Source organism: Rutidosis leptorrhynchoides, chromosome 1 (assembly GCF_046630445.1).
Source record: "Rutidosis leptorrhynchoides isolate AG116_Rl617_1_P2 chromosome 1, CSIRO_AGI_Rlap_v1, whole genome shotgun sequence".
Taxonomy (NCBI): domain Eukaryota; kingdom Viridiplantae; phylum Streptophyta; class Magnoliopsida; order Asterales; family Asteraceae; genus Rutidosis; species Rutidosis leptorrhynchoides.
The window spans coordinates 629,228,603-629,345,939 of NC_092333.1; the positions used below are offsets into that span (position 1 = coordinate 629,228,603).

The window sequence follows — 117,337 nt, forward strand, 5'->3', positions numbered from 1 at the left end:
GTTTCGGGCTGTTTTACGCATTCGATCTTCGTTTTAACTCTGTTTTCGCTGTTGGTCTTCTTCATTCACAATGGACTTTTTACAAATGTACATGAATTACAATACATACGTATAACAATTACATACAAATGGAACAACATTGGATCGAAATAACGACAATAAACATGTATAATTTTGACGTTATCAACACATAGTCCAGTTTTTTGCATGGGTATAATATTTGCTTGCACTAATTGATTTCTCTCTTATCAAGAATTCAAATTAATACTCAAACCTTCTTCATCTCCCATCTTCATCAAACCCTTCACAATCTAAATAAAAACACACAGCTTCTCTTCTTCTCTCTCTCTCTCTCTTCTTAAATTTCTTCTTCATCCAACCTAAACCCTAATTTATAACCGTGACTGCGTGGCTGCTACCTTCTGCATCTTTCATCGACCACCATCACCATTGCCGCTGATGTTGCTGCACTTACCACCATCGTTTCCTCTGCTGCTACCACTGTCCTCGCTGCCGCTGCTGCTACCACTTACCACCATTTTTATATGCTTATTTTGAAGAAGAACGAACCAGAAACATAGAGAGAGTGAGAGACGTGAGTTTAGTGAGAGAAAGCTTGGATGCTTCAATTTTTGGAGGAATTGGAAGCTAGGGTTTTGAGAAATCGCAATTGGGGCTTAACCTAACGCCATGAAGGTGAATTTTCTGCATTTCATCACCATCTTCATCCCTCAAAGATTTGGTAAGAACCCTAATCTTGACTTTTGTTAGTAAGATTTTGATATTGAGTGATTTTGAGTGTATAACAACTGATGCACACCAGTTATAAGCATTTGAAGTATAACAACTGATGCAGGTGCTTAAGAATGAAGATTAATAGTCATTTGAAAGTGTATAAAACGTGTTTGAGCTAAGTGAAAGTCCAGCTGCGATTATTACATGAAGTTAAGGACCTAAGTGAAGGTCCAGCTGCAATTATTACAATTTCAATGGTAAAATTTCTTAATATTGACTTATTTTGTTAGTTATGATTGATTCTTTATGATTTATGCTTTTATTTTGTATTTGTTCTTCATTGTTACTGCTTATTTATTGTACAATCATAAAGATTAGTGCAAGCTGTGGGTGGGTTCTGTGATTTGGGAACTTGGGTTACAACTAAAATGTCTCAAAGAAGTGTCTCAAACTTAATTGTAAGTATTTTTTTTTTTGTGGTAATTAGTTGCAAGTATTCTTTTGGTAATTAGTTGTTTCACATTGTTCTGGTTGTTTAATTTTATCTATATTTGACTTGGATGTGGTTCTTATCTAACAGTTTATAATGAAAAGTTAGAAGGTGGAAGATGGGTTTGAGCATTGTCCTTGATGCAGGTATTATTTTGGTAATTAGTTGTTCCATATTGTCTTGGATGTACATACATTATTATTTTGTTAGTGAGCTTCATTAAGATCTTTTCATTTCTCTAAGCTTCATTAAGTTTTTTCGGTTCCACATTGTGTCACTTTTATGGTTTTTTTATATCTAAATTTATGTTTATTTTCTTTACAGTGACTGCCACTGTTGTCAGATATTATTAGTTTATTACAATGAACTTGCGAATGCTGGAATCACAATGTGTCATGAGGGTGGTGTAATTCATATAGATTTGATAATTTATGTTATGCTAACAAGAAAGAAAATTTGCTTAAAATCTAACTTAAATTTGAAAGTTATCTAACTTTTGAATGTGGCTCCATCCAGGCTTATGCAAAACACAGATTTGCTTAACTGGACCGTAGCCTTAAATGCGACGGTTTTTGAAATGCTACTATGAAAAGAATGCTTACAGGTAGCTTGAACATGCACTTAGACCATGTTTTTGGAGGAATCTATTTTCGTCTTAGGATAATGTTATGATAATTTCATTATTTTGCTCAGTCACATTGTTTTTGAATGCAAAGTTCTTTGTGATTTAATCCTCTTACCTTTCTTATTTCTCTCACCGTGGTACATTTCTTTTAGATCTAAAACACTTTGAATGTATAAATAAATCTAAACATTTTGAATGTGTGGTTCGTATAGTTAGTAGGTTATTGGGGTCAGTTTGTATGGGTTAAACGTGGTTGTGTTTCTTCAACCATAGGGAAATTAATGCATTGTACTATATGTATAGAAAATATTATGTTCATAATAGATGACGTTTACAGCTGAATTTACTTTACTATATACATATTTAGTTTATCTTCATAACTTGGATCATATATTAAGTTTATGTTCTTAAAGATGACATATTTGTTTGTGTTTTGTATGGCCTTCTCGATTTTCTATTTTGATCCATGTTTTGTTTTTACCCATTTACATTAGACCCATTTAGTCATCTTATTTATGAAATTTGTAAGTAGTGCAATTTTTTTTTTCTGCAGGTAAATCGAGTTTGGCTAATTCAATTTTTATGACCTTTATCCATTTTCTATTTTGATCCATGTTCTCTTTTTGTTATTTTTTGACTTAATCTTCATATTGCATAGAAGCATTCATTTATTTTGTTGTAATTTTGCAGGGTTAGATTGTGTTCGATGAAATGACGGAATAAATTGGGTTATAGGTAAAAATTTGTAAATTATACTGTAAATCTATAAATGATATGATGATGTGTTAAATGGAATGTTGCTTAAAATGGATTTGGTTATTGTAGAAGAATGATGGATATGGAGTAAGGTATGGGTAAAATGATTAGATCATCAGAAAGGGTCAGTTTCTTCATCTACACTTTGCAAAGTTATATATGTCATGTTCGTTAGTCATATTAGAGTGCTCTCACTTTCAAGTGTTTTAGTGACCTCCTCCTTTGTTGTTGTCAAAGTCGCAAGAAACTAGCAAGTTGTTGATTATAGAGGTATATTTGCTGTAGTGTTGATTCCATAATTTGTCATAAATACTCATGATCCACTAGCATGTTGTTGATTATAGAGGTATATTATAATATAATGTAATTTTTATGTAATTATTTTTTTAATTATTCTTTTTAGTAAACCCGTTTCTTTATATTCTCGTGAATTCACGGGTCCTTGCACTAGTGTTGAATATTTAAGTGGAGTTTATTTAAGATATTTTATGAAAATTTTGATTTGATGCTTTAACCCCCTGTGTTGGGGGCTGATTTTAATTTTTGAACAAAGTGTGTGGGGCTTTTGTGGTCTTACTTGAAAGAAAGAAGGGAAAAGGGAAAAAAAAAAGGTGAAAAGACGAAAATACTCCTAGAACTATTCATAAGTTGTCTAATACTAGTAGTTAAAATATGGTAATTACATCATTAGCCCCTCATATTTATTAGATATCAAATGCTAGTCATTTATAATTATTTTTAACGCGTTTCATCTTCTTCACCAATTTCATTCATTTTCATATTAGAATTCTCAAAACCTAATTTCCTTTGCAAATCAAAATCAAATCAAAATAAAAAATCATAAATGCTCTGAAGCCTTTGTTTCAGATTGTTTCATCAAATTGTTCGAATCATTTAAATGGAGTATCTATTTTGGGCGACTCTCCCAAACCTTGACAACCCCAGCTGATTTCATAATAGCTGCTGAAGCCTTTGATTGTTAATACAAATCTCTGCAAAATGAAAAAGAATAATAATTTTCGAAAAAGAAGTAAACCAGAGGAAGAAGATGACCTAAAAGAAGTCCCTGAAGACAGCAAGGATATGCGGTACCTTGTTTGTATCTTTTAATTCTTACCTAATTTCGTTAATTTTCATTCATCATTAGGGTTTACTCATTTAATTGTTCTTCTAGGGTTTCGTTATTTGCTACTAAAAATTTGGGGAAAACATAATAATGACATTATTGTGTACACTTACGCAACTGAGAGTAGATATTACTGATTATGTGTGTGTATTAAATTAGGGGAAAATTAATAGTGATTGATGGATACAGATTAGCATTAGAAGAGATAAAGTTTCTTAGAAATTAAGGGAGAGGATAAAGATCCACATATGTATGTAACTCGTTATGTGCAATTCTTAACAGATTAATGTTGAATGTTTTTCGACTTGCGTACTTCTTGTAAATTTTATGCAGGTGAATAGATATAACTAGTTGTGGAGCCCTCGCTTCGCGCCGGGGCTCCGTTTTGAATGCGAGTTAAAAAAAAAGTCATGATCTATTTTGTAAAAAAGAATTTTTTTTCGACATCTAACATTGAAGGGTTGTTCCTTTTGTGAAAGTTGATTCTTTTAGCGTTAAAGTTAGTTGATCTATTTTATAAAAAAGAATGTTTTTCGACATCTTTTGGTAGCATTGAAGGGTTGTTCCTTTTAAGAAAGTTGTTTCTTTTATCGTTGGAGACAAAAAAAAAATGTAGCGCAGTAGTGGCCTATGTGGGTCCTACTGTTTGAGCGCAGTGTACAAGTCAATAAAGCGTAGTGGGTGTTATTATTCAGTATTTTTGGTGTTAGTGATGGGATAAATAATAAGTTAGAATATAGGTATAAAGTGGGGGTTCGATTTGTATTTTAATGGAAGTTAAGGGGTTAGGTTTGTGAAAAGTGAAAAATTGAATAGTATTATTCATAACAAATAAGATAAATTTTGTCTATTAGTTATATTGGTAATTATTTGTTAAACATAACGTATTGATGTGATGTATACAAACACAAATGATAATAAAAAAATTACAATTTGTTTTGGAAATGAGCAGGTTAAGATATGTTAAGCAAGAATTGTCTAAGAGAATGTGTTTTTAAAATTATTAGTGATAAAAAGTGTTTTGAAGATGAAGGTATTTTTAAAGATGAAGATGTTTTTGAAATTAACAAAAAAGTTTTACGGACGTTAAGTTGAGGGACTAACCACATAATTTTTTCTACACATTGACCGGCTACATGAGCTTTAGGTAATTCAATGCATACAATAGTAGAGATTTAAAAGTTGAATGTATATAATAGGACATCTGAAAGTTGAATGTATACAATAGGAATTTTGTGAAAGTTCAATGTATTTTCAATCATTTTCCCCTTTTTAATAACAGTAGTATATAGAGATAAAAATGATTTATCTAACTTCGATTTCTGTGACTCGGGCTTCAGAATTACTGTTCACACTTCATAGATAAAAAAAATGCAAATAAAAAAAGAGTGTAGTTATTCATTCCAAAATAATATTTTATTTATCATCGAAGTTTTTGATGATTTGTTTGAATTTTAAAGTAGTAGCTTTTTCAAGTAGTTTGAATTTTACGCCGCCAAATGGAGTTTTTAGGGAGAAATTGGAAGTTGGGAACATCATCAACAAACTTAGGGAAGGACGACTTAGATGGTTTGGGCATGTCAGGAGGCGCCCACTTTTAGCCCCGGTTAGGAGAGTCGAGACCCTCGCCGTTGGCGGCGTAAGGAGAAGGGGTAGACCTAGACGTAGGATGGAGGATAGATTGAAGCTGGACTTAAAAGAGCTTCTACTGACGGAGGACATGACTTTTGATAGGAGCCTGTGGAGGAGTAGAATTAGGATAATTGAGTAAGTTGTTGTTTTTTTTTTTTTTTTTTTCAATGTTTTTATTACATTTATTGTACAACTACTTACATAACTATAACTAGTTATTCTATAGTTACACTATATATACCCCTCCACATAGTATATATGCATATGTATCTATTTATATGTATTTAGGCTATATACATGTACCGTTGCATATGTGTGTATCTATGTATGTATCTATGTATTTAAGTAACATGTATTGGTGTATGTATGATTGTCTTTCTTGTTTCTGTACCTAGGTATATATATCTACGAATTTATCTATATGTATATATGTTTAAGCATGGGTTTTTATCCATGCTTATGTGTGGTGCGTGTGTGTGTGTATATATATATATATATATATATATATATATATATATATATATATATATATATATATATATATATATATATATATGTATATGTATTTATTTTGTTTGTCTGTATGTCTACTTGAATTTAAATGATTTTGTGTTCTATATGATTCATGCTATTTGCCCTACTGTTGTGCAATACTGCTATATGTGTTCCCTTTTTGGTTACTGTGTTTGGTTGCATCTTGCTAGGCGCACATAACTCTTACAGGTACGTATCTTTTGCCCTATCTATTTCGTTTTTATGAGCACTTCTGGCCGGAGGTCCTTTTTGGAAGCAATCTCTTTTGCTCTAGAGTAGAGGGAGGGACGACCTTATCTAGGCGCGGGTTCTATACTCGCGGGTGGAGTAGCGACTTCCTTCTAATCTAGGGTACGAGGAATGATTGTCTACACCCACCTCTCCCATACTCCACTTTTGTGGGATTGAGTATTGTTGTTGTTGTTGTTGTAGCTTTTTCAAGCTTCTCTTACAAGTGACACTATTGTCATCAAATCTTTCTCTAAGACTACATATAACTCGTCCGTCACTCTCCTTCGGTCATCCTACATGACAAAACTAACGGAATACAAAAGGGCGTCAGATATAACGGAGTCAAGGCGTCAATTAGACTTCTAACGCAAAAAAAAAAAAAGAAAAAAAAATTGTCACTTCCTCCATACAACCACCAATAAGTGATTTTGCTGATTTAATAATTATATAGTAGTTTTTATTATTAATTTGTTTTTCACCCAATTACCAATCAGATTTTACCACATCACCATACTAGTATTTAACACAAAAAACTAACACAAGGGTTCAAAAATGTCATAAACTGACATTGCCTTGTCACAAGCAGATTGCACATTTTGACCAAAAAATATATAAACTGCATGTGATATCACAATAGAAATGGTCTAAGCTTTCTTAGAACATTTTTAACCCTGTCTGTGACGTCACAGACAAATGGTGTACTTTTTGGCCAAAAAGTGTAATCTGTCTGTGACGTGACAATGTCAGGATTTGACCCTCATTGAACCAAAATGTCAAAGCAAAATGTCAATGGTTTGTGTCAAATTCTAGTAGGGCCCACATATTTAATATTTTAACATTTCACTATTTAATAAACATTAATAATTAATATTTATAATAGAAAATAAATATTAAAAAATACATACAAATTAAATTCGGAAAAAAAGAACATAAAAAAACAGAACATAGAAAAACAGAACATAGAAAAACAGAAACCATTCGTCGTTTTCGGATGAGTGGTTTTGTGGTAGCGGCGTTGGTTCGATCAAATACTTGTATTTTTCGAGGAACACTGACCTACATACGATCCGTACCTCAACATATCGGTGTACGAAATGTATTCGTTTGTATATGGTGGTCTTTGGTTCGGGTTTCCGTATTCGTTTAGAGTTTGTGGTCTTTGATTTGGGTTCGACATAGTGTTTTTATTTTTATTTTTTTTTATCAGGATTTAAGAAAAGATATGAAAATAAGTTTAGAAAAGAATGGAATGGATGAAGATGAATAAAAGAAGATGGGGTATTTATAGAATGAAAATAAGTAAAACAAATTAATTTTCGGGGAAAAAAATATATAAAAAGGTCAAAAGAGCCGTTGGACGCGGACCAATCAAACGACGCCACCTTTCCCTGACGAACTGTTTTCTATCCGTTGCAAATGCAACTGACGCCCCTGAGATGTTTCGTCTGACACCGCATTATAGGCGTCAGAGGGCGTCACCCGTTGCCAGCGCATCTGACGGGGCCCCTCTGACGCCACGTTAAAACTGGTCTCAGGCTTTACTTTCTCAATAGGACGCCCCGTTTTAGTTTAATTGTGAGACGCTTTTTGTTTATTCTGTTATTCACTAATAATTGTAAGTATTAACGTGGGGATATAGATACGACAATTTAGTTCTTTAATCTACTGGTCCTAAAATACAAAGATAAAACAATAATTTCGGCCATGACGAATCCAAAGTGGAAAGATTTACAATGAAGCTAAATACACTACACATCAATATTAATTTCGTTGTTTATATCACACTCCATAAGCAAGAAAACATTACATTGAGATATTTTGATTTGAAACCTCAAAACATCATAACCTCTTGAAACACAACAAAATCAAGTCTTTTTACACTAATCTTCATCTATGAAAGCAGAAATTAGTTAAATTGCACCGGTAACATTCAAATATAACCACACAAACATGAAGTGCCACAACTACGATCGCATCTGCTGATATACAAACATATCACTAATCAATAAAAAACTTAATCAAATTTTGTTTAGCAGTTAATTATAAACTGTTTTGGAACTTTTATTTTTATTAATTTTTTTTTTTGAACGGCGAATTTGAATCAGCGGATCATTTATTTCAACGACCCGATCATAAACTGTTTTGGAACTTAGCAATAACATCAAAAATAGCCATAGATAACGCGGTAAGTTCTTCACCAGACCTTCTATCTCTTAATCTCTTAATATAGATTAATAGACTTATTAATAATAACTTGAAAGTTGATTAAATCCAACACACCATCATATTTCCTCAAATTATGTATTAACGATAATGTATTATTCTTAAATTCGTAGAGGGTACGAACCTTAGCTTAGACACTTTAACTGACGGGGAAATCAGGCTGGTTTTCAGGTGTGGCATTTTGGATTGCAGGCACCTGTTTATAAGCCTCGCTCAACCTCGAAAGAAGAGGGTACTCACCCTACACCAACAAATAATTGATAATCGTAAGCCTGTGTATCATTTTGATCTATCACACTTATGAAACAATTTTTTGTATAAGAACGGGACAGGACTTACCATGTCAAAGTTGTATCGTTCTGATAACCCATAAATTTGTGGAGCAAGAAACACATCAGCCTGCACAAAGTGGCACGAATTCACACAATACGGCACTCAGTATAATATATCAATTCATACTTATTGGGTAGTTGTATTAATCAGGAAAATAATCAACATTCTACAGTATATATATAGGGGCAGGATCAATGGGGAAGTAACCAACCGGGGGAAGTAACCAACCGGGGGAAGCAATTTTTTTTTTTCTTTCATTTTTTAAAAAAACTTTGTTCACGAACATTATAGATTGGATGAAAATAAGAACATTTAGAAAAGACACTTCGGGTGTGTTTGGATGAAAGTAGCTGGAGCTGGAGCTGGAGCTGGAGCTGGAGCTGGAGCTTATGAGATAGAGCTGGAGCTGGAACTTATTTTTTAAGCTGGTAGCTGGAGCTTATTATTTTTTATAAGTGTTTGGTAAACTAGCTGGAGCTTATTTTCCAGTTCATAAGCTCTACTTTTTTTCATAAGCTACTAGGGTGTGTTTGGATGAAACTAGCTGGAGCTGGAGCTGAAGCTTATAGCTGGAGCTTATAGCTGGAGTTGAAGCTTATGCACTAGAGCTGGAGCAGAAGCTTATTTTTTAAGTTGGTAGCTGAAGCTTATTATTTTTTATAAGTGTTTGGTAAACTAGCTGGAGCTTATTTTCTAGTTCATAAGCTCTACTTTTTTTCATAAGCTACTAGAAGTAGCTTATTTTTCTAGAGCTTATGATTTTCATAAGCTCTACTTTTTATGTCTACCAAACAAAGCTTATTACTTGGAGCTTATTAAAATCATAAGCTCAAACTCCTATAAGCTCTCATAAGCTCCCATAAGCTCCCATAAGCTTCTCTACCAAACACACCCTAAAAGTAGCTTATTTTTTCAGAGCTTATGATTTTCATAAGCTCTACTTTTTTTCTCTACCAAACGAAGCTTATGACTTGGAGCTTATTAAAATCATAAGCTCAAGGTCCAACAAGCTCGTCACCCAAACACACCATTCGTGATGAATGTTATTATTTTGGCGGGAAAACGATTGACAAAAATTACATTCAAGATAATATTGTTCGTGAAGAATGTTAACGTTTTTTTTCTTAATGTTTTGTGAAGTAAAATTTAGCCCGATTTAGAGTTTAGGGTTTAGGGTTTGGTGTTTTGGGTTTATGGAATAAACCCAAAACACCAAACCCTAAACCCTAAACCCTAAACTCTAAACCGTTCGTGTTAAAAACTCAATCTAAATCCTAAATCTAAACCCTAAACCCTAAATTTCTAAACCCTAATATCTAAACCCTATAAACCCTAATATCTAAATCCTAATATCTAAACCCTAATGTCTAAAACCTCAACATACGCTCGAAAAACACGATAATTATTATATTTTACTTTTCGAGCGTTTTCCCGCCAAAATAATAACATTCATCACGAAGTGTCTTTTCTAAATGTTCTTCTTTTCATCCAATCTATAATGTTCGTGAACAAAGTTTTTTCAAAAAACGAAAAAAAAAAAATTGCTTCCCCCCGCTTCCCCCGATTAGTTACTTCCCTCTTGATCCTAGCACTATATATATATATATATATATATATATATATATATATATATATATATATATATATATATATATATATATATATATATAAAGAATGAAAGATTACTAAGTAAATTTCATCTCCAGTTGCATACTTCCCAGCATGATCTTTAAGTAATGTCTCCAGAGCAGCAGAGCTACACAAGTTTATAAAATAAATTGTTACATAATAATGAATGTATCATTGCATTCGGTTTATTGTTGGCTCTTCAACATTCGTTGAAGTTAATATTTTTCCGGATTATTCAGTTATAGGTAGTCAAAAAAAACTTACCATCAAAGCCTTTGGAAATATGCTTATGCATCCATGGAATTTTTGCGTCTTGACCAACATTGACTCCAATGTAGTTCTACAAGTTGTGACAACGAAAGAAATATAAGAATTCTCGTTTAGGTAGATTCTTAATTGTGATGGCTGATTGGGATTTTGAATCAACAAAAAATATCTTACTCACCAAAACAGGTAGCCTTAGAAGAGGTTGTATGCTTGAACCAACAATATTCGCCACCTACAGATCCCAATGAATTTATAAAGAGCCAGCAATGGATAAACAAGTACATAATCATATCTTTTGAACTGATAACTTTGATCATGCAACCACGACCGTTAAAAAGTATCAATGAGGGTAACCGTCACACACACACACACACACACACACTCTCTCACTCTCTCTCTCTCTCTCTCTCTCTCTCTCTCTCTCTCTCTCTCTCTCTCTCTCTCTCTCTCTCTAATTCAGGGGACAAGGTGTCAAAAAGTTATTTTTGGTTTTACTCGAGTGCGGCATGACAATTGCCTGTTTCCGGACTATACCAAAATGGATGTAGGGTAAACTTGTTGCTGCCAGATAGGTCTCAGAACAAGGAACCAATGAAGTACACACTTATTGATTCGAAATATACGAGTTTAACGGTTCTCTGAAAATATAGCTTAGGATCTAATTTTAAGCTTATGGTTCCAATCCAAAGAACATAATCAGCTGAGTATGAATCATAGGATCGTTGGAAAAAGGAACTGATAAAGTAGCACTTCAATATATAATAAGTGAAAAAGCTACTAAAAACTAAACTATTTACCTGATAATTTAATGCCTTTCTCGCAAGGTCACGAGGTAGCAAAGGATGTTGAGGGTGCTTCTCTTCGAGGTACTAAAAAAATTACAGAGTAGAGCAATATAATAAGTTGAAAATGATACAAATCAATAAACCAATGTCATGAAGCATATTTTGTTGAGGCAAGCATTGATGAAATAACTAACCAATATAATTGCAAGAGAATCAGCAAGCACTACATCACCATCCACAAGAGCAGGCACATATCCAATAGGATTCATCTTTAAGTACTCTAAATTTATAACACTGATAATTTTATACTATAAAAACTATATATGACATTGCATGCTATACATTTAATCTCTTCCTTATTATTTGAACATACTTCCAAGGATCATTCCCAGGTATGAATCTAAAATACATTAAACTCTGTATAACCCATTATTTGACGGGAAAAAGAAAAAAAAAAAAAAACTTATGTTGACTTTTTTTAATAATTGTACTAAAAATCAGATGAGTATAGCATTAATAATAATCCCCACTTGAAATTAAAAAGAAATGAAATTCCTTTATTTGTTTTAGATTTTGACCCACAAATTTGAATCAGCTAGAAATTACTTGGAACCTATTCATTAAATTACTAGGGTTCAAAGGTTGACTAAAAGGCAGAAGGTTTTTCATGTTCGGGCTACTCGGGAGCCGGGAAGGCGAGTCATCCGACCGCTCCCATACTCTGATGTACGCAGTCCGGGAGGATTATGATGGGAAAATAAATCACAATGGGCAATCTACAAAGCGGAAACAAACATCCGTTTGACAAATACTTTCCCGACCCGTATGAAATCGTGAGGATGCTAACAAATAAATTATACTAAATGCAATTCAAATCAGCCCCAAATCAACAAACTAAAGGATAATTGAGCAAACACAAAGACACGAGCTTTTTACGTGGAAAAAGCTCTCAAAATCGAGAGTAAAAAACCACGGGACTCGTAGACCACTTAAATTCCACAATCACCAACAAGAGAGCAATACAATAAGTCTTCTCTAGATTAACTAGAGACATACAACATCATCATACTCTTGAACTACAACAATCAACAAGTATATGAAAAATCTAAAGACAAAAGAGGAAATTCGACACCCAAAAAACTGCTACTGTTTGACTGGCTGTAACTCGAGTTAGAAATCACTTGAGACGAATTCAACGGTTGAAAACCTTGGCCCAGATGTAAGGAACACGCTGTCCAAAAATGGTGAATATTCAACGGTCGGATCTCCGGAGATCGTCCAATTTGTGAGCTGCAGTCTTCAAAAAACGGGAATTGGGGTTTCTCTCTTTTTCTTAATCTCTCCACTCTCTTAATATGAAAAATGGCTAATATGAAAAATGGCTGCACACATTTCCTTTAAATGATGCCCTAGACATTCAAGGCCAAGGATACCTTTGTACGGGCCTAATTGTTGGGCTTTGGGCTTGACTTAACATTTTCCTCATATTTGGAAACCCAAATAAAAAACTCAACAAATCTCGCTCTTTCCAATTATGAGGAAGAGATTTCCATTCCGGTGATCGAGCAACATACCTTGAGTTTATCACTAGTCAAAGCCTTTGTGAGCATGTCGGAACCATTATCGTCGGTATGAACTTTATCAAGTTCAAACAAACCATCTTCAAAACTTTCTCTAATCCAATGATACCGCACATCAATATGTTTCGTTCGCTTATGAAACATAGAGTTTCTAGCCAAGTGAATCGCACTCTCATTGTCACAAAGAACCACATATCTTGATTGCTTAAACCCAAGATCTTGAAGAAAACTTTTCATCCACAATAGTTCTTTGCACGCTTCTGTTGCTGCCATATACTCAGCCTCGGTCGTAGACAATGCAACACACTTTTGCAACCTTGATTGCCATGAAACCGCTCCCCATGCGAAGGTCATCAAATATCCAGAAGCGGACCTCATGTTATCTTTGTTTACTGCCATATCTGAGTCTGTATAACCAACAAGCATCAGCTTTCCATTTCCAAATGTGATACCTAACTTGGAAGTACCTCTTAAGTATCTCAAAATCCATTTTACAGCTTCCCAATGCTTCTTACCCGGATTTGACATAAACCGACTAACAACACCTACCGCATGAGCTATATCAGACCTAGTACACACCATAGAATACATCAAGCTACCAACCGCTGAAGCATATGGAACTCTGTCCATCTCCTCAACATCCTCCTTTGAAGAAGGGCAATCTCTATCGGTTAGCTTAAAGTTGGTAGTAAGAGGAGAACTAACCACTTTAGCTTTTCCCATGTTGAATCTACTAAACACCTTTTCAATGTATTTCTCTTGTGATATATGTAATGCCTTAGCATCTCTATCTCTAGAAATCCGAATGCCAAGAATCTGTTTTGCTGGCCCCAAGTCTTTCATAGCAAAAGACTTGCTTAATTCTTGCTTCAGCTTCGCAATTCTTTCAATATTTTTACCACAAAGCGTATCATCAACGTATAGCAACACTATGATGAGGTCATCATCACCAAACCTTTGAAAGAAAACACAATGATCTGAAGTTGTCTTTCGGTAGCCTTGTTTTCCTATAACCGACTCAAACTTCTTATACCACTGTCTCGGTGCTTGCTTCAACCCTTATAGACTTTTCTGTAGTCGACAAACATAATCTTCTTTACCCTTAACCCGAAACCCTTCAGATTGCACCATGTAGATTTCCTTATCCAAATCACCGTGAAGGAAAGCAGTCTTGACATCCATTTGTTCAACCTCAAGATCAAGACTAGCAGCTAACCCGAGAACTACTCGGATAGATCCCATCTTCACAACCGGTGAGAAAATCTCCTCAAAATCAATACCCTTTTTCTGGCTGAATCCTTTGATAACTAACCTAGCTTTGTACCTTGGTTGAGAAGTATGCTCTTCTGAATTTAGTTTGAAAACCCATTTGTTTCTCAAAGCTCTCTTGCCTTTAGGTAACTTCACCAGCTCATACGTATTGTTCTCTTGTAAGGAATTCATCTCATCTTGCATGGCTTCAGCCCACTCCTACTTATGCTCATCTTTCATAGCTTCTGCATAACACTTTGGCTCTCCCCCATCAGTGAGTAATACATACTCATCATCATATTATCTAACAAAAGGATGGAGGTCTCGGGTAGACCGCCTAAGTGGGACAAATGGAGGAATATCTTGTAACACCCGCGTTTTGGGCCTAGTTGAAATAGACTATTTTGCCCTTAAGTGTTATTAAAAGTAATTTTAATAGTTGTATATTTTGATTATCTGATTGTTTGATTAAGACCAGTTTGTGACAAGAGTCACAGAACAGGTTCGTTTGTTTAGTTCGGACTCCGTTAGGACCTCCTAACGAAGTATGAAAGATATCAGATAACTGATAAATACCCGTGTGTTATGGAGTATGGTTTTAATAACCCATTTAGAGTGTAATCTGCTTCACTCTTTCCATTTTCTTGAAGCTTCTAAACCAAAACCGTACCTAATCTCCTTTACTCTTGAAACCCTAACTTGATCCAAGCTTGAAATTGGTTTGTGGATCTTTAGGAACTGATTTATATCATCTTTGTAATCATCAAACTAGGTTAGCATGCTTGAATCATTGCTTGAATCTTGTGTAATTTGGGTTTTTGTGTTCTTGAGCAAAAGTGAGTTTTGATGCTTGAATCTTGATGAATTGTGTTTTTTAGTGTTAATTGTTGTTAGATACATGTTCTATAGTTGTTATATGATGTTTTTGATGTGGTTTCATGATCAGATTGAGCAAAAATCATGTTTTGGGGTGAAAAAACGCGAAAACAGCGAGTTGTAGGTGTTCATCAGCACCCACACTTTTGATAGGTCACTCGTACGAGTGACCACACTTTTGAGGGTCAACCACACGTGTGAGGACTCACTCGCACGAGTGAGGCCTCAGTCACACGTGTGAGCACAAGGTCAGATTTGTGGAAACTTAATTTGGTCATACCTTTCAAACCGTAACTCCGTTTTTGATGAATCAAGTATCGTTGGTATCGTAATGAAAAATAATTTCTAATGGTAAACTCTTTAGAAGCTATATCAAAATGTATTTGGGTCAGAAATATAAGTATTAGCGTGCGTGTCTAGTGTGCATGCGTTAATCTGTTATTATGGGTTGAATTCTTGATATAGGTTTATGAATAAATGAATATATGATGAATATAGGTTGGAAAATTTCTTTATATGTTGCTATTGATGTTCCTTATCACTCGCACAAGTGAGCCTTCACTCGCACGAGTGAGCTTTCACTCGTACGATTGAGGCGATCAACCGCATGGTGAACCGCACGAGTGAGTGGTTACTTGAACTATTATATTTGCTAGTTAGATCGTACGGTTGAGATGTGACTCGTACGAGTCATATGTCACTCGTGTGGTCAACCGTATGGATCTACTGTTGTGTAATTAGAGATTTGGCCAAGGACCAAACGTACGAGTGAGGTGTCAACCGCACGGTTGAGGTTTCTCAGACGTGCGGATGAGTGTCACTCGTACGGTTGACAGGTCAGATTGATTAAGTGTTGGTATTTGTGTTGTTGTTTTGTTGTCGGGTTGTTATCAAGACATGATTACTGACTGTGTTATGTCTATTCTCAGGTGATAAAGACGAAGAGAAGGCTCAGTAAGATTAGAATTCTGAGTTCCTTCTGTTGCTGGTAATCGGTGAGTAGGATTATCTCCGGGTGTAGTATAGAGTAGCAAGTTGTGCTACTATGTTATACTGTTATAGTTGCCATTCTTAGTAGATATGTTGTAATAATGATCACTGTAGAGTTGCCATGCTAGTCGTAGTGACAGTTGTCCGTAGTGGTAGTTGCTTAACAGTTGTGTGCATAAGTTGTAGTTGCCAGTTGGAACCTATAGTTGTTAGGTTCAGCTCAGAGAGGTCAACCTAGTTGTGGTTGGGTCTAGTTGGCTGCTGTTTATTGAGTATAGTGCTGAACGATGCATCACCTGCGTGTGGATGACTATACTGGGGATTCGGTAGTAAAGACTATCGGTAGACACTAGACTGATCAGCTAGTGGTCGTGTGCCCGTACAAGCCGCCGATCCTCTAGTTGGAGCATAGTTGCTAGTTGCTAGATGAAATGTCCCGTTCTTATTGATTAAAAACGTTCCATATTAATTGATTTCGCTGCGAGGTTTTGACCTCTATATGAGACGTTTTTCAAAGACTGCATTCATTTTAAAGCAAACCATAACCTTTATTTCATCAATAAAGGTTTAAAAAGCTTTACGTAGATTATCAAATAATGATAATCTAAAATATCCTGTTTACACACGACTATTACATAATGGTTTACAATACAAATATGTTACAATGAAATAAGTTTCTTGAATGCAGTTTTTACACAATATCATACAAGCATGGACTCCAAATCTTGTCCTTATTTAAGTATGCGACAGCGGAAGCTCTTAATAATCACCTGAGAATAAACATGCTTAAAACGTCAACAAAAAAATGTTGGTGAGTTATAGGTTTAACCTATATATATCAAATCGTAACAATAGACCACAAGATTTCATATTTCAATATACATCCCATACATAGAGATAAAAATCATTCATATGGTGAACACCTGGTAACCGACATTAACAAGATGCATATATAAGAATATCCCCATCATTCCGGGACACCCTTCGGATATGATATAAATTTTGAAGTACTAAAGCATCTGGTACTTTGGATGGGGTTTGTTAGGCCCAATAGATCTATCTTTAGGATTCGCGTCAATTAGGGTGTCTGTTCCCTAATTCTTAGATTACCAGACTTAATAAAAAGGGGCATATTCGATTTCGATAATTCAACCATAAAATGTAGTTTCACGTACTTGTGTCTATTTTGTAAATCATTTATAAAACCTGCATGTATTCTCATCCCAAAAATATTAGATTTTAAAAGTGGGACTATAACTCACTTTCACAGATTTTTACTTCGTCGGGAAGTAAGACTTGGCCACTGGTCGATTCACGAACCTATAACAAATATGTACATATATATCAAAGTATGTTCAAAATATATTTACAACACTTTTAATACATTTTGATATTTTAAGTTCATTAAGTCAGCTGTCCTCGTTAGTAACCTACAACTAGTTGTCCAAAGTTAGATGTACAGAAAAAAAATTGATATCTATTATCTTGAATCAATCCACGACCCAGTGTATACACGTCTCAGGGTAGATCACAACTCAAAGTATATATATTTTTGGAATCAACCTCAACCCTGTATAACTAACTCCCACATTACTGCATATAGAGTGTCTATGGTTGTTCCAAATAATATATACACATGGGTCGATATGATATGTCAAAACATTTGCATACGTGTCTATGGTATCCCAAGATTATATAATATATTAGAATAAATGTATAATACAATATAAGTTAGCTAGGATATGATTAATATAGATTTGTTACCAATTTTCACGTAGCTACAACAAGAAAAATTATCCAATCTTGTTTTACCCATAACTTTTTTGTTTTAAATCCATTTTGAGTGAATCAAATTGCTATGGTTTCATATTGAACTATATTTTATGAATCTAAACAGAAAAAGTATAGGTTTATAGTCGGAAATATAAGTTACAAGTCGTTTTTGTAAGAGGTAGTCATTTCAGTCGAAAGAACGACGTCTTGATGACCATTTTGAAAAACATACTTCCACTTTGAGTTTAAGCATGATTTTTGGATATAGTTTCATGTTCATAAGAAAAATCATTTTCCCAGAAGAACAACTTTTAAATCAAAGTTTATCATAGTTTTTAATTAACTAACCCAAAACAGCTCGCGGTGTTACTACGACGGCGTAAATCCGGTTTTACGGTGTTTTTCGTGTTTCCAGGTTTTAAATCATTAAGTTAGCATATCATATAGATATAGAACATGTGTTTAGTTGATTTTAAAAGTCAAGTTATAAGGATTAACTTTTGTTTGCGAACAAGTTTAGAATTAACTAAACTATGTTCTAGTGATTACAAGTTTAAACCTTCGAATAAGATAACTTTATATGTATGAATCGAATGATGTTATGAACATCATTACTACCTCAAGTTTTCTGGATAAAGCTACTGGAAATGAGAAAAATGGATCTAGCTTCAAAGGATCCTTGGATGGCTTGAAAGTTCTTGAAGCAGAATCATGACACGAAAACAGTTCAAGTAAGATTTTCACTCGAAATAAGATTGTTATAGTTATAGAAATTGAACCAAAGTTTGAATATGAGTATTACCTTGTATTAGAAAGATATCTTACTGTAAATAAGAAAGATTTCTTGAGGTTGGATGATCACTCTACAAGATTGGAAGTAAGCAAGCAAACTTGGAAGTATTCTTGATTTTATGAAACTAGAACTTGTAGAATTTATGAAGAACACTTAGAACTTGAAGATAGAACTTGAGAGAGATCAATTAGATGAAGAAAATTGAAGAATGAAAGTGTTTGTAGGTGTTTTTGGTCGTTGGTATGGATTAGATATAAAGGATATGTAATTTTGTTTTCATGTAAATAAGTCATGAATGATTACTCATATTTTTGTAATTTTATGAGATATTTCATGCTACTTGACAAATGATGGTTCCCACATGTGTTAGGTGACTCACATGGGCTGCTAAGAGCTGATCATTGGAGTGTATATACCAATAGTACATACATCTAAAAGCTGTGTATTGTACGAGTACGAATACGGGTGCATACGAGTAGAATTGTTGATGAAACTGAACGAGGATGTAATTGTAAGCATTTTTGTTAAGTAGAAGTATTTTGATAATTGTCTTGAAGTCTTTCAAAAGTGTATGAATACATATTAAAACACTACATGTATATACATTTTAACTGAGTCGTTAAGTCATCGTTAGTCGTTACATGTAAGTGTTGTTTTGAAACCTTTAGGTTAACGATCTTGTTAAATGTTGTTAACCCAATGTTTATAATATCAAATGAGATTTTAAATTATTATATTATCATGATATTATGATGTACAAATATCTCTTAATATGATATATATACATTAAATGTCGTTACAACGATAATCGTTACATATATGTCTCGTTTCAAAATCATTAAGTTAGTAGTCTTGTTTTTACATATGTAGTTCATTATTAATATACTTAATGATATGTTTACTTATCATAATATCATGTTAACTATATATATAACCATATATATGTCATCATATAGTTTTTACAAGTTTTAACGTTCGTGAATCACCGATCAACTTGGGTGGTCAATTGTCTATATGAAACCTATTTTAATTAATCAAGTCTTAACAAGTTTGATTGCTTAACATGTTGGAAACACTTAATCATGTAAATAACAATTTTATTTAATATATATATAAACATGGAAAAGTTCGGGTCACTACAGTACCTACCAGTTAAATAAATTTCGTCCCGAAATTTTAAGCAGTTGGAGGTGTTGACGTATCTTCTGGAAATAAATGCGGGTATTTCTTCTTCATCTGATCTTCTCATTCCCAGGTGAACTCAGGTCCTCTACGAGCATTCCATCGAACCTTAACAATTGGTATCGTGTTTTGCTTAAGTCTTTTAACCTCACGATCCATTATTTAGACGGGTTCTTCGATGAATTGAAGTTTTTCGTTGATTTGGATTTCATCTAACGGAATAGTGAGATCTTCTTTAGTAAAACATTTCTTCAAATTCGAGACATGGAAAGTGTTATGTACAGCCACGAGTTGTTGATGTAACTCAAGTCGGTAAGCTACTGGTCCGACACGATCAATAATCTTGAATGGTCCGATATACCTTGGATTTAATTTCCCTCGTTTACCAAATCGAACAACGCCTTTCCAAGGTGCAACTTTAAGCATGACCATCTCTCCAATTTCAAATTCTATATCTTTTCTTTTAATGTCAGCGTAGCTCTTTTGTCGACTTTGGGCGGTTTTCAACCGTTGTTGAATTTGGATGATCTTCTCGGTAGTTTCTTGTATTATCTCCGGACCCGTAATCTGTCTATCCCCCATTTCACTCCAACAAATCGGAGACCTGCACTTTCTACCATAAAGTGCTTCAAACGGCGCCATCTCAATGCTTGAATGGTAGCTGTTGTTGTAGAAAAATTCTGCTAACGGTAGATGTCGATCCCAACTGTTTCCGAAATCAATAACACATGCTCGTAGCATGTCTTCAAGCGTTTGTATCGTCCTTTCGCTCTGCCCATCAGTTTGTGGATGATAGGCAGTACTCATATCTAGACGAGTTCCTAATGCTTGCTGTAATGTCTGCCAGAATCTTGAAATAAATCTGCCATCCCTATCAGAGATAATAGAGATTGGTATTCCATGTCTGGAAACGACTTCCTTCAAATACAGTCGTGCTAACTTCTCCATCTTGTCATCTTCTCTTATTGGCAGGAAGTGTGCTGATTTGGTGAGACGATCAACTATTACCCAAATAGTATCAAAACCACTTGCAGTCCTTGGCAATTTAGTGATGAAATCCATGGTAATGTTTTCCCATTTCCATTCCGGGATTTCGGGTTGTTGAAGTAGACCTGATGGTTTCTGATGCTCAGCTTTGACCTTAGAACACGTCAAACATTCTCCTACGTATTTAGCAACATCGGCTTTCATACCCGACCACCAAAAATGTTTCTTGAGATCCTTGTACATCTTCCCCGTTCCAGGATGTATTGAGTATCTGGTTTTATGAGCTTCTCTAAGTACCATTTCTCTCATATCTCCAAATTTTGGTACCCAAATCCTTTCAGCCCTATACCGGGTTCCGTCTTCCCGAATATTAAGATGCTTCTCCGATCCTTTGGGTATTTCATCCTTTAAATTTCCCTCTTTTAAAACTCCTTGTTGCGCCTCCTTTATTTGAGTAGTAAGGTTATTATGAATCATTATATTCATAGATTTTACTCGAATGGGTTCTCTGTCCTTCCTGCTCAAGGCATCGGCTAACACATTTGCCTTCCCCGGGTGGTAACGAATCTCAAAGTCGTAATCATTCAACAATTCAATCTACTTACGCTGCCTCATATTCAGTTGTTTCTGATTAAATATGTGTTGAAGACTTTTGTGGTCGGTATATATAATACTTTTTACCCCATATAAGTAGTGCCTCCAAGTCTTTAATGCAAAAACAACCGCGCCTAATTCCAAATCATGCGTCGTATAATTTTGCTCGTGAATCTTTAATTGTCTAGAGGCATAAGCAATCACCTTCGTTCGTTGCATTAATACACAACCGAGACCTTGCTTTGATGTGTCACAATAAATCACAAAATCATCATTCCCTTCAGGCAATGACAATATAGGTGCCGTAGTTAGCTTTTTCTTCAATAACTGAAACACTTTCTCTTGTTCACCCTTCCATTCAAATTTCTTCCCTTTATGCGTTAATGCAGTCAAGGGTTTTGCTATTCTGGAAAAGTCTTGGATGAACCTTCTGTAGTAACCAGCTAGTCCTAAAAACTGGCGTATGTGTTTCGGAGTTTTCGGGGTTTCCCACTTTTCAACAGTTTCTATCTTTGCCGGATCCACCTTAATACCTTCTTTGTTCACTATGTGACCGAGGAATTGAACTTCTTCCAACCAAAATGCACACTTTGAAAACTTAGCGTACAATTCTTCCTTCCTCAATACTTCTAACACCTTTCTCAAATGTTCACCGTGTTCTTGGTCATTCTTTGTGTAAATAAGTGTGTCATCAATGAAAACAATGACAAACTTGTCAAGGTATGGTCTACACACTCGGTTCATAAGGTCCATGAACACAGCTGGTGCATTAGTTAAACCAAACGGCATGACCATAAACTCGTAATGACCGTAACGTGTTCTGAAAGCAGTCCTTGGAATATCATCTTCTTTCACCTGCATTTGATGATACCCGGAACGTAAGTCAATATTTGAATAAACAGTCGAGCCTTGTAGTTGATCAAATAAGTCGTCGATTCTCGGTAGTGGGTAGCGGTTCTTGATGGTAAGTTTGTTCAACTCTCGGTAGTCGATACACAACCTGAATGTACCATCTTTCTTCTTGACAAACAAAACAGGAGCTCCCCACGGTGATGTGCTTGGTCGAATGAAACCACGCTCTAAAGTTCTTGTAATTGGCTTTGCAGTTCTTTCATCTCGCTGGGTGCAAGTCTGTAAGGAGCACGAGCTATTGGTGCAGCTCCTGGTACAAGATCTATTTGAAATTCAACGGATCGATGTGGGGGTAATCCCGGTAATTCTTTCGGAAATACATCGGGAAATTCTTTTGCGACGGGAACATCATTGATGCTCTTTTCTTCAGTTTGTACTTTCTCAATGTGTGCTAGAATAGCATAGCAACCTTTTCTTATTAGTTTTTGTGCCTTCAAATTACTAATAAGATGTAGCTTCGTGTTGCCCTTTTCTCCGTACACCATTAAGGGTTTTCCTTTTTCTCGTATAATGCGAATTGCATTTTTGTAACAAACGATCTCTACTTTCACTTCTTTCAACCAGTCCATACTGATTATCACATCAAAACTCCCTAACTCTACTGGTATCAAGTCAATCTTAAATGTTTCGCTAACCAGTTTAATTTCTCGTTTCCGACACATATTATCTGCTGAAATTAATTTACCATTTGCTAATTCGAGTAAAAATTTACTATCAAAAGGCATCAATGGACAACTTATTTTAGCACAAAAATCTCTACTCATATAGCTTCTATCCGCACCCGAATCAAATAAAACGTAAGCAGATTTATTGTCAATAAGAAACGTACCCGTAACAAGCTCCGGGTCTTCCTGTGCCTCTGCCGCATTAATATTGAAAACTCTTCCGCGGCCTTGTCCATTTGTGTTCTCCTGGTTCGGGCAATTTATAATAATGTGGCCCAGTTTTCCACATTTATAACAAACTACATTGGCATAACTTGCTCCGACACTACTTGCTCCGCCATTACTCGTTCCGACACCATTTGTTCCTTTCGTTCTGTTAACCCCTGGTCCGTAGACCTCACACTTCGCTGCGCTATGACCATTTATTTTACACTTTTTGCAAAATTTGATGCAGAACCCCGAGTGATACTTTTCACACTTTTAGCATAGCTGCTTCTGATTGTTGTTGTTGTTGCGGTTATTATTGTTGTTAGGATGATTGTTGTTGTTGTTGTTTTTGTTGTTGTTGTTGTCGTCGTCGTCGTCGTCGTCGTCGTCATTGTTGTTGGGCCGTTTGTTGTAGTTGCGATTGATGTTGCGATTGTTGGGATAGTTGTTGCGATTATTGTTGTAATTGCTGGTGGTGTTGTATTGGTGATTCTTATCACCGTTTTCCTCCCACTTTCTTTTGACTTGCTTCACATTGGCCTCTTGAGCAGTCTGTTCTTTAATTCTTTCTTCAATCTGGTTCACTAGATTGTGAGCCATTCTACATGCCTGTTGTATGGAGGCGGGCTCGTGTGAACTTATATCTTCTTGGATTCTTTCTGGTAATCCTTTCACAAACGCGTCGATCTTCTCTTCCTCATTTTCGAACGCTCCCGGACACAATAGGCATAATTCTGTGAATCGTCTTTCGTACGTGGTAATATCAAATCCTTGGGTTCGTAACCCTCTAAGTTCTATCTTGAGCTTATTGACCTTGGTTCTGGGACGGTATTTCTCGTTCATCAAGTGCTTGAATGCTGATCACGGTAGTGCGTAAGCATCATCTTGTCCCACTTGCTCTAGATAGGTATTCCACTATGTTAACGCAGAACTTGTGAAGGTATGCGTAGCGTACTTCACTTTGTCCTCTTCAGTACACTTACTTATGGCAAACACACTGATTCGACCTTCTCGGTCCACCGTTTCAATCCGATCGGTCCTTCGGTTCCATCAAATTCCAAAGGTTTGCAGGCAGTGAATTCTTTGTAGGTGCATCCTACACGATTTCCTGTACTGCTAGATTCAAGGTTATTGTTGGTATGTAGCGCAGCCTGTACTGCGGCTATGTTTGAAGCAAGAAAGGCACGAAATTTCTCTTCGCTCATATTCAAGGTGTGTCGAGTAGTCGGTGCCATTTCCTTCAAAATAGTCAAATGAAACGAGTTAATCATATAGAATATCAAGAGTAGTCAATAGTATTTCGTAGCGTAATATGAACTTATTTATAAAAGCTCTTTCTTCATATTAGCGTTTTATACTCTTTAATTCGGGTAGTACCTACCCGTTAAGTTCATACTTAGTAGCTAACATACCATTTCAACTACTACAATTCTATATGAAAAACTAATCACAAAAACAAAACAAAAAAAATAAAATATATATATCATATTCAAGCCTTTATACAATAACTTGCAAACTTACAATACCGCTAGTTTACATATAGCATGAAATATAGCACATAAAACTTTGATACAAAGTAGTTGCGAAGATAATTCTAGTTATTAAATAAGGCATTCAGCAAAGGCAATAAAGACACGTAATTCATACATCCAGAAACAAGTCATGCATTCCGGTTTTACTAATACCACTTTCCATCCTTGGTTTTGTGGAACATAACCGTTGTGACCGATAGTAAGACAATGTGTTGTAACGTCTTCAAAAGGATGAAGGTTACATAATGACCAACAGTCTCGTAATAACCTAAAAACCTCATTTCTTACTCCAATTACCGACTCCGTCACTTGTGGGAACGTTTTGTTTAATAGTTGTAGCCCGATGTTCTTGTTCTCACTTTGGTGAGAAGCGAACATTACTAACCCGTAAGCATAACATGCTTCTTTATGTTGCATGTTAGCCGCTTTTTCTAAATCACGAAGTCCTATATTCGGATATATTGAGTCAAAATAATTTCTTAACGCGTTGCGTAAAATAGCATTTGGGTTCCCCGCAATATATGCGTCAAAGTAAACACATCGTAACTTATGGATTTCCCAATGTGATATCCCCCATCTTTCGAACGAAAGCCTTTTATAAACCAAGGCATTCTTGGAACGTTCTTCGAATGTCTTACAAACTGATCTCGCCTTAAATAGTTGTGCCGAGGAATTCTGACCGACTCTAGACAAGATTTAATCAATCATGTCTCCAGGTAGGTCTTTTAAAATATTAGGTTGTCTATCCATTTTATGTTTTTATACTGTAAAATAGACAAGAGTTAGATTCATAAAAAAAATACTTATTAATACAAGCAATTTTTACATATATCATAAAGCATAAGCACACTATATTACATATATTACACCACACGAATACAACTATCTTATTCCGACTTGCTCGTTTCTTCTTCTTCGGTTTTGGTTCGTTTTGCCAAGTTTCTAGGGATATATGATGTTCCCCTAATACGAGCCGTCGTTTTCCACATTGGTTTAGAAAAACCTGGTGGTTTAGAGGTTCCCGGGTTATTGTCACAACTTAAGAAATACGGGTGTTGACGATACATATAAAGTTCATCGGGTTTGGAATCAAATTTCTCTATTTTTATGCCCTTTCCCTTATTGTTCTCTTTTTCCTTATTAAATTGTGTTGGGGTAATTTCTATAACATCATCGGAATCCTTGTCGGGATCCGATTCATCGAAGAATTGGTAATCCTCCCAATACTTTGCTTCCTTGGCGGAAACACCATTGACCATAATTAACTTTGGTCGGTTGGTTGAGGATTTTCTTCTACTTAAATGTTTTATTATTTCCCCCACTGGTTCTATTTCTTCTTCCGGTTCCGATTCTTCTTCCGGTTCCGATTCTTCTTCCGGTTCCGACTCTTCTTCCGGTTCCTCTTCGGGAACTTGTGAATCAGTCCACGAATCATTCCAATTTACATTTGACTCTTCATTATTATTAGGTGAGTCATTGGGACTTGTTCTAGAGGTAGACATCTATCACATAATATCAAACGCGTTAAGAGATTAATATATCACATAATATTCACATGTTAAAAATATATAGTTTCCAACAAAATTTGTTAAGCAATCATTTTTCAAGTAAACACGGTCGAAGTTCAGACTCACTAATGCATCCTAACAAACTCGATAAGACACACTAATGTAAAATTGTGGTTCTCTAAGACCAACGCTCGGATACCAACTGAAATGTCCCGTTCTTATTGATTAAAAACGTTCCATATTAATTGATTTCGTTGCGAGGTTTTGACCTCTATATGAGACGTTTTTCAAAGACTGCATTCATTTTAAAACAAACCATAACCTTTATTTCATCAATAAAGGTTTAAAAAGCTTTACGTAGATTATCAAATAATGATAATCTAAAATATCCTGTTTACACACGACTATTACATAATGGTTTACAATACAAATATGTTACAATGAAATAAGTTTCTTGAATGCAGTTTTTACACAATATCATACAAGCATGGACTCCAAATCTTGTCCTTATTTAAGTATGCGACAGCAGAAGCTCTTAATAATCACCTGAGAATAAACATGCTTAAGACGTCAACAAAAAAATGTTGGTGAGTTATAGGTTTAATCTATATATATCAAATCGTAACAATAGACCACAAGATTTCATATTTCAATATACATCCCATACATAGAGATAAAAATCATTCATATGGTGAACACCTGGTAACCGACATTAACAAGATGCATATATAAGAATATCCCCATCATTCCGGGATACCCTTCGGATATGATATAAATTTCGAAGTACTAAAGCATCCGGTACGTTGGATGGGGTTTGTTTGGCCCAATAGATCTATCTTTAGGATTCGCGTCAATTAGGGTGTCTGTTCCCTAATTCTTAGATTACCAGACTTAATAAAAAGGGGCATATTCGATTTCGATAATTCAACCATAGAATGTAGTTTCATGTACTTGTGTATATTTTGTAAATCATTTATAAAACCTGCATGTATTCTCATCCCAAAAATATTAGATTTTAAAAGTGAGACTATAACTCACTTTCACTGATTTTTACTTCGTCGGAAAGTAAGTCTTGGCCACTGGTCGATTCATGAACCTATAACAAATATGTACATATATATATCAAAGTATGTTCAAAATATATTTACAACACTTTTAATACATTTTGATATTTTAAGTTCATTAAGTCAGCTGTCCTCGTTAGTAACCTACAACTAGTTATCCAAAGTTAGATGTACAGAAAAAAATTGATATATATTATCTTGAATCAATCCACGACCCAGTGTATACACGTCTCAGGCTAGATCACAACTCAAAGTGTAGTGACCCGAACTTTTCCATGTTTATATATATATTAAATGAAATTGTTATTTACATGATTAAGTGTTTCCAACATGTTAAGCAATCAAACTTGTTAAGACTTGATTAATTGAAATAGGTTTCATATAGACAATTGACCAACCAAGTTGACCGGTGATTCACGAACGTTAAAACTTGTAAAAACTATACGATGACATATATATGGTTATATATATAGTTAACATGATTTTATTATAAGTATGTATCTCATTAGGTATTTTAACAATGAGTTATATACATAAAAATGAGACTATTAATTTAAGAAACTCGAAAACGATATATATAACGATTATCGTTATAACAACGTCTTACTAGGTACATATGAATCATATTAAGATATTGATACACTTGGTTAATTATGTTAAATGATAAGTAAATATATTATTAAGTGTATTAACAATGAAATACATATGTAAAAATAAGACTACTAACTTAATGATTTCGAAACGAGACATATATATAACGATTATCGTTGTAACGACATTTAACTGTATATATATCATACTAAGATATATTATATATCATAATATCATGATAATATAACAATTTAACATCTCATTTGTTATAATAAACAATGGGTTAACAACATTCAACAAGATCGTTAACCTAAAGGTTTCAAAACAACATTTACATGTAACGACTAACGATGACTTAACGACTCAGTTAAAATGTATATACATGTAGTGTTTTAATATGTATTCATACACTTTTGAAAGACTTCAAGACACTTATCAAAATACTTCTACTTAACAAAAATGCTTACAATTACATCCTCGTTCAGTTTCATCAACAATTCTACTCGTATGCACCCGTATTCGTACTCGTACAATACACAGCTTTTAGATGTATGTACTATTGGTATATACACTCCAATGATCAGCTCTTAGCAGCCCATGTGAGTCACCTAACACATGTGGGAACCATCATTTGGCAACTAGCATGAAATATCTCATAAAATTACAAAAATATGAGTAATCATTCATGACTTATTTACATGAAAACAAAATTACATATCCTTTATATCTAATCCATACACCAACGACCAAAAACACCTACAAACACTTTCATTCTTCAATTTTCTTCATCTACTTGATCTCTCTCAAGTTCTATCTTCAAGTTCTAAGTGTTCTTCATAAATTTCAAAAGTTCTAGTTTCATAAAATCAAGAATACTTCCAAGATTGCAAGTTTACTTCCAAGTTTTCTAAATCCATTCCAAGTAATCATCCAAGATCAAGAAAACTTTGTTAATTACAGTAGGTTATCTTTCTAATACAAGGTAATAATCATATTCAAACTTTAATTCAATTTCTATAACTATAACAATCTTATTTCGAGTGGAAATCTTACTTGAAATTGTTTTCGTGTCATGATTCTGCTTCAAGAACTTTCAAGCCATCCAAGGATCCTTTGAAGCTAGATCTATTTTTCTCATTTCCAGTAGGTTTATCCAAGGAACTTGAGGTAGTAATGATGTTCATAACATCATTCGATTCATACATATAAAGCTATCTTATTCGAAGGTTTAAACTTGTAATCACTAGAACATAGTTTAGTTAATTCTAAACTTGTTCGCAAATAAAAGTTAATCCTTCTAACTTGACTTTTAAAATTAACTAAACACATGTTCTATATCTATATTATATGCTAACTTAACACATGGTCTATTGTTACGATTTGATATATATAGGTTAAACCTATAACTCACCAACATTTTTGTTGACGTTTAAAGCATGTTTATTCTCAGGTGAATACTAAGAGCTTCTGCTGTTGCATACTAAAATAAGGACAAGATTTGGAGTCCATGTTTGTATGATATTGTGTAAAAACTGCATTCAAGAAACTGATTTCGATGTAACATATTTGTATTGTAAACCATTATGTAATGGTCGTGTGTAAACAGGATATTTTAGATTATCATTATTTGATAATCTACGTAAAGTTTTTTAAACCTTTATTTATGAAATAAAGGTTATGGTTTGTTTTAAAAATGAATGCAGTCTTTGAAAAAACGTCTCATATAGAGGTCAAAACCTCGCAACGAAATCAATTAATATGGAACATTTTTAATCAATAAGTACGGGACATTTCAGTTGGTATCCGAGCGTTGGTCTTAGAGAACCAGAATTTTGCATTAGTGTGTCTTATCGAGTTTGTTAGGATGCATTAATGAGTCTGGACTTCGACCGTGTTTACTTAAAAAATGATTGCTTAACAAATTTTGTTGGAAACTATATATTTTTAACATGTGAATATTATGTGATATATTAATCTCTTAACGCGTTTGATATTATGTGATAGATGTCTACCTCTAGAACAAGTCCCATTGACTCACCTAATAATAATGAAGAGTCAAATGTAAATTGGAATGATTCGTGGACTGATTCACAAGTTCCCGAAGAGGAACCGGAAGAAGAGTCGGAACCGGAAGAAGAATCAGAACCCGAAGAGGAGGAACCGGAGGAGGAAATAGAACCAGTGGGGGGAAATAATAAAATGGTTAAGTAAAAGAAAATCCTCAACCAACCGACCAAGGTTAATTATGGTCAATGGTGTTTCCGCCAAGGAAGCAAAATATTGGGAGGATTACCAATTCTCCGATAAATCAGATTCCGACGAGAATTTCGATGATGTTATAGAAATTACTCCAACTGAATTTAAAAAGGCAAAAGAAAATAATAAGGGAAAGGGCATAAAAATAGAGAAATCTAATTCCAACCCCGATGAACTTTATATGTATCGTCAACCCCCGAAGCCCTTAAGTTGTAACAATGACCCGGGAACCTCTAAACCACCAGGTTTTTCTAAACCAATGTGAAAAACGACGGCTCATATTAGGGGAACATCATATATCCCTAGAAACTTGGCAAAACGAACCAAAACCGAAGAAGAAGAAACGAGCGAGTCGGAATAAGATAGTTGTATTCGTGTGGTGTAATATATGTAATATAGTGTGCTTATGCTTTATGATATATGTAAAAATTGCTTGTATTAATAAGTAATTTTTTTTATGAATCTAACTCTTGTCTATTTTACAGTTTAAAAACACAAAATGGATAGACAACCCAATATTTTAAGAGACCTACCCGGAGACATGATTGATGAAATCTTGTCTAGAGTCGGTCAGAATTCCTTGGCACAACTATTTAAGGCAAAATCAGTTTGTAAGACATTCGAAGAACGTTCCAAGAATGTCTTGGTTTATAAGAGACTTTCGTTTGAAAGATGGGGGATATCACATTGGGAAACCCATAAGTTACGATGTGTTTACTTTGACGCATATATTGCGGGGAACCCAAATGCTATTTTACGCAACGGGTTAAGAAATTATTTTGACTCAATGTATCCGAATATAGGACTTCATGATTTAGAAAAAGCGGCTAACATGCAATATAAAGAAGCATGCTATGCTTACGGGTTAGTAATGTTCGCTTCTCATCAAAGTGAGAAAAAGAACATCGGGCTACAACTATTAAACAAAACGTTCCCACAAGTGACGGAGTCGGTAATTGGGGTAAGAAATAATATTTTTAGGTTATTACGAGACTGTTGGTCATTACGTAACCCTCGTCCCTTTGACGACGTTACAACACGCTGTCTTATCAACGGCCATAATGGTTATGTTCCACAAGACCAAGGATGGGAAGTAGTCCTAGTAAAACCAGAATGCATGACTTGTTTCTGGACGTATGAATTACGTGTCTTTATTGCCTTTGCTGAATGACTTGTGTACTAGCTAGAATTATCTTCACAACTATCTTGTATCAAAGTTATTGTGTGCTATATTTCATGCTTTATGTAAAATAAGCGGTATTGTAAGTTTGTAAAATATTGTATAAAAGTTTGAACGCGAAATATTATTATAATCAGTTTTTCATATAGAATTGTAGTAGTTGAATTGTATATTAGCTACTAAGTATGAACTTAACGGGTAGGTACTACCCGAATTTAAACTTATAAAACGCTAATATGAAGAAAAAGCTTTTATAAATGAGTTCATATTATGCTACGAAATACTATTAACTACTCTTAATATTCTGTATGATTAACTTGTTCCATTTCACTATTTTGAAGGAAATGGCACCGACTACTCGACACACCGTGAATATGAATGAAGAGGAATTCCGTACTTTTATAGCTTCAAACATAGCCGCAGTACAGGCTGCGCTACATACCAATAATAACCTTGGATCTAGCAGTTCAGGAAATCGTGTAGGATGCACCTACAAAGAATTCACTGCCTGCAAACCTTTGGAATTTGATGGAACAGAAGGACCGATTGGATTGAAACGGTGGACCGAGAAGGTCGAATCGGTGTTTGCCATAAGTAAGTGTACTGAAGAGGACAAAGTGAAGTACGCTACACATACCTTCACAGGTTCTGCGTTAACATGGTGGAATACCTATCTAGAGCAAGTGGGACAAGATGATGCGTACGCACTACCGTGGTCAGCATTCAAGCACTTGATGAACGAGAAGTACCGTCCCAGAACCGAGGTCAATAAGCTCAAGACAGAACTTAGAGGGTTACGAACCCAAGGATTTGATATTACCACGTACGAAAGACGATTCACAGAATTGTGCCTATTGTGTCCGGGAGCGTTCGAAGATGAGGAAGAGAAGATCGACGCGTTTGTGAAAGGATTACCGGAAAGAATCCAAGAAGATATAAGTTCACACGAGCCCGCCTCCATACAACAGGCATGTAGAATGGCTCACAAACTAGTGAACCAGATTGAGGAAAGAATTAAAGAACAGATGGCTGAAGAGGCCAATGTGAAGCAAGTCAAAAGAAAGTGGGAGGAAAACGGTGATAAGAATCACCAATACAACAACAACAGCAATTACAATAATCATCGCAACAATTATCCCAACAATCGCAACATCAATCGCAACTACAACAAACGGCCCAACAACAACAACAACAACAGCAACTACAACAATCATCCCAACAACAATAACAACCGCAACAACAACAACAATCAGAAGCAGCTATGCCAAAAGTGTGAAAAGTATCACTCGGGGTTCTGCACCAAATTTTGCAACAAGTGTAAAAGAAATGGTCATAGCGCGGTGAAGTGTGAGGTCTATGGACCAGGGGTTAATAGAACGAAAGGAACAAGTGGTGTCGGAACGAGTAATGGCGGAGCAAGTAGTGTCGGAGCAAGTTATGCCAATATAGTTTGTTATAAATGTGGAAAACCGGGCCACATTATTAGAAATTGCCCGAACCAGGAGAACACGAATGGACAAGGCCGCGGAAGAGTTTTCAATATTAATGCGGCAGAGGCACAGGAAGACCCGGAACTTGTTACGGGTACGTTTCTTATTGACAATAAATCTGCTTACGTTTTATTTGATTCGGGTGCGGATAGAAGCTATATGAGTGGAGATTTTTGTGCTAAATTAAGTTGTCCATTGATGCCGTTAGATAGTAAATTTTTACTCGAATTAGCAAACGGTAAATTAATTTCAGCAGATAATATATGCCGGAATCGAGAAATTAAACTGGGTAGCGAAATATTTAAGATTGATTTGATACCAGTAGAGTTAGGGAGTTTTGATGTAATAATTGGCATGGACTGGCTGAAGAAGGTGAAAGTAGAGATCGTATGTTATAAAAATGCAATTCGCATTATACGAGAAGAAGGAGAACCCTTAATGGTGTACGGAGAAAAGGGCAACATGAAGCTACATCTTATTAGTAATTTGAAGGCACAAAAACGAATAAGAAAAGGTTGCTATGCTATTCTAGCACACGTCGAGAAAGTACAAACTGAAGAAAAGAGCATCAATGATGTTCCCATCGCAAAAGAATTTCCCGATGTATTTCCGAAAGAATTACCGGGACTACCTCCACATTGATCTGTTGAATTTCAAATAGATCTTGTACCAGGAGTTGCACCAATAGCTCGTGCTCCTTATAGATTCGCACCCAGCGAGATGAAAGAACTGCAAAGCCAACTGCAAGAACTATTAGAACGTGGTTTCATTCGACCAAGCACATCACCATGGGGAGCTCCTGTTTTGTTTGTCAAGAAGAAGAATGGTACATTTAGGTTGTGTATTGACTACAGAGAGTTGAACAAACTTACCATCAAAAACCGTTATCCACTGCCGAGAATTGACGACTTATTTGATCAACTACAAGGCTCGTCGGTTTATTTGAAGATCGATTTACGTTCTGGATATCATCAAATGCGAGTAAAGGAGGATGATATTCCAAAAACTGCTTTTAGGACGCGTTATGGTCATTACGAGTTTATGGTTATGCCGTTTGGATTGACTAACGCACCAGTTGTGTTCATGGACCTTATGAACCGAGTGTGTGGGCCATATCTTGACAAGTTTGTCATTGTTTTCATCGATGACATACTTATTTACTCAAAGAATGATCAAGAGCACGAAGAACATTTGAGAAAAGTGCTAGAAGTATTGAGGAAAGAAAAACTGTACGCTAAGTTTTTAAAGTGTGCATTTTGGTTGGAAGAAGTTCAATTCCTCGGTCACATAGTGAACAAAGAAGGTATCCAGGTGGACCCGGCAAAGATCGAAACCGTTGAAAAGTGGGAAACCCCAAAAACTCCGAAGCATATACGTCAATTTTTAGGATTGGCTGGTTACTACAGAAGATTCATCCAAGATTTCTCCAAAATAGCAAAACCCTTGACTGCATTAACGCATAAAGGGAAGAAATTTGAATAGAAGGATGAACAAGAGAAGGCGTTTCAATTATTAAAGAAAAAGCTAACTACGGCACCTATATTGTCATTGCCTGAAGGGAATGATGATTTTGTGATTTATTGTGACGCATCAAAGGAAGGTCTCGGTTGTGTATTAATGCAACGGACGAAGGTGATTGCTTATGCGTCTAGACAATTGAAGATTCACGAGCAAAATTATACGACGCATAATTTAGAATTAGGCGCGGTTGTTTTTGCATTAAAGACTTGGAGGCACTACTTATATGGGGTCAAAAGTATTATATATATCGACCACAAAAGTCTTCAACACATATTTAATCAGAAACAACTGAATATGAGGCAGCGTAGGTGGATTGAATTGTTGAATGATTACGACTTTGAGATTCGTTACCACCCGGGGAATGCAAATGTGGTAGCCAACACCTTGAGCAGAAAGGACAGAGAACCCATTCGAGTAAAATCTATGAATATAATGATTCACACTAATCTTACTACTCAAATAAAGGAGGCGCAACAAGGAGTTTTAAAAGAGGGAAATTTAAAGGATGAAATACCCAAAGGATCGGAGAAGCATCTTAATATTCGGGAAGACGGAACCCGGTATAGGGCTGAAAGGATTTGGGTACCAAAATTTGGAGATATGAGAAAAATGGTACTTAGAGAAGCTCATAAAACCAGATACTCAATACATCCTGGAACGGAAAAGATGTACAAGGATCTCAAGAAACATTTTTGGTGGCCGGGTATGAAAGCCGATGTTGCTAAATACGTAGGAGAATGTTTGACGTGTTCTAAGGTCAAAGCTGAGCATCAGAAACCATCAGGTCTACTTCAACAACCCGAAATCCCGGAATGGAAATGGAAAAACATTACCATGGATTTCATCACTAAATTTCCAAGGACTGCAAGTGGTTTTGATACTATTTGGGTAATAGTTGATCGTCTCACCAAGTCAGCACACTTCCTGCCAATAAGAGAAGATGAAAAGATGGAGAAGTTAGTACAACTGTATTTGAAGGAAGTCGTCTCCAGACATGGAATACCAATCTCTATTATCTCTGATAGGGATGGCAGATTTATTTCAAGATTCTGGCAGACATTACAGCAAGCATTGGGAACTCGTCTAGACATGAGTACTGCCTATCATCCACAAACTGATGGGCAGAGCAAAAGGACGATACAAACACTTGAAGACATGTTACGGGCTTGTGTTATTGATTTCGGAAACAGTTGGGATCGACATCTACCGTTAGCAGAATTTTCCTACAACAACAGCTACCATTCAAGCATTGAGATGGCGCCGTTTGAAGCACTTTATGGTAGAAAGTGCAGGTCTCTGATTTTTTGGAGTGAAGTGGGGGAGAGACAGATTACGGGTCCGGAGATAATACAAGAAACTACCGAGAAAATCATCCAAATTCAACAAAGATTGAAAACCGCCCAGAGTCGACAAAAGAGCTACGCGGACAGTAAAAGAAAAGATATAGAGTTTGAAATTGGAGAAATGGTCATGCTTAAGGTTTCACCTTGGAAAGGCGTTGTTCGATTTGGTAAACGGGGGAAACTAAATCCAAGGTACATTGGACCATTCAAGATTATAGATCGTGTCGGACCAGTAGCTTACCAACTGGAGCTACCTCAACAACTCGCGGCTGTACATAACACTTTTCACGTCTCAAATTTGAAGAAATGTTTTGCTAAAGAAGATCTCACTATTTCGTTGGACGAAATCCAAATCAATGAAAAACTTCAATTCATTGAAGAACCCGTCGAAATAATGGATCGTGAGGTTAAGAGACTTAAACAAAACAAGATACCGATTGTTAAGGTTCGATGGAATGCTCGTAGAGGACCCGAGTTCACCTGGGAGCGTGAAGATCAGATGAAGAAGAAATACCCGCATTTATTTCCAGAAGATACGTCAACATCTCCAACTGCTTAAAATTTCGGGATGAAATTTATTTAACGGGTAGGTACTGTAGTGACCCGAACTTTTCCATGTTTATACATATATTAAATGAAATTGTTATTTACATGATTAATTGTTTCCAACATGTTAAGCAATCAAACTTGTTAAGACTTGATTAATTGAAATAGGTTTCATATAGACAATTGACCACCCAAGTTGACCGGTGATTCACGAACGTTAAAACTTGTAAAAACTATACGATGACATATATATGGTTATATATATAGTTAACATGATTTTATTATAAGTATGTATCTCATTAGGTATTTTAACAATGAGTTATATACATAAAAATGAGACTATTAATTTAAGAAACTCGAAAACGATATATATAACGATTATCGTTATAACAACGTCTTATTAGGTACATATGAATTGAAATGTCCCGTTCTTATTGATTAAAAATGTTCCATATTAATTGATTTCGTTGCGAGGTTTTGACCTCTATATGAGACGTTTTTCAAAGACTGCATTCATTTTTAAAACAAACCATAACCTTTATTTCATAAATAAAGGTTTAAAAAGCTTTACGTAGATTATCAAATAATGATAATCTAAAATATCCTGTTTACACACGACCATTACATAATGGTTTACAATACAAATATGTTACATCGAAATCAGTTTCTTGAATGCAGTTTTTACACAATATCATACAAACATGGACTCCAAATCTTGTCCTTATTTTAGTATGCAACAGCGGAAGCTCTTAGTATTCACCTGAGAATAAACATGCTTTAAACGTCAACAAAAATGTTGGTGAGTTATAGGTTTAACCTATATATATCAAATCGTAACAATAGACCACAAGATTTCATATTTCAATACACATCCCATACATAGAGATAAAAATCATTCATATGGTGAACACCTGGTAACCGACATTAACAAGATGCATATATATAAGAATATCCCCATCATTCCGGGACACCCTTCGGATATGATATAAATTTCGAAGTACTAAAGCATCCGGTACTTTGGATGGGGTTTGTTAGGCCCAATAGATCTATCTTTAGGATTCGCGTCAATTAGGGTGTCTGTTCCCTAATTCTTAGATTACCAGACTTAATAAAAAGGGACATATTCGATTTCGATAATTCAACCATAGAATGTAGTTTCACGTACTTGTGTCTATTTTGTAAATCATTTATAAAACCTGCATGTATTCTCATCCCAAAAATATTAGATTTTAAAAGTGGGACTATAACTCACTTTCACAGATTTTTACTTCGTCGGGAAGTAAGACTTGGCCACTGGTTGATTCACGAACCTATAACAATATATACATATATATCAAAGTATGTTTAAAATATATTTACAACACTTTTAATATATTTTGATGTTTTAAGTTTATTAAGTCAGCTGTCCTCGTTAGTAACCTACAACTAGTTGTCCACAGTTAGATGTACAGAAATAAATCGATAAATATTATCTTGAATCAATCCACGACCCAGTGTATACGTATCTCAGCATTGATCACAACTCAAACTATATATATTTTGGAATCAACCTCAACCCTGTATAGCTAACTCCAACATTCACATATAGAGTGTCTATGGTTGTTCCGAAATATATATAGATGTGTCGACATGATAGGTCGAAACATTGTATACGTGTCTATGGTATCTCAAGATTACATAATATACAACACAAGTTGATTAAGTTATGGTTGGAATAGATTTGTTACCAATTTTCACGTAGCTAAAATGAGAAAAATTATCCAATCTTGTTTTACCCATAACTTCTTCATTTTAAATACGTTTTGAGTGAATCAAATTGCTATGGTTTCATATTGAACTCTATTTTATGAATCTAAACAGAAAAGTATAGGTTTATAGTCGGAAAAATAAGTTACAAGTCATTTTTGTAAAGGTAGTCATTTCAGTCGAAAGAACGACGTCTAGATGACCATTTTAGAAAACATACTTCCACTTTGAGTTTAACCATAATTTTTGGATATAGTTTCATATCATAATAAAAATCATTTTCTCAGAATAACAACTTTTAAATCAAAGTTTATCATAGTTTTTAATTAACTAACCCAAAACAACCCGCGGTGTTACTACGACGGCGTAAATCCGGTTTTACGATGTTTTTCGTGTTTCCAGGTTTTAAATCATTACGTTAGCATATCATATAGATATAGAACATGTGTGTAGTTAATTTTAAAAGTCAAGTTAGAAGGATTAACTTTTGTTTGCGAACAAGTTTTGAATTAACTAAACTATGTTCTAGTGATTACGAGTTTAAACCTTCGAATAAGATAGTTTTATATATATGAATCGAATGATGTTATGAACATCATTACTACCTCAAGTTTAGTAGGTAAACCTACTGGAAGTGACAAGAAATGATCTAGCTTCAAAGGATCTTGGATGGCTTGAAAGTTCTTGAAGTAGGATCATGACACAAAAACAAGTTCAAGTAAGATTTTTACTCGAATTAAGATAGTTTATAGTTATAGAAATTGAATCAAAGTTTGAATATGAATATTACCTTGAATAAGAAAGATAACCTACTGTATATAACAAAGGTTTCTTGATCTTAGATGATTACTTGGAATGGATTAGAAAGCTTGGAAGTAAATTAGTAAACTTGAAGGGATTTTTGAAGTGTTCTTGAAGTGTTCTTCCTATGATGATTATAGCTTGATTCTTGAAGTGATTTTTGATGAAGATGATGATTAACTACTAGAAAAATACGTTCATAATAGTGTGTGTGTGTTGAGAGAGAATTAGAAAGAGAATTGGAAGTGAAATGGAGTGAATGATGAGTGGTAATTGGTGAGTGGTGAGTGGGGTTAAAAGGAGTTTTAGTTAGTTGACTAGCTCATGGTAGAAGTTAAAATTGATTAGTCATACATGACATAATCAAGAGTGGAATCCCATGCTAGTTCCTATTGGTATATACTCATAGTAAGTACGTTTTGAAGCTGTGTATAATACGGGTAAGAATACGACTAGAATTCTTGATGAAAGAAAAGAATGGAAAAGTAACTGTAACCATTTTCGTTAAGTATGAGTGTTTTGATATATGTCTTGAAGTCTTCCAAAAGTATTTTAATACATCTAAATACACTACATGTAAATACATTTTAACTGAGTCGTTAAGTCATCGTTAGCCGTTACATGTAAGTGTTGTTTTGAAACCTTTAAGTTAACGATCTCAATTAATGTTGTTAACCCATTGTTTATTATATCTAATGAGATGTTAAATTATTATATTATCATGATATTATGATATATTAATATATCTTAATATGATATATATACATTTAAATGTCGTTACAACGATAATCGTTACATATATGTCTCGTTTCGAAATCCTTAAGTTAGTAGTCTTATTTATATGTATATAACTCATTGTTAATATACTTATGGAGATACTTACTTATCATAATCTCATGTTAACCATATGTATATCCATATATATATCGTCATGTCGTTTTTACAAGTTTTAACGTTCGTGAATCGCCGGTCAACTTGGGTGGTCAATTGTCTATATGAAACATATTTCAATTAATCAAGTCTTAACAAGTTTGTTGCTTAACATGTTAGAAACATTTAATCATGTAAATATCAATCTCAATTAATATATATAAACATGGAAAAGTTCGGGTCACTAAAGTACCTACCCGTTAAATAAATTTCGTCCCGAAATTTTAAGCTGTTGAAGGTGTTGACGAATCTTCTGGAAATAGATGCGGGTATTTCTTCTTCATCTGATCTTCATGCTCCCAGGTGAACTCGGGTCCTCTACGAGCATTCCATCGAACCTTAACAATTGGTATCTTGTTTTGCTTAAGTCTTTTAACCTCACGATCCATTATTTCGACGGGTTCTTCGATGAATTGGAGTTTTTCGTTGATTTGGATTTCATATAACGGAATAGTGAGATCTTCTTTAGCAAAACATTTCTTCAAATTCGAGACGTGGAAAGTGTTATGTACAGCTGTGAGTTGTTGAGGTAACTCAAGTCGGTAAGCTACTGGTCCGACACGATCAATAATCTTGAATGGTCCAATATACCTTGGATTTAATTTCCCTCGTTTACCAAATCGAACAACGCCTTTCCAAGGTGCAACTTTAAGCATGACCATCTCTCCAATTTCAAATTCTATATCTTTTCTTTTAATGTCAGCGTAGCTCTTTTGTCGACTTTGGGCGGTTTTCAACCGTTGTTGAATTTGGATGATCTTCTCGGTAGTTTCTTGTATAATCTCCGGACCCGTAATCTGTCTATCCCCCACTTCACTCCATCAAATCGGAGACCTGCACTTTCTACCATAAAGTGCTTCAAACGGCGCCATCTCAATGCTTGAATGGTAGCTGTTGTTGCAGGAAAATTCTGCTAATGGTAGATGTCGATCCCAACTGTTTCCGAAATCAATAACACATGCTCGTAGCATGTCTTCAAGCGTTTGTATCGTCCTTTCACTCTGCCCATCAGTTTGTGGATGATAGGCATTACTTATGTCTAGACGAGTTCCTAATGCTTGCTGTAATGTCTGCCAGAATCTTGAAATAAATCTGCCATCCCTATCAGAGATAATAGAGATTGGTATTCCATGTCTGGAGATGACTTCCTTCAAATACAGTCGTGCTAACTTCTCCATCTTGTCATCTTCTCTTATTGGCAGGAAATGTGCTGATTTGGTGAGACGATCAACTATTACCCAAATAGTATCAAAACCACTTGCAGTCCTTGGCAATTTAGTGATGAAATCCATGGTAATGTTTTCCCATTTCCATTCCGGGATTTCGGGTTGTTGAAGTAGACCTGATGGTTTCTGATGCTCAGCTTTGACCTTAGAACACGTCAAACATTCTCCTAAGTATTTAGCAACATCGGCTTTCATACCCGGCCACCAAAAATATTTCCTGAGATCCTTGTACATCTTCCCCGTTCCAGGATGTATTGAGTATCTGGTTTTATGAGCTTCTCTAAGTACCATTTCTCTCATATCTCCAAATTTTGGTACCCAAATCCTTTCAGCCCTATACCGGGTTCCGTCTTCCCGAATATTAAGATGTTTCTCCGATCCTTTGGGTATTTCATCCTTTAAATTTCCCTCTTTTAAAACTCCTTGTTGCGCCTCCTTTATTTGAGTAGTAAGGTTATTATGAATCATTATATTCATAGATTTTACTTGAATGGGTTCTCTGTCATTCCTGCTCAAGGCATCGGCTACCACATTTGCCTTCCCCGGGTGGTAACGAATCTCAAAGTCGTAATCATTCAATAATTCAATCCACCTACGCTGCCTCATATTCAGTTGTTTCTGATTAAATATGTGTTGAAGACTTTTGTGGTCGGTATATATAATACTTTTGACCCCATATAAGTAGTGCCTCCAAGTCTTTAATGCAAAAACAACCGCGTCTAATTCTAAATCATGCGTCATATAATTTTGTTCGTGAATCTTCAATTGTCTAGACGCATAAGCAATCACCTTCGTTCGTTGCATTAATACACAACCGATACCTTGCTTTGATGCGTCACAATAAATCACAAAATCATCATTCCCTTCAGGCAATGACAATATAGGTGCCGTAGTTAGCTTATTCTTCAATAACTGAAACGCTTTCTCTTGTTCATCATTCCATTCAAATTTCTTTCCTTTATGCGTTAATGCAGTCAAGGGTTTTGCTATTCTGGAAAAGTCTTGGATGAACCTTCTGTAGTAACCAGCTAGTCCTAAAAACTGGCGTATGTGTTTCGGAGTTTTCGGGGTTTCCCACTTTTCAACAGTTTCTATCTTTGCCGGATCCACCTTAATACCTTCTTTGTTCACTATGTGACCGAGGAATTGAACTTCTTCCAACCAAAATGCACACTTTGAAAACTTAGCGTACAATTCTTCCTTCCTCAATACTTCTAACACCTTTCTGAAATTTTCACCGTGTTCTTGGTCATTCTTTGAGTAAATAAGTATGTCATCAATGAAAACAATGACAAACTTGTCAAGGTATGGTCCACACACTCGGTTCATAAGGTCCATGAACACAGCTGGTGCATTAGTTAAACCAAACGGCATGACCATAAACTCGTAATGACCGTAACGTATTCTGAAAGCAGTCTTTGGAATATCATCTTCTTTCACCCGCATTTGATGATACCCGGAACGTAAGTCAATCTTTGAATAAACAGACGAGCCTTGTAGTTGATCAAATAAGTCGTCGATTCTCGGTAGTGGGTAGCGGTTCTTGATGGTAAGTTTGTTCAACTCTCGGTAGTCGATACACAACCTGAATGTACCATCTTTCTTCTTGACAAACAAAACAGGAGCTCCCCACAGTGATGTGCTTGGTCGAATGAAACCACGCTCTAAAAGTTCTTGTAATTGGCTTTGCAGTTCTTTCATCTCGCTGAGTGCGAGTCTGTAAGGAGCACGAGCTATTGGTGCAGCTCCTGGTACAAGATCTATTTGAAATTCAACGGATAGCTGTGGGGGTAATCCCGGTAATTCTTTCGGAAATACATCGGGAAATTCTTTTGCAACGGGAACATCATTGATGCTCTTTTCTTCAGTTTGTACTTTCTCGTTCATCAAGTGCTTGAATGCTGACCACGGTAGTGCGTACGCATCATCTTGTCCCACTTGCTCTAGATAGGTATTCCACCATGTTAACGCAGAACCTGTGAAGGTATGCGTAGCGTACTTCACTTTGTCCTCTTCAGTACACTTACTTATGGCAAACACCGATTCGACCTTCTCGATCCACCGTTTCAATCCGATCGGTCCTTCGGTTCCATCAAATTCCAAAGGTTTGCAGGCAGTGAATACTTTGTAGGTGCATCCTACACGATTTCCTGTACTGCCAGATCCAAGGTTATTGTTGGTATGTAGCGCAGCCTGTACTGCGGCTATGTTTGAAGCTAGAAAAGTACGGAATTCCTCTTCATTCATATTCACGGTGTGTCGAGTAGTCGGTGCCATTTCCTTCAAAATAGTCAAATGGAACAAGTTAATCATACAGAATATTAAGAGTAGTTAATAGTATTTTGTAGCATAATATGAACTCATTTATAAAAGCTTTTTCTTCATATTAGCATTTTATAAGTTTAAATTCGGGTAGTACCTACCCGTTAAGTTCATACTTAGTAGCTAATATACAATTCAACTACTACAATTCTATATGAAAAACTGATTGTAATAATATTTCGCGTTCAAACTTTTATACAATATTTTACAAACTTACAATACCGCTTATTTTACATAAAGCATGAAATATAGCACACAATAACTTTGATACAAGATAGTTGTGAAGATAATTCTAGCTAGTACACAAGTCGTTCAGCAAAGGCAATAAAGACACGTAATTCATACGTCCAGAAACAAGTCATGCATTCTGGTTTTACTAGGACTACTTCCCATCCTTGGTCTTGTGGAACATAACCGTTATGGCCGTTGATAAGACAGCGTGTTGTAACGTCGTCAAAGGGACGAGGGTTATGTAATGACCAACAGTCTCGTAATAACCTAAAAACCTCATTTCTTACCCCAATTACCGACTCCGTCACTTGTGGGAACGTTTTGTTTAATAGTTGTAGCCCGATGTTCTTGTTCTCACTTTGGTGAGAAGCGAACATTACTAACCCGTAAGCATAACATGCTTCTTTATGTTGCATGTTAGCCGCTTTTTCTAAATCACGAAGTCCTATATTCGGATATACTGAGTCAAAATAATTTCTTAACCCGTTGCGTAAAATAGCATTTGGGTTCCCCGCAATATATGCGTCAAAGTAAACACATCGTAACTTATGGATTTCCCAATGTGATATCCCCCATCTTTCGAACGAAAGCCTTTTATAAACCAAGGCATTCTTGGAACGTTCTTCGAATGTCTTACAAACTGATCTCGCCTTAAATAGTTGTGCGGAGGAATTCTGACCGACTCTAGACAAGATTTCATCAATCATGTCTCCGGGTAGGTCTCTTAAAATATTGGGTTGTCTATCCATTTTGTGTTTTTATACTGTAAAATAGACAAGAGTTAGATTCATAAAAAAATACTTATTAATACAAGCAATTTTTACATATATCATAAAGCATAAGCACACTATATTACATATATTACACCACACGAATACAACTATCTTATTCCGACTCGCTCGTTTCTTCTTGTTCGGTTTTGGTTCGTTTTGCCAAGTTTCTAGGGATATATGATGTTCCCCTAATACGAGCCGTCGTTGTCCATATTGGTTTAGAAAAACCTGGTGGTTTAGAGGTTCCCGGGTCATTGTTACAACTTAAGGACTTCGGGGGTTGACGATACATATAAAGTTCATCGGGGTTGGAATTAGATTTCTCTATTTTTATGCCCTTTCCCTTATTATTTTCTTTTGCCTTTTTAAATTCAGTTGGGGTAATTTCTATAACATCATCGGAATTCTCGTCGGAATCCGATTCATCGGAGAATTGGTAATCCTCCCAATATTTTGCTTCCTTGGCGGAAACACCATTGACCATAATTAACCTTGGTCGGTTGGTTGAGGATTCTCTTTTACTTAACCGTTTTATTATTTCCCCCACCGGTTCTATTTCTTCTTCCAGTTCCGATTCTTCTTCCGGTTCCGATTCTTCTTCCGGTTCCGACTCCTCTTCCGGTTCCTCTTCGGGAACTTGTGAATCAGTCCACGAATCATTTCAATTTACATTTGACTCTTCATTATTATTAGGTGAGTCAATGGGACTTGTTCTAGAGGTAGACATCTATTACATAATATCAAACACGTTAAGAGATTAATATATCACATAATATTCATATGTTAAAAATATATAGTTTCCAACAAAAATGTTAAGCAATCATTTTTAAAGAAAACACGGTCGAAGTCCAGACTCACTAATGCATCCTAACAAACTCGATAAGACACACTAATGCAAATTTTCTGGTTCTCTAAGACCAACACTCGGATACCAACTGAAATGTCCCGTTCTTATTGATTAAAAACGTTCCATATTAATTGATTTCGTTGCGAGGTTTTGACCTCTATATGAGACGTTTTTCAAAGACTGCATTCATTTTTAAAACAAACCATAACCTTTATTTCATAAATAAAGGTTTAAAAAGCTTTACGTAGATTATCAAATAATGATAATCTAAAATATCCTGTTTACACACGACCATTACATAATGGTTTACAATACAAATATGTTACATCGAAATCAGTTTCTTGAATGCAGTTTTTACACAATATCATACAAACATGGACTCCAAATCTTGTCCTTATTTTAGTATGCAACAGCGGAAGCTCTTAGTATTCACCTGAGAATAAACATGCTTTAAACGTCAACAGAAATGTTGGTGAGTTATAGGTTTAACCTATATATATCAAATCGTAACAATAGACCACAAGATTTCATATTTCAATACACATCCCATACATAGAGATAAAAATCATTCATATGGTGAACACCTGGTAACCGACATTAACAAGATGCATATATATAAGAATATCCCCATCATTCCGGGACACCCTTCGGATATGATATAAATTTCGAAGTACTAAAGCATCCGGTACTTTGGATGGGGTTTGTTAGGCCCAATAGATCTATCTTTAGGATTCGCGTCAATTAGGGTGTCTGTTCCCTAATTCTTAGATTACCAGACTTAATAAAAAGGGGCATATTCGATTTCGATAATTCAACCATAGAATGTAGTTTCACGTACTTGTGTCTATTTTGTAAATCATTTATAAAACCTGCATGTATTCTCATCCCAAAAATATTAGATTTTAAAAGTGGGACTATAACTCACTTTCACAGATTTTTACTTCGTCGGGAAGTAAGACTTGGCCACTGGTTGATTCACGAACCTATAACAATATATACATATATATCAAAGTATGTTTAAAATATATTTACAACACTTTTAATATATTTTGATGTTGTAAGTTTATTAAGTCAGCTGTCCTCGTTAGTAACCTACAACTAGTTGTCCACAGTTAGATGTACAGAAATAAATCGATAAATATTATCTTGAATCAATCCATGACCCAGTGTATACGTATCTCAGTATTGATCACAACTCAAACTATATATATTTTGGAATCAACCTCAACCCTGTATAGCTAACTCCAACATTCACATATAGAGTGTCTATGGTTGTTTCGAAATATATATAGATGTGTCGACATGATAGGTCGAAATATTGTATACGTGTCTATGATATCTCAAGATTACATAATATACAATATAAGTTGATTAAGTTATGGTTGGAATAGATTTGTTACCAATTTTCACGGATCTAAAATGAGAAAAATTATCCAATCTTGTTTTACCCATAACTTCTTCATTTTAAATCCGTTTTGAGTGAATCAAATTGCTATGGTTTCATATTGAACTATATTTTATGAATCTAAACATAAAAAGTATAGGTTTATAGTCGTAAAAATAAGTTACAAGTCATTTTTGTAAATGTAGTCATTTCAGTCGAAAGAACGACGTCTAGATGACCATTTTAGAAAACATACTTCCACTTTGAGTTTAACCATAATTTTTGGATATAGTTTCATGTTCATAATAAAAATCATTTTCTCAGAATAACAACTTTTAAATCAAAGTTTATCATAGTTTTTAATTAACTAACCCAAAACAGCCCGCGGTGTTACTACGACGGCGTAAATCCGGTTTTACGGTGTTTTTCGTGTTTCCAGGTTTTAAATCATTAAGTTAGCATATCGTATAGATATAGAACATGTGTGTAGTTAATTTTAAAAGTCAAGTTAGAAGGATTAACTTTTGTTTGCGAACAAGTTTAGAATTAACTAAACTATGTTCTAGTGATTACGAGTTTAAACCTTCGAATAAGATAGTTTTATATATATGAATCGAATGATGTTATGAACATCATTACTACCTCAAGTTTAGTAGGTAAACCTACTGGAAGTGACAAGAAATGATCTAGCTTCAAAGGATCTTGGATGGCTTGAAAGTTCTTGAAGTAGGATCATGACACAAAAACAAGTTCAAGTAAGATTTTTACTCGAATTAAGATAGTTTATAGTTATAGAAATTGAATCAAAGTTTGAATATGAATATTACCTTGAATAAGAAAGATAACCTACTGTATATAACAAAGGTTTCTTGATCTTAGATGATTACTTGGAATGGATTAGAAAGCTTGGAAGTAAATTAGTAAACTTGAAGGGATTTTTGAAGTGTTCTTGAAGTGTTCTTCCTATGATGATTATAGCTTGATTCTTGAAGTGATTTTTGATGAAGATGATGATTAACTACTGGAAAAATACGTTCATAATAGTGTGTGTGTGTTGAGAGAGAATTAGAAAGAGAATTGGAAGTGAAATGGAGTGAATGATGAGTGGTAATTGGTGAGTGGTGAGTGGGGTTAAAAGGAGTTCTAGTTAGTTGACTAGCTCATGGTAGAAGTTAAAATTGATTAGTCATACATGACATAATAAAGAGTGGAATCCCATACTAGTTCCTATTGGTATATACTCATAGTAAGTACGTTTTGAAGCTGTGTATAATACGGGTAAGAATACGACTAGAATTCTTGATGAAAGAAAAGAATGGAAAAGTAACTGTAACCATTTTCGTTAAGTATGAGTGTTTTGATATATGTCTCGAAGTCTTCCAAAAGTATTTTAATACATCTAAATACACTACTTGTATATACATTTTAACTGAGTCGTTAAGTCATCGTTAGTCGTTACATGTAAGTGTTGTTTTGAAACCTTTAAGTTAACGATCTCAATTAATGTTGTTAACCCAATGTTTATTATATCTAATGAAATGTTAAATTATTATATTATCATGATATTATGATATATTAATATATCTTAATATGATATATATACATTTAAATGTCGTTACAACGATAATCGTTACATATATGTCTCGTTTCGAAATCCTTAAGTTAGTAGTCTTGTTTATATGTATATAACTCATTGTTAATATACTTATGGAGATACTTACTTATCATAATCTCATGTTAACCATATGTATATCCATATATATATCGTCATGTCGTTTTTACAAGTTTTAACGTTCGTGAATCGCCGGTCAACTTGGGTGGTCAATTGTCTATATGAAACATATTTCAATTAATCAAGTCTTAACAAGTTTGATTGCTTAACATGTTGGAAACATTTAATCATGTAAATATCAATCTCAATTAATATATATAAACATGGAAAAGTTCGGGTCACTACAGTACCTACCCGTTAAATAAATTTCGTCCCGAAATTTTAAGCTGTTGAAGGTGTTGACGAATCTTCTGGAAATAGATGCGGGTATTTCTTCTTCATCTGATCTTCACGCTCCCAGGTGAACTCGGGTCCTCTACGAGCATTCCATCGAACCTTAACAATTGGTATCTTGTTTTGCTTAAGTCTTTTAACCTCACGATCCATTATTTCGACGGGTTCTTCGATGAATTGGAGTTTTTCGTTGATTTGGATTTCATCTAACGGAATAGTGAGATCTTCTTTAGCAAAAAATTTCTTCAAATTCGAGACGTGGAAAGTGTTATGTACAGGCGCGAGTTGTTGAGGTAACTCAAGTCGGTAAGCTACTGGTCCGACACGATCAATAATCTTGAATGGTCCAATATAGCTTGGATTTAATTTCCCTCGTTTTCCAAATCGAACAACGCCTTTCCAAGGTGCAACTTTAAGCATGACTATCTCTCCAATTTCAAATTCTATATCTTTTCTTTTAATGTCAGCGTAGCTCTTTTGTCGACTTTGGGCGGTTTTCAACCGTTGTTGAATTTGGATGATCTTCTCGGTAGTTTCTTGTATAATCTCCGGACCCGTAATCTGTCTATCCCCCACTTCACTCCAACAAATCGGAGACCTGCACTTTCTACCATAAAGTGCTTCAAACGGCGCCATCTCAATGCTTGAATGGTAGCTGTTGTTGTAGGAAAATTCTGCTAATGGTAGATGTCGATCCCAACTGTTTCCGAAATCAATAACACATGCTCGTAGCATGTCTTCAAGTGTTTGTATCGTCCTTTCGCTCTGCCCATCAGTTTGTGGATGATAGGCAGTACTCATGTCTAGACGAGTTCCTAATGCTTGCTGTAATGTCTGCCAGAATCTTGAAATAAATCTGCCATCCCTATCAGAGATAATAGAGATTGGTATTCCATGTCTGGAGACGACTTCCTTCAAATACAGTCGTGCTAACTTCTCCCTCTTGTCATCTTCTCTTATTGGCAGGAAATGTGCTGATTTGGTGAGACGATCAACTATTACCCAAATAGTATCAAAACCACTTGCAGTCCTTGGCAATTTAGTGATGAAATCCATGGTAATGTTTTCCCATTTCCATTCCGGGATTTCGGGTTGTTGAAGTAGACCTGATGGTTTCTGATGCTCAGCTTTGACCTTGGAACACGTCAAACATTCTCCTACGTATTTAGCAACATCGGCTTTCATACCCGACCACCAAAAATATTTCCTGAGATCCTTGTACATCTTCCCCGTTCCAGTATGTATTGAGTATCTGGTTTTATGAGCTTCTCTAAGTACCATTTCTCTCATATCTCCAAATTTTGGTACCCAAATCCTTTCAGCCCTATACCGGGTTCCGTCTTCCCGAATATTAAGATGTTTCTCCGATCCTTTGGGTATTTCATCCTTTAAATTTCCCTCTTTTAAAACTCCTTGTTGGGCCTCCTTTATTTGAGTAGTAAGGTTATTATGAATCATTATATTCATAGATTTTACTCGAATGGGTTCTCTGTCCTTCCTGCTCAAGGCATCGGCTACCACATTTGCCTTCCCCGGGTGGTAACGAATCTCAAAGTCGTAATCATTCAATAATTCAATCCACCTACGCTGCCTCATATTCAGTTGTTTCTGATTAAATATGTGTTGAAGACTTTTGTGGTCGGTATATATAATACTTTTGACCCCATATAAGTAGTGCCTCCAAGTCTTTAATGCAAAAACAACCGCGCCTAATTCCAAATCATGCGTCGTATAATTTTGTTCGTGAATCTTCAATTGTCTAGACGCATAAGCAATCACCTTCGTTCATTGCATTAATACACAACCGAGACCTTGCTTTGATGCGTCACAATAAATCACAAAATCATCATTCCCTTCAGGCAATGACAATATAGGTGCCGTAGTTAGCTTTTTCTTCAATAACTGAAACGCTTTCTCTTGTTCATCATTCCATTCAAATTTCTTCCCTTTATGCGTTAATGCAGTCAAGGGTTTTGCTATTCTGGAAAAGTCTTGGATGAACCTTCTGTAGTAACCAGCTAGTCCTAAAAACTGGCGTATGTGTTTCGGAGTTTTCGGGGTTTCCCACTTTTCAACAGTTTCTATCTTTGCCGGATCCACCTTAATACCTTCTTTGTTCACTATGTGACCGAGGAATTGAACTTCTTCCAACCAAAATGCACACTTTGAAAACTTAGCGTACAATTCTTCCTTCCTCAATACTTCTAACACCTTTCTCAAATGTTCACCGTGTTCTTGGTCATTCTTTGAGTAAATAAGTATGTCATCAATGAAAACAATGACAAACTTGTCAAGGTATGGTCCACACACTCGGTTCATAAGGTCCATGAACACAGCTGGTGCATTAGTTAAACCAAACGGCATGACCATAAACTCGTAATGACCGTAACGTATTCTGAAAGCAGTCTTTGGAATATCATCTTCTTTCACCCGCATTTGATGATACCCGGAACGTAAGTCAATCTTTGAATAAACAGACGAGCCTTGTAGTTGATCAAATAAGTCGTCGATTCTCGGTAGTGGGTAACGGTTCTTGATGGTAAGTTTGTTCAACTCTCGGTAGTCGATACACAACCTGAATGTACCATCTTTCTTCTTGACAAACAAAACAGGAGCTCCCCACGGTGATGTGCTTGGTCGAATGAAACCACGCTCTAAAAGTTCTTGTAATTGGCTTTGCAGTTCTTTCATCTCGCTGGGTGCGAGTCTGTAAGGAGCACGAGCTATTGGTGCAGCTCCTGGTACCAGATCTATTTGAAATTCAACGGATTGCTGTGGGGGTAATCCCGGTAATTCTTTCGGAAATACATCGGGAAATTCTTTTGCAATGGGAACATCATTGATGCTCTTTTCTTCAGTTTGTACTTTCTCGACGTGTGCTAGAATAGCATAGCAACCTTTTCTTATTAGTTTTTGTGCCTTCAAATTACTAATAATATGTAGCTTCGTGTTGCCCTTTTCTCCGTACACCATTAAGGGTTTTCCTTTTTCTCGTATAATGCGAATTGCATTTTTGTAACAAACGATCTCTGCTTTCACTTCTTTCAACCAATCCATACCGATTATCACATCAAAACTCCCTAACTCTACTGGTATCAAATCAATCTTAAATGTTTCGCTAACCAGTTTAATTTCTCGATTCCGACATATATTATCTGCTGAAATTAATTTACCATTTGCTAATTTGAGTAAAAATTTACTATCCAAAGGCGTCAATGGACAACTTAATTTAGCACAAAAATCTCTACTCATATAGCTTCTATCCGCACCCGAATCAAATAAAACGTAAGCAGATTTATTGTCAATAAGAAACGTACCCGTAACAAGCTCCGGGTCTTCCTGTGCCTCTGCCGCATTAATATTGAAAACTCTTTCGCGGCCTTGTCCATTCGTGTTCTCCTGGTTCGGGCAATTTCTAATAATGTGGCCCGGTTTTCCACATTTATAACAAACTACATTGGCATAACTTGCTCCGACATTACTTGCTCCCCCATTACTCGTTCCGACACCATTTGTTCCTTTCGTTCTATTAACCCCTGGTCCGTAGACCTCACACTTCGCCGCGCTATGACCATTTCTTTTACACTTGTTGCAAAATTTGGTGCAGAACCCCGAGTGATACTTTTCACACCTTTGGCATAGCTTCTTCTGATTGTTGTTGTTGTTGCGGTTATTATTATTGTTGGGATGATTGTTGTAGTTGCTGTTGTTGTTGTTGTTGTTGTTGTTGTTGGGCCGTTTGTTGTAGTTGCGATTGATGTTGCGATTGTTGGGATAATTGTTCCGATTATTGTTGTAATTGCTGTTGTTGTTGTATTGGTGATTCTTATCACCGTTTTCCTCCCACTTTCTTTTGACTTGCTTCACATTGACCTCTTCAACAGTCTGTTCTTTAATTCTTTCTTCAATCTGGTTCACTAGTTTGTGAGCCATTCTACATGCCTGTTGTATGGAGGCGGGCTCGTGTGAACTTATATCTTCTTGGATTCTTTCCGATAATCCTTTCACAAACGCGTCGATCTTCTCTTCCTCATCTTCGAATGCTCCCGGACACAATAGGCACAATTCTGTGAATCGTCTTTCGTACGTGGTAATATCAAATCCTTGGGTTCGTAACCCTCTAAGTTCTGTCTTGAGCTTATTGACCTCGGTTCTGGGACGGTACTTCTCGTTCATCAAGTGCTTGAATGCTGACCACGGTAGTGCGTACGCATCATCTTGTCCCACTTGCTCTAGATAGGTATTCCACCATGTTAACGTAGAACCTGTGAAGGTATGCGTAGCGTACTTCACTTTGTACTCTTCAGTACACTTACTTATGGCAAACACCGATTCGACCTTCTCGGTCCACCATTTCAATCCGATCGGTCCTTCGGTTCCATCAAATTCTAAAGGTTTGCAGGCAGTGAATTCTTTGTAGGTGCATCCTACACGATTTCCTGTACTGCCAGATTCAAGGTTATTGTTGGTATGTAGCGCAGCCTGTACTGCGGCTATGTTTGAAGCTAGAAAAGTACGGAATTCCTCTTCATTCATATTCACGGTGTGTCGAGTAGTCGGTGCCATTTCCTTCAAAATAGTCAAATGGAACAAGTTAATCATACAGAATATTAAGAGTAGTTAATAGTATTTTGTAGCATAATATGAACTCATTTATAAAAGCTTTTTCTTCATATTAGCGTTTTATAAGTTTAAATTCGGGTAGTACCTACCCGTTAAGTTCATACTTAGTAGCTAATATACAATTCAACTACTACAATTCTATATGAAAAACTGATTGTAATAATATTTCGCGTTCAAACTTTTATACAATATTTTACAAACTTACAATACCGCTTATTTTACATAAAGCATGAAATATAGCACAAAATAACTTTGATACAAGATAGTTGTGAAGATAATTCTAGCTAGTACACAAGTCATTCAGCAAAGGCAATAAAGACACGTAATTCATACGTCCAGAAACAAGTCATGCATTCTGGTTTTACTAGGACTACTTCCCATCCTTGGTCTTGTGGAACATAACCATTATGGCCGTTGATAAGACAGCGTGTTGTAACTTCGTCAAAGGGATGAGGGTTACGTAATGACCAACAGTCTCGTAATAACCTAAAAACCTCATTTCTTACCCCAATTACCGACTCCGTCACTTGTGGGAACGTTTTGTTTAATAGTTATAGCCCGATGTTCTTGTTCTCACTTTGGTGAGAAGCGAACATTACTAACCCGTAAGCATAACATGCTTCTTTATGTTGCATGTTAGCCGCTTTTTCTAAATCACGAAGTCCTATATTCGGATATACTGAGTCAAAATAATTTCTTAACCCGTTGGGTAAAATAGCATTTGGGTTCCCCGCAATATATGCGTCAAAGTAAACACATCGTAACTTATGGATTTCCCAATGTGATATCCCCCATCTTTCGAACGAAAGCCTTTTATAAACCAAGGCCTTCTTGGAACGTTCTTCGAATCTCTTACAAACTGATCTCGCCTTAAATAGTTGTGCCGAGGAATTCTGACCGACTCTAGACAAGATTTCATCAATCATGTCTCCAGGTAGGTCTTTTAAAATATTAGGTTGTCTATCCATTTTGTGTTTTTATACTGTAAAATAGACAAGAGTTAGATTCATAAAAAAAATACTTATTAATACAAGCAATTTTTACATATATCATAAAGCATAAGCACACTATATTACATATATTACACCACACGAATACAACTATCTTATTCAGACTCGCTCGTTTCTTCTTGTTCGGTTTTGGTTTGTTTTGCCAAGTTTCTAGGGATATATGATGTTCCCCTAATACGAGCCGTCGTTGTCCACATTGGTTTAGAAAAACCTGGTGGTTTAGAGGTTCCCGGGTCATTGTTACAACTTAAGGACTTCGGGGGTTGACGATACATATAAAGTTCATCGGGGTTGGAATTAGATTTCTCTATTTTTATGCCCTTTCCCTTATTATTTTCTTTTGCCTTTTTAAATTCAGTTGGGGTAATTTCTATAACATCATCAGAATTCTCGTCGGAATCCGATTCATCGGAGAATTGGTAATCCTCCCAATATTTTGCTTCCTTGGCGGAAACACCATTGACCATAATTAACTTTGGTCGGTTGATTGAGGATTCTCTTTTACTTAACCGATTTATTATTTCCTCCACCGGTTCTATTTCTTCTTCCGGTTCCGATTCTTCTTCCGATTCCGATTCTTCTTCCGGTTCCGACTCTTCTTCCGGTTCCTCTTCGGGAACTTGTGAATCAGTCCAAGAATCATTCCAATTTACATTTGACTCTTCATTATTATTAGGTGAGTCAATGGGACTTGTTCTAGAGGTAGACATCTATCACATAATATCAAACACGTTAAGAGATTAATATATCACATAATATTCATATGTTAAAAATATATAGTTTCCAACAAAAATGTTAAGCAATCATTTTTAAAGAAAACACGGTCGAAGTCCAGACTCACTAATGCATCCTAACAAACTCGATAAGACACACTAATGCAAATTTTCTGGTTCTCTAAGACCAACGCTCGGATACCAACTGAAATTTCCCGTTCTTATTGATTAAAAACGTTCCATATTAATTGATTTCGTTGCGAGGTTTTGACCTCTATATGAGACGTTTTTCAAAGACTGCATTCATTTTTAAAACAAACCATAACCTTTATTTCATAAATAAAGGTTTAAAAAGCTTTACGTAGATTATCAAATAATGATAATCTAAAATATCCTGTTTACACACGACCATTACATAATGGTTTACAATACAAATATGTTACATCGAAATCAGTTTCTTGAATGCAGTTTTTACACAATATCATACAAACATGGACTCCAAATCTTGTCCTTATTTTAGTATGCAACAGCGGAAGCTCTTAGTATTCACCTGAGAATAAACATGCTTTAAACGTCAACAAAAATGTTGGTGAGTTATAGGTTTAACCTATATATATCAAATCGTAACAATAGACCACAAGATTTCATATTTCAATACACATCCCATACATAGAGATAAAAATCATTCATATGGTGAACACCTGGTAACCGACATTAACAAGATGCATATATATAAGAATATCCCCATCATTCCGGGACACCCTTCGGATATGATATAAATTTCGAAGTACTAAAGCATCCGGTACTTTGGATGGGGTTTGTTGGGCCCAATAGATCTATCTTTAGGATTCGCGTCAATTAGGGTGTCTGTTCCCTAATTCTTAGATTACCAGACTTAATAAAAAGGGGCATATTCGATTTCGATAATTCAACCATAGAATGTAGTTTCACGTACTTGTGTCTATTTTGTAAATCATTTATAAAACCTGCATGTATTCTCATCCCAAAAATATTAGATTTTAAAAGTGGGACTATAATTCACTTTCACAGATTTTTACTTCGTCGGGAAGTAAGACTTGGCCACTGGTTGATTCACGAACCTATAACAATATATACATATATATCAAAGTATGTTTAAAATATATTTACAACACTTTTAATATATTTTGATGTTTTAAGTTTATTAAGTCAGCTGTCCTCGTTAGTAACCTACAACTAGTTGTCCACAGTTAGATGTACAGAAATAAATCGATAAATATTATCTTGAATCAATCCACGACCCAGTGTATAAGTATCTCAGTATTGATCACAACTCAAACTATATATATTTTGGAATCAACCTCAACCCTGTATAGCTAACTCCAACATTCACATATAGAGTGTCTATGGTTGTTCCGAAATATATATAGATGTGTCGACATGATAGGTCAAAACATTGTATACGTGTCTATGGTATCTCAAGATTACATAATATACAATACAAGTTGATTAAGTTATGGTTGGAATAGATTTGTTACCAATTTTCACGTAGCTAAAATGAGAAAAATTATCCAATCTTGTTTTACCCATAACTTCTTCATTTTAAATCTGTTTTGAGTGAATCAAATTGTTATGGTTTCATATTGAACTCTATTTTTTGAATCTAAACATAAAAAGTATAGGTTTATAGTCAGAAAAATAAGTTACAAGTCGTTTTTGTAAATGTAGTCATTTCAGTCGAAAGAACGACGTCTAGATGACCATTTTAGAAAACATACTTCCACTTTGAGTTTAACCATAATTTTTGGATATAGTTTCATGTTTATAATAAAAATCATTTTCTCAGAATAACAACTTTTAAATCAAAGTTTATCATAGTTTTTAATTAACTAACCCAAAACAGCCTGCGGTGTTAATACGACGGCGTAAATCCGGTTTTACGGTGTTTTTCGTGTTTCCAGGTTTTAAATCATTAAGTTAGCATATCATATAGATATAGAACATGTGTGTAGTTAATTTTAAAAGTCAAGTTAGAAGGATTAACTTTTGTTTGCGAACAAGTTTTGAATTAACTAAACTATGTTCTAGTGATTACGAGTTTAAACCTTCGAATAAGATAGTTTTATATATATGAATCGAATGATGTTATGAACATCATTACTACCTCAAGTTTAGTAGGTAAACCTACTGGAAGTGACAAGAAATGATCTAGCTTCAAAGGATCTTGGATGGCTTGAAAGTTCTTGAAGTAGGATCATGACACAAAAACAAGTTCAAGTAAGATTTTTACTCGAATTAAGATAGTTTATAGTTATAGAAATTGAATCAAAGTTTGAATATGAATATTACCTTGAATAAGAAAGATAACCTACTATATATAACAAAGGTTTCTTGATCTTAGATGATTACTTGGAATGGATTAGAAAGCTTGGAAGTAAATTAGTAAACTTGAAGAGATTTTTGAAGTGTTCTTCCTATGATGATTATAGCTTGATTCTTGAAGTGATTTTTGATGAAGATGATGATTAACTACTGGAAAAATACGTTCATAATAGTGTGTGTGTGTTGAGAGGGAATTAGAAAGAGAATTGGAAGTGAAATGGAGTGAATGATGAGTGGTAATTGGTGAGTGGTGAGTGGGGTTAAAAGGAGTTCTAGTTAGTTGACTAGCTCATGGTAGAAGTTAAAATTGATTATTCATACATGACATAATCAAGAGTGGAATCCCATCCTAGTTCCTATTGGTATATACTCATAGTAAGTACGTTTTGAAGCTGTGTATAATACGGGTAAGAATACGACTAGAATTCTTGATGAAAGAAAAGAATGGAAAAGTAACTGTAACCATTTTCGTTAAGTATGAGTGTTTTGATATATGTCTTGAAGTCTTCCAAAAGTATTTTAATACATCTAAATACACTACTTGTATATACATTTTAACTAAGTCGTTAAGTCATCGTTAGTCATTACATGTAAGTGTTGTTTTGAAACCTTTAAGTTAACGATCTCAATTAATGTTGTTAACCCATTGTTTATTATATCTAATGAAATGTTAAATTATTATATTATCATGATATTATGATATATTAATATATCTTAATATGATATATATACATTTAAATGTCGTTACAACGATAATCGTTACATATATGTCTCGTTTTGAAATCCTTAAGTTAGTAGTCTTGTTTATATGTATATAACTCATTGTTAATATACTTATGAAGATACTTACTTATCATAATCTCATGTTAACCATATGTATATCCATATATATATCGTCATGTCATTTTTACAAGTTTTAACGTTCGTGAATCGCCGGTCAACTTGGGTGGTCAATTGTCTATATGAAACATATTTCAATTAATCAAGTCTTAACAAGTTTGATTGCTTAACATGTTGGAAACATTTAATCATGTAAATATCAATCTCAATTAATATATATAAACATGGAAAAGTTCGGGTCACTACACTGTAGGTGTTCATCAGCACCCACACTTTTGACAGGTCACTCGTACGAGTGACCACACTTTTGAGGGTCAGCCACACGTGTGAGGACTCACTCGCACGAGTGAGGCCTCAGTCACACGTGTGAGCACAGAGTCAGATTTGTGGAAACTTGTTTTGGTCATAACTTTCAAACCGTAACTCCGTTTTTGATGAATCAAGTATTGTTGGAATCGTAATGAAAAATACTTTCCAATGGTAAAATCTTTAGAAGCTATATCAAAATGTATTTGGGTCAAAAATAGAAGTATTAGCGTGTGTGTCTAGTGTGCATGCGTTAATCTGTTATTATGGGTTGAATTCTTGATATTGGTTTATGAATGAATGAATATATGATGAATATAGGTTGGAAAATATCTTTACATGTTGCTATTGATGCTCCTTAACACTCGTACAAGTGAGCCTTCACTCACACGAGTGAGCTTTTACTCGTACGATTGAGGCGGTCAACCGCATGGTGAACCGCACGAGTGAGTGGTTACTTGAACTGTTATATTTGCTAGTTGGATTGTACGGTTGAGATGTGACTCGTACGAGTCATATGTCACTCGTGTGGTCAACCTTATGTATCTACTATTGTGTAATTAAAGATTTGGCCAAGGACCAAACGTACGAGTGAGGTGTCAATCGCACGGTTGAGGTTTCTCAGACGTGCGGATGAGTGTCACTTGTACTGTTAACAGTTCAGCTTGATTAAGGGTTGGTATTGGTGTTGTTGTTTTGTTGTCGGGTTGTGTAACAGACTGAAACCCGGGCTAGTTGTAAGTGGACTATTTTGCCCTTAGGGTTTGTGCTTAGTCTTAAGTGCTTTTATTTTAATTATTTTATTAGTGTTTTATTATATTTGTGTTGTGTCCAGTTTGTGACAAGGGTTCCAGAACAGGTTTGTTTATTTTATTTGGACCTCGTTTGGGTTACCTAATCCTGTGCAAAAGATATCAGATAACTGGTAAATACCCGTGTGTGATGGGGTATTGTGTTTTACACAAATATATAAGCTTTGACCTGCTTATTTCGTGATGTTTCCAGAAAATTCATTCTTCACTCCCGTACCTAACTTCCACCTCTTCAAACCCTAATCCTTAAACATTGATCTTGAGCTCAAATTGGTGTTAGAATCGTGTTTGTTATCATTTACTGAGTCTATCAAGGTAAGTAACATGTGTTTTTGTGTTTAATTCGTTGTTAAATTCATGCTTTTGTGTGAGTTTTGTAAAAAGCTTGAATTTGTGTCATAACTAGTGATTTAAGTGTTGTTATGGTCAAATTGTTGTGGGTTTTGAGTCTATAACAAGTAGTGAACAAGTTGTGGTCGATTTTGGTGTTTAAAACGAGCTCTAGATCGAGATTTGAGGATTTCATCGTGAAGTCCGTAGCCTTTGTTCAGTTTCTGAGGAAGATGAACACAGTCGGCCGACTGTCGGTCGACAGTCGACCGACTGAGGGTTCAACCGACCGACTGTTTAGTGAACCGACCGACTGAGATTTACCTTCGGCCGATTGATGTATTACCCAATGAATCGACCGACTGGAAAGGTCAGTCGACCGATTGTGTCGACAGTCGACCGACTGTAAGTGTCAGTTGACCGACTGTGTGTCCAGGGCAGAATGTTTTACCAAAGTGCCTTTTTCTAGCCGTTATGCTGCCCGTTTGTATTTTGGTGTTCAGGATGTAAATTTTGAAAGTGCATAAGTGTTAAGCATGAAAATTTTAGCGGACGCATTTTTTTTTTTTACTAAGTTGCTATAATTCACTGTTAGTGTGTCTAATCTTAATGGGAACACTATTCTAACTTAGTTTTGCTGTTCTCAGGAGATAAGGACAAGAAGGAAGGTCAGAAATAATAACTGAGCAGTTGCTGGTAATTGGTGAGTGGGTCTATCTACGGATAGAGTTTAAGTAGCATATCATGCTACTGTGGTTGACTCTTTTACCATGCATAGTGTAGAAATTGCCATGTTAGAATAATAATATCGTTTGCTTGATGTTGTATGTGAATTTTGTGTACACTGTGTGAATGGTACCAGTCGGGCCTAGGGAGACTGGGGACTCGAGACCGTGCCTAGGAGAGGTTAGAGCCCGTATGAGGTCAACCGTGCCTAGGGGAGTTTGGGTCCATATGCTACTAATTGTGGAGTATAGTGTGAACGATGCACCCCCTGCATCTGGATAACTATACTGTGAATTGAGTAGCAGGGACTATCGGTAGACTCAGGCCCGATCAGCTGGGAGTCGTGTGCTCGTACAAGCCGCCGATCCTCGTATTGTCTTATTGTATGCTAGTTGGTGGTTAGCATGTATTGTTGTTCGTATATAGCTTGTGTGTGGCTTAAGCTATATCTGTTAGATAGATTCCATTCACTTAGCGGTGCGCTAATCCCCCACATATTCTCCCCTTGCAGGTTTAGGTACTGCTAGTCGGGATGAGTGCTGTTGCAGAAGACATGTTTGACAACCCAACTCTGATGTTGACTTTTGTATAAATAATGTTTTGTAATAACGTAACACCGTTGTGTAAACTTAAACGTAATTACACGGATTAATGTAATGACGTGACATATAGTTTTGTAAATAAAGTCTTCCGCTGTGTGTTTAAAAAAAAAATGGCCGGTGTTACAAGTTGGTATCAGAGCGTGGTTTGGCAACAAATACATGCGCGTACTTTGTTCCCAAACCCTGAGGCAAGTCAAACATGTATGTGGGAATGGGAGCTAAGTGAAAATAGGATATACGTGTGTTAGTTGTGATTGAACTAACTATTATCCACTAAGCTTTTGTGTGAGCTGTTTTGTAGCACATGTATGGCTGATAGAAACGCAACTGGCCCATCCAACCCCGGAACATTCAGAGCACCAGAAGAGGGTGTTGAGTCTGATGATGATCAGAGTAGTTACATCTTCCAGTTAGAAAGCAAGCTAAAAGAGGCTGAAGATAAAATTAATGAGCTTGAATTAGCGAGGCATTCTGGAAATGACGATACACCACCTGGATTCCCAACCGCACAATCCCAAACGATACCCAATGTGCACCAGAACCAGTTTCAGAATCAAATACCTATCCAATACTATATGCCACCGAAAACACTTTTACTTACCAAAATCCCATGATGATGAACCCGTACCAAATGCAAATGTTTCAACAACCTTACATGCAACCACCCAAAAAGTGTACTTATAAGAATTTCCGTGATTGCAAACCCTCTGAGTTCTTTGGAAGTACTGATCTGACTGTAACTCTCAATTGGTTGCGAGAAATTGAAAGGGTATTTGAAGCGTGCCAGTGTGAACCCGAGCTGAAAGTGACATATGCTAGTCGAATGTTGAAAGGTAGGGCAATGATTTGGTGGGATTCTTTGATTTCCAGTATACCAAAAGAGTAAGTGAGTATGATCACATGGGAGCAGTTTCATGGGAAGGTGTGTGAATAGTATTGTAATTCGTTTGATATGAACCGAATCAAGACTGAGTTTCTTGAAATGAAGATGACACCTCAAATGACGATCGATGAGGTAGTAGAGAAGTATATGGATAAACTGAGGTTTGTACAACAATGGGTGCCAGACGAAGCGTCTCGTATCCAGCATTTTATTAATATCATTTTTCCAGAGTATCGAACTTTTGTTAGAACCGCTACATCGTTGTCTCAAGCTGTTGTGATGGCTAAGATGGTGGAAAGTGATGTTCAGGCCGCCAGAAATAGAATGTTTAGCAATGTGCTACAACAAGGTGGGCAAGTATCTGGTCAATCAGGATCTAAATCCAAGAAGTCTAGTGGGTTTAAATCGAAGGGTAAAAGTGGTCAGAGTAGTTCTGGATCTGGATCAGGTAAAGGGAATTGGTGTCACACGTGTTGATCTTCTCACAGTGGTCAGTGTTTTGAGGCTACAAGAAGATGCTTAAAGTGTGGTGTGGTTGGGCATGAGTCTTCAGCATGTCCGTATCTAAATAGTGTGTGTTGGAGTTGTCATAAACCAGGGCATCATGCAGTTAGTTGTCCATCGAAGAGTGGTAGTTCTGGGGCAGGGTCAGGGGCGCGTTCAGCATCAGCCGTAGGGTCAACTGCCTCGAGTGGGCAGAAGAGGAAGAACCCTCCAATAGCAGAGGCTAGAGCTTTTCAGATGTCGGTTGAGAATGTTGTGGCAACTGACGAAGTGATCACCGGTATGTTTCTAATCAACTCAATACCTGCTCGCGTATTGTTTGATTGTGGTGCTAATAGGTGTTTTATGTCCCTAGATTTCTGTACTAAGTTGAATTTACCAGCTACTGTGTTACCCAAGCTGGTTAGTGTAGAAGTAGCCGATGGTAAGACCACACCCGTCACAACATATGTGTCTTGGGTTTGTATAGAGATCGAAGGGAAGTCTTTCCCAGTGACTTGTTTAGTGTTACCTATTCCTAGCTTTGATGTAGTATTAGGAATGGATTGGCTGAGCTCGCTTAGGGCTAATATTAAGTGCGATAGGAAAATGATTACCTTTCGTTCGACCGATGAAACCCGTGTTGTGGCCCGAGGGGAGCGGGGCGGGTATAATTTTCCGTTGATAACCATGATGAAAGCGAAAAAGTCGATGGCAAAGGGTTGTGATTCGTTTCTTGCATATGTGATTGATGCGAAGAAAGAAAAGAGAACAGTGGCCGATATTCCAGTAGTATCAGAATTTCCCGAAGTGTTCCCAGATGAGTTACCAGGTCTGCCGCCGGTAAGGGAAGTCGAATATAAGATTGAGTTGGTTCCTGGAACAACTCCAGTTGCAAAAGCTCCATATCGATTAGCGCCGTCTGAAATCCGTGAAATGATGTCACAGATTCAAGAGTTATTAGATCGTGGATTTATCCGACCGAGTTCTTCACTGTGGGGTGCTCCGGTATTGTTTGTTAAAAAGAAAGATGGGTCAATGCATATGTGTATTGATTATCGTGAATTGAACAAAAGAACTGTGAAGAATAAGTATCCGTTACCTCGAATAGACGATTTGTTCGATCAGTTACAGGGTGCTTCATTCTTTTCTAAGATAGACTTACGATCCGGATATCATCAGGTTCGTGTTGCTGAATCAGATATACCAAAAACAGCGTTCAGAACAAGGTATGGTCATTGTGAATTTCTTGTCATGCCGTTTGGGTTGACGAATGCGCCAGCAGTCTTCATGGATCTAATGAATAGACTGTGTCGTCCATTCTTAGATAAGTTTGTGATTGTGTTTATTGACGACATATTGGTGTATTCGAAAACAGAGAGTGGACATGCTGAACATCTGAGGTTGGTTTTGAACTTGTTAAAATGTGAGCAACTATTTGCAAAATTTTCAAAGTGTGAATTTTGGTTACGTGAAGTGCAGTTTTTGGGTCATGTGATTTGTACCGAGGGTATAAAAGTTGATCCGACAAAGATAGAAGCGGTAATGAATTGGAATTCTCCGAAGACTTCGACTGAGATTAAGAGTTTTCTGGGATTGGCTGGTTATTATCGCAGGTTTATCAAGGATTTTTCTAAAATAGCAGGTCCGTTGATTAAGTTGACTCGTAAAGATGTAGCCTTTCGATGGACTGATGAACAGGAAAAGGCATTTCAGATTTTGAAACAGCTACTGTGTCAGGCACCAGTGTTAGCTTTACCAGAAGGTTCAGACGACTTCGTGGTATATTGTGATGCATCATATGCTGGGTTGGGTTGTGTATTAATGCAAAGAGATAAAGTAATCGCCTACGCCTCGCGACAGTTGAAAGTTCATGAGAAGAATTATCCAGTGCATGATCTTGAAATGGCTGCAGTAGTGTTTGCTTTGAAACTTTGGAGACACTATTTGTATGGAACCCATTGTGTTATTTGTACAGATCACAAGAGTTTACAGTATATCTTCTCACAGAAAGAATTGAATATGCGTCAGAGACGATGGCAAGAGTTGATCAAAGATTATGATTGTGAAATTAAATACCATCCGGGTAAGGCAAATGTGGTTGCAGATGCGCTAAGTCGTAAAAAATCAAGTGAAAATGTGAAATTGCTTCGGTTGAATATAACTTCAGATTTGATTAACAGCTTAAGATCCGTTCAGGCCTGTGCTTTGGAGGACGAACATATTAAATCTGAACAAATGATCAAACGAAAAGCGGACTTAATTGATGACTCACGTGGACTAAAAATCTTAAACAATCGTGTTTGGGTGCCTAAGCTTGGAAATTTGAGGGATTTAATCCTGACAGAAGCTCACAAATCCAGATTAACAGTACATCCGGGTAGTAATAAAATGTATCATGACATGAAAACAGTGTATTGGTGGCCAACAATGAAATCAGATATCGCCCGTTATGTCGAAAAGTGTCATATTTATGCTCAAGTGAAGGCAGAACATCAGAAACCTTATGGTTCGCTACGTCAGTTACAGATTCCAGAGTGGAAATGGGAACATATAACGATAGATTTTGTGACCAAACTACCAAGAACTCAGAAACGACACGATATGATTTGGGTAATAGTGGATCGTCTAACTAAAAGTGCTCATTTTCTTGCTACTCGTGAAACAGCTTCGTTAAGTGAGTTAGCCGAATTGTATGTTAAAGAAATAGTTAGTCGACATGGCGTGCCGTTATCGATCGTTTCAGACAGAGATTCTAGATTTGTGTCAAATTTTTGGAACAGTCTTCAACAGAATCTGGGTAAACGTGTGAATTTAAGTACAGCTTATCATCCTCAGATAGACGGTCAGAGTGAAAGAACAATACAAACTTTAGAGGATATGTTAAGGGCTTGTGTATTAGAATACGGAGGTTCTTGGGATACGCATTTGCCGTTGGTCGAATTCGCGTATAATAATTCATATCATTCGAGTATAGGGATGCCGCCCTGTGAAATGTTGTACGGTCGTCATTGCAGAACTCCGACTTGTTGGTTAGAAGCCGGGGAGAAACAATTTGCAGGTCCAGAAATTGTTCAATTGACAGCCAAAAAAGTTAAAATTGCGCGAGAAAAGTTGAAAGCCGCTAGAGATAGACAGAAAATGAATGCTGATCCGCGTAGACGTCCGGTAACCTTTAGTGTAGGTGAACGAGTGTATTTAAAAGTTTTGCCATGAAAAGGGGTTATCAGGTTCGGTAAACGTGGTAAGTTAGCACCGAGATTTATTGGTCCGTTTCCGATCAGTGAAGTGTTAAATGATCAGACTGTGGTGTTAGATCTTCCGCCAGAATTAGTCGGTATTCATAATACATTCAACGTGTGTTATCTTCGTAAGTGTAAAGTCGATGAAGAAACACAACTCCTTCCTTTAGAAGGTTTAAGGGTCGATTTGAATAAGAAATTGGTGGAAGAGCCGATCCGTGTAGTTGACCGAAAGGTGACTAAGTTGAGAAATAAAGAGATACCGATGGTGTTGATCGAGTGGAAACACAGTTTGGGTTCTAATCTTACGTGGAAAACGGAAGAGTTGATAAGAAATCGCTACCCTCATTTGTTTGACCATGACTAGATTCCGAGGACGGAATCTCCTTAAGGGGATGGATTTGTAACAGACTGAAACCCGGGCTAGTTGTAAGTGGACTATTTTGCCCTTAGGGTTTGTGCTTAGTCTTAAGTGCTTTTATTTTAATTATTTTATTAGTGTTTTATTATATTTGTGTTGTGTCCAGTTTGTGACAAGGGTTCCAGAACAGGTTTGTTTATTTTATTCGGACCTCGTTTGGGTTACCTAATCCTGTGCAAAAGATATCTGATAACTGGTAAATACCCGTGTGTGATGGGGTATTGTGTTTAACACAAATATATAAGCTTTGACCTGCTTATTTTGTGATGTTTCCAGAAAATTCATTCTTCACTCCCGTACCTAACTTCCACCTCTTCAAACCCTAATCCTTAAACATTGATCTTGAGCTCAAATTGGTGTTAGAATCGTGTTTGTTATCGATTACTGAGTCTATCAAGGTAAGTAACATGTGTTTTTGTGTTTAATTCGTTGTTAAATTCATGCTTTTGTGTGAGTTTTGTAAAAAGTTTGAATTTGTGTGATGACTAGTGATTTAAGTGTTGTTATGGTCAAATTGTTGTGGGTTTTGAGTCTATAACAAGTAGTGAACAAGTTGTGGTCGATTTTGGTGTTTAAAACGAGCTCTAGATCGAGATTTGAGGATTTTATCGTGAAGTCCGTAGCCTTTGTTCAGTTTCTGAGGAAGATGAACACAGTCGGCCGACTGTCAGTCGACATTCGACCGACTGAGGGTTCAACAGACCGACTGTTTAGTGAACCGACTGACTGAGATTTACCTTCGGCCGATTGATGTATTACCCAATGAATCGACCGACTGGAAAGGTCAGTCGACCGATTGTGTCGACAGTCGACCGACTGTAAGTGTCAGTCGATCGACTATGTGTCCAGGGCAGAATGTTTTACCAAAGTGCCTTTTTCTAGCCGTTATGCTGTCCGTTTGTATTTTGGTGTTCAGGATGTAAATTTTGAAAGTGCATAAGTGTTAAGCATGAAAATTTTAGCGGACGAACATATTTTTTTTTACTAATTTGCTATAATTCGCTGTCAGTTTGTCTAGTCTTGATGGGAACACTATTCTAACTTGGTTTTTGCTGTTCTCAGGAGATAAGGACAAGGAGGAAGCTCAGAAATAATAACTGAGCAGTTGCTGGTAATTGGTGAGTGGGTCTATCTACGGATAGAGTTTAAGTAGCATATCATGATACTGTGGTTGACTCTTTTACCATGCATAGTGTAGAAATTGCCATGTTAGAATAATAATATCGTTTGCCTGTTGTTGTATGTGAATTTTGTGTACACTGTGTGAATGGCACCAGTCGGGCCTAGGGAGACTGGGGACTCGAGACCGTGCCTAGGAGAGGTTAGAGCCCGTATGAGGTCAACCGTGCCTAGGGGAGGTTGGGTCCTGTAGTGACCCGAACTTTTCCATGTTTATATATATTAATTGAGATTGATATTTACATGATTAAATGTTTCCAACATGTTAAGCAATCAAACTTGTTAAGACTTGATTAATTGAAATATGTTTCATATAGACAATTGACCACCCAAGTTGACCGGTGATTCACGAACGTTAAAACTTGTAAAAACTATACGATGACATATATAGGGTTATATATATAGTTAACATGTTTTTATTATAAGTATGTATCTCATTAGGTATTTTAACAATGAGTTATATACATAAAAATGAGACTATTAATTTAAGAAACTCGAAAACGATATATATAACGATTATCGTTATAACAACGTCTTACTAGGTACATATGAATCATATTAAGATATTGATACACTTGGTTACTTATGTTAAATGATAAGTAAATATATTATTAAGTGTATTAACAATGAAATACATATGTAAAAATAAGACTACTAACTTAATGATTTCGAAACGAGACATATATGTAACGATTATCGTTGTAACGACATTTAACTGTATATACATCATACTAAGATATATTATATATCATAATATCATGATAATATAATAATTTAACATCTCATTTGTTATAATAAACAATGGGTTAACAACATTCAACAAGATCGTTAACCTAAAGGTTTCAAAACAACATTTACATGTAACGACTAACGATGACTTAACGACTCAGTTAAAATATATATGCATGTAGTGTTTTAATATGTATTCATACACTTTTGAAAGACTTCAAGACACTTATCAAAATACTTCTACTTAACAAAAATGCTTACAATTACATCCTCGTTCAGTTTCATCAACAATTCTACTTGTATGCACCCGTATTCGTACTCGTACAATACATAGCTTTTAGATGTATGTACTATTGGTATATACACTCCAATGATCAGCTCTTAGCAGCCCATGTGAGTCACCTAACACATGTGAGAACCATCATTTGGCAACTAGCATGAAATATCTCATAAAATTACAAACACTTTCATTCTTCAACGACCAAAAACACCTACAAACACTTTCATTCTTCAATTTTCTTCATCTAATTGATCTCTCTCAAGTTCTAAGTGTTCTTCATATATTTTACAAGTTCTAGTTACATAAAATCAAGAATACTTTCAAGTTTGCTAGCTCACTTCCAATCTTGTAAGGTGATCATCCAACCTCAAGAAATCTTTGCTTCTTACAGTAGGTTATCATTCTAATACAAGGTAATAATCATATTCAAACTTTGGTTCAATTTCGATAACTATAATAATCTTATTTCAAGTGATGATCTTACTTGAACTTGTTTTCGTGTCATGATTCTGCTTCAAGAACTTCGAGCCATCCAAGGATCCGTTGAAGCTAGATCCATTTTTCTCTTTTCCAGTAGGTTTATCCAAGGAACTTAAGGTAGTAATGATGTTCATAACATCATTCGATTCATACATATAAAGCTATCTTATTCGAAGGTTTAAACTTGTAATCACTAGAACATAGTTTAGTTAATTCTAAACTTGTTCGCAAACAAAAGTTAATCCTTCTAACTTGACTTTTAAAATCAACTAAACACATGTTCTATATCTATATGATATGCTAACTTAATGATTTAAAACCTGGAAACACGAAAAACACCGTAAAACCGGATTTACGCCGTCGTAGTAACACCGCGGGCTGTTTTGGGTTAGTTAATTAAAAACTATGATAAACTTTGATTTAAAAGTTGTTATTCTGAGAAAATGATTTTTATTATGAACATGAAACTATATCCAAAAATTATGGTTAAACTCAAAGTGGAAGTATGTTTTCTAAAATGGTCATCTAGACGTCGTTCTTTCGACTGAAATGACTACCTTTACAAAAACGACTTATAACTTATTTTTCCGACTATAAACATATACTTTTTCTGTTTAGATTCATAAAATAGAGTTCAATATGAAACCATAGCAATTTGATTCACTCAAAACGGATTTAAAATGAAGAAGTTATGGGTAAAACAAGATTGGATAATTTTTCTCATTTTAGCTACGTGAAAATTGGTAACAAATCTATTCCAACCATAACTTAATCAACTTGTATTGTATATTATGTAATCTTGAGATACCATAGACACGTATACAATGTTTCGACCTATCATGTCGACACATCTATATATATTTCGGAACAACCATAGACACTCTATATGTGAATGTTGGAGTTAGCTATACAGGGTTGAGGTTGATTCCAAAATATATATAGTTTGAGTTGTGATCAATACTGAGATACGTATACACTGGGTCGTGGATTGATTCAAGATAATATTTATCGATTTATTTCTGTACATCTAACTGTGGACAACTAGTTGTAGGTTACTAACGAGGACAGCTGACTTAATAAACTTAAAACATCAAAATATATTAAAAGTGCTGTAAATATATTTTGAACATACTTTGATATATATGTATATATTGTTATAGGTTCGTGAATCAACCAGTGGCCAAGTCTTACTTCCCGACGAAGTAAAAATCTGTGAAAGTGAGTTATAGTCCCACTTTTAAAATCTAATATTTTTGAGATGAGAATACATGCAGGTTTTATAAATGATTTACAAAATAGACACAAGTACGTGAAACTACATTCTATGGTTGAATTATCGAAATCGAATATGCCCCTTTTTATTAAGTCTAGTAATCTAAGAATTAGGGAACAGACACCCTAATTGACGCGAATCCTAAAGATAGATCTATTGGGCCTAACAAACCCCATCCAAAGTACCGGATGCTTTAGTACTTCGAAATTTATATCATATCCGAAGGGTGTCCCGGAATGATGGGGATATTCTTATATATGCATCTTGTTAATGTCGGTTACCAGGTGTTCACCATATGAATGATTTTTATCTCTATGTATGGGATGTGTATTGAAATATGAAATCTTGTGGTCTATTATTATGATTTGATATATATAGGTTAAACCTATAACTCACCAACATTTTTATTGACGTTTTAAGCATGTTTATTCTCAGGTGATTATTAAGAGCTTCCGCTGTCGCATACTTAAATAAGGACGAGATTTAGAGTCCATGCTTGTATGATATTGTGTAAAAACTGCATTCAAGAAACTTATTTTGTTGTAACATATTTGTATTGTAAACCATTATGTAATGGTCGTGTGTAAACAGGATATTTTAGATTATCATTATTTGATAATCTACGTAAAGTTTTTTTTTAACCTTTATCTATGAAATAAAGGTTATGGTTTGTTTTAAAAATGAATGCAGTCTTTGAAAAACGTCTCATATAGAGGTCAAAACCTCGCAACGAAATCAATTAATATGGAACATTTTTAATCAATAAGAACGGGACATTTCAGTTGGTATCAGAGCGTTGGTCTTAGAGAACCAGAATTTTGCATTAGTGTGTCTTATTGAGTTTGTTAGGATGCATTAGTGAGTCTGGACTTCGACCATGTTTACTTGAAAAATGATTGCTTAACAAATTTTGTTGGAAACTATATATTTTTAACATGTGAATATTATGTGATATATTAATCTCTTAACGCGTTTGATATTATGTGATAGATGTCTACCTCTAGAACAAGTCCCATTGATTTACCTAATAATAATGAAGAGTCAAATGTAAATTGGAATGATTCATGGACTGATTCACAAGTTCCCGAAGAGGAACCGGAAGAAGAGTCAGAACCGGAAGAAGAATCGGAACCGGAAGAAGAATCGGAACCGGATGAAGAAGTAGAACCGGTGGGGGAAATAATAAAACGGTTAAGTAAAAGAAAATCCTCAACCAACCGACCAAGGTTAATTATGGTCAATGGTGTTTCCGCCACGGAAGCAAAATATTGGGAGGATTACCAATTCTCCGATGAATCGGATTCCGACGAGAATTCCGATGATGTTATAGAAATTACCCCAACTGAATTTAAAAAGGCAAAAGAAAATAATAAGGGAAAGGGCATAAAAATAGAGAAATCTAATTCCAACCCCGATGAACTTTATATGTATCGTCAACCCTCGAAGTCCTTAAGTTGTAACAATGACCCGGGAACCTCTAAACCACCAGGTTTTTCTAAACCGTTGTGGAAAACGACAGTTAGTATTAGGGGAACATCATATATCCCTAGAAACTTGGCAAAACGAACCAAAACCGAAGAAGAAGAAACGAGCGAGTCGGAATAAAATAGTTGTATTCGTGTGGTGTAATATATGTAATATAGTGTGCTTATGCTTTATGATATATGTAAAAATTGCTTGTATTAATAAGTATTTTTTTATGAATCTAACTCTTGTCTATTTTACAGTTTAAAAACACAAAATGGATAGACAACCCAATATTTTAAGAGACCTACCTGGAGACATGATTGATGAAATCTTGTCTAGAGTCGGTCAGAATTCCTCGGCACAACTATTTAAGGTGAGATCAGTTTGTAAGACATTCGAAGAACGTTCCAAGAATGTCTTGATTTATAAGAGACTTTCGTTTGAAAGATGGGGGATATCACATTGGGAAACCCATAAGTTACGATGTGTTTACTTTGACGCATATATTGCGGGGAACCCAAATGCTATTTTACGCAACGGGTTAAGAAATTATTTTGACTCAATATATCCGAATATTGGACTTCGTGATTTAGAAAAAGCGGCTAACATGCAACATAAAGAAGCATGTTATGCTTACGGATTAGTAATGTTCGCTTCTCACCAAAGTGAGAACAAGAACATCGGGCTACAACTATTAAACAAAACGTTTCCACAAGTGACGGAGTCGGTAATTCGGGTAAGAAATGAGGTTTTTAGATTGTTACGGGACTGTTGGACATTACATAACCCTCGTCCCTTTGACGACGTTACAACACGCTGTCTTATCAACGGCCATAACGGTTATGTTCCACAAGACCAAGGATGGGATGTAGTCCTAGTAAAACCAGAATGCATGACTTGTTTCTGGACGTATGAATTACGTGTCTTTATTGCCTTTACTGAACGACTTGTGTACTAGCTAGAATTATCTTCACAACTATCTTGTATCAAAGTTATTGTGTGCTATATTTCATGCTTTATGTAAAATAAGCGGTATTGTAAGTATGTAAAATATTGTATAAAAGTTTGAACGCGAAATATTATTATAATCAGTTTTTCATATAGAATTGTAGTAGTTGAATTGTATATTAGCTACTAAGTATGAACTTAATGGGTAGGTACTACCCGAATTTAAACTTATAAAACGCTAATATGAAGAAAAAGCTTTTATAAATGAGTTCATATTATGCTACGAAATACTATTAACTACTCTTAATATTCTGTATGATTAACTTGTTCCATTTGACTATTTTGAAGGAAATGGCACCGACTACTCGACACACCGTGAATATGAATGAAGAGGAATTCCGTACTTTTCTAGCTTCAAACATAGCCGCAGTACAGGCTGCGCTACATACCAACAATAACCTTGGATCTAGCAGTACAGGAAATCGTATAGGATGCACCTACAAAGAATTCACTGCCTGCAAACCTTTAGAATTTGATAGAACCGAAGGACCGATCGGATTGAAATGGTGGACCGAGAAGGTCGAATCGGTGTTTGCCATAAGTAAGTGTACTGAAGAGGACAAAGTGAAGTACGCTACGCATACCTTCACAGGTTCTACGTTAACATGGTGGAATACCTATCTAGAGCAAGTGGGACAAGACGATGCGTACGCACTACCGTGGTCAGCATTCAAGCACTTGATGAACGAGAAGTACCATCCCAGAACCGAGGTCAATAAGCTCAAGACAGAACTTAGAGGGTTATGAACCCAAGGATTTGATATTACCACGTACGAAAGACGATTCACAGAATTGTGCCTATTGTGTCCGGGAGCATTCGAAGACGAGGAAGAGAAGATCGACGCGTTTGTGAAAGGATTACCGAAAAGAATCCAAAAAGATATAAGTTCACACGAGCCCGCCTCTATACAACAGGCATGTAGAATGGCTCACAAACTAGTGAACTAGATTGAAGAAAGAATTAAAGAACAGACTGCTGAAGAGGCCAATGTGAAGCAAGTCAAAAGAAAGTGGGAGGAAAACGGTGATAAGAATCACCAATACAACAACAACAGCAATTACAACAATAATAGCAACAATTATCCCAACAATCGCAATATCAATCGCAACTACAACAAACGGCCCAACAACAACAACAACAACAACAACAACAACAGCAACTACAACAATCATCCCAACAACAATAATAACCGCAACAACAACAATAACAACAATCAGAAGCAGCTATGCCAAAGGTGTGAAAAGTATCACTCGGGGTTCTGCACCAAATTTTGCAACAAGTGTAAAAGAAATGGTCATAGCGCGGCGAAGTGTGAGGTCTACGGACCAGGGGTTAATAGAATGAAAGGAACAAATGGTGTCGGAACGAGTAATGGCGGAGCAAGTAGTGTCGGAGCAAGTTATGCCAATATAGTTTGTTATAAATGTGGAAAACCGGGCCACATTATTAGAAATTGCCCGAACCAGGAGAACACGAATGGATAAGGCCGCGGAAGAGTTTTCAATATTAATGCGGCAGAGGCACAGGAAGACCCGGAGCTTGTTACGGGTACGTTTCTTATTGACAATAAATCTGCTTACGTTTTATTTGATTGGGGTGCGGATAGAAGCTATATGAGTAGAGATTTTTGTGCTAAATTAAGTTGTCCATTGACGCCTTTGGATAGTAAATTTTTACTCGAATTAGCAAATGGTAAATTAATTTCAGCAGATAATATATGTCGGAATCTAGAAATTAAAATGGTTAGCGAAACATTTAAGATTGATTTGATACCAGTAGAGTTAGGGAGTTTTGATTTGATAATCGGTATGGACTGGTTGAAAGAAGTGAAAGCAGAGATCGTCTGTTACAAAAATGCAATTCGCATTATACGAGAAAAAGGAAAACCCTTAATGGTGTACGGAGAAAAGGGCAACACGAAGCTACATCTTATTAGTAATTTGAAGGCACAAAAACTAATAAGAAAAGGTTGCTATGCTGTTCTAGCACACATCGAGAAAGTACAAACTGAAGAAAAGAGCATCAATGATGTTCCCATTGCAAAAGAATTTCCCGATGTATTTCCGAAAGAATTACCGGGATTACCCCCACATCGATCCGTTGAATTTCAAATAGATCTTGTACCAGGAGCTGCACCAATAGCTCGTGCTCCTTACAGACTCGCACCCAGCGAGATGAAAGAACTGCAAAGCCAATTACAAGAACTTTTAGAGCGTGGTTTCATTCGACCAAGCACATCACCGTGGGGAGCTCCTGTTTTGTTTGTCAAGAAGAAAGATGGTACATTCAGGTTGTGTATCGACTACCGAGAGTTGAACAAACTTACCATCAAGAACCGCTACCCACTACCGAGAATTGACGACTTATTTGATCAACTACAAGGCTCGTCTGTTTATTCAAAGATTGACTTACGTTTCGGGTATCATCAAATGCGGGTGAAAGAAGATGATATTCCAAAGACTGCTTTCAGAACACGTTACGGTCATTACGAGTTTATGGTCATGCCGTTTGGTTTAACTAATGCACCAGCTGTGTTCATGGACCTTATGAACCGAGTGTGTGGACCATACCTTGACAAGTTTGTCATTGTTTTCATTGATGACATACTTATTTACTCAAAGAATGACCAAGAACATGGTGAACATTTGAGAAAGGTGTTAGAAGTATTGAGGAAGGAAGAATTGTACGTTAAGTTTTCAAAGTGTGCATTTTGGTTGGAAGAAGTTCAATTCCTCGGTCACATAGTGAACAAAGAAGGTATTAAGGTGGATCCGGCAAAGATAGAAACTGTTGAAAAGTGGGAAACCCCGAAAACTCCAAAACACATACGCCAGTTTTTAGGACTAGCTGGTTACTACAGAAGGTTCATCCAAGACTTTTCCAGAATAGCAAAACCCTTGACTGCATTAACGCATAAAGGGAAGAAATTTGAATGGAAGGATGAACAAGAGAAAGCGTTTCAGTTATTGAAGAAAAAGCTAACTACGGCACCTATATTGTCATTGCCTGAAGGGAATGATGATTTTGTGATTTATTGTGATGCATCAAAGCAAGGTCTCGGTTGTGTATTAATGCAACGAACGAAGGTGATTGCTTATGCCTCTAGACAATTGAAGATTCACGAGCAAAATTATACGACGCATGATTTGGAATTAGGCGCGGTTGTTTTTGCATTAAAGACTTGGAGGCACTACTTATATGGGGTCAAAAGTATTATATATACCGACCACAAAAGTCTTCAACACATATTTAATCAGAAACAACTGAATATGAGGCAGCGTAAGTAGATTGAATTGTTGAATGATTACGACTTTGAGATTCGTTACCACCCGGGGAAGGCAAATGTGTTAGCCGATGCCTTGAGCAGGAAGGACAGAGAACCCATTCGAGTAAAATCTATGAATATAATGATTCATAATAACCTTACTACTCAAATAAAGGAGGCGCAACAAGGAGTTTTAAAAGAGGGAAATTTAAAGGATGAAATACCCAAAGGATCGGAGAAGCATCTTAATATTCGGGAAGACGGAACCCGGTATAGGGCTGAAAGGATTTGGGTACCAAAATTTGGAGATATGAGAGAAATGGTACTTAGAGAAGCTCATAAAACCAGATACTCAATACATCCTGGAACGGGGAAGATGTACAAGGATCTCAAGAAACATTTTTGGTGGCTGGGTATGAAAGCCGATGTTGCTAAATACGTAGGAGAATGTTTGACGTGTTCTAAGGTCAAAGCTGAGCATCAGAAACCATCAGGTCTACTTCAACAACCCGAAATCCCGGAATGGAAATGGGAAAACATTACCATGGATTTCATCACTAAATTGCCAAGGACTGCAAGTGGTTTTGATACTATTTGGGTAATAGTTGATCGTCTCACCAAATCAGCACACTTCTTGCCAATAAGAGAAGATGACAAGATGGAGAAGTTAGCACGACTGTATTTGAAGGAAGTCGTCTCCAGACATGGAATACCAATCTCTATTATCTCTGATAGGGATGGCAGATTTATTTCAAGATTCTGGCAGACATTACAGCAAGCATTAGGAACTCGTCTAGACATGAGTACTGCCTATCATCCACAAACTGATGGGCAGAGCGAAAGGACGATACAAACGCTTGAAGACATGCTACGAGCATGTGTTATTGATTTCGGAAACAGTTGGGATCGACATCTACCGTTAGTAGAATTTTCCTACAACAACAGCTACCATTCAAGCATTGAGATGGCGCCGTTTGAAGCACTTTATGGTAGAAAGTGCAGGTCTCCGATTTGTTGGAGTGAAGTGGGGGATAGACAGATTACGGGTCCGGAGATTATACAAGAAACTACCGAGAAGATCATCCAAATTCAACAACGGTTGAAAACCGCCCAAAGTCGACAAAAGAGCTACGCTGACATTAAAAGAAAAGATATAGAATTTGAAATTGGAGAGATGGTCATGCTTAAAGTTGCACCTTGGAAAGGCGTTGTTCGATTTGGTAAACGAGGGAAATTAAATCCAAGGTATATTGGACCATTCAAGATTATTGATCGTATCGGACCAGTAGCTTACCGACTTGAGTTACCTCAACAACTCGCGGCTGTACATAACACTTTCCACGTCTCGAATTTGAAAAAATGTTTTGCTAAAGAAGATCTCACTATTCCGTTAGATGAAATCCAAATCAACGAAAAACTTCAATTCATCGAAGAACCCGTCGAAATAATGGATCGTGAGGTTAAAAGACTTAAGCAAAACAAGATACCAATTGTTAAGGTTCGATGGAATGCTCGTAGAGGACCCGAGTTCACCTGGGAGCGTGAAGATCAGATGAAGAAGAAATACCCGCATCTATTTCCAGAAGATTCGTCAACACCTTCAACAGCTTAAAATTTCGGGACGAAATTTATTTAACGGGTAGGTACTGTAGTGACCCGAACTTTTCCATGTTTATATATATTAATTGAGATTGATATTTACATGATTAAATGTTTCCAACATGTTAAGCAATCAAACTTGTTAAGACTTGATTAATTGAAATATGTTTCATATAGACAATTGACCACCCAAGTTGACCGGTGATTCACGAACGTTAAAACTTGTAAAAACTATACGATGACATATATAGGGTTATATATATAGTTAACATGTTTTTATTATAAGTATGTATCTCATAAGTTATTTTAACAATGAGTTATATACATAAAAATGAGACTATTAATTTAAGAAACTTGAAAACGATATATATAACGATTATCGTTATAACAACGTCTTACTAGGTACATATGAATCATATTAAGATATTGATACACTTGGTTAATTATGTTAAATGATAAGTAAATATATTATTAAGTGTATTAACAATGAAATACATATGTAAAAATAAGACTACTAACTTAATGATTTCGAAACGAGACATATATGTAACGATTATCGTTGTAACGACATTTAACTGTATATACATCATACTAAGATATATTATATATCATAATATCATGATAATATAATAATTTAACATCTCATTTGTTATAATAAACAATGGGTTAACAACATTCAACAAGATCGTTAACCTAAAGGTTTCAAAACAACATTTACATGTAACGACTAACGATGACTTAACGACTCAGTTAAAATGTATATACATGTAGTGTTTTAATATGTATTCATACACTTTTGAAAGACTTCAAGACACTTATCAAAATACTTCTACTTAAACAAAAATGCTTACAATTACATCCTCGTTCAGTTTCATCAACAATTCTACTCGTATGCACCCGTATTCGTACTCGTACAATACATAGCTTTTAGATGTATGTACTATTGGTATATACACTCCAATTATCAGCTCTTAGCAGCCCATGTGAGTCACCTAACACATGTGGGAACCATCATTTGGCAACTAGCATGAAATATCTCATAAAATTACAAAAATATGAGTAATCATTCATGACTTATTTACATGAAAACAAAATTACATATCCTTTATATCTAATCCATACACCAACGACCAAAAATACCTACAAACACTTTAATTCTTCAATTTTCTTCATCTAATTGATCTCTCTCAAGTTCTATCTTCAAGTTCTAAGTGTTCTTCATATATTTTACAAGTTCTAGTTACATAAAATCAAGAATACTTTCAAGTTTGCTAGCTCACTTCCAATCTTGTAAGGTGATCATCCAACCTCAAGAAATCTTTGTTTCTTACAGTAGGTTATCATTCTAATACAAGGTAATAATCATATTCAAACTTTGGTTCAATTTCTATAACTATAATAATCTTATTTCAAGTGATGATCTTACTTGAACTTGTTTTCGTGCCATGATTCTGCTTCAAGAACTTCGAGCCATCCAAGGATCCGTTGAAGCTAGATCCATTTTTCTATTTTCCAGTAGGTTTATCCAAGGAACTTAAGGTAGTAATGATGTTCATAACATCATTCGATTCATACATATAAAGCTATCTTATTCGAAGGTTTAAACTTGTAATCACTAGAACATAGTTTAGTTAATTCTAAACTTGTTCGCAAACAAAAGTAAATCCTTCTAACTTGACTTTTAAAATCAACTAAACACATGTTCTATATCTATATGATATGCTAACTTAATGATTTAAAACCTGGAAACACGAAAAACACCGTAAAACCGGATTTACGCCGTCGTAGTAACACCGCGGGCTGTTTTGGATTAGTTAATTAAAAACTATGATAAACTTTGATTTAAAAGTTGTTATTCTGAGAAAATGATTTTTATTATGAACATAAAATTATATCCAAAAATTATGGTTAAACTCAAAGTGGAAGTATGTTTTCTAAAATGGTCATCTAGACGTCGTTCTTTCGACTGAAATGACTACCTTTACAAAAACGACTTGTAACTTATTTTTCCGACTATAAACCTATACTATTTCTGTTTAGATTCATAAAATAGAGTTCAATATGAAACCATAGCAATTTGATTCACTCAAAACGGATTTAAAATGAAGAAGTTATGGGTAAAACAAGATTGGATAATTTTTCTCATTTTAGCTACGTGAAAATTGGTAACAAATCTATTCCAACCATAACTTAATCAACTTGTATTGTATATTATGTAATCTTGAGATACCATAGACACGTATACAATGTTTCGACCTATCATGTCGACACATCTATATATATTTCGGAACAACCATAGACACTCTATATGTGAATGTTGGAGTTAGCTATACAGGGTTGAGGTTGATTCCAAAATATATATAGTTTGAGTTGTGATCAATACTGAGATACGTATACACTGGGTCGTGGATTGATTCAAGATAATATTTATCGATTTATTTCTGTACATCTAACTGTGGACAACTAGTTGTAGGTTACTAACGTGGACAGCTGACTTAATAAACTTAAAACATCAAAATATATTAAAAGTGTTGTAAATATATTTTGAACATACTTTGATATATATGTATATATTGTTATAGGTTCGTGAATCAACCAGTGGCCAAGTCTTACTTCCCGACGAAGTAAAAATCTGTGAAAGTGAGTTATAGTCCCACTTTTAAAATCTAATATTTTTGGGATGAGAATACATGCAGGTTTTATAAATGATTTACAAAATAGACACAAGTACGTGAAACTACATTCTATGGTTGAATTATCGAAATCGAATATGCCCCTTTTTATTAAGTCTGGTAATCTAAGAATTAGGGAACAGACACCCTAATTGACGCGAATCCTAAAGATAGATCTATTGGGCCTAACAAACCCCATCCAAAGTACCGGATGCTTTAGTACTTTGAAATTTATATCATATCCGAAGGGTGTCCCGGAATGATGGGGATATTCTTATATATGCATCTTGTTAATGTCGGTTACCAGGTGTTCACCATCTGAATGATTTTTATCTCTATGTATGGGATGTGTATTGAAATATGAAATCTTGTGGTCTATTATTATGATTTGATATATAGGTTAAACCTATAACTCACCAACATTTTTGTTGACGTTTTAAGCATGTTTATTCTCAGGTGATTATTAAGAGCTTCCGCTGTCGCATACTTAAATAAGGACGAGATTTAGAGTCCATGCTTGTATGATATTGTGTAAAAACTGCATTCAAGAAACTTATTTTGTTGTAACATATTTGTATTGTAAACCATTATGTAATGGTCGTGTGTAAACAGGATATTTTAGATTATCATTATTTGATAATCTACGTAAAGTTTTTTTTTTAACCTTTATCTATGAAATAAAGGTTATGGTTTGTTTTAAAAATGAATGCAGTCTTTGAAAAACGTCTCATATAGAGGTCAAAACCTCGCAACGAAATCAATTAATATGGAACGTTTTTAATCAATAAGAACGGGACATTTCAGGTCCATAGGCTACTAATTGTGGAGTATAGTGTGAACGATGCACCCCCTGCATCTGGATAACTATACTGTGAATTGAGTAGCAGGGACTATCGGTAGACTCAGGCCCGATCAGCTGGGAGTCGTGTGCTCGTACAAGCCGCCGATCCTCGTATTGTCTTATTGTATGCTAGTTGGTGGTTAGCATGTATTGTTGTTCATATATAGCTTGTGTGTGGCTTAAGCTATATCTGTTAGATAGATTCCATTCACTTAGCGGTGCGCTAATCCCCCACATATTCTCCCCTTGCAGGTTTAGGTACTGCTAGTCGGGATGGGTGCTGTTGCAGAAGACATGTTTGACAACCCAACTCTGATGTGGACTTTTGTATAAATAATGTTTTGTAATAACGTAACACCGTTGTGTAAACTTAAACGTAATTACACGGATTAATGTAATGACGTGACATATATAGTGTTTGTAAATAATGTCTTCCGCTGTGTGTTAAAAAAAAAAAAAATGGCCGGTGTTACAGGTTGTTATCAAGACATGATTACTAACTGTGTTATGTCTATTCTCAGGTGATAAAGACGAAGAGAAGGCTCAGTAAGATTAGAATTCTGAGTTTCTTCTGTTGCTGGTAATCGATGAGTGGGATTATCTCCGAGTGTAGTATAGAGTAGTGTGTTGTGCTACTATGTTATACTGTTATAGTTGCCATGCTTAGTAGATATGTTGTAATAATGATCACTGTAGAGTTGCCATGCCAGTCGTAGTGACAGTTGTCCGTAGTGGTAGTTGCTTAACAGTTGTGTGCACAAGTTGTAGTTGCCAGTTGGAACCTATTGTTGTTAGGTTCAGCTCAGAGAGGTCAACCTAGTTGTGGTTGGGTCTAGTTGGCTACTGTTTGTTAAGTATAGTGCTGAACGACGCATCACCTGCGTGTGGATGACTATACTGGGGATTCAGTAGTAAAGACTATCGGTAGACGCTAGACTAATCAGCTAGTGGTCGTGTGCCCGTACAAGCTGCCGATCCTCTAGTTGGAGCATAGTTGCTAGTTGCTAGATGCCAGTTGCAGTTGTTAGTTGCCAGATGATTAGTTGTTAGTTGCCGGTTGCCTGTTATTGATTGTTGTAGCTGCTGTAGTTGTACAAGTTGGTACTGTATGCTATATCTGTTAGATGATTCCATTCACTTAGCCTTGTGCTAACCCCCTCACCTCCTCCCTTGCAGGTTTTGGATGTTAGCGGGTTTCGGGATAGAAGTGGTTGTTTAAAGATATGTTTGACAAGACGAACTTTGATGTCTTAACTTTTATAAATATGTAACTAGTCGTTTGATGTAACACCGGTGGTTTGTAATTAAGTAATTAACTAAGGGTATTTATGTAAATTAAGTCTTCTGCTGTGTTTTAAAAAAAATCAGGGTGTTAAATATCTGGTACTGGAATCTCTACCTGCTCCGGAGCATCATTATCACCAGTACCATGTTCATTATCATGAACATCATGTTCATTATCATGAACATCATCTCCAACATGTGAATCAACATGTTGTGGAGTAACCATATCCAAAACTGTGAGATCAGCACTATGTTGATGAACTGACTCTGTCTCTGTCTTCTCAACATCTTTCAACATCTGATTTTCTGAAAACACAACATCTCGGCTTCGTACAAGTTACTTCTGAACTGGATCATACAACATGTACCCAAAATCATCTTCACCGCAGCCGAGGAAAACACATGGCTTAGTCTTCATATCAAGCTTTGACCTCTCATCTTTGGGCACGTGAACAAATGTCTTACATTCAAAGACTCGTAAATGATGGTAAGAAACATCTTTGCCTCTCCAAACCCTGTTAGGAACATCAAAACGGAAAGGAATACATGGGGTTAGATTAATAATATGACTCGCCGTATTTAAAGCCTCATCCCAAAAGGAACCATGCAACCCTGCATGTGAAAGCAAACATCTGACTCTTTCAACCAAAGCGAAAATAAACATCCGTTTGACAAATACTTTCCCGACCCGTATGAAACCGTGAGAATGCTAACAAATAAATTATACTAAATGCAATTCAAATCAGCCCCAAATCAACAAACTAAAGGATAATTGAGCAAACACAAAGACACGATCTTTTTACGTGAAAAAACCTCTCAAAATCGAGAGTAAAAAACCACGGGACTCGTAGGCCACTTAAATTCCACTATCACCAACAAGAGATCAATACAATAAGTCTTCTCTAGATTAACTAGAGGCATACAACATCATCATACTCTTGAACTACAACAATCAACAAGTATATGAAAAATCTAAAGACAAAAGAGGAAATTCGTCACCCAAAAAGCTGCTACTATTTGACAGGCTGTAACTCGTGTTAGAGACCACTTGAGATGAATTCAACGGTTAAAAACCTTGGCCAATATGTAGGAAACACGCTATCCAAAAATGGTGAATATTCAACGGTCGGATCTCCGGGGATCGCCCGATTTGTGAGCTGCAGTCTTCAAAAAATGGGAATTGGGGTTTCTCTCTTTTTCTTAATCTCTCCACTCTCTTGATATGAAAAATGGCTGCACATATTTCCTTTAAATGATGCCCTAGACATACAAGGCCAAGGATAACTTTGTACGGGCCTAATTGTTGGGCTTTGGGCTTGACTTAACATTTTCCTCATATTTGGAAACCCAAATAAAAAATCCAACAGATTACTCGCTGGCTGTTTACAACTCATCCCCGTCCACCACTTAATATTACCCTATACGGGATTTGAACCTAAGACCTTTTGCAAGGAACTCAAGGCCTCAACCACTGGCTATCTAGTGATGGTTAGGTTTCAAAGGTTGACTATGTTTCTTATAATTTTGAAACTTAAAGAGCTTAAGATACAAATATTTATGTACAGCTAACAATAAAATGCTCATTTATAGCAAAAAAAGGGAAAAAAAAAAGTTAGTTACCAGGATGGTGATGCTCATTTTTGAAGAGATTAATGGGTTTATATTCATATTCAAGTCCTGTTCACATCCAACATATTAAACAAATACAAAATTCCGAACTGCCACAAAATAAAAAATAAAAAAGTGAGAATTGAAGTAGTTAAAACGAGTATACCTTTTAAATTGAGAGCAATGCAAACACGAAATGAAGAACTGCTCATGAAAAAAGAATATAGTTGCAGCTTGTCTGTCTGACACACCATTAAATCAATCATCATGATTTAAGTATAAAGATTTGAGTTTAGTTTTAGAAGTAGCGTTATGACAGATTAATAAAAAGATAATCATACCATATTGAGCTGAAAATGCAGAAGAAATGACGATGATGGTGATTCAACTAGAAATGCAGATGTTGATTTATGAACAAAGCTGAATATAAATGGTCAACGTCAACCTTACATAGTTTGAATTAGAATTACATAAGTCATACATTAGTTTCTGGATCAGTGACGTCATTGCGATCATGCGTTGGGCCTGAGCTGGACTGAACTAACATGAGAACAGTTATGCTCCGCCTTTTAAACCATGAATAACAAGGCGTGTTCGGACTGCTTTGGAAGCAAGCACACTCGAGCGCGCCCCTAGCAAGGCGTGTTGGTGGGCTTTCCATGGTATCGTGCTCATTGGTTGCACAGAGAGATGAGGGAGCATGTAGGCGACGTGTTTCTTTTTGAGTGGGTGTGCATGCAACGAATATAAATAAAAACAATCGAATTTTTTTAAATAAATAATAACTTTATATAATACTCTGTTCCATTTTTCCTTTTCTTCGTCGCAAGAGGTTCTAAGTTGGATTGATGTTAGTTTTGCTTCTATTGACACGAGGAATCGGATGCTTTCGGTCGCGGTTGCGGTTCTTTGGATGTTGTGGCGCCTACGGAATTATTTGTTATTTAATGACTTATCCGTGAAAAAATGTACTATTGTTGATTGGGTTAAATTTTTCTCGTTTTCTTGGATTCGTTATATAGCTAAGATTGATGTAAGTTGGAACTCTTGGCTTCTTTGCCTGTTGTAGTGCCTATCTAGCTCCATGCTAGTGGGCCGTTGATATTTTTATAAAAAGTTTGGCTATTATATATATATATATATATATATATATATATATATATATATATATATATATATATATATATATATATATATATATATATATATATATATATATATATATATATATATATTATGTGTGTGTGTGTATCAAATCAAACACAATTTTCATAAAAGCTTAACTTTCATTTCTCACTTATAAAATATTTTGATTTTTTCACAAAACATCGCTAAACATGGACGCTTATATAGCAATTGCCTATGATTCGTCGGACAACGAAATATTGTTAAATATAATGCAATCATTTGTCGAAGAGCTAGATCGAGAAGCTGATGTAGGCCCAAGTGAAAAACTCACATGGGCACCTCAAATGTATCTTCATAGAGATCGTGAAGGTGCGACACAACGTCTACGGAAGGACTATTTTTTGCGAGGATCTTACGTTTCCTCCTCATAAATTTAAAAGAGGTTTTAGAATGTGGTCGCAATTATTTCTACGTATCATACATGGTATGTCTGAATGCCCTCTTAATCCTTTACCAGAACACTTTGAATTTTTTAAAGAAAAAACTGATTGTATTGGTCTTCAAAAATTTAATGTCTATCAAAAGTGCACATCTGTGTTGCACCAATTGGCCTACGGTACAATGGGTGATACAATCATGGACTCCAAATCCTGTCCTTATTTTAGTATGCAACAGCGGAAGCTCTTAATAATCACCTGAGAATAAACATGCTTAAAACATCAACAAAAAATGTTGGTGAGTTATAGGTTTAAACTGTATATTATCAAATTAATATAATAGACCATAAGATTTTATTTATTCAATAATCTTACACTCGCAAGTGTATAAAAATCATTCTATGATGAACACCTGGTAACCGACATTAACATAATGCATATAGAATATTCCCCGCATACTCGCAAGTATGTCATAAATTGGCAATCGCAATCACCATATAAATCAAAGTATTAAAGCATTCCAAATTCCAGAATGGGGTTTGATAGGCCCATAGATCTATCTTTAGGATTCGAGTCAATTAGGGGTCATTTCCCTAATTCTTAGGCTACCAGACTTGCAGGGGCAATATTCGGTTTAATAATCCAACCATAGAATGTAGTTTCGCATACTTGTGTCTATTTTGTAAAACATTTATAAAGCTGCATGTATTCTCATCCCAAAAATATTAGATTTTAAAAGTGGGACTATAACTCACTTTCACAGATTTTTCCTTCGTTGGTAATAAGACTTGGCCACTGGTCGATTCACGAACCTATAACAAATATGTACATATATATTAAAGTATGATCAAAATATAATTACAACATTTTTTATTACGTTTTAATGATTTGAGTTTGTTAAGTTAGCAGTCCTCGTTAGTAACCTACAACTAGTTGTCCACAGTTAGATGTACAGAAATAAAGCAATATATATTATCTCGAATCAATCCACGACCTCGTGTATACAAGTCTCAGGCTAGATCACAACTCAAAGTATATATAATATTTTGGAATCAACCTCAACCCTGTATAGCTAACTCCAACATTACTGCATATAGAGTGTCTATGGTTGTTCCGAAATATATATATAGATGGGTCGAAATGATATGTTAAAACATTGTATTCATGTCTATGATATCCCAAGATTACATAATATATGTTAGAATACATGTATAATACAATATAAGTTAGTTAAGTTATGATTTGTATAAATTTGTTACAAATTTCACGTAGCTACAACAAGCAAAATTATCCAATCTTGTTTTACCCATAACTTTTTCGTTTTAAATCCGTTTTGAGTGATTCAAGTTGCTATGGTTTCATATTGTACTTAAGTTTATGAATATAAATAGAAAAAGTATAAGTTTATAGTCAGAAATACAGGTTATAAGTCATTTTTGTAAAGGTAGTCATTTCAGTCGAAAGAACGACGTCTAGATGACCATTTTGGAAAACATACTTCCACTTTGAGTTTAACCATGATTTTTGGATATAGTTTCATGTTCATAAGAAAAATTATTTTCCCAGAAGAATAGCTTTTAAATCAAAGTTTATCATAGTTTTTAATTATCAAACCCAAAACAGCCCGCGGTGTTACTACAACGGCGTATGTCCGATTTTACGGTGTTTTTCGTGTTTACAGGTTTTAAATTATTAAGTTAGCATATCATATAGATATAGAACATGTTTTTAGTTTATTTTAAAAGTCAAGTTATAAGGATTAACTTTATTTGCAAACAAGTTTAGAATTAACTAAACTATGTTCTAGTGATTACATGTTCAAATCTTCGAATAAGATAGTTTTATATATATGAATCGAATGATGTTATGAACATCATTACTACCTCAAGTTTAGTAGGTAAACCTAATAGAAGTGACAAAAATTGATCTAGCTTCAAAGGATTCTTGGATGGCTTGAAAGTTCTTGAAGTAGAATCATGACACGAAAACAAGTTCAAGTAAGATTATCACTCGAAATAAGATTGTTATAGTTATAGAAATTGATCCAAAGTTTGAATATGAGTATTACCTTGAATTATACAGATATCTTACTGTAAATAAGAAAGATTTCTTGAGATTGGATGATCACTTGAAATGGATTAGAAAGCTTGGAAGTAGACTTGTAAACTTGAGAGTATTCTTGATTTTATGAAACTAGAACTTATAGAATTTATGAAGAACACTTAGAACTTGAAGATAGAACTTGAGAGAGATCAATTAGATGAAGAAAATTGAAGAATGAAAGTGTTTGTAGGTGTTTTTGGTCGTTAGTATATGGATTAGATATAAAAGATGTGTAAGTTTGTTTTCATGTAAATAATTCATGAATGATTTATAATTATTTTTGTAATTTTGTGAGATATTTCATGCTAGTTGACAAATGATGGTTCTCACATGTTTAATGACTCACATGGGCTGCTAAGAAGCTGATCATTGAAGTGTATATACCAATAGTATATACATCTAGAAGCTGTGTATTGTACGAGTACGAATATGGGTGCATACGAGTAGAATTGTTAATGAAAATGAATGAGGATGTAATTGTAAGCATTTTTGTTAAGTAGAAGTACTTTGATATGTGTCTTGGAGTCTTTCAAAAGTGTACAAATACATCTTAATACACTACATGTATATACATTTTGTAGTGACCCGAACTTTTCCATGTTTATATATATATTAAATGAAATTGTTATTTACATGATTAAGTGTTTCCAACATGTTAAGCAATCAAACTTGTTAAGACTTGATTAATTGAAATAGGTTTCATATAGACAATTGACCACCCAAGTTGACCGGTGATTCACGAACGTTAAAACTTGTAAAAACTATACGATGACATATATATGGTTATATATATAGTTAACATGATTTTATTATAAGTATGTATCTCATTAGGTATTTTAACAATGAGTTATATACATAAAAATGAGACTATTAATTTAAGAAACTCGAAAACGATATATATAACGATTATCGTTATAACAACGTCTTACTAGGTACATATGAATCATATTAAGATATTGATGCACTTGGTTAATTATGTTAATTGATAAGTAAATATATTATTAAGTGTATTAACAATGAAATACATATGTAAAAATAAGACTACTAACTTAATGATTTCGAAACGAGACATATATGTAACGATTATCGTTATAACGACATTTAACTGTATATATATCATACTAAGATATATTATATATCATAATATCATGATAATATAACAATTTAACATCTCATTTGTTATAATAAACAATGGGTTAACAACATTCAACAAGATCGTTAACCTAAAGGTTTCAAAACAACATTTACATGTAACGACTAACGATGACTTAACGACTCAGTTAAAATGTATATACATGTAGTGTTTTAATATGTATTCATACACTTTTGAAAGACTTCAAGACACTTATCAAAATATGTCTACTTAACAAAAATGCTTACAATTACATCCTCGTTCAGTTTCATCAACAATTCTACTCGTATGCACCCGTATTCGTACTCGTACAATACACAGCTTTTAGATGTATGTACTATTGGTATATACACTCCAATGATCAGCTCTTAGCAGTACATGTGAGTCACCTAACACATGTGGGAACCATCATTTGGCAACTAGCATGAAATATCTCAAAAAATTACAAAAATATGAGTAATCATTCATGACTTATTTACATGAAAACAAAATTACATATCCTTTGTATCTAATCCATACACCAACGACCAAAAACACCTAAAAACACTTTCATTCTTCAATTTTCTTCATCTAATTGATCTCTCTCAAGTTCTATCTTCAAGTTCTAAGTGTTCTTCATAAATTTCAAAAGTTCTAGTTTCATAAAATTAAGAATACTTCCAAGATTGCAAGTTTACTTCCAAGTTTTCTAAATCCATTCCAAGTAATCATCTAAGATCAAGAAACCTTTGTTACTTACAGTAGGTTATCTTTCTAATACAAGGTAATAATCATATTCAAACTTTAATTCAATTTCTATAACTATAACAATCTTATTTTGAGTGGAAATCTTACTTGAAATTGTTTTTGTGTCATGATTCTGCTTCAAGAACTTTCAAGCCATCCAAGGATCCTTTGAAGCTAGATCTATTTTTCTCATTTCCAGTAGGTTTATCCAAGGAACTTGAGGTAGTAATGATGTTCATAACATCATTCGATTCATACATATAAAGCTATCTTATTCGAAGGTTTAAACTTGTAATCACTAGAACATAGTTTACTTAATTCTAAACTTGTTCGCAAATAAAAGTTAATGCTTCTAACTTGACTTTTAAAATCAACTAAACACATGTTCTATATCTATATGATATGCTTACTTAATGATTTAAAACCTGGAAACACGAAAAACACCGTAAAATTGGATTTACGCCGTCGTAGTAACACCGCGGGCTGTTTTGGGTTAGTTAATTAAAAACTATGATAAACTTTGATTTAAAAGTTGTTATTCTGGGAAAATGATTTTTATTATGAACATGAAACTATATCCAAAAATTATGGTTAAACTCAAATAGGAAGTATGTTTTCTAAAATGGTCATCTAGACGTTGTTCTTTCGACTGAAATGACTACCTTTACAAAAATGACTTGTAACTTATTTTTCTGACTATAAACCTATACTTTTTCTGTTTAGATTCATAAAATAGAGTTCAATATGAAACCATAGCAATTTGATTCACTCAAAACGGATTTAAAATGAAGAAGTTATGGGTAAAACAAGATTGGATAATTTTTTTCATTTTAGCTACGTGAAAATTGGTAACAAATCTATTCCAACCATAACTTAATCAAATGGTATTGTATATTATGTAATCTTGAGATACCATAGACACGTATACAATGTTTCGACCTATCATGTCGACACATCTATATATATTTCGGAACAACCATAGACACTCTATATGTGAATGTTGGAGTTAGCTATACAGGGTTGAGGTTGATTCCAAAATATATATAGTTTGAGTTGTGATCAATACTGAGATACTTATACACTGGGTCGTGGATTGATTCAAGATAATATTTATCGATTTATTTCTGTACATCTAACTGCGGACAACTAGTTGTAGGTTACTAACGAGGACAGCTGACTTAATAAACTTAAAACATCAAAATATATTAAAAGTGTTGTAAATATATTTTGAACATACTTTGATATATATGTATATATTGTTATAGGTTCGTGAATCAACTAGTGGCCAAGTCTTACTTCCCGACGAAGTAAAAATCTGTGAAAGTGAGTTATAGTCCCACTTTTAAAATCTAATATTTTTGGGATGAGAATACATGCAGGTTTTATAAATGATTTACAAAATAGACACAAGTACGTGAAACTACATTCTTTGATTGAATTATCGAAATCGAATATGCCCCTTTTTATTAAGTCTGGTAATCTAAGAATTAGAGAACAGACACCCTAATTGACGCGAATCCTAAAGATAGATCTATTGGGCCCAACAAGCCCCATCCAAAGTACCGGATGCTTTAGTACTTCGAAATTTATATCATATCCGAAGGGTGTCCCGGAATGATGGGGATATTCTTATATATGCATCTTGTTAATGTCAGTTACCAGGTGTTTACCATATGAATGATTTTTATCTCTATGTATGGGATGTGTATTGAAATATGAAATCTTGTGGTCTATTGTTACGATTTGATATATATAGGTTAAACCTATAACTCACCAACATTTTTGTTGACGTTTAAAGCATGTTTATTCTTAGGTGAATACTAAGAGCTTCTGCTGTTGCATACTAAAATAAGGACAAGATTTGGAGTCCATGTTTGTATGATATTGTGTAAAAACTGCATTCAAGAAACTGATTTCGATGTAACATATTTGTATTGTAAACCATTATGTAATGGTCGTGTGTAAACAGGATATTTTAGATTATCATTATTTGATAATCTACGTAAAGTTTTTTAAACCTTTATTTATGAAATAAAGGTTATGGTTTGTTTTAAAAATGAATGCAGTCTTTGAAAAAACGTCTCATATAGAGGTCAAAACCTCGCAACGAAATCAATTAATATGGAACGTTTTTAATCAATAAGAACGGGACATTTCAGTTGGTATCCGAGCGTTGGTCTTAGAGAACCAGAATTTTGCATTAGTGTGTCTTATCGAGTTTGTTAGGATGCATTAGTGAGTCTGGACTTCGACCGTGTTTACTTGAAAAATGATTGTTTAACAAATTTTGTTGGAAACTATATATTTTTAACATGTGAATATTATGTGATATATTAATCTCTTAACGCGTTTGATATTATGTGATAGATGTCTACCTCTAGAACAAGTCCCATTAACTCACCTAATAATAATGAAGAGTCAAATGTAAATTGGAATGATTTGTGGACTGATTCACAAGTTCCCAAAGAGGAACCGGAAGAAGAGTCGGAACCGGAAGAAGAGTCGGAACCGGAAGAAGAGGAACCGGAGGAGGAAATAGAACCGGTGGGGGAAATAATAAAACGGTTAAGTAAAAGAAAATCCTCAACCAACCGACCAAGGTTAATTATGGTCAATGGTGTTTCCGCCAAGGAAGCAAAATATTGGGAGGATTACCAATTCTCCGATGAATCGGATTCCGACGAGAATTCCGATGATGTTATAGAAATTACCCCAACTGAATTTAAAAAGGCAAAAGAAAATAATAAGGGAAAGGGCATAAAAATAGAGAAATCTAATTCTAACCCCGATGAACTTTATATGTATCTTCAACCCCCGAAGCCCTTAAGTTGTAACAATGACCCAGGAACCTCTAAACCACCAGGTTTTTCTAAACCAATATGGAAAACGACGGCTCGTATTAGGGGAACATCATATATCCCTAGAAACTAGGCAAAACGAACCAAAACCGAAGAAGAAGAAACGAGCGAGTCGAAATAAGATAGTTGTATTCGTGTGGTGTAATATATGTAATATAGTGTGCTTATGCTTTATGATATATGTAAAAATTGCTTGTATTAATAAGTAATTTTTTTTTATGAATCTAACTCTTGTCTATTTTACAGTTTAAAAACACAAAATGGATAGACAACCCATTATTTTAAGAGACCTACCCGGAGACATGATTGATGAAATCTTGTCTAGAGTCGGTCAGAATTCCTCGGCACAACTATTTAAGGCGAAATCAGTTTGTAAGACATTCGAAGAACGTTCCAAGAATATCTTGGTTTATAAGAGACTTTCGTTTGAAAGATGGGGGATATCACATTGGGAAACCCATAAGTTACGATGTGTTTACTTTGACGCATATATTGCGGGGAACCCAAATGCTATTTTACGCAACGGGTTAAGAAATTATTTTGACTCAGTGTATCCGAATATAGGACTTCATGATTTAGAAAAAGCGGCTAACATGCAACATAAAGAAGCATTCTATGCTTACGGGTTAGTAATGTTCGCTTCTCACCAAAGTGAGAAAAAGAACATCGGGCTACAACTATTAAACAAAACATTCCCACAAGTGACGGAGTCGGTAATTGGGGTAAGAAATGTGATTTTTAGGTTATTACGAGACTGTTGGTCATTACGTAACCCTCGTCCCTTTGACGACGTTACAACACGCCGTCTTATCAACGGCCATAACGGTTATGTTCCACAAGACCAAGGATGGGAAGTAGTCCTAGTAAAACCAGAATGCATGACTTGTTTCTGGACGTATGAATTACGTGTCTTTATTGCCTTTGCTGAACGACTTGTGTACTAGCTAGAATTATCTTCACAACTATCCTGTATCAAAGTTATTGTGTGCTATATTTCATGCTTTATGTAAAATAAGCGGTATTGTAAGTTTGTAAAATATTGTATAAAAGTTTGAACGCGAAATATTATTATAATCAGTTTTTCATATAGAATTGTAGTAGTTGAATTGTATATTAGCTACTAAGTATGAACTTAACGGGTAGGTACTACCCGAATTTAAACTTATAAAACGCTAATATGAAGAAAAAGCTTTTATAAATGAGTTCATATTATGCTACGAAATACTATTAACTACTCTTAATATTCTGTATGGTTAACTTGTTCCATTTGACTATTTTGAAGGAAATGGCATCGACTACTCGACACACCGTGAATATGAATGAAGAGGAATTCCGTACTTTTCTAGCTTCAAACATAGCCACAGTACAGGCTACGCTACATACCAACAATAACCTTGGATCTAACAGTACAGGAAATCGTGTAGGATGCACCTACAAAGAATTCACTGCCTGCAAACCTTTGGAATTTGATGGAACCGAAGGACCGATTGGATTGAAACGGTGGACCGAGAAGGTCGAATCGGTGTTTGCCATAAGTAAGTGTACCGAAGAGGAAAAAGTGAAGTACGCTACGCATACCTTCACAGGTTCTGCGTTAACATGGTGGAATACCTATCTAGAGCAAGTGGGACAAGATGATGCGTACGTACTATCGTGGTCAGCATTCAAGCACTTGATGAACGAGAAGTACCGTCCCAGAACCGAGGTCAATAAGCTCAAGACAGAACTTAGAGGGTTACGAACCCAAGGATTTGATATTACCACGTACGAAAGATGATTCACAGAATTGTGCATATTGTGTCTGGGAGCGTGAAGATCAAATGAAGAAGAAATACCCGCATTTATTTCCAGAAGATACGTCAACATCTCCAACTGCTTAAAATTTCGGGACGAAATTTATTTAACGGGTAGGTACTGTAGTGACCCGAACTTTTCCATGTTTATACATATATTAAATGAAATTGTTATTTACATGATTAAGTGTTTCCAACATGTTAAGCAATCAAACTTGTTAAGACTTGATTAATTGAAATAGGTTTCATATAGACAATTGACCACCCAAGTTGACCGGTGATTCACGAACGTTAAAATTTGTAAAAACTATACGATGACATATATATGGTTATATATATAGTTAAAATGATTTTATTATAAGTATGTATCTCATTAGGTATTTTAACAATGAGTTATATACATAAAAATGAGACTATTAATTTAACAAACTCGAAAACGATATATATAACGATTATCGTTATAACAACGTCTTACTAGGTACATATGAATCATATTAAGATATTGATACACTTGGTTAATTATGTTAAATGATAAGTAAATATATTATTAAGTGTATTAACAATGAAATACATATGTAAAAATAAGACTACTAACTTAATGATTTCGAAACGAGACATATATGTAACGATTATTGTTGTAACGACATTTACCTGTATATATATCATACTAAGATATATTATATATCATAATATCATGATAATATAACAATTTAACATCTCATTTGTTATAATAAACAATGGGTTAACAACATTCAACAAGATCGTTAACCTAAAGGTTTCAAAACAACATTTACATGTAACGACTAACGATGACTTAACGACTCAGTTAAAATGTATATACATGTAGTGTTTTAATATGTATTCATACACTTTTGAAAGACTTCAAGACACTTATCAAAATACTTCTACTTAACAAAAATGCTTACAATTACATCCTCGTTCAGTTTCATCAACAATTCTACTCGTATGCACCCGTATTCGTACTCGTACAATACACAGCTTTTAGATGTATGTACTATTGGTATATACACTCCAATGATCAGCTCTTAGCAGCCCATTTGAGTTACCTAACACATGTGGGAACCATCATTTGGCAACTAACATGAAATATCTCATAAAATTACAAAAATATGAGTAATCATTCATGACTTATTTACATGAAAATAAAATTACATATCCTTTATATCTAATCCATACACCAACGACCAAAAACACCTACAAACACTTTCATTCTTCAATTTTCTTCATCTAATTAATCTCTCTCAAGTTCTATCTTCAAGTTCTAAGTGTTCTTCATAAATTCTAAAAGTTCTAGTTTCATAAAATCAAGAATACTTCCAAGATTGCAAGTTTACTTCCAAGTTTTCTAAATCCATTCCAAGTAATCATCCAAGATCAAGAAACCTTTGTTACTTTCAGTAGGTTATCTCTCTAATACAAGGTAATAATCATATTCAAACTTTAATTCAATTTCTATAACTATAACAATCTTATTTCGAGTGGAAATCTTACTTGAAATTGTTTTCGTGTCATGATTCTGCTTCAAGAACTTTCAAGCCATCCAAGGATCCTTGGAAGCCAGATCTATTTTTCTCATTTCCAGTAGGTTTATCCAAGGAACTTGAGGTAGTAATGATGTTCATAACATCATTCGATTCATACATATAAAGCTATCTTATTCGAAGGTTTAAACTTGTAATCACTAGAACATAGTTTAGTTAATTCTAAACTTGTTCGCAAATAAAAGTTAATCCTTCTAACTTGACTTTTAAAATCAACTAAACACATGTTATATATCTATATGATATGCTAACTTAACGATTTAAAACCTGGAAACACGAAAAACACCGTAAAATTGGATTTACGCCGTCGTAGTAACACCGCGGGCTGTTTTGGGTTAGTTAATTAAAAACTATGATAAACTTTGATTTAAAAGTTGTTATTCTGGAAAAATGATTTTTATTATGAACATGAAACTATATCCAAAAATTATGGTTAAACTCAAATTGGAAGTATGTTTTCTAAAATGGTCATCTAGACGTCGTTCTTTCGACTGAAATGACTACCTTTACAAAAATGACTTGTAACTTATTTTTCCGACTATAAACCTATACTTTTTCTGTTTAGATTCATAAAATAGAGTTCAATATGAAACCATAGCAATTTGATTCACTCAAAACGGATTTAAAATGAAGAAGTTATGGGTAAAACAAGATTGGATAATTTTTCTCATTTTAGCTACGTGAAAATTGGTAACAAATCTATTCCAACCATAACTTAATCAACTGGTATTGTATATTATGTAATCTTGAGATACCATAGACACGTATAAAATGTTTCGACCTATCATGTCGACACATCTATATATATTTCGGAACAACCATAGACACTCTATATGTGAATGTTGGAGTTAGCTATACAGGGTTGAGGTTGATTCCAAAATATATATAGTTTGAGTTGTGATCAATACTGAGATACGTATACACTGGGTCGTGGATTGATTCAAGATAATATTTATCGATTTATTTCTGTACATCTAACTGTGGACAACTAGTTGTAGGTTACTAACAAGGACAGCTGACTTAACAAACTTAAAACATCAAAATATATTAAAAGTGTTGTAAATATATTTTGAACATACTTTGATATATATGTATATATTGTTATAGGTTCGTGAATCAACCAGTGGCCAAGTCTTACTTCCTGACGAAGTAAAAATCTGTGAAAGTGAGTTATAGTCCCACTTTTAAAATCTAATATTTTTGGGATGAGAATACATGCAGGTTTTATAAATGATTTACAAAATAGACACAAGTACGTGAAACTACATTCTATGATTGAATTATCGAAATCGAATATGCCCCTTTTTATTAAGTCTGGTAATCTAAGAATTGGGGAACAGACACCCTAATTGACGCGAATCCTAAGGATAGATCTATTGGGCCCAACAAGCCCCATCCAAAGTACCGGATGCTTTAGTACTTCGAAATTTATATCATATCTGAAGGGTGTCCCGGAATGATGGGGATATTTTTATATATGCATCTTGTTAATGTCGGTTACCAGGTGTTCACCATATGAATGATTTTTATCTCTATGTATGGGATGTGTATTGAAATATGAAATCTTGTGGTCTATTGTTACGATTTGATATATATTGGTTAAACCTATAACTCACCAACATTTTTGTTGACGTTTAAAGCATATTTATTCTCAGGTGAATACTAAGAGCTTCCGCTGTTGCATACTAAAATAAGGACAAGATTTGGAGTCCATGTTTGTATGATATTGTGTAAAAACTGCATTCAAGAAACTGATTTCGATGTAACATATTTGTATTGTAAACCATTATGTAATGGTCGTGTGTAAACAGGATATTTTAGATTATCATTATTTGATAATCTACGTAAAGTTTTTTAAACCTTTATTTATGAAATAAAGGTTATGGTTTGTTTTAAAAATGAATGCAGTCTTTGAAAAAACGTCTCATATAGAGGTCAAAACCTCGCAATGAAATCAATTAATATGGAACATTTTTAATCAATAAGAACGGGATATTTCACATTTTAACTGAGTCGTTAAGTCATCGTTAGTCGTTACATGTAAGTGTTGTTTTGAAACCTTTAAGTTAGCGATCTCATTTAATGTTGTTAACCCATTGTTTATTATATCTAATGAGATGTTAAATTATTACATTATAATGATATTATGATGTATGAATATATCTTAATATGATATATATACATTAAAATGTCGTTACAACGATAATCGTTACATATATGTCTCGTTTCGAAATCCTTAAGTTAGTAGTCTTGTTTTTACATATGTAGTTCATTGTTAACACACTTAATGATATACTTAATTATCATTTTATCATGTTAAACATAGTGTATCTATATCTTAATATGATTCATATGTATTTAGTAAGACGTTGTTATAACGATAATCGTTATATATATCGTTTCGAGTTTCTTAATTCAATAATCTCATTTTTATGTATATCACTCATTGTTAGTAAACTTAGTAAGATACTTACTTATCATAATTTCATGTTAACCATATATATGTCTATATATATAACATTATGTAGTTTTTACGAATTTATAACGTTCGTGAATCGCCGGTCAATTTGGGTGGTCAATTGTCTATATGAAACCTATTTCAATTAATCAAGTCTTAAAAATTTTGATTGCTTAACATGTTGGAAACATTTAATCATGTAAATATTAATTTTATTTAATATATATAAACATGGAAAAGTTCGGGTCACTACAGGGATTCTCCAAAATGGCTCACCAGGTTAGGGTTACTCTCTTAACTCTAATGAACACATAAACCAGTATATATATATATATATATATATATATATATATATATATATATATATATATATATATATATATATATATATATATATATATATATATATATATATATATATATATACCACGAATGGGCTTCCTACGAACGGGCCTTCAGTCACATATGCTCCTGCAACTTACCAATTTCAAGCTTATACATCTACTAGGTGTACAATAAAAATAAACGTTTCTAATCTATTCGCCCAGCGATGGCCGTATACAAAATATGCATCAATAATTTTTCCCTTGGACGTTGCTGGCGAATAGCTGTAAACACCTCTTGTAATCTTCAGTCAATATTTGCAATAGTACCATATCTCGTGAATCTCAAGCTTGATCAAAGATCTTTCAGAACCCGTTAAACTCAAACTTCAAATATCAATGTATTCCGCCCATTGAAGTCGAATCACTAATGACATTCTTGAAGAAACTTCAAATTGACTTGAACATCATTATCCTTAGTACTATAGCAGAAAGATTCCCCCTGTGACTGAACTGTTAATATATCTCCGATGAAATCTTCATGCAAATTAACTCGCTCAGAATCATCGATAGTAAATTTTCCCCCTCACTATTAGCAGTTTCCTAATATACCTTAATAGCCCAAATGTCTTCATGACTTACTCATGTATAGCCAAAAGATGCAGAGACGTCCAATCCACAATCTACAACTCCAAACAAATTAGCAAGCACTCCAATTTATTAAAGAAAAGATTAAATTTTTGAATTCTATGATTGCTTCCCAAAATTAAATTTCCTCTACAAAGCAGAATTAATACAATGTGGAAAATAAAATATAATGTTGTTGGCCCAAAATAGTCATATGCTCCTGACTATCCCACAATAACTTCTTAAATACACGCTTATGTTCAGAACTGGATGTTGACTTACGTTACGCACATAGGTTAATCGAGTCGAAGACTTAAATTTGGAAAGATAAAACATTAATTTCCTGAGGGTATGGCGTAAAAATGTATAATATTAAACATTGAGGACCATGGATAAAAATTTATGAAAGTTGAGGATCATCTGTGTAAAATTTCAAAACTTCATGTACCAAAGTTGTAAATTTTGCAAAGTTTAGGGGATAAAAAACGAAACATTTAGAAAGTTAAGGGACCAAAATTGTAAATTTTGAAATTTGTTTGAACATTTTGCATTGGAGGTCCCTCAGGTTAACAGCTGTTAAAAAATCAACAGTTAAAAGTAACGACCGTTAATTATTACATGAGTATGGATTCGGGTTAGAAATCAGACGTGGTTTTAGATTTCGAGTCGGATCAAGTACTGGGTCGGATCAGTGTGTCATTTTAGTTTTGGGTGATAAATGGGTTTCATGGGTAAAAGTGGATAAGGTTTATAAATGGTTTTGTGGCGGGATACAAGGAGACAAGATGGTGACAGGTGGGAATCATCAGCCAAAAAGGACCAGGGACCATATTATTAATATCTAAACTTTGTCGTAATTGCAAATTGATACTGGTTATTTTTTTTACGGCTGGAACCATTTCAACAGTAATTCTCAAAAAATGCTTCTGATATAAATTAATTACCGAGTAATTGTATTTCTCACAAAAGTATTTACCAAACACACCCGTATTCTCCAAACATATTTAATGAAATATAGTGTTATTCAGAAACTATTTACGAAATCGGTGGCCGACGTTGAAGATTACCAAAACAGCGAATTAGGCCACGAAAATTTGCAGGTAGCTTGATCTTAACATTCTAAACAAATCTGCAATTTTACTTTTTCCAAACAACAAACGAATCATTCAAACTCGGTCGATTTTAGAACGAATTTTTCGAACACAAAATCTCAAAATTCTCAACGATTATGAAACGAAAATAGAATCTGTAAATTGGCGAGTATTTGTATAATGTTAAAGAACATTTTGCACAGATCAATTTCAAGAATAAACACACGAAAACGATTTTTGTGATTTTAGGGCAAAAACTTGAAGAACACAAAAAAATTCGATTTTATCGTCTTGATCCAATCACGAGCTCGGTTGTTCGAGCTCTAATACCAATTTGTTGGTCCCTTGAATCACCAACACATATCTTTTGATCATTAACACAACATCGATTAACATTATGAACAAAAGTAATGAAGACGAAAGAGTAAACATCATGAATCAAAGATAAATCACTATAATTGAATAAACGTTGAAATTACATTATCGATTTAAAGGAGAAACATTGGTAGCCAGGAGATCGAGCATGATCTCCCCTTGGCTCTAGATTCTCCAAAACGGCTCACCAAGTTAGGTTACTCTCTTAACCCTAACAAACACATAAACGGGTATATATATAGGTCACGAATGGGCTTCCTACGAACGGGCCTTCAGTTACATATGTTCCTGCAACTGACCAGTTTCATGCGTACATCAACTAGGTGTACAATAAAAATGAACAATTCTAATCTATTCGTCCAACGATGGCCATACACAAATATGCATCAACAAAATAGAGTATCTACGAAAACCAACGGCACTCGATATCATCGACTATACGCAGCGCACGAAGCAAAACATTGTTTTAGGCAGATGCTTGAAAACATCGATTGCATGCACTGGGAATGGAAAAATTGTCCTGTTGTATGACAAGGTCAATACACGAGTGATCATAAATATTTTATTGCGAAAGTGATTTTACGATTTAAAGGTTTATTCTGTCATTCCGTATACCCTATATTCCACATGTGTTTGTGTACGTGTCTATCTATGCGTATCAAAGAGAGAGCGAGAGAAACCAACCGTATTATTGTAATCTTATTTTGGTCAATAATTCGGGAAATTAAGCGTGAATTAATTATAGACGAATTAATTATATTATCTCCACTAGTTATATTATATTTTTATAATGAAAAATAAGAAGGTTAAGTAGGTAGCTATTTGAACGTGAAAGTCTACTAGCTTTGATATATCTATATTAATCATATTCATATAATTATTATATTATAATTATATTATATTATAATCTATAATATAATAATATGCATGTACTTCGTAATAATTAAGAGCAAAAAATAGCATTGACTTTGATAATCAAAAGGTATATGTAAGACAATGAAACCCGTGAATGTGATTGTATTATTGATATGATATATATAGGGATTACAAACCCTAATATGCTAAGAAATCCTAATGGACCTAAGCCCACAATCGGGTTGGACCGCTAATCTATCATCTAACACTCCCCCGCAGTCCGAACGACGAAATCACGAAAGTTCGGACTTGAGCAAAACAATAAACATTAAATCAAAGAAATAAAATAAACTCTAAACTTTATTTTTTTTTTTCTCATTTGCTGCATCGAATAGGTTGATATTCGTTGATTGAGTTGCAGACTTCTTGACGGCTTCTCCTTTTCCGTAGCGCTTTTTTTTCTTTTACGTCGTGGCTTGTTGTGCCTAAAGATCAAGTACCGCTTTCATATGCTACTTTTGTTGACGATAACAGTATTCTTCAATGCTGCAAAAGAGAGTTTTTTTTTTTTTTTTTTTTTTGTATTTTTTTTTCCGGGGTTTGGAATCTAGTCAAGCTAGGCGTCTCAGCCCCACGCCGATTATGATTGTAAATATTATTGGAAAAAGAAAAACGATTAATAAGATAAAAGAGGCTGTCATTCAAATCAAAATAAAGGTAAATCAATCAAGGATATAATAATACCATAATTAAAAAAATCGATGGGAAAGCTAGGAGGAAAAATGGTTTGACCGACTAAAAATTGATGCGGCAGGATAGAGATATTAAGATTAAGAGGTGATACATGTTAGAAATTGGGTATGAATTGACTGCCGGATTCGTTCTTGAATCGTGTGTTCACTTTCTCTATAAAGTATTTCGACCCTACGATTGCCTCGGTTGCACGAAATCTTTACAGGGATAAGACAAGAACGCAATCAGTGTTTTTGACAATGAAATCACTGATCAAATTGTTAGAGAGTATGTGTGTTTTTCTGTTTGTTAATGAAAGCAAAGTCCTCTATATATAAGAGGTGAAAAGGAGCGACGAAAGGATATAATCCTTCAATGTAAATATGCAACCTTTCAACTAAAAGATGCAACTCTTCGTTTACACCTTTTAGAAAATGACATCACTCTTCATGAAATGATGTAACCATTCATGGTTACCTTTCATCAAAAGATGTAATTTCCAATACCTTATTGAATTAACTCGAACGAGCGTGCACTCCACACTCTCCAAACTCGTCATTGAGCTTAATTCGACAAGCCTTTGCCTTCTAGTAAATCCCAATTATCTAAAATGATTGTTGATAACACTAAAATCACCAACAAATCCCCCCCATTTTAGTGTAATCCTTGATTTACCAAAATAATTAAACAAACAGAACAAACCAACACATAAATGAAAATGTTTCAGAAATTGAATTTTCACTTAGTATAATATTTACGAGAATTCGAGTATCAGGGTGTTTCAGAAATTGAACCCTTCCACTCATATGAAAACTATAAAATATTATACACATCAGTTTCTTACATATCTCTAAGACAATCTTGACACTATTATAAGCCATGTGTCTCAATCCTTCAGTGAACATATTGGCAGCTAAGTCCAAAGCTCCATTGAAGCGGCAAAACTTCATGCTCACATAGGTAGTTCTTTTACATCTTGCACCCGCATATGCAATTTTTCAAAAGAACTATTAAGAAGTTAAACTTCAACCTAACTCCACTTACGGGTCTAAACACATACTTTGGGATCAGAATATTTATGTGTTTCAATCTTCAGAAAGTAAGCTTACCTCATTGAATTCAGCTCCTAGCGTTGTACTAGAAGGGAATTGGGAGTCTCACTTTGGAAGATCTGGTTGGACTTCAATCCCACATCATTAGCCGACTTGTGCGCACTTAAGTCTCCGGCTAATTACTTTGTTAAGTGATTTTGTCAATTTTGTTGTGACCCAACAAAATCCACACATATCACTTCATTCGTGATCAACTCACGAAACATAGTTTGTCTAAGGCATAGTTGTCTAGACTTTCACTTATATACATGCCTTAGTCATATCACATCCCATAACTAGGGATCACCATGAACTTTAATCTTATTCATTATGACTTCAATCAATTTTCATTCTTTTGCAATCCTTTAAACCGAGGATTTACCAAATTCTTATTTACCATAAGAACTTGCGAGTACTCAATTCAATTGATTGGTTCGTCATTTCACATGTCCACTTTCACAACTCACCAATGTAAACCTATAATTTGTACACCCTTGATAATGGATCCTTATTATCATTATGCACATAATTATTACCATTACATTAAACAGTGAGATTATTGTTATAAACATACCTTAGTCAATCCACTTCTAGAACCAAAAAGTAATGACAATTAGTTTATAAGGTCAATATTCTCAACATCAATCCTTTGATCAAAGATATCACATCTATACCAAGTGTAAAACCAACAACTTGTAGATGTATCATCTTAGCGATCAATAGTAAACCAAGACTTCCTTAAAATACTTAAGAATTCTCTTTATGAATTGAACTATAATACAAAGTTTTTCAAGTATTATAGTAATTATATCCCATCACAATGTTTACTTCAAAATACACCATTGTACATGCTTTTAACATTGATCATGATAAATGCAAATATTGATTTGATTAAATCTGGACGTATACCAAATTATCAAAGTCCTTTGGCATTATCATTTTAAACCAATACCTTTACCGGTATTAATAGTTAATAAACATGAAAACCCAATCATGTTACGGTTGTTCCACTTGCATTAAATAGCAAGAATCCTTTACCACTTGCAATCACAACATGTTTAACACACTTTGAATTATTACCAAAATCAGTTGATTTCGATTCGAGTATACAAAGCCGAACACAAAACAATGCCAATTCAAGTAACTCATGTAATGTCACATTACCCATTGAAAAACAAACACACACAAAGTCTATGTGTTTTGTTTACTGATAACCAAAACCAAAACAAACAATTTGTTATAAAACCAAATGAATAAAGAGTTTATTTTAGTCTTGCACTTTCATTCTCATCATTCAAGAAATGAAATATGTTTGTTTTCTTTATTTCTGTGTCTTACCGAACAATATCAAAAGAAACATGTATCATAATAATAATGATAATGATACTTATTATTATCTCATAAAGCCATCTCTGTAAATTAATTCATTTACTCCGTAATACATACGTTTATAGTTCTGTAAAAACCAATAGTCACAATTTTGGCGGTTTCCTTTTTTAAAGCACATTCTTAATAAATTCATAGTTTTCCCAACCATTAGTTCAATGGTTTTACGTTTAACTCCATCCAACCATTGATTGATACTCCAGGATTTGTGTAAAAACACATACGTAACCATATTAAAACTCGTATGCATGTCTTTAAAATCCACTGAAACAGTAAGGATCCATTGAATTTACATATAAGTAAATTTATTTGTAAATTCAACCCTTAATGAATTCCATTGAAACACTCATTCAGAATTTATTCGTAAATTCATATAAGTCATTAATGGGTACTCTTACAGAGTATTAGATCCATATCATGCTTTCTGATTTTAAATTTCAAGATCAATCAAGAAGATGCTCATGCATTTAATCTTAATGTGCATCAGAATAAAATTTTACAGAGTATGAGATTAGAAATTGTGTACTTGTAATTTGGAGTGAACCAATGCGTTGATCCATTGTTTGAATCTTTAATCCACCGACTTAATAATATTTTCCTTCTTGATCCTTTTCAATTTGGATACCATCCGGAATGCTTTTAATAACAGTGATGTTTAATCACTTTCCCAAAATAATATATACCCATCCAATATCCATAATATGAGCACTTGGATGATATACAGAAAGTGGATAATAAATGTCCTATAATAAGTAACCGACAGAAACAAATTCCATAGTGCAGAAAATTAATTCATCATTTGTTTCATGCATTTACTCCGACTGAAATCCCATATCATTTTCATAAAAGAAGTTTCATGATTATTTCACCAGTCTCGCCTATGTCCTTTTCAGATTCATCGATCAACATCCATGATTATGAACGAATATACTTTATAGATTTGTTAGAAATTGGGTATGAATTGACTGCCGGATTCGTTCTTGAATCGTGTGTTCACTTTCTCTATAAGGTATTTCGACCCTACGATTGCCTCGGTTGCACGAAATCTTTACAGGGATAAGACAAGAACGCAATCAGTGTTTTTGGCAATGAAATCACTGATCAAATTGTTAGAGAGAGTGTGTGTTTTTCTGTTTGTTAATGAAAGCAAAGTCCTCTATATATAAGAGGTGAAAAGGAGCGACGAAAGGATATAACACTTCAATGTAAATATGCAACCTTTCAACTAAAAGATGCAACTCTTCGTTTACACCTTTTAGAAAATGACATCACTCTTCATGAAATGATGTAATCATTCATGGTTACCTTTCATCAAAAGATGTAATTTCCAATACCTTATTGAATTAACACGAACGAACGTGCACTCCACACTCTCCAAACTCGTCATTGAGCTTAATTCGATAAGCCTTTGCCTTCTAGTAAATCCCAATTATCTAAAATGATTGTTGATAACACTAAAATCACCAACAATACATTGTGAACGGATACAACGACGGTTGCCTCTTGAGCATGCGCCGATTGTTTTGCTTTCTTATTTGTCGGCTAAACATAAATTAGAAAATAGTGCGATTGTGTGTTCACGATGAAATGTCCCGTTCATATTGATTATAAACGTTCCATATTAATTGATTTCGTCGCGAGGTTTTGACCTCTATATGAGACGTTTTTCAAAGACTGCATTCATTTTTAAAACAACCATAACCTTTATTTTATCTATAAAGGTTTAAAAATCATTACGTAGATTATCAAATAATGATAATCTAAAATATACCGTTTACACACGACCATTACATAATGGTTTACAATAAGAATATATTACATCAAAAATAAGTTTCTTGAATGCAGTTTTTACATAATATCATACAAGCATGGACTCCAAATCTTGTCCTTATTTTAGTATGCAACAGCGGAAGCTCTTAATAATCACCTGAGAATAAACATGCTTAAAATGTCAACAAAAATGTTGGTGAGTTATAGGTTTAACCTATATATTATCAAATCATAATAATAGACCACAAGATTTCATATTTCAATATACATCACATACATAGAGATAAAATTCATTCATATGGTGAACACCTGGTAACCGACATTAACAAGATGCATATAAGAATATCCCCTATCATTCCCGGAAATCCTTCGAACATGATAAAAACGAATTCGAAGTACTAAAGCATCCGGTACTTTGGATGGGGTTCGTTAGGCCCAATAGATTTATCTTTAGGATTCGCGTCAATTAGTAGATCGGTTTACTAATTCTTAGGCTACCAAGCAAAAGGGACATATTCGGCTTCGATCATTCACCCATATAATGTAGTTTTATTTACTAGTGTCTATTTCGTAAAACATTTATAAAACTGCATGTATTCTCATCCCAAAATATTAGATTTTAAAAGTGGGACTATAACTCACTTTCACAGATTTTTACTTCGTCGGGAAGTAAGACTTGGCCACTGGTCGATTCACGAACCTATAATAAATATGTACATATATATCAAAGTATGTTCAAAATATATTTACAACATTTTTAATACGTTTTAATGTTTTAAGTTTATTAAGTCAGCTGTCCTCGTTAGTAATCTACAACTAGTTGTCCACAATTTGATGTACAGAAGTAAATCGATATATATATATATATCATGAATCAATCCACGACCCAGTGTATACACGTCTCAGGCTAGATCACAACTCAAAGTATATATATTTTTGGAATCAACCTCAACCCTGTATAGCTAACTCCAACATTACTGCATATAGAGTGTCTATGGTTGTTCCAAATAATATATATACATGGGTCGATATGATATGTCAAAACATTTGCATACGTGTCTATGGTATCCCAAGATTACATAATATATTAGAATACATGTATAATACAATATAATTTAGCTAGGATATGATTGATATAGATTTGTTACCAATTTTCACGTAGCTACAACAAGCAAAAATAACCAATCTTGTTTTACCCATAACTTCTTCGTTTTAAATCCGTTTTGAGTGAATCCAATTGCTATGGTTTCATATTGAACTTAAGTTTATGAATCTAAACAGAAAAAGTATAAGTTTATAGTCGGAATTACAGGTTACAAGTCATTTTTGTAAAGGTAGTCATTTCAGTCGAAAGAACGACGTCTAGATGACCATTTTGGAAAACATACTTCCACTTTGAGTTTAACCATGATTTTTGGATATAGTTTCATGTTCATAAGAAAAATCATTTTCCCAGAAGAACAACTTTTAAATCAAAGTTTATCATAGTTTTTAATTAACTAACCCAAAACAGCCCGCAGTGTTACTACAACGGCGTATATCCGGTTTTACGGTGTTTTTCGTGTTTTTCGGTTTTAAATCATTAAGTTAGCATATAATATAGATATAGAACATATGTTTAGTTGATTTTAAAGGTCAAGTTAGAAGGATTAACTTTTGTTTGCGAACAAGTTTAGAATTAACTAAACTATGTTCTAGTGATTTCAAGTTTAAACCTTCGAATAAGGTATTTTATATATATGAATCGAATGATGTTATGAACATCATTACTACCTTAGGTTTTGTGGATAAACCTAATGGAAATGAGAAAAAATCGATCTAGCTTTGAGTGAAGCAGAATCATGACTACGAAATGATGATTTATAGATCTAGCTTTGATTCTGCTTTGAAAGTTCTTGAAGCAGAATCATGACTACGAGACGATGATTTATAGAAGTAAATGACCAAAACACTCGAAATTTTAAGATACACTTTGAGTGATATAGTTTATTGATAATTTAAGACTATATTTTGACAAAGGTACGTGTCACGAAACGAAAAATGCAAGTTTTCTAAGTGTACGAAAGGACATTCGAAAAAACCGGGACATAAGTCGAGTGACGACGTACGACCTGTCGGAACAAAAATTACAGGTTAACTAGGCACGAGAATTTAATATAATATATAATTAATTAATTTAAATTATATATATTATATATATTATTAATAAATATGTCGACAAACAAAAATACAAAAGAGTGTGAGCTGGAGATGGGTGCCATGCGATCGCATGGCATTTGCCCACATAAACCATGCGATCGCATGGGAACAGAATGGAGGCCTGGTACTATAAATTCGTTCGAAATCAGTTTGTTTTAAACATATATATTCTTCATCTATCCCAATCTCTCTCTATATTATTATTATTATTATTATTATTATTATTATTATTATTATTATTATTATTATTATTATTATTATTATTAATCTTATTATTATTAGTAGTATTGTACATAAAATAATACGACGAGGTCATGAACGTGTCACTTTCAAAATGGTTTTCGAGCGAGATAGAGCTAAGGAAATTATAGGTTATAATTATGGAGGTTATGGGTAATATTCGCAAGTCAAACCTAGTGTTTATCATCTCCGTTACGTCTACATACTTTCCTACAATATTGAATCTCAATATTGATACGTAAGCACTCATATTTTATCTTTTATATATTAATTGTGTATCCATGTCTAGTGCTCGAGTATATATATTTATACATGCTTGTATGCTAAATTTCGTCGTTAAACAGTTATGATGAATCACGAAGTAAATACATATATTACTGATAAAAGGTATATGATATGCATGTTTTTGGAAAGCTGGCGAAAAATCAATAACTTTTCATTTAGATATCGAATAATTTCGATGAATGGATTAAAAGATATGTTCAACTGAATTATGATTGACGTTAATTGAAATTGCTTTTGAATCTGCAATTAAGATTTAAACAACTTGTTTACAAGATTGATAAAATGGATTTTTAAAAATTACCAGCCGAGTAAATGAAATCTTATATAAGGCACGTCTCGTTTTGTTGAACTATTGTCAAAATTGACCTTTTAAACAACTTTGGATAACTTTTGTATGTCGATCTCGAGCATTAGGATTTGTGATACACTATGACCTGACCTAGCATGATAGACATTTATTGACCAACATATGTTCTCTAGGTTGAGATCTACGGTTATTTGGTAATCCGAGTTTCGGTCACAATTTGGTGAACGACTTTATATGCTGCTAAGGTGAGTTTCATTGATCCCTTTTTAATTGCTTTTGCAATATATTTTTGGGCTGAGAATACATGCACTTTATTTTAAACGAAATGGAGACAAGTACATACTAAATTCTACACTGAGTTTGAACCGAAAATCCCTTAGCTTTGGTAACTAGTAACTGCCGGTTATAAGAACTGGTGGGCGCTAATAGTTGTATATGGATCCATAGGGCTTGACATCCCCGTCTGTTCCAGGTATAGAAACCCTATCCTGAACTATAAAACAGACGTATACTATTTGAGTTTAGTACACGTTTGATTGCGTGTATTGTACATGTTGGTTGCATGTATGTTAAAACATGGGTACTTATTATAACGTTAAAGTTTAGTTACCAGGGTGCTCAATTTCGTAGAATATTTTGATAAACGTTTCTGGATGAAACAACTGAAATCTTGTGGTCCACTTTTATATACAGATTATGCGATATATTAAAACTATGAACTCACCAACCTTTGTGTTGACACTTGTTAGCATGTTTATTCTCAGGTTCCCTAGATGTAACACCCCGTCAAAATAGACATTGATGCAAATGTTAACTCTGGTACCAGTGCATGGCTTGACTTCTAAGTATCAGCAAAGTCCTACAGCGGAAGCATAATATTTAAGTACCTGAGACAAAACATGCTTAAAAGTGTCAACCAAAAGGTTGAGTGAAGTTCATAGGTTTATAAATAATAACCAAAGTTTTAGACCACAAGATTTAGTTTCATAAATAACCATACACCGCAATGTACAAAAGCGTTCTATAAGTTGCGGGCACCCGGTAACTAGCCTTAACAAATAATAGTGATTACCCCTGTGTTATAATAATATGTGCACCGAATCAAGTGCGTTCCGTTAACCTCAAAGTGCAACATCCTGGGTGGGGGTGTAAAACCCGATAGATCTACCTTTAGGATTCGCGCCTACCAGTTCATAAACCAATAGTTAAAGTTACCAAGCTAGGGGATTTTTGATTCAAACCCACGTAGAATTAGTTTTAGTACTTGTGTCCATTTCATAAAACAGTCATAAAAGCAAGCATGTGTCTCACCCAAAAAGTTGTAAAATAGTTATGAAATAGTAAAAGTGGGGCTATGAAATTCACCTTAAAGAGTGCACTGAAGATATAACAAGTACATGAATAAAGAAGATCAAAAGTGATCGAGACTCCAACCTAAATAATAAGATAGGTCAGGATATATCTAACTTATGTCAGGTCATTGTATGATAGCCCTAGTGCTTGATGTGGATTTAATAGTACGTGACAATATACTTGATTAAGTATAAGTATTTTGTATTCTTTCTATTTTTAGTAAGTTTTCATTTTTAGAATATTCTATTTTAGGAAAGTTTCTATTTTTAGAAAGTTTCTTTATTTAGAAGGTTTCTTTATTTAGAAAGTCAACTCAAAAACAATTTTCAAAAGTCAACGGTTAAAGTTGAAAGTCATCAAAATTTACAAACAATCTTTAAATTATACTCATTTCAAAATCATATCATAATATTAGTCATGGTAGTTAAATGACTTAGAAAAATTACAAACTCAAAAATATTGTAAAAATGATTAAACTGTCTTCTTTGAGAATTTTTATAAAAATCAGTGGAACCTCACTTGAAAATCGGCCAATGCCAAGTGTTACTTTTTACCACAAAGAGACTACCCAAAACTTTTTAGGATCCAACTCAATTTGAGTAACTCGTGGCAACCGACGCCGTTTTGACATTTTCAATGATTTTATTTCAGCTTTTCAGAAAAATGTACAAGTGCGCTCACGTGACCCACTTTGACAATTTTTAAAACGACGCTCGGGACTCGGTTTGACAAACGAGCATAACCAATAGCTTCTACTTGCTATCAAGATACTACATGATTTATTTGACTATTTTTACTGCATTTAAATGACCATGGTTGTCGACGCGATTTTGATGTTTCAAAGAAATTTCTATCAGCTTTTCAGAAAATACCAAAATGCGACTAAACAGCCAATTTTGGCGATTTTTAGAAAAATCCTAGAATCTCGGTTTGATAAACGGCCTGGGACGAACTCTTAACATTACAGCAAGGAACTAACATGATTTTTTTTCAAAGCTTGAATCGAAGTTAATCAACGGGAAATTCAGTTTCCGTTTCGATACTTATCAAAATTTCCATCCACACTTCTTATAAAAACTAATATTTTTATAAAACTTCAAAAAATCATATAAAATTCAAAAAAAATGCAAACGACATGAATCAAGTGTCCAAACTTATTAATTTTTCAACACGCACGCAACCGTCAACCCAGCTTTCCGAGTTCGGATCGCACGCATCCCGAGGCGACTGTTCTGTCCAAATATTTATTAACCGAAACACAATTTAACAATTTTTAATTCATCCAAACATCACCACAATTAATTTCAAGCACTAGTACAAAACATACATAGATAATAACATCATAAATATTAAGAATTGAAAAAGAGAGGGTTTCATGACTACCTCAAATCAAGAACAAGAAAGATAGATTCGAAGATCGGATCGAGAGGAGCACGGATACGTAACCAACTTGAATGGAGATGATCAAACAAGGATATGAAGAAAAAAAAAAATGATGATGGTAATATGGTTGGGGTTCGGCCGATGCACACAAGAAAAGAGAGAAATTTGTTTTGTGATTATATTTTATGAGATATTATCTCAAAAATTCAAAATATATACCAAGTAAAATATCAAAAAAAGATTTTTGTTGGGATTTGGTGGGCGTATCTGCCGATTTCAATGGGGAAGGGAGTTTTGATTATTTTTTTTATCTTAATTTTATCCGTACATAATTTTGATAGAATCTTAAATAAATTTTAAATAAAAGAATTTAATAAATTTTAAAATAAAAATATTAAAAGTTGTTAAAATGTTGAGGATCACCCCATGTGACCGTCTCATTTTTAATTATTTTGTTTTTTTTTTTACTTATGAATTTACCCGAACGATTAAACGGAAGGCAAAATACCATTACGCGATTAAATTACGCGAGAAGGATAAAAATTCACGAAATAAAATATATAAATATTTTATTATTTCAATCGACATAGGAATGTCATATAATAGAAATTAAATTTGGAAATCGCGATTATATAATCGTTGGTTTGGAACTTAGACGATTTACCGAAATAAAAACCGTTACACAAAGGAATGTACTAATACGTAGTCACACATTAATTTTAATACTTGTAATATTAACTAAAGTTAATTATATAAATAATTTAAACTTTAATTAAGATAATGTATCGTCCACAAAATATTTAGTCAACGTTTAAATATAGTAATAACTTAATAATTACTATATTAAATAAGCATGCAGAAACCCTAAGGGTAAAATAGTCATTTCAAGTATGAAAAAGTGAGGGTTGTCACAGTATCCCCCCGTAAATGGAAATTTCGTCCCGAAATTTAGTTATTGCCATCAGTCGGCGTTTTATTCGTAAATAGGCGAGGATATTTTCATTTCGTTTGGTCTTCACGTTCCCTGGTATACTCGGGGCCTTTGTGTGAATTCCAACGGATAGAATATTGTTCTTTTTCAAGCGTTAAAATCTTATGATTTATAACCTCTACGGGCTCTTCTACGAAGTGCGTTTTATCAATATTGCGGAGGTTATCCAAAAGGAATAACAAGAGTTTCATCTGACGAGGTTTCCTCAAAAGGGATGATGATGCTATAGAAGCATTTCGGTAAATTGATTACGACCATGTAGCTTTATGACTGGTTGTTGTTATAGATGGCACTAAGTTTTAATGCTGAAAGTAATCGTAAGTTTTCAAGAGATGTCTAATAGACGAATTGCGATGTCAGTTGGAGAGTCACTAATCATGCTTATATGCAAAGTAAGCCATAATTACTTATAATGCTCTCAGGATGATGGTCTGAGTGATTAATGAAAGATATCATTAAGTATACCATAATATATGTGAATTTATACTTGGAAGAAATTTTGAAAGCACATTGCAGAAGGTGACTACATGATTATGATATCAATTATATGTCGCAACAGAGGTCGATATCCAACTAGGATAACGTTTAGTTGCAATTCATGAAGGATGAAGGTTTAGAGTAATCACATTGATGTTATAAACGTTGAAGGAAATTCCTTTAGATAGAATAGCGAGGATCAGAGATTTTTAAAATACATTACGTTATAGTCCCGAAAGGAAGATGTACGAAAAGTGTGATTTGTTTAACGAGAGAAACAACTTCGCACAGACGGGCGAGTCCATCTAGGATTATTTTTCACTTATAAGTTTAAGCGAGAATGAGAATTGTTGGTGATAATGGACAGTTTACACCAGGTGAGAAATCTCCGAAATTATTTATTTTTCCATAAAGGTATTGAATCATGGAATCGATGTTTACGAGAGTGTTGCGGTTTAGTAGTGAAGTAATGGGAGCATAAACTCTTCAAATGAGCTTAATGAAATCTTAATCTGTAATTTCAGTTGGGGTAGGAACCAACTCAGTGTCTTTCCTACAAATATGGTGACCACTGAGTGTACCTTAGATACTAATTTTACAGCCCGCATCACCGTTGTTATTTTGTCAACCTTAATAAAGAATAGTTGATGAGAGCATAGAGTTTTGAATGATGAACTTAATGATATGTCTCATAGAGCGAGGGGGAAATTTTGATCAATGCGTGATGTAGAATAATACGAAATTTTTATATATATATAAGCAATAAAAGTTCGAGCCGTTTTGATGTGATAATAATATTGGAACAGAGTTCTTAGTAAAACAAGAGTTATGTACAACGTGTACTATTTTAAGTAAAATGATTTTTTTTTCATTTTTTTTTTTTTTGTAAAAGAATTGATTTGTAAAAGTGAATATATAAATTGATATGTTCTAGTCAAAAACAAGTGAAGGTAAATTTATATATATACATATATATGATTTTTATAATTCGCATAAGTGAAAGTACAATTTTTTTTCAATTTTTCTATAAATTTCGAGAGAATCGAAAGGTAAAATAATGTGTAAGAAATTCTGAAAAAACAGAGTATTTGTATTATTTGGAGGTTACGTATCTGAAAAAGATCGACTGAAGATTTGATTTTTTTTTTTTTTTTTAGTAACAATTCTTACGAGATAGGGAAAACCAATGAATATGAACGTTGTTGATGATTATCATCAGGCACAAGTTCTTGGACCCAAAAAATGTTCATGTATGAAGCTGTTGCTGAAAAATGAGGTATGAATGGTAGAGAGTATGAAGATTAGAAATTAATGTATCAAGTGGTTATGATAATATTCAAGTTGGAAAACTGAGGGTGTTAATATTACCAAATGAGTAATCTCTTTGAGATTGAAAGAGTATTATTCCGACGGGCGCGGAAAATAAAATCTCCGAGTAATCTGTAATTTAGAATTTGGATCGTTCAAGTGATAGTGGATGCCCGAGGACTTTTTATGACGTGTCATGAATCTCTTGATTTTGACAGTTATAAAGATTTCAAGATAACTTGGATATGAAATATTCCGATATTTGTATAGGCAAGTATGAAGACATACTAAATAAGTGGCTTTTGACTAGGTGATGATTATTGAGAATTTATCATTTTCTCAATAGAGCTGTGATTATTGCCAGAATTGGTATGAATTTCCCTAATAAATAAGGGTGATGTAAGGACATGATTTCTTTTGCCATTGTTAGGATCATTAATATAAAATCATTTAATGTTAAACTAACATGCGTAGATAGATCTATTGTGACGAGTAATCCTCGCAGTTCTTATGTACAAAGGTACATAAGGTTGACTCACTAAAGTGAGTGTTCGAATGGTGAGGTTTTGGTGTGAAGTTGATGATTGAAACTTTTATTTATGTGAAAGTTGGTGTGAGAAGAATATGATATTCAACATACTTAGTTGTCAATGAGGAAGTGCCAATCTCAACATGAGGTTAGGCAATGTGATCTAACTGGATTGAAATGTTGCGAGTGATATATCTGTTATTAAACATAAACACTACACCTCTAAGGAAAGAGTAATGGTTAGTTAGCGCAAGTCATGATTTTAACGTCGGGGTGGAATGAAGTATAGCAAGATTTTCAGGAAGTGGTTAATGATTCCAAGATCGTGACCTATTGTCTAGTTACAATAAATTACACGATGTTTGACCTTAAGTAACATGATGATAATCATATCAATGCTACCTTTGATCATCTTGAGTAGTGAAGTTTCACATGATTCCAACACATATTTAAACTGCAGCCTTTACCAGCCCGGGGGAGGTTACGTTAGTTTGTGATGGAATTGCTATCATAGTTTTCAGATGTGATTAGGATGAATTTGGCTCATGCTGCAGCCCGCGGGCAAAAGGAAAAACTTCATATGGTGTACCTCACCTTAGATTTTGAATTGACGGTGATCGATTATTATTTGGGTACGACATCATTACTCGCATGGTGCAAAGTAATCGAGCGTGAAAATTTCTTGATTATGATAATTAAAAAAAAGATACTCGTAGGATTATGCCTGTGAGATATTTACCATCTCGGCATAGAGAAGGTGAGGTGGTGTTTATAAGATCAACGTTTGAGAATTCGAATGAAATGGGTTCGTTAAAATTATATGAATGTTTACACAGAGGACATAATAATAGAGTGCACCCGGATACAACAAGTGATGATTAAACGTCAAGGATAAAGAGATATGTCGTTAAGAAAAATGGATGTAAAGTTTCAAGGTTCCTTGGTTCACAACCTTTATGGTGTGGGAGAGATTATCAATCTACTCATAAGTATGAGATAGATAGTTTGGTTAAAACGAGTTCTACGAATAAGAAGATGATTATTTTTCACCCGTTATGTAATAACATTGGGATTTTTGAATGAATTGCATGAGAAACTTCTTTGATTCACTTTCTATTCCTCATATCATGTTATTGGAATTTCTATAGGAATTACCGTATTGTAATCACGTTGATCAGGCGTCATTACATTTCACTAATTCATACTTCCATTCCAATCACACTCCATAAGTTCAGGATACGTGATCAACCTCCGAATTTCTATAGAGTTCTATCTATTAGAAACTTTCGAAGGACTTAAAACTTAATCGATGTCTACAAAGTTCCTAAACAAAAGCGTTTCCCTAATAAACGCATTAAGGATAACACGAGAAAACAAAAACTTTAAAAGTAATGAATATGAATGGTGATGACATTATAATGTCTTTGCGTTATCGAGAATCTTTATGAGTCAATAATGACATTTTTCGGTTCGCAAACCAATGCACAAGGGCGTAAGGGCACATAGAAACGTAATATAACAAGGGGGTTATATACGTGTGAGTATAAGTAGTAACTGACATAGAAATTTCAAAAGTCATGGATGACATTTCACGTTATACACATAACCATGATATATGGCATAGGAATGTCAAGAATTTCAGAAATCATGATTGACATCCCTCGGTTCTCCTAACCAAGGTGGTCTTAAAAAGATAACCCACGTGAGTCAAAGAAAACCTTGAATTATAATAGGAGTTCCTCTCAGAGTCAGAGAGTAAGAGATATGTATTTATATGATGCAAGTTATAATATTCTAAAGCTATAGGTTAACTGTAGACTAGACTCTAATTCACCCTATTAATCAGGGTTGTCCACATTAAGACTGCCTAGTTCCCTACAACCACCGCTTTGATACCAACTGTAACACCCCGTCAAAATAGACATTGACGCAAATGTTAACTCCGGTCCCAGTGCATGGCTTGACTTCTAAGTATCATCAAAGTTCTACAGCGGAAGCATAATATCTAAGTACCTGAGACAAAACATGCTTAAAAGTGTCAACCAAAAGGTTGAGTGAAGTTCATAGGTTTATAAATAATAACCAAAGTTTTAGACCACAAGATTTAGTTTCATAAATAACCATACACCGCAATGTACAAAAGCATTCTATAAGTTGCGGGCACCCGGTAACTAGCCTTAACAAATAATAGTAATTACCCCTGTGTTATAATAATATGTGCACCGAATCAAGTGCGTTCCGTTAACCTCGAAGTACTAAACACCCGCCCACTAGCTCTAATGTCTAGTGCAGCATCTGAGTGGGGGTG

The 117,337-nt window shown here is 34.8% G+C and overlaps 1 protein-coding gene and 2 long non-coding RNA genes across 11 annotated transcripts; 1 reads left to right on the top strand and 2 right to left on the bottom strand.

Annotated features, from left to right (window-relative positions):
* The first annotated feature begins 266 nt into the window (after window positions 1-266).
* Window positions 267-2,948, top strand: LOC139885631 (uncharacterized). Of its 7 annotated transcripts, XR_011772026.1 has the most exons (5): window positions 267-742; window positions 857-992; window positions 1,109-1,193; window positions 1,316-2,585; window positions 2,676-2,948. It is a non-coding gene; the product is annotated as an uncharacterized lncRNA (long non-coding RNA). The 7 variants fall into 7 exon arrangements; XR_011772025.1 differs by having other exon boundaries at window positions 857-1,829; window positions 2,541-2,585; XR_011772022.1 differs by having other exon boundaries at window positions 857-1,371; window positions 2,541-2,585.
* Window positions 2,949-7,967: 5,019 nt separating this feature from the next.
* Window positions 7,968-83,776, bottom strand: LOC139885632 (glutathione S-transferase zeta class-like). The gene is made up of 10 exons (XM_071869382.1): window positions 83,677-83,776; window positions 83,523-83,579; window positions 11,561-11,646; window positions 11,379-11,450; window positions 10,760-10,813; window positions 10,575-10,654; window positions 10,372-10,441; window positions 8,692-8,751; window positions 8,477-8,593; window positions 7,968-8,105 (listed from the first exon to the last, which is right to left on the bottom strand). Exons 1-9 carry the CDS (start codon window positions 83,774-83,776, stop codon window positions 8,492-8,494), a joined length of 681 nt encoding a protein of 226 aa, XP_071725483.1. The 3' UTR covers window positions 7,968-8,105; window positions 8,477-8,491.
* Window positions 83,777-105,906: 22,130 nt separating this feature from the next.
* On the bottom strand, window positions 105,907-113,984 carry LOC139886235 (uncharacterized). 3 transcript variants are annotated; one of them, XR_011772377.1, is made up of 3 exons: window positions 111,725-113,984; window positions 109,717-109,875; window positions 105,907-106,114 (listed from the first exon to the last, which is right to left on the bottom strand). It is a non-coding gene; the product is annotated as an uncharacterized lncRNA (long non-coding RNA). The 3 variants fall into 3 exon arrangements; XR_011772396.1 differs by having other exon boundaries at window positions 109,713-109,875; XR_011772367.1 differs by lacking the exon at window positions 105,907-106,114 and having other exon boundaries at window positions 109,604-109,875.
* Window positions 113,985-117,337: the final 3,353 nt, after the last annotated feature.

Coding starts and splice junctions, on each gene's coding strand:
- LOC139885632 (XM_071869382.1), bottom strand. CDS start 83,776: ATGATTGATTTAATGGTGTGTCAGACAGACAAGCTGCAACTATATTCT. Junction 11,647..83,522: donor AAATGAGCATCACCATCCTG/GTAACTAACTTT, acceptor TTATAAATTTAG/AGTACTTAAAGATGAATCCT. Junction 8,594..8,691: donor AACGATACAACTTTGACATG/GTAAGTCCTGTC, acceptor TTGTTGGTGTAG/GGTGAGTACCCTCTTCTTTC.